The sequence below is a fragment of the Chiloscyllium punctatum genome, chromosome 25 (genome assembly GCF_047496795.1).
Source record: "Chiloscyllium punctatum isolate Juve2018m chromosome 25, sChiPun1.3, whole genome shotgun sequence".
NCBI lineage: Eukaryota > Metazoa > Chordata > Chondrichthyes > Orectolobiformes > Hemiscylliidae > Chiloscyllium > Chiloscyllium punctatum.
The window spans coordinates 33,508,049-33,652,227 of record NC_092763.1 but is presented as its reverse complement, the minus strand read 5'-3'; the positions used below and the strand labels follow the sequence as shown (position 1 = coordinate 33,652,227).

At 41.6% G+C, this 144,179-nt stretch overlaps 2 protein-coding genes across 4 annotated transcripts; one reads left to right on the top strand and one right to left on the bottom strand.

Annotated features, from left to right (window-relative positions):
• The first annotated feature begins 67,958 nt into the window (after nt 1–67,958).
• Nucleotides 67,959–103,700, top strand: LOC140495833 (calnexin-like). 3 transcript variants are annotated; one of them, XM_072594983.1, is made up of 16 exons: nt 67,959–68,080; nt 68,364–68,407; nt 70,093–70,208; nt 71,157–71,230; nt 80,761–80,813; nt 82,541–82,682; nt 85,599–85,680; nt 89,479–89,671; nt 90,574–90,763; nt 93,013–93,126; nt 93,590–93,743; nt 95,329–95,544; nt 96,179–96,298; nt 97,026–97,125; nt 98,635–98,732; nt 101,500–103,700. In XM_072594983.1, exons 3-16 carry the CDS (start codon nt 70,098–70,100, stop codon nt 101,578–101,580), a joined length of 1,728 nt encoding a protein of 575 aa, XP_072451084.1. In that variant the 5' UTR covers nt 67,959–68,080; nt 68,364–68,407; nt 70,093–70,097; the 3' UTR covers nt 101,581–103,700. The 3 variants fall into 3 exon arrangements, with proteins under 3 accessions (XP_072451084.1, XP_072451085.1, XP_072451083.1); XM_072594984.1 differs by having other exon boundaries at nt 67,959–68,086; nt 90,676–90,763; XM_072594982.1 differs by having other exon boundaries at nt 67,959–68,086.
• Nucleotides 103,472–129,399, bottom strand: LOC140495834 (short coiled-coil protein B-like). The gene is made up of 5 exons (XM_072594985.1): nt 129,270–129,399; nt 128,878–128,967; nt 109,469–109,552; nt 104,181–104,366; nt 103,472–103,668 (listed from the first exon to the last, which is right to left on the bottom strand). The coding sequence occupies exons 1-4, from the start codon at nt 129,385–129,387 to the stop codon at nt 104,224–104,226; spliced, it is 435 nt and encodes a 144-aa protein (XP_072451086.1). The 5' UTR covers nt 129,388–129,399; the 3' UTR covers nt 103,472–103,668; nt 104,181–104,223.
• Nucleotides 129,400–144,179: the final 14,780 nt, after the last annotated feature.

The following is a 144,179-nucleotide window of genomic DNA, read 5'->3' as shown; positions in this document are numbered from 1 at the left end:
CTTTGACCCTATTCCTACTTAACTATCCAATGTCCTCACCATATCAGCTGATATTTTTAATGCTCTTCTCTATTCAGGTACTGTTTCCTCTTTTTTAAGTATATGTCTTCACCCCTACCCTCCAAACATCATTGACACCAGCATCCTTGCAATTTAATCTCCCATTTCTAACCTCCTTTTATAGTCCAAAATCCTTGAATGTGGTGTTGGCTCTCAAATCAGTGTCCAACCATGTTTGAATCCCCTTTTCCTGAGATTTCTTCCCCAGCTACAGCATTGAAACAGCTCTTCTCAATGTCAGAATTGATTTCCTATGCAACTGGAGAAATCTATCCTCATCACCCCTCTCAACCTGTGTGCAGCTTTTGACATTTTAGGCCACATCATCCTCCTCCAGCATATCTCCAACATCATTCACCAGGATGGCACTGCTCTCACCTGGTCCCTTTCTTATCTATACACTTGTAGCCAGAAAATTACTTACAATATTGTCTCTTGCAACTCCTCAGGTGCAGGTTGAATTCCATTTACTGTACCCACTTGATAGATCTATGCCAGATTCCTTGCTCCTGCCAACTTTATTAATATCTAATATTTAATCAACTTGCACCAGAAACCATTGAAGCCCATTTCCTTCTCCCTATGTAAGGGTAGCATCACAGAGCCCATTGAATATTCTGCCACATTATGCATTCAAATGGACAACTGAGCAGGATAGGGCCTGCACTGGTTCTGCAGATAATGCTCTACTCAACGTTTGAACCGAACATTCCTTGATCAGGCTTGGCAAGATTAAGATGCTTACTGCAATACTGGCTTTGCACCTCAGCTGCTTGGTGTTAACAGCACTCTGCAAAGAGATTGTTAGTGCCATCTAATGTTGAATACGAAGATGGTATTGTGACATCTAGCTTTAGGTAAATGAAGAACATATATTAAATTATTCATGGTGAAGCCTGATTATCTTCATGTCCTCTCTGTATTGAAAGCAAATCTGGGTCCCAGAGATCAGAGTATGGTGTTTTGATTTAGTTACTCACTTCCTTCTGTTAACACAAACACACTGTGTTTGTGGCACACTGGTAGCTTGTCTGACTCCCAATCAGAAGATTGCGTGTTCAAATCACATCAGACTGACGAAGCTTTACCTCACATCAGGGCAACATGGTGGCTCACTGGTTAGCACTGCACACCTCATCCTGCCAGGGACTTGGATTCAATTCCATCCTTGGGTGTCTGTCTACATGGAGTATGCATATTATCCCCATGTCTGCATGGGTTCTCTCCCACAATCCAAAGATGTGCAGGTTAGGTGAGTTGGTCATGCTAAATTTCCCTGCAGTGTCCAGGGATGTGCAGATTAGATGGATTAGCTGTGGGAAATGTAAGGTTACCGTAATAAGGTGAAGGGGAGATCTGGGTAGGCTGCACTTCAGAGGGTTGGTGTGGACACAATGCACTGAATGGCCTACATCCACAGTGTAGGGATTCTATGATCATTCAGAATTTTAAATGTACACTATATTCCCAAGTTTAACTGGATGCACAAGCATCAGGCAGCATAATATTACTTTCAATTTGTTGTAACTTACCACTAAAATGAGGATTTAAATCACAGGTCATTAAATTGCTGGTGTAGATAATGAAAATCCATGTTGGCGCTCTAAAACATAGCATCTGTGTTGGATTTAACACATCTTTGGGACAGTTTATATTTTTTTCTCTCTCTTAACCTACTAAATTTAAGGGAGAGTGGGGTGAAACGTTCTTTACATCTAAATGGTATTTTGTTTGATCTTAGAGGTTAAAAATGGTTAAAAAAGAAAAGCGAAGTATCAGAGTTCAAACTGAAACCTGGATCATAATTAAGAAAATTGAACTTATTTTTCTGGGAATTATTTCAATATTCAAGCAGTAGACCCATGGCAGATATTGAGCTCAGGAGTTATTGTGCAAGTGTGCTTGTGTTCCCATGTGCATAACCCTGATGGTCCACCAATATCAAGTCCTGTTAAAAAAAATCTTTTACAGTTTCCCAATTCCATCCATCTTTTCACGTCCCTTGATAGGAAATCATGGAATATAGTGTGTGTCAGGAAATAGTGTTGAAGACAAAAGTCAGCCGTGATTGCATTGAATGGCAGAACAGACTCAAGGAGCTGCTTGGTTTACACTTGTTCCTATTTCTTATATTCTTATAAAATCCCTTTGCCAGATCACTTCAGATAGGCTTTAACCCATTTATGTTTAACATATAACAATACTAAATGCCCCTAGGAAATTATTCATTGGTTATAAAGCACTCTGGGATTTCATGACAATGTGATTAGTCATTGTGCAAGTTATTTCTTTTGTTCTAATGCTTCCTCTGATATAATGGATAGAGGACTCTCATGTGAACCTATCAAGTACTTGTCTATAAATTTTGCCAATATCCAGGCCCAAGCTGTAAAACTCTATTTGAACAAAACCTCAAGATGGACTTAGTTTTGCTTTTGTAAATGTAATGTTTAGAGTGGATATTACAAAATATCTTTAAGAAAATGTGCAGGTCACAATTAATCACTCACGTCAACAATAGTCTTACATGACACCACAGTTGATTCAGATAAATAGAGCTTTAATTTGTTCTCCATATTTGAACTAGTGCAAAAACCAATTGACCTCAAAGACCTTGGGACTCCAGACGTTACAAGGGTTTTATTTTTCTAACCAATTTTTGGATGAATCCAGTTATAGACGGATTTTACTCACTTAATTCTAGCTAGACAGAATGTCAAGCAACTAGCTGTTCTCACCATCATCCATTTGCAACAATTCCATGCCAAGCGGCAGGACAGCAAGTGTTTCTGGGTCACCCCAGAAATTCCACATTTTACTCATTTGAAAGACCTCATTGGGAATTACAATAAATGAGAGCACCTGTTTAAGTGGTAATGTAGTAAGTTAATTTGTCATGCATGGGGTAAATTAGATAGTTGTTTGCTGCTCTCAAGAGCCTAACACAAGTAGATTTACTTTAATACACACTATTCAGGTAAAAACAAGGACTGCAGATGCTGGAAACCAGATTCTAGATTAGAGTGGTGCTGGAAAAGCACAGCAGTTCGGGCAGCATCCGAGGAGCAGGAAAATCGCGTTTCGGGCAAATGCCCTTCATCAGGAATACAGGCTTTTGCCTGAAACGTCGATTTTCCTGCTCCTCGGATGCCGCCTGAACTGCTGTGCTTTTCTAGCACCACTCTAATCTAGATACACACTATTCACTCAATGGCAACACTCTTGTCAACAAGCTAGAAGGCAGTGAATTTAAGAAACACTCCAGCAGATTAAACATGTCATTGAGGCTGATGTTTCCTCTTAATACTGCAGAAGTACTGCACTGGGAGAATCATTTCCGTGTATGAAATGTTCATCTCAGGTTTGTCTTTCGACTCAGCTAAACATACAAAATCTTACATACAAACTAATTAAGATCACAGGAGTTATAGTTTATTTTGTTGCTTTGGAACCTTACTATGTGCAAAGTGTAGTGCACATTTCCCTATTAACAAAATGACTGCCCTTCAAAAATACTTCCAAAGTTTTGTTTTGATTTGAGATCCTGAACCTGTGAAAAGTGTTATGTAAATGGAAGCCTCTACCTCTTTGTTTACTTCTCTTCATTAAAAAGTTTTTCATCAATGCAAGGGGAAGTGGTGTACACACTACATTTTCCACCTGGCAACACACTTTCTCACACAATGAAGTGAAAGCCACAATAAAGGGGTCCAGATTCATAGTTCAGGTTGCAAGGCATATTGCTAGAAACACTTCACCACTATTTTGTAGAGTTAAGATGCTGCAAAAAGACAAGAAATTGAAACCTTTCATCTTGCTCTGTTCAGAACTAGGACACAAGAAACAAGAATTGAAAAACAAACACTATTTTATACAGCATAAGAGGATGGCTAGGCTATCAATAGCATGGAGATGCAGCAAGAACACTTAACTGGCAATCTTAATTCTCACAGCCTGCAGGGAGATCCCGATTGGTCAGGGCATTGCCCAAGGGAATGCAACAGAGTTTGGTTCTGTGAACCTTTTTTTTGAAAAAGGTGTCTAAATTCTTTGTGTATGCAGCTTCCAAAACTTCAAGAAGCCCTTGACATCTGCACAATGTCATTATATCTTAGCAAGATAGATGAACCATTTTTTACTCTCAATCTGAATTCGTTGAACTCATGAGCTTAGCAACTCATGATTTGATTCTGCAATTGGAAATCAATCGTGAAATAAACTGGAGTGCTCGCATGGTGACTTTGGAAAACAATTTAATATCATCAGCTGGGCCCATAGTGTGATGCTTTTTATTGCATTCATTCACAGGAATGAGGGCATTGCTGGCTTGGTCGGCATTTATTGTCCATCCCTAATTACCCACAAGGCAAATAAAAGTGAACCACATTACTATGGGTCTGGATTCACATGCAGACCAGAGCAGGAAAGGATGGCAGTTTTCTTCCCTAAAGGATGTTAGTGAACCAAATGGGTTTTTCCCAACAGTCATTTTGTGATCACCATTAAACTTCAATTCCAGATTTTCTTATTGAATTCAAATTCCACCATCTGCCATGATAGAATTTGAAGCTAGGTTTCCAGAACGTTATAGTGGTTCAGTGGTTACTACTGCTGCCTCTCAGAGCTAGAGACCTGGGTTCAACTCCAGCCTTGGGTTACTGTGTGAAGTTTACACATTCTCCCTATGTCTGCATGGGTTTTCTCCAGGTGCTCCAGTTTCCTCCCACAGTCCAAAGATGTGCAGGTTAAGTGAATTTACCATGCTAAAATTGCTCATAGTGTCCAGGGATGTGTAGGTTAGGTGGATTAGCCATGGAAAATACAGGGTTATAGGGATAGGGTAGGGGGGTGAGTTTGGGTGGGATGCTCTTCAGAGAGTTGGTGTTGACTTGTTGAGTTGTGGAAACAGGGTAGGGATTCTATGAAACATTACCTGCGTCTCAGGATTAACAGTCCAGCAATACTACCACTAGACCATCACCTTCCTGTAGCACATTTGTGTATGCTCGTATTTAGATATGTAGTATTCTATTTTATGTCGGTAAAAGGAATTTATACACACAAACAAAGTGGTTCACTAGCATATGGCTGCGATCACATGCTAACCAGTAATACGAGGGTCTAAGTAATTGTTAAAATATGATAACAACCTTATCCTCCTAAATCACTTCGACGGGTAGGTCAAACCAGGTGAGGGTAATTATTGGGTCTCCTACCCTGAGTGAAGGTGATGACAACTAACGATGAAACACTCCAAAGAGTGCTGCAAGCCCCTACGGTATGGCATACAACCATTCCCTTTCCTCCCTTAAACCCATTAGGAGTTGCAATGGGCAACAAACTCCGGGTGATGGTGTACACAATGTAGCCTCTCATCGAAGATACCTCATTCCTGTACACGGCTAGTGAGCTACCTCCCTGTGGAATTACATAATTAAATAATTATTCTTTCTAGATTTTGATTTGTGCCAGCATACAAACTCATGACGATTTGATCTCTTTAATCACAGTCGTGTCTCTGTTCATTTTTAAACAACATCAAAAATAAATAATTTTGTTTGTCACAGTGAGGCTGCAACAGTGGTTCAAAAACGCCTTTTAAAAACATGCAATGTGATGGGACATTTGCACCCAAGTATAGAATTTTAGAATAGATTGAAACTTAGCCCAGTCGATAGTCTTTACTGAAGTATTTGAATAGGAAACTGCTGATTTGAAAAGCAACTGTAAGTTTGGCACTGCAAATTATAAACGGGGGAGTTAGTTATGAGCTCCAGATGGCTTGGAGGGTAAATACCATCCCACACATAAGTCAAACCAGCCCAGGAAATGCCAAGTTTCATCCTTAGTCTGCTGACTTAGCTGAAAAGCCACAGTAGCAGTTGAGGTCCCATAATTTACTGCAGAACTCCTTAGCTAACCAGGAAAATAGCATCCAGGCTTTACATTGCAAAACACTATCCAGTGATTCGTGCTTTTCGGTACGTTGGTGTTAAGATTCAAAGAGGACATGACTTGTGTCTGTTGTGATGACCATGGGTAAATTGCCAGCTGCCATAAATTTCACTTTGCTGATTTTAAATACTAACGTGGAAATCAGTTATTAACTAAATTTCTACTATGGCCCCACTGCATTTTCCATACATGAATAGAAGGCATTAACTGAAACTCCTGTCAGAAGCAGATAACAGACTCATTGCACCATGTAGGGAAGGGTGCATTTTCCAGCCATTGTCTATGCTGGATACCAACTCCCCAGTTCACCAATTCAAGCCTGGTGAGAAACAGGTCTCAGAAGTGGACCTGGCAGTAGGAGAACCTTTAAAAGGGGCACAATTGCTGTGTGTAAGTGCTTTGGACTTCTTAAAGTTTAAATGAGCCACTTATCATTTTTCTTTTTTTCTTGGTCTTTGTAGTTTGGTGAATGAGGATGTTCTGAACTGGTCAGAGGGAAAGGAGGAATTGTGGAAGAATGTAAGTCAAGACAGGGTTTCAGAGAGGTGCTTTGTGGCTCTCTTCTCAAAGTCCACTCACTCACATCTGCAGAGAAAGGAAACGTTTTGATTAGACAGATGCTGGGATACTGCCTTTTCAAAGCAGACGTGCCAGAACCTCCCTGGTGATAATATGTGTTTAATCATTATGCAGCAAGGATTTTTGTAAGTACCTCATACATTGCAGGATCCTGCATTCGTAAGATATATCGGCATGGAAGAAGAAGGCGCTGCTTGTTTGACCATAACTACCAAATTACCCACAATCAGGGACTGAAGATATCATTGAATAATATAGACAGCTGAATCTTAAGTCTAAGTCAACAGAAACAGATATTAAACCATACTGTTTACTGCAAAGACACTCAGCATGTAACAAAGAATTTCCTTACATGGGGACAGTAATATTGGCTTTTGATAATGTAATACTCACCTACAAAATTTGTTGTGGAATATCACAAACTGTCTCAAAATGGTTATTGATTGCCAGTTCTTTATTACTTGCCTGAACATATACAAATAGAATTTTTTTTCCTTTTTTTTACTCCTATTTCTTTTCTGCCCCTGTTAATGGATCCAGAGTTGGTAATCACTACATTTGCAGTTTTATTCTCCATTGTGGTACTTCCCTTTTTAATATCCACCTACCTTTAAATCTTATATACTTGCAAGTTTTTCTCCAAACCCTTATGCCAGCCCTTTACCTACTCTTGGAATTGTGAATAATTATTCAAATGAGTTTAAACTGGAGAATTGAATGCTAATTGCACATAAAATTCAGCCAGGTGTTAAAGCTGAATCATTTAGACCTCGCTCATGGGATAAAAAATGGTACTGTTTTTGTCTTTGTGAGCACAGAAAATAGGCAAGGCATAGAAGACTGTGAAATTCCTTCCCTCGTAAAAAAAACCTAAGAGCTGAAGGGAGAAAAGTTCAGGGCAAAGAGAGGAAATTTTTATTTGAAAGATAAGCCATATAATTCCAAGTGTTTATTGTCAAAAGGAAATTATACATAGCTCCAATAATAGGAATGGGCTAAATATTATTTGTTTACATTTATCATATTATATGTTATGGACCTTTGCAATTCACTTCTGAATAATCATTTGGGATATTGTGTTTCTTAACTGCTTTGGTTTGCCACTTGACTAAACTTTAAAGAAAAAAGTGGCTGTTGTGGTTCTATCAAGTTAAATTTATTTCTCTTCACACAATCTTTATGTTACCCATTAACCAGTATTTGTGTGATTCACAGAATCACAGGGGAGGTGTTAGAAACCAGGGAGTCCAATAATACGTAGGAAACCTGGAAATGAGTTCAGTGCATCTGTCTGTGGTTTTCTTAAAAATCTCAGCCACCTCATTCATCTTCCTTCAGTTTGGTGTCTAATGAACAGCAACCAATATGAAGAGGACCCACATTACACAAATGCAATTCCAGCAATTAAGGGACAAATCTGAAGATGGAGTTTGAAGGAATTGGTGGTTGAAACAAATGGAGTGGAAGTTAGATATTTAATTCCAAATGGCAAAGGGTGCACTGAACTCCAGCATTTATGTGCTGTTTGACTCAGTGTGGAGCCAAAGCTGGGTATGTTTCTCCAAAAATGGAGAGAAAACTCTGCTTCTAACACTGAAAATGCAAAGAGGTGCCTTTTCTCTTCTGGGGCATTAAGAGGTCAGGGCACACTGATGGATTCGGTGTAGTAAGAACTTTAAGAGTAGAGTTGCACATTTTGTTTACATTTTTTTTGTTTTGCAACAGCACCACATTCTTCTTTTTCAAGCTTCCTGATTCACATAGAGTCATATAGATGCACAGCACAGAAACAGACCCTTTGATCTAACTCATCCATGCTGACCAGATATCCCAACCCAATTAGTCCCACCTACCAGCACCCAGCCCATATCCCTCCAAACCCTTGCTATTCATATACCCATCCTGATGCCTTTTTAATGTTGCAATTGTATCAGCCTCCACCACTTTCTCTGGCAGCTCATTCCATACACGCATCACCCCCTGCATGAAAAAGTTGCCCCTTAGGTCTCTTTTATATCTTACTCCCTCACCCTAAACCTGGACTCTGAGGGGCTATTTATCCTATCCATGCCCCTCATGATTTTATAAACCTCTATAAGGTCAGCCCCCAGCCTCTGACGCTCCAGGGAAAATAGCCCCAGCCTATTCAGCCTCTCCCTATAGCTCAAATCCACCAACCCTGGCAACATCCTTGTAAATCTTTTCTGAACCCTTTCAAGTTTCACAAGAACATCCAACGTTTCAAATGCTCACACATGCATCCTACCCTTCTATGCACTTCCAAGAATCTGCATTCATCTATCTATCTACCTTTCACTCCCACTCCCCATCATTCTTCAGGCCTGACTTTGATAGCTGGGTCTAAAGAAATTGTCTTTCTAAATGGCAATCAGGCATGGACAACAAATCCTGGCCTTGTCTATTGTGGCCATATCCCATGAAAGCACAAAGAAAATGTAACTGCCCTCACTCACAGTTAAGTTCTTTTCTTCACTCCAATAAAGAAAGCACAGAAAACAAGGGGAAGGAACAACATGAAGGTGGATATGCACATGTTTCCCAGCTCACAAGTGTGGGCTGACCGCCTATGGAGATCAGGGAAGTTTTGGTGTCCAGTAGAGATGGGAGTAGGAGACCTCTCAGCTAGCTAGTGTCACAATTTACTATCAGCGAACCACTTGGAATGTGGCACTTAGTCATGTTGACTCATTTTCAGTGAAACCCTATATCTTCAATCTCTGATCAGGCTTTTACTTCGACAGGAGTCAGTGATGATTGCTGATCTATTTTTCTTTCTTGGATTATCGGCATCATTGGCAAGGAACTAAGTGACCTGATAGGCCATTTCATGTCGTCCACGTTGCTGGGTCACTGCAGGCCAGACCTGGTAAAGATGGCAGATTTCCCTTCCCTAAAAAGGACTTGCATTATCTAGATCAATTTTTATGACAATTGAGATTAACTTTTTAATTTTAGATTTTAATATTTGAATCCAAATCCATCAGATACTGGTGTCCCTAGGGCAGTAGTTTAGGCCTCTGGATTACTAGTTCAGTAATATTACCAGAATGCCACCATCTCCTCCTAATAATTACTCAGAGGAGTTAAATCTTGCTGAGGATGTATTGCTATAGACATTATGCATAGTCTGTTTAGCCTTCCCTCATAAGCCATCTGCTCATTCCAGGTATTAGTCTTGTAAACCTTCTTTGAACTGTTTCATAAAGTAAACAGGAGTGGTTGGTGGAGACAGGGACAGAAACAGGGAACGTGGTTAAGAGGAGGCAGTCCTTTCCAAACTGGGAATAGATTCTGTATCTGCTGGCTGTCAAAGAAAATGTAAATCACTCAGCAGTGGCAAAAACTATGTGTGACACGCCTTTCAAACACATTGACCACAGACAAAGGGGATTGTCTGACTCGAGCATGAGCGGGTTGATGTTGCAGGACATTGCCATGATGTGGCTTTTCAGTGGCCAGTATCATTGAACATCAAATGCTTCAATCAAATGCGAATCCTGACCACAGTATGTATGCCAACATGTCTGCACATTAAATAGGATGACACATAGTCCTGGCCTTACAGTGCCACATTGATCTCCACCAAAGCATTCTCCAGTACAGCAGTTACAGTGAAGTGTGGCAGGGCCATTAAATAAATGATGGTGAATCAATGTGAGGATACCGCTCAAACTTATCCACTACTCACCTATTTCCACCTTTGTCCATTCAGTAGCCCACATTCTGCCTCATTGCACAAGGACTGAATCTGCCTCTGCACAGAAGGTGGTGGAACAGGCTTTGGTGGGGCACCTCATGAATTCTAAAATACATTATATTCAAGAGCATCTTAGCTGTCAGAGCAGGGATTTGAGCATCCTGTTGAACATCTGTTCAAGCCACAAGAATGATATCATGTAGAAATAGAGAGAGAGAAAAAGAGGAAGTTTTATAGTTGCACAACCTGTCATTTGACATTAATTCCCACACTGCTGGGATTCATTGGTTGGGTTCCATTAAGGCATCAAGTCTAAAGTGGGTTTTGCTTATGTCCCAGCAGCCACTCCTTAAAAATCTATTTGCAGGTCTAAAAACATCAGAGGCCTGCACTACTATAGGATGAACGAATTATGTTGAATCCTTAGGAATCTAAGTGTCTTAATTTGGTTGCATACCAGCTTCATATTGATGGAATGGAAGCTTGGAGCTACCAAACATTCATGGTTGATCTGGAAGTACCAGGTTGCCCTCTGTGGTTATCAATGACACAATGCAGCTCTGGAATGTAAAGTATAGATGAGAACCTCTGCACCTCTTCTTCCTGACTGCACCATCACAAGCAAGCAGCTGGTAAGTCACCCCCTCTTAGACATGGGTGAACCACCACCTCTGGCAGTCTGCAAAGATCCAGATGTTAAAATGTTGAGGATGGTGGTGACTTGGACAGATACTGGTAGCACACCAGTACCTTTGGGAGTAAGTCATTCTTTGAAGGTTGAACATCTCTGCTATCACCTGACTCAGCCAAAGAAACTAGACCTCTGACTGCACACTGTGTCGTGCATAGTGCTGCATGTGAGCTGTACTCTGCTGTTACCACATTCTCTATTGTTAGCCTTTGCGCTGATTCTTTCTCCACTGTCTAGTTACAGATCTCATAACAGTAGGCAGCCAGTGTCAGAACTGATGACAGTGCTGGTCTCCCTTCAAGGTCCAAGCAAAAACAACCCCAGCACTACTCATTTTTTTGTGTTTCAGAAAACCTTGAAAGTGCAGAAAGTAAACTTTTGGCAAAAACACTTTCCCACAACAGGTAAGAAAGCAGCTATGAGTACTGAGTATTTATTGCAGTATTTCCACGCGTTTCAATCAGCTTCCTCAATTGCCATTGAGCTCTCACCCTGCTTTCACTGGTGAGTTTCAGGAAGCCTGGGAAACTCTTTGCTGTGCCAACTAAGTGATTATCATACATTATTAGGCGACCAGCCTCTTCTGTGCGGGTTGTGCACAAGTAGCCGAACACACTCCAATTAAACCTGGGAGTCCGTTTAGCCAGCTTCCCATTGCACTGACATTTTCCATGGAGTTTAACCCCCAGCTTGCACTCAAACCCTCCTTCAGGTTAAAATATCCCTTTGGAATCCTCCAGCATAGGAGGCAACCATTCAGTCCATGTTTTACAAAAGAATTATTAAATTCGTTCCATTTCCCTGCACTTTCCCAATAAGCATGGCATGTTTTGTTCCTTTTCAGATATACAGGCTATTCTCTTTTGAAAATTATTATTGAATTTGCTTCAGCTCTCTCTGGTTCTTTTGTAAATTATGATCATTATCTTGTTGATTGAGGCATGATGATGTAATGAAATCCGCAGTCCAGTCATGAAGTGTTGATAAAATATTTCTTTTCCAGAGCAGCAGTAAGTTGACAAGGGATGGTCATCTTGCCTTTTCTAGGTGCACAGCCATCTTCTCATTTTCTATGACATTGGAAAGGATTGGAATCACGGTCACGCTAAGATAATTATTGCAGACTGATGCAGGCAGATACAGCGAAGACCTTTCCCAGGCTCTGCTCTGCTCTGCCTCAGCACATTCTGCTAGTTTATCAGCTGTCAGACTCAGCCTTTGGAACATTTGCCAGCATTTGTAAACATCCGGCCCCTTCTGCTGCAAGAGCAGTCCAAATAATAGCAACTGCTTCATTCTTTACTAGAAGTTTCCGAACACAAAAGCATTCTCTAAATGCAAGACGAATCTCCTTGCTAATACTTGGCAATAAGTAGATGCAGTTATACTTCACTTGACCTATTTCTTTCTCATTCTCTCTCTCTCTCTCTCTCTCTCTCTAAGATCTCCCTGTAGGCTTCCTGTGCTCACTGGGGTAAATGCTTCAGCCAGATCCTGAAGTTTTTGCAGCTCTTGGCTTTAAGCCTGAGGCCCTTGTTGATAAGCCATTGAACAGGATGTTCTTGCATTAAAAAAAGCTGAAGGACTTCCTCCCCAAGGGAGCAGTTCACATGCTGGCTTGAAGTATGGAGGAAATGCACAGGCAGGAGCCCAGCTTTCTCTACAATGGGTCTACCAGATGGAGCCAGCTGCACGTGGAGGGCCCAGAGCTGCCTTTAACCCTCTGAACTACAAACACAGCCGAATACAATTACCAATTACAGATGTTATTTTCTCCGCTGCATATGCTACCACCAATTTGAATTCCCTACTGTAACAGCAACATCGATTATGTTCACCAACTCATTCAAAGCTCAATTTTAAATGGCATTTTGTCTCTCATTATAGGTTTGCCTCCCCTTACTGTACTGACAGATTAGACAGCCAGTTGTCAAGCAAGGTAGCCTATTGTCAAACCTCTCATACTGACTCCAACGTGGCCACTCAATGAATTAACAAGCCTCGTGATTTCCCATCCTCCTATCTTAAGAAGTGACTTGCCTCTCCATAGCCCAGCCTTAGATAGGCTAGCAATCATCTCAACACTACATCAGGAAACAAGGAGGGAAAATGAGTATATTTGTCTTGATCGTCAGATTTGATGAGCAGATGAATTGCCTGGCAACAAGGAAGGAATGTGACAAAAATAGATTCAGAGTACTGTTTTTGTCAGTCTCAGTGACCTGCTAAAGGAGATCAGCTAAAACATCTCTGTAAGAATATTAATCACAATAAAAATAAAAATAAACCCTGAATTCTAACGGTAATTCTTCATTTCTTCATTTTTCATCAGTAAACACACACACTTGTTTATGGCAATTATGGGCAAAATCTTACTTTCTTTGGCAAAGTGCAAGACGCATTGGGTTCTTTTGGAGGGTTTCCTGCTACAAGTCCTGATCAGGGATAGTCAACATGGCTTTGTGCATGGGAAATCATATCATTAACTTGACTGAGATTATTGAAGATGTGATGAAGAGGTTTGACAGAGGCAGAGTGGAGAACTTTGTCTATATGGACTTCAGTAAGGCATTCAACAAGGTTCTGCATGGTGGACTGGTTAACAAGGTTGGTAAAAACAAGGACTGCAGACACTGGAAACCACAGTCTAGATTAGAGTGGTGCTGGAAAAGCACAGGAGGTCAGGCAGCATCCGAGGAGCAGGAAAGTTGACGTTTCGGACAAAAGCCCTTCATCATGAATACAGGCAGGGTGCCTGCAGTGGAGAGATAAATGAGAGGGGGTGGGAGTGGGGAGAAAGTAGCATAGAGTACAATAGGTGAATGGGGGTGGGGATGGAGATGATAGGTCAGAGAGGAGGGTGGGGGAGGGTAGCAAAGAGTACAATGGGTGAATGGGGGTGGGGATGAAGGTGATAGGTCAGAGAGGAGGGTGGAGTGGATAGGTGGAAAGGAAGATAGGCAGGTAGAACAGGTTGTGAGGGCGGTGCTGAGCTGGAAGGCTGGAGCTGGGGTAAGGTGGGAGAAGAGGAAATGAGGAAACTGGTGAAATGCACATTGATGCCATGGGGTTGAAGTGTTCCAAGGCGGAAGATGAGGCGTTCTTCCTCCAGGCATTAGGTGGTAAGGGAACGGCTAACAAGGTTGGATCACATAGAATACAGGGAGAGAAGGGTTCAGAAAAGATTTACAAGGATGTTGCCAAGCTTGGAGGATTTGAGCTATGGAGAGAGGCTGAATAGGCTGGGTCTGTTTTCCCTGGAGCGTCGGAGGTGAAGGGGTGATCTTATAGAGTTTTATAAAATCATGAGGGTCATGGATAGGATAAACAGACAAGGTACTTTCCCTGGTGTGGGGGAGTCCAGAACTAGAGGGCATATGTTTAGAATGAGAGGGGAAAGATGTAAAAGGGACCTAAGGGGCAACTTTTTCACACAGAGGGTGGTGTGTGTTTGGAATGAGCTGCCAGAGGAAGTGGTGGATGATGGTACAATTACAATATTTAAAAGGCATCTGGATGGGTATATGAATAGGAAGGGTTTAGAGGGATATGGGCTGGGTGCTGGCAAATGGGACAAGATTGGGTTAGGATATCTGGTCAGCTTGGATGAGTTGGACTAAAAGGTCTGTTTCCATGCTGTACATCTCTATGACTCCATAACTAGCCATTTACATACAAATTTGGCTAGAAGGTAGGAGACAGAGGGTGGTGGTGGAGGGGTGCTTTTCAGATTGGAGGCCTGTGACCCGCGGTGTGCTGCAGGATTCGGTGCTGGGTCCACTACTTTTTGTCATTTATATAAATGATTTGAATATAAATATAGAAGGTCTGGTTAGTAAATTTGCAGATGATACCAAAATTTAATGTGAAGTGGACAGCAGAGAAGGTCACCTCAGAATACAATGGGACCTTGATCAGATGGGCCAATGGGCTGAGGAGTGGCAGATGGAGCTTAATCTAGATAAATGTGAGAAACTACATTTTGATAGGACAAATCAGGACAGGACTTATACGCTTAATGATAAGGTTCTGGGTAGTTTTGCTGAACAAAGTATCCCTGAAGTACAGGTTCATAGCTCCTTGAAAGGCGAGTCACAGGTAGAAGGGGTAGTGAAGGTTGTGTTTGTTATGCTCACCTTTATTGGTCAGTGCATTGAGTATAGGAATTGGGAGGTCATGTTGTGGCTGTACAGGGCATTGGTTAGGTCACTTTTGGAATACTGTATGCAGTTCTGCTCTCCTTGTTAAAGGAAGAATGTTGTTCAACTTGAAAGGGTTCAGAAGAGATTGACAAGGATGCTGCCAGGGCTAGTGGGTTTGAGCTATAGGGAGAGGCTGAGCAGGCTAGGACTATTTTCTCTGGAGCATTGCAGGTTGAAGCATGACCTTATAGAAGTTTATAAAATCATGAGGGACTTGGATAGGGTGAATAGTCAAGATCTTTTCCACAGTGTAAAGGAGTCCAAAACTAGAGATCACAGGTTTTATTTTCCTTCATATTTACCCCTGACTAATGCACCTAACATTATGGGCAATTTAGCATGACCAATTCACCTGACCCAGGCGAAAGTGAGGACTGCACATGCTGAAGATCAGAGTCAAGATTAGAGTGGTGCCAGAAAACCACAGCAGGTCAGGCAGCATCCGAGGAACAGGAAAATCGACATTTCGGGCAAGAGCCCTTCATCAGGAATGAGGCTGGGAGCCTCCGGGGTGCAGAGATAAATGGGAGGGGTCTGGGCCTGGAGAGAAGGTAGCTAAGACTGCAATAGGTGGATGGAGGTAGGGATAAAGGTGATAAGTCAGAGATAAGAGTGGAGCGAATAGGTGGGAAGGAGGTTTGGCAGGTAGGACATGTCATGAGGATGGTGTTGAGATTGGAGGTTGGAACTGGGGTAAGATGGAGGGAGGGGAAATGAGGAAACTGGTGCAATCCACATTGATGGCATGGGGTTGAAGTGTAGGGGGAGTGGACCTGTTGGGGCTGTATTCCCAATTCCTCTGCCTTGACCGTATCTGCTCCCAGGAGGACCAGTTACACCACAGAACACACCAGATGGCCTCCTTCTTTAAAGACCATAATTTCTCCTCCCACATGGTTGAAGATGCCCTCCAATGCATCTCATCCTCTTCATGCACCTCCCCTCTCAAACCCCACCCCTCCAACCGCAACAAGGACAGAACCCCCCTGGTCCTCACCTTCCACCCTACCAACCTTCGTATAAACCGCATCATCCGCCGACATTTCTACCACCTACAAGCAGACCCCACCACCAAGGCTATATGCCCCTCCCCACCCTTATCTGCTTTCCGCAAAGACCATTCCTTCCATGACTACCTGGTCAGGTCCACGTGCCTCAACAACCCACCCTCCCCTTCTGGCATCTTCCCCTGCCAGTGCAGGAATTGCAAAATCTGTGCCCACATCTCCCCCCTCACCTCCATCCAAGGCCCTAAAGATGCCTTCTACATCCATCAAAATTTCACCTGCACTTCCACAAATGTCATTTATTGTATCCGTTGCTCCCAATGCAGTCTCTGGGGAGACTGGACGCCTTCTCGCAGAGCACTTTAGGGAACAGCTCAGGGACACCCGCACCAATCAACTCCACCACCCTGTGGCCAAACATTTCAACTCCCCCTCCCACTCTGCCAAGAACACGAAGGCCCTGGTCCTCCTCCACCGCTGCTCCCTCACCACCCGATGCCTGGAGGAAGAACACTTCATCTTCCACCTCGGAACACCTTAACCCCAGGGTATCAATGTGGATTTCAACAGTTTCCTCATTTCCCTTCCCCTCACCTACCCAGGTCCAAACTGCCAGCTCAGCACCACCCTCGTGACCTGTCCTACTTGCCAATCTTCCTTCCCACCTATCTGCTCCACCCTCCTGTCCAACCTATCACCTTTATCTCCATCCACCTAATGCACTCTTAGCTACCTTCTCCCCAGCCTAGTCCAATCCATGAGCCTGGTGCTTATCCATCCATAAAACATCCTTGCAAAGGGCTCCAAAACCTTGAAGACCGGTATAAGGCCGTCCAGTACTGAAGGAGCTGCAGCCTTCTGATGCCAGTAAAGGAGAGAGAAACAATACTTCTGGATAGAGACACCATCTCAATATTTTCTTCAATCTTGAAAGAAAGGTCATATCAGCCAGACCACAGTTGTGAAGAGAGCTTCTTCAAGGAAAGACCCGCTGCACCCAATGTGGCCTCCTCTATATTGGGGAAACAGGCCGCCTACTTGTGGAACGTTTCAGAGAACACCTCTGGGACACCCGCACCAACCAACCCAACCACCACGTGGCTCAACACTTCAACTCACCCTCCCACTCCACCAAGGACATGCAGGTGCTTGGACTCCTCCATTGCCAGACCATAGCAACACAACGGCTGGAGGAAGAGCACCTCATCTTCCATCTAGGAACCGTCCAACCACAAGGGATGAACTCAGATTTCTCCAGTTTCCTCATTTCCCCTCTCCCCACCTTGTCTCAGTCCCAACCCTCGAACTCAGCACCACCTTCCTAACCTGCAATCTTCTTCCTGACATCTCTGTCCCCACCCTCACTCCAGCCTATCAGCCTCACCTTATCACCCTCACCTTAACCTCCTTCCACCTATCACATTTCCAACGCCCCTCCCCCAAGTCCCTCCTCCCTACCTTTTATCTTAGCCTGCTTGGCACACTTTCCTCATTCCTGAAGAAGGGCTCATGCCCAAAATGTCGATTCTCCTGCTCCTTGGATGCTGCCTGACCTGCTGCGCTTTTCCAGCAACACATTTTTAGCACTATTGTGAAGAGGGAACTTCAACACAGGGGAGCCTGGAGCTAAAGATGTGGCATGTAGACATGGAGCTGCTGGGAGAGATGTTGCAAACTGACATTTGCTTTCTCCATCACAGGTTAGGAAGTCTGTGTAATGTACCAGATGCCATGGGCTGCTCAAAGACCAATGGGAAGATCCCAGTCGGCCTCTAATCATTTCTCGTTAATGTATTAACAAGCTATCTGCCACATGCAGGCAGCTAGGCTTCAGGCTACCTGACTTAACTATATAGAGGTAGGAAGATTTTGGCAAACTGGAATGCTGGCCAGAACCAGCCTACCTGCCTTCATTCCCACTCCTGGCAGACTTCTGAAACCCAACCTGCAATTCCTATGACATCAAATCAGAAGAAAGCAGAGAGCTTCCAATTTTCCAGACTTATTCAATGTATTTATTTAGATTCCATTCAGACTGAGTTAGGGTCATTTGTGCAAGATGACAAGCTGAATGTATTGATAATGCATTGAACGTGTGAGATGTCTGTGCCCCAATGGTCAGACTGATCCTAATCTAAAAAACGGATTTACAGAATCTTACATGGATTCATGCAGTTTTTGAGCTCTTTAAGGACCACGTCTATGGTTTAGAAGTCTAATAATTGACACCTTCGCAACATTTCCAACACTCAGTTGATCATGAAAATAAGGATTTGCTCCAGACCATGATGTAACATGTTTAAAATCACATAACACCAGGTTATAGTCCAACAGGTTTATTTAGAAGCACTAGCTTTCAGAGCTGCTGTTCCTTCACCAGGTGGTTGTGGAGTATAAGATCAAAAGACACAGAATTTATAGCAAAAGTTTACAGTGTGATGTAACTGAAATTATATATTGAAAAAGACCTGCATTGTTTGTTAAGTCTCTCATCTTTTAGAATGAACATGTTGGTTTCAGTTCTTTCATATGTAAATCGCAGAACTTTTTAACAGTCACATTCTCAAGTGAAATTTAACAATTGGTGTCATGTCGGCCCAGATAATGCATTGAGATGTCTGTGCCCCAATGGTCAGACTGATCCTAATCTAAAAAACGGATTTACAGAATCTTACATGGATTCATGCAGTTTTTGAGCAAATTAAAATGTAATTTTACAAGTTCAAATTCACCCCACAAACTTATATATATGTGTGTGTGTATGTGCGTGTGTTGGTCGGGGAGTTGTTACGAGTGTCTGTGAGAGAGTGTATGCATGTGTGTGAAGGTGAGTGTAAAGGGTATAAATCTGTAAGAGGGTGCACGTGAGCGTGTAAGTGTAAGCATATGAGAGAGAGCTTGTATATGAGAGAGGGTCTGCATGTGTATATGGGTCTGTATGTGTGTGTGTGTGTGTATGTGTGTGTGTAGGAGTGTCTGTCTGTGTGCATGTGCATCTGTATGTGTGTGTATCTGTGTCGGTGTGTGTGTGTAGTGCAGTGTGGTCACCTGTAGTGCGACATGAACCCAAGGTCCCGGTTGAGGCCATCCCCATGGGTACCGAACTCTGCTCGGCCACTTTGTATTGTTGCCTGTCCCGAAGTCCGCCTTGGAGGATGGTCACTCAAAGGTCCAAGGTCGAATGTCTCGGACTGCTAAAGTGTTCTCTGAATGGGAGGGAACACTCCTGTCTGGTGATTGTTGTGCAGTACCCATTCATCTGTTGCCGTAGCCTCTGCTTGGTCTTGCCAATGTACCATGCCTCAGGGCATCCTTGCCTGCAGCGTATGAGATAGACAGGCATCTCCAAATCACGATATAACATAAACAATCAGATGCCTTAATTTGTCCCTCAGCAAAACATCTCCGAATGTAAATTCAAACAATCCTTACAGTTTAGATAGAGGCCATTTGGCCCATTGAGTCTCCTACCTTATCCCCATAACCCCATATTTACTATAGTTAACCCTTCTTGCCAGCACATCTCTGAACACTACAGGGCAATCTCCAATGTTCAATCCACCGAAATTGCACATCCTTGGACGATGGAAGGAAACAGGAGCACACAGCAGAAACCCACAGGGGGATCATGCAAACTCCACACAGACAGTCACCCAGTACTGGAATCAAACCTGGGTCCCTGGTACTGTGAGGCAGCAGTGTTAACCACTTAGCCATTGTGCAACCCCTAATGTCTGCAGAAGTTTGATGCTCTGAAGTTATCCTGAAGGTGTATGTTTGAAATTACTGAAGGAGAAGATGTCAGTACTCACAATGAAAGATTTTGAACTCCAGCACTTTTCACTTTTGCGCTGCTTTGTTGCCAAGCCCTTATCTGCTCATCATGTTTAATGATAGATTTGAAGGATTGCCATTCATTCTATTCAATTCCTGGCAGTAAGCTTCCAAAAAATAGCCTGGCAGAAAACCAGCGCCAATGTCATTCAAGATTAATCCAACTCAAAGTCACATTTACAAATGACCAATTCCAACTGAAAATAACTTCCTAGCTTTGCTGCTGGAAGCAATTGGTTTACTACATGAAGTTGACAAAACAACTGTTACAGCTTTGACAGTCAGTAGTGATAATATGAACATCAGAACTCAAAGCAATCTATTCCACAGGAGCACCGAACAAATCTTCCATCAACAACAGTTGCTACTTAAGCCAACCGATTTCACTTCGGACAGAATAACTTCCATATATAGGTTTGCTCGCTGAGCTGCAATGGTCATTTTCAGACGTTTCATCACCATATTAAGTAACATCTTCAGTGGCCCTCCAGACAAAGCTTTGTCCAGAGGCTCACTGAAGCTGTTACCTATTAGGGTGATGAAACGTCTGAAAATGAACTTTCCAGCTCAGCGAGCAAACCTACATCCAGAACCTCAACCTGATCTACAAATCTTCTCAAAACTGACTAGAATAACTTCTAATTTTCCAATTCTACAATTTTAAGTTGGCCTTTGACTGGAGTTGCTGCTTTAGTTTGATCTGGTTTGCTGGAGAAAGCCACATATGAAAGGATTGTACACAATTCCATGACGTTGTCTGTGTTATTCTGTTTCACACTAGACCCACGGCAGTTACACTCACTCCCACAACAAACTGGCCCAATCTGGGCCAAGTGTAACATCAAAGTAGCAGAGCTGAAGGGGTAAACTTGTTTCTTATTCCTGCTACTTCTTTCTTGTAATATGGAATATTAACTGAACTGCAGTGTCAAGTGGATTCAGCATAAAGTACTGATGATACCACGCAACATTAATGCTGTTAATATTTAGAAGGTATAATCTTGAAATCATGTCATATTGAGGAAGTATAACTTCAAGCAGAATCTCATATATAATGGCAGGAATACAGATATGGATATCAGATTAAATTTTTATTAAAACTGAATACCTCTCGTTGGAAAAAGTTGACTTGTTAGAGTGCCTGTGATTTGGAACTGTCAAGCTTCCTTTAAATGGATATTCCTCTTGGGAACGTTTGCTTATTTTAGTTAGATTCTGTTCAACTCAATATTACTTTCCCATCCTGTTGGAAATATTAAACTCATCTGTGCTCCACCCTTCTTATGGCTAGAGACAATGGAAGTAACAGGCAGACAAAATAATCTGGCATGCCTTGAAAGAGAGTTGCCTTGAAAGGAAAGGTTTGACTACATGGACTAATCCTATTTATAACTGAACATTATCAGTACAGGAAGGAGCACATCTTACAGCTCATTGTACTCCCTGAGCAGAGCTAACAAGCAAAATAAACAGAACTGCACAGGCCATGCATTAACCCCAGTCTTTTGATGATTTCTTGTGTTGCATCCTAAATGCTGCAGAAATGTTTCTTCAAGAGTAGATAGTCAATGGGTGAATTTTAAATTCCAAAGACATGGGTTAAGAGGGATCTATCTGAAACCCAAATTTAACCTTCTATTTTGAACAGAGATTGGATGTGACCAATCTGTTCCTAAGGAGATGGGATTTACTTGAATATTTTAATGACAGTCAGTGTCTCACGTTTTTCCCATTTTAGATTTAATTCTGGTTGGTTGGGTCTCCAGGAGCTGGATGGGCTGGCACCTATAGGAAGGTGAGGACAACAAGTAGGTGGCTTTTGGACTGTCACCAACAATCCTCCCCTCCCCAACCGGAGAAAAACTTTCATTAAACCAACAGTGATTTTGTGCATCCTCAATTTTCATTACCCCATCATTAACAATCGTACCTTCAACTATCAAGACTCGAAATTCTGGAGTTTCTTGCCTAAAACTTTCTATTTCTGCAGCTCTCTCCAGTCCTTTCAAGACACACTTTACAACAAACAATCTGCTTATCCTAATCTTTTCCAATGCATAGTAGGCAGGATGATCTTGACCAAAACCCTGACAGAGTCATGATCAAGTCAGAAACCCAAACAATTAAATTGCATATCTAGCCATTGCTCTTTCCCGGAGCAAAATAATTATTGTCCTGCTTTCAGGTTTCCCAGGACTTAGAGTGACCATTACAAGGCAGTCATTCTAGACAAAAGTGAGGACTGCTGGTGCTGGAGCTCAGAGGCTATATTAGAGTGGTGCTGGAAAAGCAGGAAGCATCTGAGGAGCAGGAAAATTCCTGATGAAGGGCTTTTGACCAAAACGTTGATTTTCCTGCTCCTCAGATACTGCCTGACCTGCTGTGCTTTCGCAGCACCACTCTAATCAAGGCAGTCATTCTGTCAAAAGGTGTCTTTCTACTTACAGGGACCACCTGTGTGGTCTTCACGGAATCATCACCATTGGATTTCTGAGGCTACAGCAACAACAGAAATAGCCACCCCTGACCAGGCCCCATTTCTCACTCCTGCTGAAGGACTGCAACTCCACAAGAACAGGAGTGAGAGGCTTACCCCTGCAACCAAGAAGATATGGTTTAAGAAGACAGCAATGGGAAGGTGGTCCCCTTAAGTCTGTAGGCAGTACAGAAAGAAGATCTACAACTTAAGCATAGTGTTACAGCTGATTTGCATAATATTTTCACATGACAGGCCTTACACTCTGACCTACCCAGCATTTTTCTGCCCAGGACTCGAGTTAACAGAATTTGCAACTTAATTCATTTACCTTTCTGCAAGCATCTCATATTCCCATTTAAAAAGCTTACATTCACGTTCATCTTTAGCCTACTGCCATTTTCTACCCATTGCTCAGTTACCCTACACAGTTGGCAGCTTTTCCTTCTCTTCACACTTCTTGCAACCTTGCAGTAATCTTCAGAACATCACACAGTCACAGGTGATGCCACAATTGTACCAATAGATGCGAAAAACAAAGATTAAGGCATATTGCCATGGGTATCCCCATGATAGGCATAAAATATTAGATCTTCCTCTGTTAGCCATGAAAGAATCACTGAGTCATAGAGTTGTACAGCATGTAAACTTCAGTCCAACTCATCCAAGTCAGCCAGATACCCTAAATAAATCTAGTCCCAATTGCCAGTATTTGGCCCATATCTCTCTAAACCCTTCTTATTCATATATGCATTCAGATTCCTTTTAAATGTTGTAATTGACTCATCCAATGAGATGACCAATTTTACTTGATCTGAATTAATTTATGGACACCAAGTGCAAGGCCCTCTGAAACAACTCAAGGAGATGTTTTTAGACCAGAAGGAGGAGGATTCCATGTTAGACTATGTATCAGAGTTCCACGAGAGACTCTCATAAGCCTGTGAAGTGGACCAAGAACAACGGAATATCTCCCAAACAGCAATAAATTTTAAAAACACAGACATACTTGATAAGGCTGGAAATGTCCAGCAAGTACATGCCATGTTAGTGCTCGAACCAACACAAGGTGAACCCATAAATCCCTTCACAGAGTAACCAAGAAAAAAGAAAGAAAGCAGACAGGAGCTTCAGCAAGAGAATTACCTGACTGAAACAGAGTTTCAGATATAGAGAGATTGGGCAGACTGATGTGGTTTTCGTAGAGCAGAGGAGGAGATTGCGAGGGGAAAATATTTAGATATATAAAATTATAGTGGCATTGGTAGGTTATACATGAAGAAACATTTAGCCTAAATGGAGGAATCAATGATTGGGGCTATAGATTGAACACTAGGGATGGAAAGTTAAGAGAAAATTTAAGGAAAATCTTTTTCACCCAAAGTTGTTAGAACTCGGAACTCATTTCCTATAAGGGTGGTCGAGAGAGAAACCATAGGTAATAGGGCTATAAGATATAGGAGGATTCGTTAAAATTGAGGTCGGGGTGGAAGGTGTTGGTAAAGTGGATAAACTGTTCAACCTCCTCGTGGGAGCACGAGGCAGCGCCGATACAGTCATCGATGTAGCGGAGGAAAAGGTGGGGGGTGGTGCCAGTGTAGCTGCGGAAGATGGACTGTTCCACATATCCTGGGGATGGGCTTGTGCCCGGGGCGTCGATTCTCCTGTTCCTTGGATGCTGCCTGGCCTGCTACGCTTTTCCAGCAACACATTTTCAGCTATAAGATATAGGAACAGGATTAGGCTATTCAGCCCATCAAGTCTGTTCCACCATTTGATCATGGCTGACACCTTTCTCAACCCCATTCTCCTGCCTTTCCCTGAAACCTTTGATCTCCTTACTAATTAAGGACCCATCTATCTCTATCTCAAATACACTGAAATGATTTGACATCTACTACCTTCTGCAGCAATAAATTCCACAGATTCACCACACTCTGGCTGAAGAAATTAAAACAAAAAGGTATTCAAAATGGCAGTGAGATAGCAGGGCTATATGCAGGCTCTTCAGCCTGGGGCTCATTTGCTCCCTTTCTTTTTTTCTCTTTTCACTTCTGCTTTACTTCTATTTTCTTTTGGTGTTTTTTCTTTTTTTTTTCTTTTCTTTAAAGCCTTTTGTGGTGGATTAATTGGCAGCAGCAAGAATGGATTTTGCGCGGAATGGTGGCACATCCAGCGTTTAGAGGTAGCAGCAAGGACATCCTCCTGGCATTTGGGGCTGGTGGCAACAACAAAGCTCCTTCAGTAATTGAAGGCAACAGTAGCAGAGGACTTTTCAAGATGGCAGCACTGGCAAGGCAACATCTCAGAGGAGGGTGGCTGCAGCAGGACTCTTGGCAAGGTTGCAGCTGTAGCCTGACTTGGTAGTGGAGCCAGGGACCTCTGGCTGCAGTAGGCCCAGCGCCGGGGCTTCTGGTGTCATCAAGGCATCAGCAGAGCCAGGGATTTCTGGTTGTGGTCTGAATGCGATTTCAGCATGGGACCTGACATTGGTGGTGGTGTCAGTGACGTGGGCCCAGTGGCGAAGAGATGGACCTAAAAAGTAGCAACTCCTACGTCTGGCATTGACAGCAATGAGGTGGTGGAGGAGGGGCAGCAGCAGCACTGATGTCATTAGTGAGCCAGCGCAGGACACATGGTGGAGGCAGTGGAATGGAGATAGACTCTCTTTCAGTTATAACTTCTTTTTATTCTTAAGCTATTCAAAATAGTGCTAGATTGTGGTGACAGTTGAAGCTGTTCACTGTATCTTCCTGCAAAATGCAAGTGACAATAAATCATTCAATCAAAAGTAATTCCTTCTCAAGTCCTCTATCCATGCCAGTACCTTGCCCCCAAAACCATGGGCCCTTATCTTATTTAGCAGCCTCCTGTGAGGCACTTGTCAATGGCCTTCTTGAAATCCAAATAGATCGCTTCGACTGGCTTTCCTTTGCTTAACTTGTTTGTTACTCCTCAAAATAGTTCTAACAGATTTGTCAGGCATGCATTCCCTTGAGGAAGCCCAAGCAGACAGAACCTTATTTTACCATGCACTTCCAAGTATTCCATAATCTCATCCTTAATAATCAACTCTAAGCTCTTACAAAAGACTGAGGTCACGTTAACCAGCCTATAGTTTCCTGTCTTCTGCCTCCCCCCCCTTCTTAAACAGGGGTGTTACATTAGCCATTTTCCAGTCCTCTTGAACCCTTCCTGACTCCAGTAATTCATGAAAGATCACCACTAATGCCTCAACAATTGCCTCAGCTATCTCCTTTAGTACTCTGTGGTGTAGACTCTCTGGTCCAGGTGATTTATCCACCTTCATATCCTTCAGCTTCCCAACACTTTCAGCTCAGTGATATCCACTATGCTCACCTCTGCCCTAACTTTCTTGAAGTTCTGGTATGCTACTAGGGTCTTCCACTGTGAAAACTGATGCAAAGTACTTATTCAGTTCCTCCACCATTTCTTTTCCCCATTACTACTTCTCCAAACTCATTTTCCATTGTCCAGTGTCCACTCTTGCAGTGGCTGGAGCTCCCTAGTTGTGCTCATACCCAAATCAGACAAATCCACAAGGCTCTGTATTGATGACCAAAAGGTTAATGCATTGCCCAGAGCAGACTGCTACCAGATACCCTGACTGGAAGTTTGCAGAGGTAGGATAGATCGAGCTACTTATATTACCAAGATAGATGTACGCAAGGAGTGCTGGCAGGTTCCCTTGACTGTGTACACAAATGAAATCTCCACCTTATAATTTCAGCAGGTTATACCAGTGTCAAGTCCTGCCATTCAAACTCGAAGGTTAATGAACCAGTGACCTGACAGTGACCAAATTATCTAATTGTTCAGTAAACATCTTAATAGAGTGAAAGCTGGGAAATATACTTGCAGCAATGAGAAGCCCTATACTGGAAAATGCAGCTAGCTGACCTAGTGGTCAATCCTTCAAAAGAGTAAATTTGTTAAGGCCCAAGTGCAAGGACTTGTTTCCAAGTATATTTGTATATAAGGACTTTGATCCTGGATACAAGTATCCAGGACTGGCAGTTGGTCAAGAAAAGGCTACAAAAGGTAGGAACTGCAGCACATTTCCCCATTTACACAAAAGTTGGAAATTTATGAGGTTCTTGGGAATGTGCACATTTTACCAGAAGCTCATCCAAACCTTCAGTTCAGTATTTGCATCGCTGACAAACCTACTACTGGAGAAAGCCAAAATGTATTTGAAAAGATGATGGTTATTTTAACAAATGGGCCTGTGTTTGTAGCTCCAAATTTTAATGATTCTCAGATACTTTGAGATTTGTCTGATATGGATACAAGGAGACCACAGTTAATATTGACCATAAACAATGACTTTTGCAGAAACATTAAGACCCCAGAATGCCAGATTATTCCATTGGAGCTTCTTTGTTCCACCATCCAGCTGAAAATCACCCTCACTATTGGAACTCAAATATGATTGCAGACACCATGTCCAGAACTTAAAAGTGGAAGTGCCAGTGTTAGACTGGAGTGAACAAAGTTAAAAAATCACACAACACCAGGTATTAGACGGTTGGACTATAACCTGGTGTTGTATGATTTTTTAAACTTTGTCCAGAACTTAAAGTGACCTGGCTAAAATTGAATGGATGATGTTGACTGAGGCTAAAAGAATGAAAATGTGTTGTTATTTTATGTATTTAATTCTTCTTTAACTTTTCTGATGAGAAAGGCCAATGAAATATCATACCTACGGATGTGAAGGGAACAGCAAACAACAGCTCTTCAAAGAGGGGGAAGAAGCAAGTCAAAACACACTGGACTGTGATCTCTCATGACTACAAAGACATTGAGTGCCCTGGTAAACAACATGCCACTCACTACAGATTATGCCCCATACTGCAGATATATTTTGTGCGTTTCCCTTTGAAGACTGCACAATGATATGGTTAAAAAGCCAGTTTTACCTCTACTGGAGGGGGCTAGTGAGACTGAACATTTCATGTGTTCCAGTCTGGGTTTGATCATCAGCATGCTGTGAAGGTCCTAGTCAAAAAATTATCCCTAACTCACCCCTGTATTGAAGGTAAAGGAAGACCCTGTGTAACATTCAGAGAGCGGATCAGACAAAAGAAAACAGGACAAAGGACTCTATGTCACTCTGAATGCTGGAGTTCAATCATGGTCAAAAGGAAACAGAACTACAGAATCGCAACCAATCTGCAAAACTAAGGATTGTGAAAAGCAAAATGTTCAGCTACCAACATCAGTGATGCTAGAAACATCCACTGCAACAGCAGCAAGATTTAACTATCTCCTCTTCACAAACAATTGACAGATTGGTCTATATAACCTTTTGTAAAAAAAAACTTTTACCTTTTTTGGACTCACCTCTTATTTCTAATCTGTGTTTGCATGTGTTGTGATGGTGCTTGATCTCATGCAGCAATTAATAAACTCAATCCTTTTGTTAATTCAAGAAAGCCTGCTTAAATTGGCTCCTTTTGGGTCTGGGAATAACCAAGGGAGTGGGTGAATAAAGGGGAGCCAGGTCACACCTCCTCACCCAAGAGATCATCATTGTAGGGTTTCTGGTCTGCAACCAGAATGAATTGGGGAACCTTATCCAATGATGCTGCCTTTGGCTATGAAGCTGCTTGCTCTTACCACTTGGAGATTGAAGGTGGAGCTGCAGAAGCTGCATCCCTCCCCTCCATATCATAGCAAAGGCTGGCAGGAGGTTAGTGCCCCTTAAAGTGAATGAGGTGCTGACAGGTGAAGAGCCTTCTGAGAAGGTAGCAATCACCTGTCAAAGCAGTGAAAACATTCTCTGAGGGCAGAAGTGTTTTCAACAGCACTTTCTCAATGGCCATGACTGGAGCTCTTCAGTCTAACTGATCAAAGTCTTTCCAGGTCTTCAATATTTCTGATATTGCAATAGTGTGTGGCAAGTTGGCCTTGAACCCATGACATCTGGCCCAGAGATATGGACATTACCACTGTGATGTAACAGCCTTCTTCCTAGTTTTTCTTTTTTTTAAAAACTCTTCAGTTTTTCACTTTCATTGAAGAAGCTCTCCCAGCTGTGCACTCACCTCATTGAGCCCAGGGAGGTGCAGACAGAGCCATGTGCTAATGGGAAAGAAGAAATTCAGAGATAATTGTCTTTTATCACCTTTTAAATCAGTTCAGTTATTTTCCCACCAGCTTAGGTTCCATAGTGGACTCACAACCTATCCTGAAGAAAGCTGTAATTGACCTAATGGCAATTTCCAGGACTTTCACACCTTGTGCACTCACAGAAACATCCCCACCTGCCCCTGGTATCAATTTCTGTTTGTTAATACTATTTTGAATTGCTTTGGGATATTATACTATGTTAAATATGCCAAGTAAGTGCAAGTTCTTATAAACTGGAGCAAAATAAACTCCATTCCCTACATCCTTAACTCCATATCTATTCTTAAAAGAAAAATAGTTCTTTCCTAATTGTATTAAAGTTGGCTGCAGTCCAACATATTCTGCTGTTAAAATACCAAATCAGCAATAACTTTCTGGAAGGGTGTAGAAAACACAACAGGGTTTTGAAGTTACTAACATCTGCTCCTCTCAGCATAAGTGTCCACAGAGTCTTCAATGAAATCCCCTGGAGGAGTCCAGGCAAAGTTCAAAATGACCAGAAATGTTTCTCAGGGATTACAGATGGAAATTAATGGGGAAGGAAGTATCATTTATTCTTATACTGTACCTGCTTTATGTTGAAAAACGTTTATAAAAATATTGGTGCGTCAGATTGTTTAAATTAAAAATGTCATGAGGAACATGACTAAACAGACTGTAAGGGAGCTGATCCAGAGTTGCTGAATGTTTGCTTTTGCTGGATACTCAATGGCTAACTCACATGGGAAAACTTCAATTCTATACTAGGTTTTCAGCCTCCAGGAAAATAACACACTGGGATTTTCACTTTCCTCCAAATTACTCTATTGGCATAGGTTAGCCTACATCTGCCTCACACAATTTTCCTGATTTTAATGCAAGCTAGCTTGTGAATTTGTGCTATCTTGTGGATAATTTCTATCAGTCGATATAAAGGTCTTAGTTTTCTTTTGCAATACTGCCCCAGATATGTGGTCAGAACTACTGCTGCTTCCTTGCTTCTGACATAAAATTATTTTTGCTTTAAGGTTAAAAGGTAAGAACCTGAAAACAGAGAGAGGAGCAGAAACATTTTAAAAAGAGAGAGTTGTGAGACTGTGTTACTGGAGTTACTGATGAAAGCAGAGACTAAGAATACACTTAAGAATAGGATTTCAGAATGGGAGAGATTTCTGACTGAAGGAAAGAGGGATGAAGGCATATGAGAACTGTGTAGCCACGTGGGATTAAGACAGCTGCTTGTGTGTCAGATTAGCATCAGTATGGACTAGTTGGGTTTGAAAAGCCTGTTTCCCATTGTAATTTCCATGTCGTTCTATGAATATATCTCCTTTCTACTGATCTATGATTCTCCATTGATAGAGGGAGCTGATATCACCAAGTTCCATCGATTGTTTTGCCCTTTGAGCTTCATTGAGTCCTGTCATTTAGAAGAATACGCAGCCTTCTGATATTTGTACTTTTCATAGACAAGCAAGGTTATGAACTCAGCTAAGCAAGGGAACAAAACATTAGTGGCATGCCCTGCGGTTGAGCAACCAGCTAAGAGTTGCAGCACAAACCTCCTAATGCTGTCTGAAAGAAGCCAGAGGCAAAAACAATTAAGCGCAGTCATCACTGTGATGGCCGTGGCAATGTAATGAGCATAGCAGATATGTTGCAGAGGTTATTTTTGAGCAAACTGTGAAAGGATACTATACAGTGTTGTGTTATATTTTATGTGCTGACAAAACTCAATGATATCTTAGCAAAGTGTAGTAATTCTTCTCTTTCTCACATCAACAATGGTCTATGACGTTGAAGCCCTTAGCACCTGTAATATATATTCTCAGCATATGGAAGAAGCTTCATTGAGAGTATGTGCTGAAATAATTCCATGTAATGTCTGATTGTCCAGTTAAAACAGTGGTAGTAATAATGCATACATTTTAGGAAGGATACCAAAGCTTTGGAGGAGTTGAACAGGATGTTTACTACAATGGTACCAGAGATGGGTGATGAGACTGGAGAAATTTGGATTGTTGTCACTCGAACAATTGAAGTGGGCATTTAATGGAGAAGTTCACCATTATAAAGAATGTTAACAGAATCGATGAAGAAAAGATATTTCTACTGACAAAGGAGTGAGGCAGTGAAGACAAAAAAATTACGGTAATTGCCAAGAAAAAAAAAGGGTCAAAAGTAAGATGCAGAGAAATGTTTTTCTACAAGAAGATTATTATTATTTGGAATGCATGGATTTAAAAGAGAATTGAAGGCAAGAAAATCACAGGACTATGGTGATAGGATAGTCAGACTAAATGGATCCCTATTTCTAAAGCACAAACTGGATGGCCTTTTTATATAAAAGAACTTTCTATGATTCTACAATACAAAATCTACCACATTTGTCTTTAAGGAGTAATATAATATTGCTCCCTAAAGTGTCTTAATTCTTGAATATTGGAATGCTAACATCCTGTTTGAACAGCATCTGAAAGCATGTTTGTCCTGAATGTACAAACATATTGAGTCTATTAATGTAGTTCTGGACTCAATCAGCAAAGAGGAAAGGACCACAAAGAGCTGTCAATGGCCAGAAACACATGCTGGCAGTTTAGTATGCTAGGCTGAGAAGTAGAACTGTTGACGAGATATTATCAGCAGCAGCCAATTAAGCAGCTGCCAACAAAACCACAGTAATTGTCAAAAGGGTCAGAGGTAAGAATGCTTGAATCTAGTTAAGGATTGCAGCCTGTCTGTCTGAGCTGCTGACCCAATCAGATGGCTCGCAGCTCAAGAAGCTTCAGAGTGTTCCCAATTGTGATAGCCAATTCTACGGCTGCAATGGGAAAGAGACTTTGTCTCCATGTTGATTTGTACCTTGAAGGACTGGAAATAAATCTTTTTAATGAGTTGGGCTTCCAATTCCAGTGAACAGAAAGATGAGCCATCCTGTGGACCTCTATGGATAATCAACATCCAGAAAGGAAATGACAATAATCCTCAACCTGCTGTCCTTGCTGCTTTGAGGCCTTCTATCAGGGGAAATATCTAACACTGACAAAATGCCAGCGGCTGTAAAATGGCTGTGGCTAGTTACCCACCAAAATCTGTTGCTGCCTTCCCTACCAGTCCATATATCATGAAGTAGCAGGAAGAAGGTGGGCTTCCATCCCAAACCTTTGACCATCAAGTTACCTATCATCTCACCTCACAGCCCATTCCCTGGGGTATTTTTCCAGATGACCACTCCTGTAATTCAGTTCACTGAGACTGCATGAACTCTCTGAAAAGCATCCCATGCAATCCCCATAGCTTTTACCAAAGCTAACCTACCTAAACTGCTCTTCCCTGGACACTATTGTGTAGTTTTTAACATAGCCAATCCTCTTAACCTACACAGCTTTGGATTGTGGTGGAAACCCACGCAGACACGGGAAGAACATGCAAACTCCACACACCCAGTCGCATAAAGCTAGAACTGAACCAAGATCCCTGGTGCTTTGAGGCAGTAGTGGTAACTACTGAGCCACTGTGTCACCCTTGTTTGTTTTGTCTTGGGCCTCTGTAGGGAAGATCATGGTACCACTTACATACAAATCAGTCATTGAACCCATCTAGATACAGAAAACTCCACATGCCAATAGTTTAAAATTCAAAAGTCCAAACTCAAAGATAAATAACGTTAAAAATGTATACATGTTTATATAAATCACACACCTTCCATCTAAGTCAATGATAATGTCACAATCACATGGTGATGGAGAACTCTGCAGAGTGGAACAGCTTAAACACCATTCTTAGCTAAAATTTGAGATAATCTAAACAAATAATTATTTTAAAATGTTCTAAGACTCTAGTCATATCTCTTCCTTAAAATAGTGGATCCCAACAATCCTCTGAAGTTCCACATGAGAAGAACAGAATTTTGAGAATAACTAAGATTAATAATGTTATTATAAATGTACCAACATTGGAGCAGAGTAATTTATTGTGATGAGTTCAGTTTGTGTTCATCTTGAAAACAGATCAACCTCACACCATTTAACATATTTCAAAATTTTGGTGGACAGTGAGATGGCATTTTCTTGAAGCTGAAAGCCAAGAATCTGCATAGACAGCATTTATTTTTAACACTTGAGCTTATTTGTTCAATGTTCCATGCTTAAAAGTTGGATAGCATGTGCATATGCATAACTTCACCATTTTTTAATTGGAATATATCGACCAATATCTTCTAATTTCTAAATTCTCCACATAGAAAGTAAACCTTAAAATAAGAACTATTGTGACAATCGGTCCCTGAACGAAGTTGCACAACATGTGGTTCCAGGCAAGATACCCCATACTTTTACACTCTTGAATGAGGAGGGATATATTCTTTATTCACTCAATCCCTTTATTTTAAATTTAATTTTAAAAGGATTGCTGCCCTGTGGATACACCTTACTCCCAGATGCAACTGAACTTACTTTTTACAAGATGCCAATTTAACTAGGCTCCCTTGAATTAATAAAAAGAGAAAATTTATTAATCACAACTCTCATACACAGAGTAGAAATAACATGCAAGTCCAAAAGGACAAACAACTAAAAGAAAGGAATAATCCTCTGAATTATTCATGAAGAATGGATAGTTGAACATTGCAGCTATTGCAGTGGATGTTTCCAGCAGCATTGATGTTGGCAGTTAGCAGTCAGTGTTGAGATTGTTGACTTTGTAGGTTGATTAAGATTCTTTTCTCCTGATTCTTATTAGAAGTGACTGACTGGCAGCACTGAAAGAGAGAGGTCTTATGTTGTCCTATTTCTTTTGTCTGGCTCATTGGTCTTCAGCATTCAGTCAGAGAGCATTTTTCCTTTTCCTTTACCTACATTGCAGGAGTATAGAATAGTGGTTCTCAAAGCTGTGACCTTCACAACACAGAAGTCCATCCACTAGAATGCCAGGCCACTCAGACAGGGTGAAAGTGAGGACTGCAGATGTTGGAGATCAGAGTCAAGATTTGAGTGGTGCTGGAAAAGCACAGCAGGTCAGGCAGCATCTGAGGAGCAGGAAAATCGATGTTACAGGCAAAAGCCCTTCATCAGGAAACTTCCTGGTGAAGGACTTTGCCCGAAACGTCGATTTTCCTGCTCCTCAGATGCTGCCTGACCTGCTGTGCTTTTCCAGCACCATTCTAACCCAGGCCACTCAGACACACAGACCAATATTACAGTTAATTTTTAGTTCCTTTTCTGTATATTCCTGGAAGGCCAAAACACCAAAATTTTGTAAGAGGTGGCTCTTGGTTGAGAGGGGTAAATAGACAACCTTCTTTTGTTGTCCCTTCCTGGTTTGTTTTTTTCTCTGTTTCAAATATTCCTGACACTCTACATGTGTGACATTCCAAAGGTCCATTCAGACCTTTGCAGACAGAAACTTGACATCAATTATTTTATTTTTAGCCGTGGCAAACTTCTTCGAAAAAATATATATTAAAAGTTAAAAAATAATAATTTCTGTGGTACTTGGGGGCTCTAGTCATTTAATGGACCTATGCCTAACTTGACCTTAATCGTCTAAATGTGCATCATTAATTCCTATTTTTGCCAACATAATTTAGATTAGATTAGATTACTTACAGTGTGGAAACAGGCCCTTCGGCCCAACAAGTCCACACTGACCCATCGAAGCACAACCCATCCATACCCCTACACCTAACACTACGGGCAATTTAGCATGGCCAATTCACCTGACCTGCACATCTTTGGACTGTGGGAGGAAACCGGAGCACCAGGAGGAAACCCATGCAGACACGAGAGAATGTGCAAACTCCATATAGTCAGTCGCCTGAGGCGGAAATTGAACCCGGGTCTCTGGCGCTGTGAGGCAGCAGTGCTAACCACTGTGCCACCGTGCCACTCGGTTAGCAAACCCGGTTAGTAAATTCAGATAAATTGTTCCAAAATTTAGGTCAATAATAAGTCTACCACTGTAAAGCACTGCCAATGTTTTCTTAAAAGCTACAATTCATGCCAAGAAAATCAGTGGCAACCAGAGAACATGGAGAATTTGGAGTTTGTTGATATCACCTCATGTCATATTTGCTAACTCAATTTCAGGGACTTGTTGACAAGTTCTCAATCCTGATGGCTGTCCAGAAAACCTCACTTTTTTGTGAAACTCAGAAAATTAGTCATTAAAACAAATGCTAATCAATAAAGGAACCCACAGCTAATTTGTCAATATGACAGCTGTGTTTCAGTAAAGGTCATAGTGCGAGCAGAAAAAGGCACAGACACAATGAGTAAAGCAATAGATTGATGCCTGCAACATTGCAATTTCTATTAGCTCTGTGCATAGGTTGTTCACCCATTCCTCAGTGGAAACTTATAACTAAATGTGCTCACAGCAGAGAGAAGGTTAATAGATATCTCTTAGACTTTCACTTTGGCAGAACAAACCATTGAAAGTGCTCCCACATTTCCCACTGCTCAGTCATTTTTCAATACCCTACTATACCTGGATTCGGAGATGCCGGTGTTGGACTGGGGTGTACAAAGTTATAAATCACACAACACCAGGTTATAGTCCAACAGGTTTAATTGGAAGCACACTAGCTTTCAGAGCGACGCTCCTTCATCAGGTGAATCACCTGATGAAGGAGCATCGCTCCGAAAGATAGTGTGCTTCCAATTAAACCTGTTAGACTATAACCTGGTGTTTTGTGATTTTTAACTACTATACCTTGTGAGCTTTATGCCATGTATCATATTTGGTAAAATTTTAATGGCAACCAGAAGCTTCTCATCCTGGGATGATAGCAGACAGACCTGGTCCCGAGAGGCTGCAAAAGAAGCACGCATAGGAAAACAGACAGAGGAGAGCGGAATAGAATCCTGCTTATTCAGAAAAGACAACTCAGTCTGAGGTCAACATGGGACATGAGCAAAGGGATGATGCATGCCCTTTCCAGTGAAGTGGAAGGCCAGCATTCCAGACTTTCTCATGGATTCTGACATATTTCTGTTATTATGTCATGTAATGACTACTATCTTTACAGACACTACAATGCGAGTGTTACAAATCAAACTTCAGAAGACTGAAAGTTAATTAAATTTCTAAATATTTTTACTGCATTAAGTCAAAGGTGATATGAACATTTGGCATCGTAGATGGCATTTAAGAAATAAAATTCATACTTTGAGAAGTTTCGATTCTATATCAGACCCTTCGTCAGGCATTAATATAAAGTTCTCTTCACTCAGCTGCTCCAGCTACAGTCAATGCTTTTTCCAGTTTGATCCTCACCTGCAGTGATTGATTCATCTCAAATAATTCATATGGGCATTTCACAGCCCAGAGTACTGTGATGGTCATTATGTGCATAGTGTGATAATGGTTATTAGCAAAGCATTTAATCATTCCAGGCTTTACAACAGAGACTAATCTGCTCAATACTATGTCCAAATTTATGCATTTTTCAGCAAACTCACCTCTTAACAATCAGAAGTGACGACAAGTTTTTTTTAAAAACAAGTTTCTTCCCTATTCTAGAACCATTACAGCCAGTTATTGCTTACCTGTCATTGCCTAATTTGTAATTATAGAAATGTCCCAGACCAGGAATCAAAACTAACAATGTCCTGGTTAATATAACTTAGTATGCCACAAGCTGAGATGCACTTAGTTTTAACTCAGTGGGGAGTTCCATTTCTGCACAATCTTTTTTTTTAACACAGGAAATAACGTCAACTGGACAGGATAGTACTTCTGTTGTCTCCAGGTTTTAGGACACTTGAGCAACCTTCTGATGCTGTCATGAAGCTGTTCTCCACTGTGCATAATTTGCACACTGTGAGCTGAGTTAGTTAGGTTGGCTTGAGGTAAGAAGGAAACAAAGAGGAAGTATGTGAAATTCACCAAATTAAACTGAGTTAGGAATAGCCTTTGATGCCTTAGAGATTGTGACCTCAATATTTCAGCTTGCAGCACCACTTGGTTCGAGCTTGGCATACCTCACATTACCATGTACTGTAAAATAATGCTTAGTCTTAATATGAAATAAACATTTTTCTCAGAAAGCCTAAGCCTGTAAACAATTCTTAACCTTGCCTTCTCCTTGATCAGTCTGTTACAAACATAAACTTCTTGGTATTGGGATAAAACAACATGACAAAAGATTTTTTAAAATCTGAACAGAGCTGACCATGAGTCTTGATCATCTTCATCAAGACTTTTTCCCATGTGATCAGAGTTCCATGACTCCTAAATAAGGGGTAAGCCTCTTCACTATCTCCATGAGAAAACAGAGACATTCTCAAACATTCCATAATCCTCTGGATCCATCATGCTTTATAGGTCATCCAGCCTTATCTGCTGATGTAAACTACCTATGTCTTTTCAGGTTGACATACCTGAGCTGGGGAGCAAAAGTTAGAAAACAAGGAACATAGACAATGATATTGAAGAGTTAGACAAAGGGATGGGATCTTGATCCAAAGGCTCTTGCTACCATCACAATCATAATCTATCAGAAAAAAAACTCCATCTCCTTTCATCTTCCTCACCTTCTACTGCTACTTCCTTACTGCAAAGTCAGTTGTAGGTTTATGTAACATTGTGTGTATGCCCAATGGGCCATCAATTGCAGCTTGACTACTCCAGATTTGCACATATCTGGACTGTCTGAAGCCAAGCTGAAGTAGCAGGAACATACTCTGAGGCGGGAGCGAAACTTTTAAAAAATTATTTCGTTGAGTAGTCATGAGGCTATTATTGGTTGCCCATCCCAAGAGAAGGTGACATCAAGCCAAACGCTGTCAAGGGAGGGGAAGGTATGTGCTGTGATAAGCAACATTATTTTTGGGGTTCATTCCTGCTTCTCATGCCTCCACAAAAATAATTCTGGACTTATCTGTCTAAAATCTGTTCTTTTTATCAACTGACTTTTATTGAGTGAAGCATTCAAGTGTGTTTTGCAAATATTGTACATTGCCTCATTTAATGAGGCAACCACCTGTTTCAATCATGCATTTGACCTATTTGCAATGAACTTCTGAATCTAGGCTGTTAAATGAACAATAGGAAGAACAGCAGTCAGAATACTAATCTTTGATACATGCTATTCTTCTTACATCCTCACCCGCTCTGATATCACTCCTCACACATCAGGTGCTTTCCAACAAAACTGTGTCAAGCTCATCCAGACTGACTATTTAAAGATTAAGTACTAATTTTTCAAAACATTGTCAAAAGTGTTTCAGAAGGCTAGTCACTCCTGCTGAAAAAGCTACAATTAGGATTTACCACAATTCATTTAAATTGTCAATCTTCAAAAACTTCAAGGAAATCGAGCAAGTGAAATCATCATCTCTTTATAGATTCATGTTAGCTGCTGTTTTCAAGAGGCTAAATCATACGGGTAATCCCGAATGGTATTCCTAACAATCTGTCCAATTATTTTACAAAACCAAAAGAACTGTGGATGCTGAAAATCTGAAACAAGGAACAGAAATTGCTGGAGAAATTCAGCAGGTCTGACAGTATCTGTGGAGAGAAATCAGAGTTAATATTTTTGCTCCAGCAACCCTTCTTCAGAACAGGTCCTGAACAAGGGTGACTGGATATGAAACGTTAACTCTGATTTCTTCCCATAGATGTTGCCAGACCTGCTGAGATTTCCCAGCAATTTCTGTTTTTGTGTCCAATCATTTTACCTAGCATTAACATCAACTCATGGGCTTGTAATTGGCTATGCTTATTTTGTCAATTTCCTATAATGAAAATTCTTATTTTATTTCTCGTGTTCTGAAGCCTCCAATGTAGCTTTGCCTCCCTCACAATGACAGTCACAAACCTCAGCCTTTATCACTATTAGTTCCTGAGGATAAAAAAACTATGTTTATTATAGTGTATGGTACGACAGAAAGCAAGATAAAAATCAGATGATATGAGTTGCATGAAGGTTGACACGGCTAGGGGTAAAGTTAAAACATCTGCACATTTCAGTACACAGCTGTCAACAAGCTCAATCACTGTGAAACAGCAATCATCAAAACAAATAGAGCATTGAACTCTGTGGGCAAAGTAAATGTGCACAAACTGTATGGTTCTCACAGCTTAAATACGATGTTCAACTCTAGACTCTAAAGGCATAAAATCTTAAGGGAAGGGTGGATTAGGATTAATTTCTCATGGTAGAAGACTGGAATAAGAGGAATAAAAGAACTGGAGAAACTTCAATCTTGAAAAGGCAACTGAGAGCTAATTTTATTGAAGTGCAGAAAACAGGCACTAGCAGAGAAAAGATAAATATGACACCACTTCAAGTAAACTTTGGACATGCAGCCAAGGGAATACAACTTTAAACTAATGAAGCAAATTTAGGACTGGTCTCAGGAAGTATTTCTTCACACAAAGAATGGATTTATATATTGGAAAGTGAAAGCAATACCTGAAATCACTTAAGAAACAGCTGGATGTTCTGATAGGGTGACTTCTGGATAGATGAAGAGGGAATGGCCTTCTTTCATCTTTTGATTTTAGGAGTTCTAAAGTTGACAGATACACTTAAATATAGGGAAGACTGATTGTTGAGCTGGAATTTTTCCTTCTGTCAAATGCACAGCAGTTGGTTTTGGATTAGAATCCTCTGAAAACATTAAATGTTAAAGTGAAAGCCCATGGGATCAAAGAGGAAGTTGTCAACTGGACAATGAATTGACTGAATGATAGGAAACAGAGAGTAGTTATCATTGGTAAGAGTTCTAATTGAACAGCTGTCACCAGTACAGTTCCCTAGGGATCAGTCCTTAGACCCCTGCTGTTCATAATATTTATTAATAACCTTGATGGAAGTTCTGGTAAATAGAATTTCAAAGTTTGTGAATGTCACATAATTGTGTGGTACAGTATGATGTTGTAAAAAGAGAGATATATTTCAAAGAGATCTACAGATACTGGACAGATGGAGCTTAAAGGGACTGTTGACTGTAGATTTATATAAATTAGAAATATTTAAAGGAAGAGATCAGTTTCAAAACAAGACCAGTTTACTGAAATGAAGTTTGAATTCTCTTAACAAAAAGAGACACAACGGATCTTAATGAGATTAAACTGCCAAAATTGGGACTTTGTATTTTTTTTGTGTATCTTTAGTAAAAGTATATGAAATTGAAAAATTAGATGCAGTCATTGTTATCTTGAAGAGAAGCTCATTGTTTCTGTAGGCAAGAAGACTGTAGTCAGGTTGTCTGGGTCCAAGTCATGCAGCCTTTGAATTCAAGTTAAATCAAATTATCAGATTTGTAAGATAACTGGCTATTTTATGTTAACTCCAACTAATGTTAAATTAGATGAACACTTGTCATTTCAACTACCATAAGGTTTCAAAAGTAAGCAAACCTTTAGCCAGCAGGCTAGAGTTCAGATCTTATAACCGGTTTCCCTGCTCAACCTGCCCCATCAGATTCAATGGTAGCTTGGAGTGGTTAACCCAATGTGCCACTAAAGATCCTGGCGATTTCTCTCCCAAATCTCTTCAATGATGCAGTAGAGTCTGCCCAGTGCAGGCTTATTAGGCGCAGGTACCACTTGCATTATTGAACAGTAGGAGAACAGAAACTTGCTTTGTTAGCTAAAGGCCCCAACTAAATGCAAAACTCTAAGGTCAGCTGGGGTAAGTGCAATGCTTTCTTGCAAGTAAAGGTCCTGTACCATCGAGAAATCTGCACAATATGACCTTAGGTGGGAGTCTAAGCACCACTGTTAAACTTGTCAATTAATATTTTGCAACATTCCACTTAAAGCACTGATTTGAGACTCATTGAATATTCTTTTCTCTGCTGCTGGTGACTAGGCCTTCAGCCATTAAGCTTTGGAATTCACCCCCACATCTGGCCTCAAACCTTTCCATTTAGCCCTGCTCCCTTAAAAAGACTGCTTAAAATCTACCTTTTTTAATCAAGTATTTGGTTACATGTCTCAATGTCTCCTTGGCACAGCATCATGGTTTTTCTGATTACATACCTGTGAAATGTTTGAGAGGTCTTATTATGGCAAAGGTCTTATTATTTGAATGTAAGTTATTGTTGTTAAGTACTGTACTGGTGCTAACTAGGAGAAGTTGAAAGCACAGAGGTAGTGCCCCAATAGTGTACCCAAAAGGGTTGAACAGCCCCATGTGTCATTACAAGAGTTCAGCTCCAAACTGATCTGTTTGATAAATTTGTATCAGTCAAAGCATCTGAACGGAAATTACCTAAATATCGCTTTGATCAACTTTTAAGCCTAAGTTTACATAACCATTGCAAACAGTAATCATACCAAGTTGAATATTTGTGCTCAACAGCTTAACTCAATACCTTCGGATGAGTTGGGAGTTAGGCTGAAGTTGTGTAAAAATAAAACTGACCCAGGACCCAATCCTACTTTGAATCCACTCACTTCTGAATTTCTGGAAGGAGGTTGAGTTATCAATGACCAATATAATCATGGAAGAAAGTTGCATGTCTTCCTTGTTAACTCATGCCACTGGATTTCCCAGGCCTTGGAAAAGAGACAAGAAGGGCTGAATCAATGAGATAACTGGCATTGTACCACTGTTTGTGGGCAGGAAGAGAAGAACTGAATCTTCCAGGCACAAACTACCCAACAACTACTACCACCTCCAACCTCCCAATCTGTCTGCTCCAGTGACTTGACTGTCCACATTACTTTTGGACTCTCTGCCTGCCATTGGACTCCACCCCACTCAAAACAGGTTTGGTCTCTACTCATGTTCGAGATCTGCACAGTGATTCAAACTCCCACCCATTTAACAATGTCTTCCATAGGCCCCATCTCCCACCTCACCATGCCTATCCACTCTCTTCGGCATCCCCATCTGAAGTTACAGGCTGCATGATATTCAAGAGAACCTCTTCTTCAGGGTCTCTTTCTCAATCCTGAAACAGCCGCTCCCAACCCCCTACCTTGGACAATGTGCATCTGAGCTAAAGTCTAGTTACTGTATCACTTCTGAAGAAACAATTATAAATAATATTTGTTCTATTTTGCCTTTTTACTTTTTCTCTCAGCCTTTAAAATAGTTGTCAAACAAACAATTGGTGTACAATCCATTTTTGATGTCCTTAATGAATATTAATTCCTGCTGCTTCATATTAAGATTTGGCCTTCAGTAAACAAGGTTTAGCTCCATTCCTTTAACCCTCTTCCTTCCCCCTCCCCTCCTTCCAGTTCCCTATTGACCACTGACAAACCATATGGAGAGATTGAACATAGGATAGACACTAATCACTTTCAGCTGGAGAAATATTTCTTCCTGGAAGCAAAGATGAGTGGGTGAGGGTTTGTCCAAACTGAACTTGTCATGTTTCATCCATTTAGAGCTAGTGACAGCCAAGAACACATATTATTAGAGGAAATTAGCATCACAGTTTTAGCCGGTGATACTGATTTCCAGAGTTGAGAGTTAACAGGAAAAAATAGCACATCTCATTTTGATTTCAAAAGGAAGCCTATTTACGCAAAGAAATCAAAACCAGAATCCCAGTGAAATGCAGGGTTTTCTAAAGTTAAATACCAGGACCACTAACATTGTCAAAACAATTACACCAACATTAAATCCAATTGCATGCTCAACTCAATGGCAATTTCTCAATGCTATAAAATATTCTTCAAGTAATGTAAAACTTGTCTCTTTCAATTCTTTAGTGACACCAGTGTCATGACCACGGATCATAGTTCTGAATTACCTATTAACATATCGAACCTTAATTACAATGTGTGTTTTTTAAAAGTTAAAGCCAAAGTTGACTGGACATTTAGTGGCTGCCTGAAAAGAGACACTCTGGAATATCACACCTACAAGTGTCAATGAAGATGCTTCAAAAGGAGAAAACACACTACAAGTTGATTTGTAATCTCCTGGGGATAACTCAGATTGCAAACATGATGGCAAAAAGCAAAAGACAGCAGTCTGGGTGAAAGACATATTTGCCTTTTCTTCCTTTGAAAATACACAAGAACAGGGGTCACAGGGGTCAAAGACAACATGTGTGTCAGTGGCCTAACATTCTGTTGCGTGGATAGATGCAAGATGAACGTCACAGCTTTTAGTTATACAATCACGATGTGGAGGTGCTGATGTTGGACTGGGGTGGACAAAGTTAAAAATCACACAACTCCAGGTTATAGTCCAACTGGTTTATTTGGAAGCACTAGCTTTTGGAGCACTGCTCTTTCATCAGGTAGCTGTGGAGCAGGATCAGAAGACACAATTTATAGCAAATAATTAGCGTCATGCAACTGAAGTGATATATTGAACAAACCTAGATTGCTGTTAAGTCTTTCATCTTTTAGAATGGGTTGCAGGTTTTGGTTCATTAATATGTAAATCCCAGAACTTCTTTTAAATCACATTCTCAAGACAACTTAGGGTCTTATAAAAAAAGTGACATCTCAGCTCAAATAATGCATTAAAAGGTGTGAGGTTAGAGTCTGTCTGTATCCTAATCTTGAGTCAGACTGGTTCAATTTCCAAAGTAGGAACTTATAAAATATTACATGGATTGACTGTCTGCATTGACTGCATGCAGGTTGTGTATTTTTTGAGCAAAATAGCATGTACCCTGCAAATATAATTCCGCAAATGCAAATGCAAATTCACCCCATAGCCTTATGTGTGTGTACGTGTCCATGAGCGAGAGCGAGAGTGTGACTGTGAGTGTGAGCGTATGAGTGTGAGTGCACATGAGAAAGTGTGTGTTTGCGTGTGTGTATGCTTGGTAAAATGTGTGTGTGTGATGCAGTGTATGCCTGTGAGAGGGTGTGTGCATGTATGTGTGTGTAAGAGAGAGGCTCTGCATGAGTGTGTGCGTATGTGCACTTGCGTGTGTGAGAGAGTGTATAGTGTAGGGGGGTCACTTATAGTGTGACATGAATCCAAGGTCCTGGTTGAGGCCATCCTTATGGGTTCCAAACTCTGCTGTCAGCCTCTGCTTGGCCACTTTGCGTTTTTGCCTGTCCTGAAGTCCACCTTGGAGAACGGTCACCCGAAGATCCAAGGCCGAATGTCCCTCACCGCTGAAGTGTTCCGCGACTGGGAGAGAACACTGACTGGTGATTGTTGCATGCTGTCCATTCATCCGTTGTCATAGTGTCTGCTTGGTCTCGCCAACATACCATGCCTCAGGCATCCTTGCCTGCAGCGTATGAGACAGACAACGTTGGCCAAGTCACATGAGTACCTGCCTTGTGCATGGTGGGTGATGTCCCCACAATGACAGTATCACTGCAACAGCCTCAGTATTCAATACCAACAACTACCAATCTCCAAGCACCATCCTATAACTCATCCGCTTCATTCTCAACCACACCATTCTCACCTTTGACAACCAGTTCTTCATCTAGACACATGGAACAGACATGGGGATCAAATTTGCACCCCAATATGCCAACATTTTCATGCATAAGTTTGAACAAGATTTCTTGGCTACACAGGGCCTCCAAACAGCGCTATACACCAGATACATTGGCAACATTTTTATCCTCTGGACCCAAGGCGAGGAGTCACTGAAACAACTACAGAGTGATCAACAAGTTTCATCCCACCATCAGATTTACCATAGACTACTCTTTAGTATCTGTCTCATTCTTGGACATAAGCATCTCCATCAAGGGTGGGCACCTCAGTACCTCACTCTACTGCAAACCCATGGTTAACATCTCGATGTTACACTTCTCTAGCTTCCACCCTAAACATTATAAAACAGCCATCCCCTACAGACAAGCCTTACGCATACACAGGACCTGTTCAGATGAGGAATGCAACAGACACCTGAAGGTGCCCAAGGACGCCCTTATCAGAACAGGGTACAATGCTCAACTCATAACTTGCCAGTTCCAACGTGCCACAGCGAGAAACCATAATGACAAGGGATGTGACCGATAGGGTACCCTTCGTTGTCCAGTACTTCCCAGGAATGGAGAAACAACATCATGTTCTTCGCAGACAGAGACACGTTATCGATTACGATGAGCACATCATCAAGACCTTCCCTAAGCTTCCACTTCTCACGTTTAAACAACCACCAAACCTTAAACAGACCATTGTTCGCAGCAAACTAACCAGCCTTCAGGACAACATCAACCACAACACCGTACAACCCTATCATGGCAACCACTACATGTTAGTGTGTCAACATGGATACCATCATTATACATGGGGACACCATCCACCATGTACGTGTTAGGTTTTCATGTGACTCGGCCAACATTGTTTATCTCATACACTGCAGGCAAGGATGCCCTGAGGTATGGGTACATTGGCGAGAGTGGCCAAGCAGAGGCTGACAGCCATGAGGCTGGCCTCAAGTGGAACCTTGGGTACAACACACACACACCCGTCTTACAGGCTTATACTCCATCATTCTCAACACTTTATCAAGGATACACATGCAAACACACTCTCTCTCTTGCTCATAGATGCACACACACATTTAAGTCTTTGGGGTGAATTTGCATTTGCAGAATTATATTTGTAGATACATTCTATTTTTGCTCAAAAAGATACAACCTGCAGGCAGTCAATCCATGTAATATTTTATAAATTCCTACTTTGGAAATAGAACCAGTCTGACTCAAGATTGGGATACAAACTCTAACCTCACACCTTTAATGCATTGTCTGAGCTGAGATGTCACTTTTCTTTTTTTAAAAAAACCTTGTTATCTCAAGAATGTGCCTTAAAAGAAGTTCTGGAACATACATATTAATGAATCAAAACCTGCAACCCATTCTAAAAGATGAAAGACTTAACAGCAATCTAGGTATGTTCAATATATCATTTCAGCTGCATGACACCGTAATCTTTTGCTATAAATTCTGTGTCTTAGGATCCTCTTCCAAAACTATCTGATGAAAGAGCAGCGCTCCAAAAGCTAGTACATCCAAATGAACCTTTTGGACTATAACCTGGTGTTGTGTGATTTTTAACTTTATACAATCACAACAGCGCTCCAGGTCAAGGAAAATTTATCTTTTCACTTCGATTGCCAGTCAGTAACTGATGAAAGAAGACAGAATAAAAGCATTTCAATTAACTTACAGTCAAAAACATTGAAATTGCCTGTTTAACTAATAACGCAATGCCACTGATACCACCCAGTGCTACAATTGTAATGTTCAACTATCTGCTAGTCATGAACAAGTGAGAGACTAATCCAAATGTTATTTTTATTAAATTTTTCTTTTTTGACTCACATCTGATTTCAAAGCCATGTACATGTATGTTGAATTATATTACTTCATGCATTCAGTAATTAATAAATTTACTCTTTTTGTTAACTCAAGAACACATCGTTATTTGGTCTCCTTTTAAGAGATCCACAAAAAATGTGATGCTTTGTAAATCAACCAATGGGGCAAGTGAATGATTAAGGGGAGCCAGTTAACCCCTCCTCACCTCGGAACTTAATGGTTTGAGGTATCCCATCCAGAACAGTAAGGATTGTCTGAGAACTGATCATAAAACAGGGTATGATATTGGGATCGATGAGAATATTGGTGTGGTGAAAATTGGCTGATGATTCGCCATGACCCATTTTAGACGGATGTAAAGTCACCATCGTCTCAGAGGATTGCACTTCCATTGGCTCGTTCTCTCCTCTCAGGTTTAACCTAAGGGTGACCACGCCTCAAGTGAATGGGAAGGTTGAGAAGGTGGGATCTTGAAAATGACCTCAACTGATACAGGAATTGAACTCACACACTTTTGGCATCACTCTGCATCACAAACCGGCTGTCCAGCCAACTGAGCTCACTGAGCCCCAGATAAGACCAATGTCACCACATCTGGGTTGAGATTCCAGGAACAGATAAACTGATCCCATATAAAGGAGGCTCATTTCTGGGTTTAACTTCGAATTACAAAGAGCATGCAGGGCAAAGACAAGCTATTCAGCTGTACTGATCTTTATTCTTCCCATGATCTTCCGACCAAGACTATTCATCTCACCCCATCAGCATAACTTTCTCTCGCTCATCTCTGAATATATTTATCAACCTTTCTAATATACCTGTACTTTTCATCTCAACTGGTTTTTAAATCAAGAGATTTTCACATTCTTACTACAAAAAAGGTAGAGAAGTTGTCCCAGAATTCCCAAAAGGCCTTTTTTGTTATGTTATGTGATTTGATCAAAGTGCCTTACATTGCTGCTTAAGGAAGCATTTACTTGTGACCATTTATCCTGCTGCTTATAACTGCTTGGAGAATACCAGCAGGGGACTATTCTGAAGGATCCTGCTTTAGATGTGATTTATGTTAGATGGGTGGGAAGATGTACAAGATGCATTCCTGGATCACAGGAGGTGAGCCAATATGAAAGCAGTGCAGCAGCCTTCAGGGTCAAGGTCATGCATCTCTTGAAGAAGCAATACTTAAACAAGCTGAGGATTTTCAGGAATTAGTACAGCATCTGTAACCTGTGGAAGTGGACTTGAGTTCCTAATGGCCATGTACTATACCAAGGAGACTTGGGTGACATAGTATTGAAGAATTTAATTAACTTTTAGTACAGCATGTGGTATTTATATATATGTACATTACAATCAAAGGCGCTTGCATGCCTGAGCTCAATGAGAAATTCAGATATGCTTTCGCATGCTTCCTGCAGCATGTCATGCTGCTAGAGGATTTAGTAAGATGGAGACTGAGACATTTATACAATGAGGTCACATGCCAAGACATAGTGACAGCTTCATGTGCATGTTCCCTTAAAGGTATATTGTATTATCTGGAGTGAGATATAACGCAAAACAAGTTTAAAAAACAGCCTTAGAGCTCAATAGATTTACTGCAGAAGGATTTCAGTGACCAGCAGTGATCTCATTTAAATAAGATTAGTATGGAAGCATTCTCCAGGTCACTAATACTTTGTGTGACAAGGAAGATGACAGCAACTATTTTTTCTCAGAGATGCCAGTGAGCAGCAAGCAGTTATTTGGCTTTTGGGTTTTATATCTATCTTGGTGGTTTGCCCAGAAAGCGGGGTATTGTTGACAGCACCCATGTGGTTGTGAGCTCCTGGAGATAAAAGTATCCCTTTTGTGAAATCATAAGGGGTACAATTAAATTGATGCTTGAATGCCAGATTCCACAGTGGATCACAATGCTTTTAGCTTTTACTAATCCAGTATTCTATCACAAGTTGAAGGCGGCCAAAGTTAGACCGTGAGATATAGGTGCAGAAGTAGGCCATTCAGCCCATCTAGTCTAGTCCACCATTCAATGAGGTCATGGCTGATCTGATAACCCTCAGCTTTACTTCCTTGTCTCCATAATCCTTGATTCCCTTTTCCCTATATAGCCCTGAATATACTTCATGACCCAGCTTTAAAAGCCCTCAGTAGTAAAGAATTCCATAGATTCACAACCCTTTGACAGAAGAAACAATCTTTCAGCGTCCTTCGAATCTCATATGTTTCAATAAAGGTCTATACACATTCTTCTAAATTTCATGAGTACTATTCCAAGCTACTCACCCTCTCCACAGTAGAAAATTCCTCCATATCTAGGATGAGCCAAGTGAATCTTCTCTGAACTGCTTCCAACATCAACATATCTTTCCTTGGATAAAGGGACCAAAACTGTTCACAATAATCCAGGCTTGGACTACTAGTGCCTTGCATAGTTTTAACCAGAATATCCCCACCAGCCGCCACCATTGTTATACTCCATTCTCTTTGAAATAAAAGCCAACCATCCATTTGCCTTCCCTATCACTCATTGAACTTGGATGCTAGTTTTTATTGATTTATGCATGAGGATACCCCCAAATCGATCTGTGCTGCGGCTTTCTGCATTCCTTCCCCATGTAAATTGCTTACAGCTCTTCTATTTTTCCTGTCAAAGTATATAAACTCATTTCTCAGATTATATTCCATCTGCCAAGTATTTGCCCACTCACTTAACCTGTCTATATCTCTCTATCTCACCCTCATCACTTACCTTCCCACCTATTTTTCTGCCATCTGTAAACTAAATACCATGTTATGTAGATCAGTTTCATAATCATGAGCAGGCTGAATAGAGTAGATAGGGAGAGGTTGTTCCCGCTTTTGAAAGGAACAAGAGCAAGACTGCATCGATTAAAAATAATGTGAAAAAAAGCAAAGATGAAAAGAGAGAAAGTTTTATCGCTGAGCAAGTAGTTAGGTGACAGAATGCACTGCCTGAAAGTGTGGAGGAGACAGGTTCAATTGAGGCATCTGAGAGACCATTGGATGACTGTGGATAGAAATAGTGTGCAAGGGTATGGAGAAGAAGCAGGAGATTGAGACTAGGTAATATTGCTTGTTTGAAGAGCCAGTGGGCTGAATGGCCTCCTTCAGTGTCGTAATAGTTCTGGTTTTCAGTTATGGTCACTGTTCCCTAGGGATCTTTCACTGAGATAAATTTATGAAACCTGACTAATTTCATATTACCACATCCAAAATAGCCCAATCCTTGACCTGAATCCACAACATATTGTTCCAGGAATTCTTGTGGCTACCTTTGCCAATTTGATTTTCCCAATCGACATGAAGATTGATGTCACCCATGATTAATGTATTGTCTTTTTCACGTCTTACTTACCTCTTGATTTATTCTGTCCTAAAGTACAACTACAGTATGTGGGCTTGAAGACTATGCCTATTAGTCTCTTTCCCCCTTTTTTATATTTTACCTCCACCTCCACAGATTCTACATCATCTGATCCAACATAATTTCTTGCTATCATATTAACTCCATTATGCACTGACAATGCTCCCCATCACTCTTCCCTGTTGTTTCAAAACGTCTTGTACTCCTAAATATATCTTACCCCACTTTGATCTTGTTATAAGCATATCTCTGTAATGGCTATATGATCATGCCCATGAATTGATTTATTTTGTTCTGAATACTGCATGCATTTCATTAAAGAGTCATTAATTTTGACTTTTTTCCCCACCTGCTGGTTTTTTTTTCCCCAAATGTCCCAAACTCTAAGTGACATTATCAAAACAGTTGCCCTGCTATGGTGCCATATCCTTTTATTTGTAAGCTTATGCAACCCCTCTGCCTGAGTCCTCATCCCTCTAATTAGTCCCAAAAGCTCCACAACTCACAGTTCTTCCACATTGTTGGGAAGGCAATGGCCGAGTGGTAATATTAATCAAGAGGAAACAGGTAATGCTCTCTCTTGTTCAAATCCTACCATGGCAGATGATAGAATTTGACTTTCACAGAGATCTGGAATTAAGGGTCTAATGATGACCATGAAACCATTGTCAATTGCTGTGAAAACCCATCTGGTTAATTAATATCCTTTAAAGAAGGAAACTGCTGTCTTTGCTTTGTCTGGCCTGCATGTGACTTCAGACCCATTGCAATATGATTGACCTTTAATGTCCTCTGGCAAATTAGCAATGGTCTGTAAATGCTAGATTGGGTAAAGAAAGGTTCCCAATTATTGCAATGAAGTACAATCAAAGGGACCACAAATGCTCCTATTTCTACCAGAGTCACTAGAGAAGGCACGACTGGGTTGAATTTTCAATCAGTGGTAATTACGGGCTGGACATGGACCATCCAGGCCCATGGCTGTTTGCCTACTAGAAGTTTCAAAACTGAAACCAATTAAAAGGCCAGGGAGCACGCTCGCCATTCAGTCAGGGACAGCAAATAGACAACCAATGGGAGGTGCTGCAGCACTTGAATACTGACAGAGGGAGGTGGTAAAAGGCCAGATTAGCTTGACTCACTGCTTAAAACAAAGTCACATCAGCTAGGCCATGAGCATAGAGAAACACGTCCTCTCGAGAATGGCTACAAGTCACATCATATAATCCATCCCACTTCCCAAACCGTACTTCCTGTCCTGAGGCCAAACTCTGCAACCAACTGTATTGATAGAAAAATCCAGTTAGCACAGAAATTGGCCTTTAATAGGCCCCATAATTAATTAGTAGTTGCCCTCAATTGGCTTCCCAGTTGTTTGGAAACAGCAAGCAGCCAATAAGATCCCAAGCCATCTTGTAAATTGGTTAGGGGTGGTGATGGTAGCAGTAGCAAACTGCACATCTGCCTGCTCTCAATCGGACCACACTTTAATCTAAAACTCCTGGTCCATGTTTCTGCTGTGGCTTAGTTGGTGGCAATTCGCCTAACCAGAAAGTTGTGGATCCAAACCCATTCCCAGTCTTGAGATCAAAACTCTCTGTCAGAACTCCAATGTGGCAGTCTCAATATGTTGCATTGTCAGAGGAGCTGTCTTTCAGGTGAGATATTACATCGAGGCCTGGCCTACACACTTAACTGGCTGACAAGGTCCTGTGCTACAATTTTTGAACAGCCAGGGAGTTTCCCCTGGTTGCCTTGGCCAATATTTATACCTAAATCCATGTCAGAAGAACAGATTGTCTGGTTATTGACACAGGACTGTTTGTAGGAATTTACAACGTACATAATGGATGTCATGCTTTTCAAATTACACTCCCAAATTATTTCTTTGGCTGTAAAATGCATTAGATATCCGGTGGTTATGAGAGGTGCTATATAAATCCCAGTCCCTCTTCTCACTGAAGCAGTGGTTCCACAAGGAGTGGGTTGCAGTACATTCCTGCAAAAGGGCTTTATGATCTTTGAACGGTCTGGATAGGAACAAAGGTGTCCACCCAAAGGAGTGAAAACTGGAACTGTCAGAGATGCTTTCTTCAACTGGCAGAATGTGAACAGTAGAATTGCAGCTATTACATTGCTTTGAGGGGCTGGGAAGCAGATGGACCTGGATCTACCAGGGCCTCCAAGGATGTCTGCTTGCTTTCAATACTATGCATCAGCGCCTCACGCATACATGATGTGCACGCCTTCAGGCTTGTCTCCATGGTGCACAAACTGCACATGGTGCACATGACTCAATTACAGCACCAGTCTATCACAGCTAAAATGCTAAACCACAGAGGTCTGGATCCAATCCCTTTGCAGCTGCTGGAGATGGTTCTTACCCGCCAACAACAGGCCTCTTCTTCCACCTACTGCTCTTCCTGTTCCTGCTGCCTGGTGGCTGGTAATTCTACATCAGTATTCTCTTTATGCCCTCTATTTATATCCTCAAGAGTGATGTAATGGGCTACTGCACACCAAGTCTTGAAACTGATATTTCTTTAAGAACATAAAGAGCAAAATAACATGGCAAATTAATAGGTAGCTGACTGGAAGTTGTGGACCTGAGCATCACTCTCATATATGTGGGAAAGTCCAGAATGCTGACATTTGCAGTCAAACTGACCAGAATGGAGAATGACAACCCGTCCCGGACTTCCAACGTAGATGCAATGGTCAAGAAGGTACAATAATGCCTCTTCTTCCTCAGACAGCTCAGGACATTTGACATGTCCATACGGACCCTCACCAACTTTTACAGATGCACCACTGAAAGCATATTGTCCAGGTGCATAACAGTCTGGTATGGCAACTGCTCTGCCCAGGACTGTAAGAAACTACAGTAGGCTGTGTGCATGGCCTAGACCATCATGGAAGCTAACCTTCCATCCACTTACACAGCTCATTACCACAGAAAGGCTACCAACATCATTAAAGACCTATTGCACCCCAGTAATGCTTTCGGACAACTTCTTCCATCAGGCAGAAGGTACAGAAGCTTGAACACATGCACCAACATGTTCAAGAACAGCTTCAGGCACATGTGACAATAAATAAATCAAAGAAAGGAAAGAAAACAATGAACCTTCTGTAGAGATCTGCCAATTCATAGCATTATTTTCTGATTCCTCTATGATGTTGCATTGCCTGCATTCTATTGCCATGTCTTTAAATGATTGTGACTATTTGACTATACAGGAACTGTGCTGAAAATGTGTTGCTGGAAAAGCGCAGCAGGCCAGGCAGCATCCAAGGAGCAGGAGAATCAATGTTTCGGGCATGAGCCCTTCTACAGGAACTGTAACAACTGTAAAGCAGCTCTTGACCTGTCTTCAGTGAAATGATGTTTCGCCCATAGGGACATATGACTTACAGCAGCATTATAAAGCTTGCTCCAACATTGACAGTGCCACTTCCCTTTACATCTAGAAGCTAATCTGAAGGCAACGTTGCCTTTTTGATCTTTCATGGATTAGATACTTGCAAATACGTGTGTGAAATTAATTTGACTTGTGACTACTGAACCAATCCCTACTGTATCTGAGGTTATGCAATTGCTGCATGCTGCTATTTTAACAGCAGTGTTTCATTGATAGGACACAGTTGGCAGATGCCACATAACTGACTGCATTTTTAAATCTGTGTAAAGATTCACACTTGCTTTCTCCTTCCTCATAAAAATCATGGAAGTTCTTTCAACAGAGCCCTAATTTCATTGCATTGTACTATGCTGCTGTGATGGTCTCAATCACCGACTGCCATGATCTGTCATCCATTAAGACAAGTAGTGAGTGCTCCTTTATTTTACTCCCTGCCACATTTGTTCAGCCACCAAGGCACTAACACAGAATTCCAAGTCTCATGAGGTTATGAGTTCTGCAGTAGCACTTTAGTTGCCTCTGCCAAATGATTGATCTCAATATGAAGCCTCAGGACCTACCATGTTATGTTGGTAGGATACAAATGTATCTAAGAATGTGGACAAGTGAGATACAAGGTGGATCTGGTCTAATCTATTGCCCATTCTTGAGGCCAGAGGAAATTGGACCTTGTACAATCTCATGAGACCTGCAGGGTGTCACTTACAGTGTCATTCCATGACAGTCACACTGCATCTTCCCTGAAGTCCTGAATCACAGTGCAAATAATTGAGCCACACTTCCATGGTTTCATTGGATATAACTTGGGAAGGTGAACTAGGATAAGTGGCTACTGTGAATTTGGAAATTGAATAAATCCACACAAGCCCAAATATCCTGTACAGCAGAATTACAAAGAGTGACGTAGATGCAGTCTGTACTTTCATTGGATTTGAAATTGCCAAGAGACAATTATTATTTGTGTAACATATGACCAAAGTACAACCTCGATTGTCCGAAAATCGAATATCAGAATTTTGCATTATTCAAATGAGATCTCAAGGTCCCGTAAAAATGGTATTAGGCAACTCAGCATTCAGTTACCAGTTAGATGGCAGGCATTGCCAGATAACAGAGGCATGTTCGGATAACTGGCACTCACAAATTACCACTGCTTTATGTTCAGATCAGTTATCCAAACAATCAATTATCCAAACAAAATACTCCCCTTCCATCTCGTTCGGATAATCAAGGTTGTTCTGTACTGTTAAAGTAGGGAGGAAAAAGTCATTAATGAGTGGGCTATTGTGAAACAATTTAAAGATGTCTTGAGTCACAGAGTTATTCCAGCATAGATGGTTGTCATTTGGCCAACTGAGACCATTCTGGCTTGGTGTAGAGCAAATTTAGACAGTCCCATATCCTGCTTAACCCCTTCCTCTACATGTACCCTAAGAACTTTATCAATTGCCTCTGATGGACAATGAAGGTCTAACGCACTATAAATCACTGCACCAAAAGTTTTTCCTCACAGCATTGCTGCATCTATTACTCAGTGCTGTAGATATGTTCCCACTCCTTGTGGCATCAAATACTGGGAGCCTTTCTTTGTCTAGGAGTGTGATGGAACACTCACCAATTGCTGGATGAGTACAGCACCAATAAAGAAGCTGAACACCATCAGGTCAAAGCAATCAATATGATTGGCACTCTCTTCACAACTGACGCTCAGTACCAGCACTGTGTACCATTTACAGGATGGACTGCAAAATTTCACCAAGGCTCCTTAGATAGCACATTCCAAGTCAACAATCACTGCCACCTAAAAAAGGACTAGGGCAACAAATACATGGGAACACCACTACCTACAAATTTTTCCAAGTCACTCACCATTCTGACTTGGAAATATATCACCATTCTTTCAGTGTTGCTACATTAAAGTTCTGGACCTCCCTCTCTTAATACCCTCATGGGGGTGCCTACAACAAATGGACTGCAGTGGTTCAAGGAGTTAGTTCACCATCACATTCTAAAGGGCAACTAGGAATGGACGTACAAATGCTGGCTTAGTCAGTGATGCGCTTGTCCCATAAGTGAATAAAGAGTTCTAAACCATCTAATCTTGTTCACATCAATCAAATTTGACCTTCTTTGTTCCAAGGAGAATAACCCCAGGTTCTATCATTGTAGCAACATTCCCTAATTGCTGGAACCAATCTAATAAATGTCTTCTGCAATCTGTCAAGAATCTTTTCATCTTTTCTGATGCGTGGTGACCAGATCTGGACACACTCTCCCTCGATCTAACCAGAGCTTTATAATGAGGAGAGCATACATTTCCTGCGATAGCACTTAATACCTCACCTTATGAAGCTCAAGCCTCTATATTCTTTGTTAACTACTCAGTCTAATTTGCCACCTTCAAATGATTATAAACTTAAATCCCCAAGTCTTTCTTCACTTACCTGATGAGACTTTACTATTCATAATTATGCAAATTTTGTTAACACCTCTATCTTTATGCTGAAAACAAACAAAAAGTTAAAATTTGTACATGTATTTTCCAGAGACCTTGCCCCTTTAAAATGAGGGGAAGAATCGGATGCAGGCAGTTCCCTGTGGCATTACTGTGTATTCTGTGGTTCTCTGATAAGCCTGGCTGAAAAACTTCCAGCTGTGATTGCCAAACTGCTCTAATCTCATCCTATCAGTCCAGCATGGAGACGTCATGTACAGACAGTGGCTGCAAGATATCAAACTGTGGCTTTGGATCTCATGCTTGAACTTGCACTCCTGAGTTAACATAGAGAACTCACACAATTGAAGGAGAGTAAACAGCTCCCTCCCGTGGTCATCATGTGCTATCACACCAAGGTGCAACGTAATTTGGTAGAGTTTAAACAAAACAGCAATAAAACCTGGTTTCTCTTGTAATTGGAACCAGACCAAAAATTATCATGTCTACTACCTAATAATTATTAACAATAAGAATTAATATACTTTATATTACAATAGAATACCTTTCTAATCTTTGATGTCAGGAACCTGATTAATATGGTGACTATCCTCTCTCTCCCTGTTTGAACTTTTGGTTTTGATGTAAAAAGGATATGCATTCTGAAGGAAATCTGTCATATTTACAAGATCTAGTCTATACGTAATTCCAAATTGACAGCAATGCAGGCAGCTCTTACAAAGCCACTCAGATCAAGGGCAATTAGGGGCAGGCAATAAATTTTAGCCTTGCCAGCGACATCTACATCCATTTATAGAAAAATCCTAAGGAAGGTTCATAGTATGGCAGCAAATAATTTAGAAGTAAGAACAGAGAAGTGCTGGAAACATTCAGATCAGGCGCCATCTGTGAACAAATGAATATCCACAAATGGTTTAGGTTATGATTCATTGTCAGAAAATGAAAAAGAAGGCTATGGATAATTGCTGTTCAGGGGGACTTGGATGTCCTTGCAGAAGAAAACACAATGTTTTTAAAACAAGCTTTTAGAAAATCAAATGGGACGTTGGTTTTTATTGCAAGGGGATTGGTGTATGAGAGCAAAGAAGTATTTCTGCAACTGTGCAGGCACATGGTGCAACCTGGGACATGCAGCAAGCCCTCCTTTAAGTTGTTTACAGAATACACAAAAGGACAAGGATTTAAAAGTAAATTACTGCAGATGCTGGAATCTGAAACCAAAAGAGAAAATGCTGGAAAATCTCAGCAGGTCTGGCAGCATCTGTCAGGAGAGAAAAGAGCTGACATTTAGAGTCTAACTGACCCTTTGTCAAAGCTAGGACTCTGTGTGCTAGTTCGTCAAGTGGGCGGCACGGTGGCACAGTGGTTAGCACTGCTACCTCACAGCGCCAGAGACCCGGATTCAATTCCCGCCTCAGGCGACTCTCTGTGTGGAGTTTGCACATTCTCCCCGTGTCTGCGTGGGTTTCCTCCGGGTGCTCCGGTTTCCTCCCACACTCCAAAGATGTGCAGGTCAGGTGAATTGGCCATGCTAAATTGCCCGTTGTGTTAGGTAAGGGGTAGATGTAGGGGTATGGGCGGGTTGCGCTTCGGCGGGGCAGTGTGGACTTGTTGGGCCGAAGGGCCTGTTTCCACACTGTAAGTAATCTAATGTGTAATGGCCTTGAAGTAATATTAAATAAGACTGCAAGTGCTTTTTGAGATATGTAAAAAAGGTAAACTAAAGGCATGAGTGGACATGGGACTACTTGAAAATGAGTTTGGAGACATAATAAATGGAAAACAACAAAATGGCAGAGAAACTGAATGTGTTGTTTACATCAGTTTCACAGTAGTATACCAGAACTTCAAAAGTTTTGGGGGCAGAGATGAATATAGTGGCCATCATTAAGGAGAAAATGCTCGGAAAGTTGAAACATCCGAAGGTAGATAATCACCCGTACCAGATGGACTGCACCCAGAGTTCTGACGGAGATACCTGAGGCATTAGTGGTGCTCTTTCGGGAATTATGGAGCCAGAGAAGGTCCCAGAGAACTGGAAAATGGCTAATGTAACACCCTGTTTAAGAAGGAAGGGAGGCAGAAGACAGGGAACTACAGGCTGGTTAGCCTGACCTCGTTCATTGCTAAGATTTTAGAGTTCATTATCAAAGATGAAATTGTACTTGGAAATGCATGGTAAAATAAGACTCAGTCAGCAGGGCTTTGTCAAGGGGAGGTCATGCTTGACAAATCTGTTCGAACTCTTTAAGGGGGTAATGAGCAACTTTGACAAAGGAGAGCCAGTGGACATAGAATCCCTACAATGTGGAAGCAGGCCTTTTGACCCATTGGGTCCACACCAACCCTTTGAAGAGCATCCCATCCCTCTCCCCTATAACCTTGCATTTTCCATGGCTAACCCACCTATTCTGCACCTCGATGAACATTATGGCAACTTTGCATGGCCAATCCATCTGACTTGCACATCTTTGGACTGTGGCAGAAAATGGGAGCAAACTCACAGACATTGGGTGAATGTGCAAACTCCACAAAGATAGTCACCCAAGGGTGGAATTGAACCTGGGTCCCTGGTGCTGTGAGGCAGCAGTGCTAATCATTGGGCCACATTTAGTCCTCAATAGTTACTGCTCTTTAATGCATTTGACTTCCTTAAAACAGTTATCCTGCTTACATTAATTTTGTTTAGTTCCTAATTCAATAACGACTTCTTTAGGGTGCCTGGCATGCTGACCTCTCTACCTCTGCTATAAATACTGATGCAAAATAGTTATTCAGCATGGCCACTTTAATTTTCAATCACATCATTGACATCAGTTTAAGGGGGTCAATTTGGACCACCATTTCTCTAAAGCAATTGCAAAATAAGGATTGATTTTAATACCCCTCGCAAGTTTATTTTCATATTTCCTTTTTGTAACTCTTGCCAACTGCTTAACACTATTTATGAGCTGTACTCTTCTAAAATAAAAATGCAAAAGATTTTACTTTGTTTTGTTCTGTACCTTACCTTTGATCACATATCTTTTTTTGGCAAGTAGAACTCTATGCCCTCTTGGTGTATACAATGGTTCTGTGTATCCTATTCAATAAAGAGCTTAACTCATACACAACTTCTGTGGGTCTGTGCATACTGATCCCTGAAAGTAATGTCATTCCTCAAGTGACAATACAATACAAGGAATGTCAAAAGTGGCAATCACAAGTCAATTTACATCTTGACCATAGCTGAGCAGACTCCAAATGTCAATGTGTCTACCACCATAAATAGGATGACAGATACGTTAACCTTTGCTTTATAATCCCATATTAACATAGAACATAGGACTGTACAGCATGGTACATTGGCCCACACCAAACTGCCTTCTCCAAAACAATGATGCAGTGAAGTATGGCTGAGCCATGAGAGGGATGATAGAAAAATAATACATGTAAAAGTAAACATCCCAAAAGCCCACTCCGCACTGGTGGCTTCCTTCCATTCTCAGTGAGTATCCCACATGATTGACCTCATTTGTACCATCTTAGGGCAGCACAGCAGCTCAGTTGTTAGCACTGCTGTCTTACAGCACCAGGGTCCTAGGTTCAATTCCAGCCTCAGGCAATTGTTTGCGTGGTGTTTGCACACTCTCAGTGTCTATGTGGGTTTCCTCCAGGCGCTCTATTGTAAAGATGTACAAGTTAAGTGGATTGACCATGCTAAATTGCCCATAGTGTCCAGGGATGTGCAGGCTAGGTGGATTAACCTTGGGAAATTCAGGTTACAGTAATAGGGTGGGATGCTCTTCAGAGGGGCGTTGTGTTGGAGTGCAGGTTCATAGCTCCTTGAAAGTGGAGTCGCAGGTAGATAGGATAGTGAAGAAGGCGTTTGGTATGCTTTCCTTTATTGGTCAGAGTATTAAGTACAGGAGTTGGGAGGTCATGTTGCGGCTGTACAGGACATTGGTTAGGCCACTGTTGGAATATTGTGTGCAATTCTGGTCTCCTTCCTATCAGAAAGATGTTGTGAAACTTGAAAGGGTTCAGAAAAGATTTACAAGGATGTTGCCAGGGTTGGAGGATTTGAGCTACAGGGAGAGGCTGAACAGGCTGGGGCTGTTTTCCCTGGAGCGTCGGAGGCTGAGGGGTGACCTTATAGAGGTTTACAAAATTATGAGTGGCATGGATAGGATAAATAGACAAAGTCTTTTCCCTGGGGTCAGGGAGTCCAGAACTAGAGGGCGTAGGTTTAGGGTGAGAGGGGAAAGATATAAAAGAGGCCTAAGGGGCAACGTTTTCATGCAGAGGGTGGTACGTGTATGGAATGAGCTGCCAGAGGATGTGGTGGAGGCTGGTACAATTGCAACATTTAAAAGGCATCTGGATGGGTATATGAATAGGGAGGGTTTGGAGGGATATGGGCCGAGTGCTGGCAGGTGGGACTAGATTGGGTTGGGATATCTGGTCGGCATTCACTCAAAAAATTAAACTAAACTCTGATTTAGTGATTGCAGTCTTACCTGTTTATGACGACACCCTGCCCATCTCAATCACAAAATTAAACCCCCTCCATTCCTCTATTTGCCCATTATATCTTACCACATAATCACAGTATGGATATAAAGGTTGCTCTGATAAGTTAGCAATGACTTTTTTGTCTGCCCTAATGTCACCAGTTGATGAATCATTATATATCTTGTCATCTCCAGCTTTCCATTCTGTTTCAAATTTAGTTTGAAGTAACTGGGCCAGATTTCTGTGGAGTCGGGGCAGATTTCAAGGTATTTTAAAATTGCAGGCTGGACCCAGATGTGATAGTCAGCCCACATTTTCAGCAGATCCCATCATGCTGGCAGAGGGAGGGGATAGGATATAAACCTGAATTCAGCAGGGCTTTTTGAAACTTAGAAGGCAGGTTATGTGGAGAAAACTTCACAGAGCCAGTGGTGCAGGCATAAACGGGTAGGACCAGTATGAATCATTAAATTGTTCCCGTAAGAACATAGGATATATGAGCAGAATTAGGCCATTTGCCCTATCAAGTCTGCTCTCCATTTGAGTGAAGTTGATATGTTTCTCAATCTCATTTTCCTGCCTCTCCCATAAACTTTGATTCAGTTGCCAATCAAGAACCTCTCTCTCTCTCTCTCTCTCTCTCTCTCACACACACAATGATTTGGTCTCCACAGCCTTCTGTGGTAATGATTTCCACAGATTTACCACCCTCTGGCTCAAGAAATTCCTCTTCATTGCAGTTCTAAAGGGTTGTTCCTTTACTCTGAGGCTGTGCCTGCAAGACCTAGTTTCTCCTATTAGTGGAAACATCTTCTCCACTTCCACTTTATCCAGGCATAATGCCACATTTTCCCACATTGTATTCCATCTGCCACTTCTTTGGCCACTCTCCTGGCCTGTCCATGTCCTTCTGTTACCTCCCCACTTCCTATACTTCCACTTACTTTTGTGTCATCTGCAAACTTAACAGTTCCTCTGTCCAGATCATTAATGTATATCATGATCAGCTATGGTCCCAAAACAGACCCGTGCAGATGTTCACTACTCTTTGACTGCCATCCCAAAAAAACTCTACATCCCTACTCTATCTTCTGTCAGTTAGCCAATTCTCTAAACATGCCAGTATCTAGCCCCTAACACAATGGGCTTTTATCTCATTTAGCAGCCTCCTGTGCAGCACCTTGTCAAAGGCGTTCTGGAAATCCAAATAGATTATGCCCACTAACTCTCCTTTGTCTAACTTGCTTGTCATCACCTCAAAGAATTCCAACAGGTTTGTTAGACATGACCTTGCCTTGATGAAGCTGTGCTGACTCAGTCCTATTTTACCACACATTTCCAAGTACTCCGCAATTTCATCCTCAATAATGGACACTAAAATCTGACCAACAACTGGGGTCAGATCAACCTATAGTTTCCTGTTTTCTGCCTCCCTCTCTTCATAAACAGGAGTGTTACATTAGACATTTTCTAGTCCTCTTGGATCATCCCTGACTTCAATGATTTCTGAAAGATCATCAATGTCTCTACAATCTCCTCAGCTATCTCCTTCAGTACTCTGTGGTATAGGTCCATCTGGTCTGGGTGGTTTATTCACTTTCAGCTTCCCCAGCACTTTCTCCTTAGTGATGGCCACTACACTCATCTCTGCCCTCAAATCTATTAAAGTTCTGGTATGCTGCTGGTGTCTTCCACTTTGACAACTGATGTAAAGTACCTACTCAGTTTCTCTGCCCTTTCATTGTTCCCCATTACTACTTCTCCAGCCTCATTTTCCAGCAATCCAATGCCCACTCTTGCCACTCTCTCAATACCTAAAAAAGCACTTACAATCTCCTTTCATATTACTAGCTAACTTAACTTTCATATCTCATCGTCTCCCCCACCACCTGCAATGCATTATAACTTTTTTAAAGTTATCCTCTGCTAGTTTTTTAAAGGCTTCCCAATCCTCTGATTTAGCACTAATCTACACCACGTTGTATGCTTTATCTTGTGCTTTTATGCTGGCCCGGACTTCTCTTGTCAGCCATGGTTGCCTAATCCTACCCTTACTTTGTTTCTTGTTCCTTGAGATGAGTTTCTGCTGTTTCTCCTGAATTCCCCATTGCTGCTCAACTGTCTTCCTTGCTAGTTTCCCCTTCCAATCAGCTTTGGCCAGTTCCTCCCTCATGTCTTTGTAGTTACCTTTACTCAATTATAATGCCATTACTTCAAATTCCAGCTTCTCTTTCTCAAACTGCAAGGTGAATTCTATCATATTATGGCCACTGCCCCCTAGGCATTCCTTCACCTAATCAAGCCTGTCTTATTACACATCGTCATATACAAAATTGCCTGTTCCCTAGTGGGCTTTCCATAAGCTACTCCGAAAAAAAACATCTGGCAGACATTCAGTAAGTTCCTTTTTTTGAGATCCACTACCAACCAAATTTTCTGAGATCACCTGCACACTGAAGTCCCCCATGATTATTTAATATTGCCTTTCTTATAAGCCTTTTCTATCTCCTGATTTCTTTTCTTCTCCATATCCTGACTATGCTATGAGGTCTGTACACAAATTTCACCAGGGTTTCTCAACTCCACCCACAGATTCCACGCATGCTGACTCTACATAATTTCTTGATATCAATTTAACTTTTGTTCTTTTCTTACTAACAAGGCAACTCTGTGCATCTTTTTGATAGGTCTCATATCCTTGGATATTTAGTTTCCAGCCCTGATTCCCTTGCAGCCAGGTCTCTGTGATACCCACAACGTCATAGCTACTAATGTCAATCTAGGCTACAAAGCTCATTTACCTTGTTTCGCATACTGCATTTAAGTATAATACCCTCAGTTCTGCATTGATTGCCACCCTTCTCCTAGTTGTCCCTCATTTCTTGTGCCTGAAGTTATTCTCTGTTCTATTTACAGAACAACCTTGATTAACCAAAAGAGACGGGCGTGGAGTATTTTGTTCGGATAACTGATTGTTCCGATAACGTTTTCACGGGACTTTGACATCTTGTTCAAATAACCTGAAATTTGGATAATTGAAACCAATTTGAGAATATTTATAGCTCAGGTTGATAATCAGTATGTAAGTTAGCTTGCTGAGCTGGAAGGTTTGTTTTCAGATGTTTTGTCACCATACTAGGTAACATCATCAGTGAGAGTCTCTGGTGAAGTGCTGGTGGTATGTCCCACCTCTCTGTTTATAGGTTTTGGTGTTATAACATGGTGTTGTAAACTCTCCTGCTTAACGTAAAACCAGCAATACAAGATTTATCCCATGCAGTAATCTGTAAAGATTTGAGTGGCCAAGAACTATGTAAAGTAAAAACTAACAACTTTATTTCTTAAAATATAACAGAATAATTCATTAGCCACTATTTACAATTTTTTCCTCTAACCTATGTTTTATCTTCCCTTCTATAATACTAGTCTGATAAAACTCCCAATTAAGATTTACAAAACAACACTTCATATCTCAAAACCAGGCAGCTGTAGGTTCTTGTCTTTGGATCTTCCTGTGTCTTCTTTTCTCCTTGCTAGGAATTTCTGTCTTAAAGGTTACTGATCAAAAAGGTACTTTTAAGAGAGATACATTTTCCAGGCAGTCTGTTACATGCTAGGACTTGGCAGTTCTCCTTTGAACTGTGCAATTTCCCGCGGTCTTATACCCCAGAGCATCGGATTGTGTCACTGGCTTTTAAGATTGTCAATATATTCAATTCAAACTTGATTGGAAATTGGTAATTTTTTCGTGGTATAATTTAAACTGATTGGCCAAATTCAAATTTGTTTTTGTCTCCAGGAAATGAACTAATCAAGTTATTCAATTCAATGTTACATTGTTGCCTTATTGAGAACACTGGTGCTCTGTTCTGCTGCTTTTACTCTCTTAAAGGTACACTCACATCTTCATAGCACTTGGTTTCTTAAAGTGGGTGATGTCATTTCCGTTTTTTTTCCCCAAGGGAAGGTAGATGGGATTTAAATCAATGGAATTCTGGTTAGAATGCCATGCCTCTAAGAATTCTTGTGCATGTCTTTGTTTCACCTGTCCTAGGATGTGTGTGTTGTCCCAGTCAAAAAGTGGTGTCCTTTTTTGTCTGTACATATGGAAACTAGTGATAGTGGGTCATGTCTTTTGGTGGCTAATTGGTGTTCATGTATCCTGGTAACAAGGTTCCTGCTTGTTTGTCTGATGTAGTGTTTCTTTACAGTTCTTGCATGGTATTTTGTAAATGGCATTAGTTTTGCTGGTAGTGTTTAATGGATCCTTTAGATTGATTAGTCACTGTTTAAGTGTGTTGGTAGGTTTGTGGGCTACCATGATGCCAAGGGGTCTAAGTCGTCTGGAAGTCATTTCTGATATGTCTTTGATGTAAGGTAATGTGGCTATACACCATCAACAATATCCTGACAGGCATAAAATTCACAAAAGAGGAGGAGAACGACAACAGACTCCCATTCCTGGATGTGACAGTTGAATGTATAGTCAGCGGAGCGCTTCAAACCAGCGTCTACAGAAAAAAAAACAAACACAAACTAAATACTTAACCTCAGAAGCAATCATCCCAACACCCACAAACAGAGCTGCACCAAGACATTATTTCAATGAGCTACATCACACTGCAGCATCCAAGAGCTAAAAATAGCAGAAGAAAAATATCTATACAATGTTTTCAAGAAAAATGGGTACCCAATAAACAATCTGCTGATTCCTCAGAAACAAACCTAAAAGCAGACACAATGCAACCAAAAACTATAGCTACATTACCTTACATCAAAGACATATCAGAGATGACTTCCAGACTACTCAGACCCCTTAGCATCATGGTAGCCCACAAACCTTCCAACACACTTAAACAGTGACTATTCAACTTAAAGGATCCATCAAACACTACCAGAAAAACTAATGCCATTTACAAAATACCATGCAAAAACTGTAAAAAAAAATTGGACAAACAAGCAGGAAACTTGCCACCAGGATACATGAACACCAAATAGCCACCAAAAGACACGATCCACTATCACTTGTTTCCACACATACAGACAAAGAAAGACACCACTTTGACAGGACAACATGCACATTCTAGGACAGGCAAAACAGAGACACACACAAGAATTCTTAGAGACATGGCATTCTAGCTAGAACTCCATCAATAAACACATCGACTTAGATCCCATCTCCCTTCCCTTGAAAAAAGGAACCGGAAATGAATCACCCACCTTAAGAAACCAAGACCTATAAACAGAGAGGAGGGACATACCTCAACACTTCACTGGAGACTCTCACTGATGATGTCACCTCGTCATGATGATGAAACATTTGAAAATAAACATTTCAGCTCAGCAAGCTAACTTAAACACATATCAGATAATTGATATACAGATAACTGAGGTTGTTCTATACTTATTCTGGAAAGTTTTCTGCTGAGCCCTAGCCCCTTTAACTTTTTCCATAATTTTTGTTGCAAACAAACCCAACAGCTCACTATTTAGTTTCAACCCCTAACCACAGCCCGTATAATGTTATTCGTCAGAACTCTGGTTCCTGCATGATTCAGGTGAGGCCCATCCAATTGGAACAGCTCCCCTGTTCCCTGGTACTGGTGCCAGTGACCCATAATGTCAAACGCATTTCTCCTACACCAATCTTTGAGACACTCATTTAACTCTTTAATTTTGTTGACCCTGTGCCAATTTGCTCATGTCTCAGGTACTAATTTGGAGAAAATTCTCTTTTTGGTTCTGCTTTTTAATTTAGCCTCTAGCTGTTCATATTCCCTCAGCAGAACCTCTTTCTACCCATATTTCATCTTTCATTGGTACCTATGTGGACCACAACAACTGGATCTCCCCCCACCTCTCATTCCCAGGACCAAGACCAAGGCACCAGCAAAAACAATAATGGAGTCACATGTAACTCAGACTAGCATATTCATGTTTGATATATTTCTTTTGCAATACTCTTTCCCATAACACTCTTTCTTCATCTCCTCAGATGGATCCCATTGTTACCAACACTATTAATGTACCTATACCTACCAAAGACAAAGACAAAGACAATCTAGTATTATATTGACAGATCTGTACCCATGAGTACAGAGGGTTACACAAACAAATATGTACCCACTAATGCTTTATCGCAGGGTCCCCCAACATTATACAGAAGACATGCATAGACTTGAACTGAATTACAGGATTATACAAATATACCTGTACCCAACAGTAGTCTAATCCAATATTATTCAAATGGACAATAGTACTGTAACCCTATGTTACACAGCATCTCACTCTAGTATTGCACCTCAGTGACAGACCTGCAACTAACAGAAATTAGCAATCGGGCTGTGTCTCTGAGGTTTCCTAGAGGTAAGCATAAGTTGCATGAGCAACTGGTTAGAATCATAGAATCTCTACTGCTGAAAGAGGCCATTTGGACCACAGACCCTACACCGACCTTCCATCCAGACCCAGCCCCCACCCCTCCACATGCCATTCCCCATCCACCTAGCCTGCACATCCCTGGTCACTACAGAGCAATTTATCTTGGCCAATCCACCTAAACTGCACTTCTCCAACTCCCTGACCTTTAACCCCTGACTAACAGGAAACCTTTCACCTGCAGAACACCATGGCAACAGCGCAGGGTTTACTTGCAGAACACCATGGCAACCAGGCCAGAACAGCACAAGCACCACTGCCATTTCATTTACAGGCGCTTCTTGTTTTAAAACTTCTGCACCAAAATTTCAACATTAGTTTACATGTATTTTTCATTGAATTTGGGAGGAAACCCAGCTTAAACTCATGCGGACACAGGGAAAACAATCATATTCCACACAGATAGCCACCAAAAGCTGGAATTGAACCCAGGTCACACACACTGAAAAGCAGCAGTGCTAACCACTGAGCCACCTTCCACCCTAAAACTAATTTATTTGTTTGCTGTTTGGATAGCTGCAGAAAACATTGGTACAGGAAGTTCCAAGCTTTAAGCTATGTGGACAAAATCCATTTATGAAGTGAATTCTTGGGGAGCTCAAAGACTAAAATCTCAGAGTTACAGATATGAACAGATTTGTAATTAGGATTTATGCTTCAATGTAAAGAGGACATCTATAGTTAATCAATTTTCCCTGTATACACAGTATAGTTTCACTCGTGACATAAAGAACAGGGTATCACTTTTTTAATCCTTCCAAAATAATCTAGACAAAGAGATAGAGCGGAAGTAACGCTTTCCTATTTTGTTTCAGATTGAGCTTGGTGGAAGGGAGTTCTGATCGGAAGCATTAGCTAGAATTGGATTTTCAAGATATCTGTAACACAGGGAGCAATTGGCAATTTAGGATATGGTCCTAGAGCAATATTCTGACTGGAATCCCACTTTGCTATTACTGATTTTGATGTCTTTGATGTGGCTTTTATGTCACTGCTCAATGTAAGAGTGCTCTGCCTTGTATACCAACGCTGGAGTTGATTGTGTGTATTGATGAAAATGCTTATAATACTCTGATTGTCGTTAAGTAAACTCGGGCTGTCATTCGATGCATGGTACAGTTGAAATTATACCTCTTCAGAGTATCCACAGAGACAACCATATTTCAGAAGGCATATTATCAAAAAGAAAGCTGAACGCCACTGAAGGACAAATAGCTTTGAAAAGATATGAAGATTAGAAGAATTATTTTTTTGAATTTGACGTACGAGTATCCCACTCCGGGAAAGGAACAAAAACATCTGTGAGTGAGTCAAGGTTTATGTACCACCCCGAAGCAGAGAAGCCTCATGAGGGATGTCTGAAGGTCCACACTAGGATGTTATTCCCTGTAGAGAGTGTGTCCAGCTGCTGTTCTCTCCTGATGTCTGGGGAGGACGGAGTTGGAAGGCGATAAACAATGAAATATATTCGGTCACAAAATAAAAATAAAATTCAATGACAAATCCATTTAAACTAACAATGAAATTTTGATGAAGTTTAAAAAGTAAGAAGCACCAGTCAATGAAGTGACAGTGATATATCTTCTCTTCCGGCCTCGTTGCCCTGGTGTCCCGCAGGTTAAACCCCGCCCCGTTGCAATGGTGTCCCGCAGGTTAAACCCCGCCTCGTTGCCCTGGTGTCCCGCAGGTTAAACCCCGCCCCGTTGCCATGGTGTCCCGCAGGTTAAACCCCGCCCCGTTGCCATGGTGTCCCGCAGGTTAAACCCCGCCTCGTTGCCCTGGTGTCCCGCAGGTTAAACCCCGCCCCGTTGCCATGGTGTCCCGCAGGTTAAACCCCGCCCCGTTGCCATGGTGTCCCGCAGGTTAAACCCCGCCCCGTTGGTGAAAGGTCTCCTGGTTGTCGGGGGTAAAGGTCGGAGAGTTGGCGATATCGTCTCCGGGTACCTACCGGCCGAGACCCTTGGGTGGTGGAAGACAACTTGCTGAGGATCAAAACAACAGTAGGTGTAAGTGATTGCTCCTTAGTCGAACTGAACTCCTTGTGGGGAAGCGGGAAGAATAATGTTACTGTTGAAATGGGATAATGTTTAGTAATCCAGAGCTGTCATTGTAATCATGTTAGAAACAATGAACGTGTCTTTCTCATCTCTTTTTTTAAAACCGTCTCTGATCCTGGCTCTGCAGTCACCTTAACCTTATGCATATTTTCTAGAGTAATCAATAAGGATTTTTTTTGAAGGCATGGCCACAACTTAACTGTAAAAACACTTTTTTGAACTTTAGATTCCGGGTATCGACTGTACTCTCCGACTCCTATAGCGGTCAAGGTAGGTCATCGCATCCCTTTATTCAAGGCTACTGGCCATATAAAACTGGAAATACAGCCACATCCACGTTCAGGCCAATTTAAATTGAACTTCATCCTAATCAGAAACATGTGAATGAGTGCTAAAGCCGCGAAGGAAATGGGAGTAAAAGTTAATATCTGATGGAAGCACGCCATGACTAAAGCAAAATCCAAATGTTACTGCCTGAATTAAAGCAGCTGCCCAGCTTTAGTGCACACTCAACTGTGGACAAATCTCCGCGTTTAATAAGTGTTATTCACTTCTTCCCGTGCACTGAAAAGTAACAATTACAAACACAGGAGCCTCATTTCTACAGATTGATTTGATTGATTGTAAAAAGTTTAAAATTAAATGCATTTCCTTTCTGTACCTGATTTGACATTGAATTCACCTATAGAGTTTGCACTTTTACCTCTCAGACCTTGTGTTATTCATTTCGCAACGCTTCAGTCTGGTTAAGGAAGTACACCATTGTTCACCTACTTTCCCTCATTGCTAGAAGTTTGGCAGGATCAGGTTAAATTGATATGGAGATGCCAGTTTTGGACTGGGGTGGACAAGATCACCTGTTGAAGCAGTGCTCTGAAATCTTGTGATGTCCAATTAACCTGTAGAAAGTGAGGACTGCAGATGCTGCAGATCAGAGTCGAGAATGTGGTGCTGGAAAAACACAGCAAGTCACGCAGCATCTGGGAAGCTTGAGAATCAACGTTTCGGGCATAAGCCTTTCATCAGGACTATAACCTGATGTTATGTGACTTCTAACCAGGTTAGATTGAGCTATTAAAGAGGATATGGAGTAATTAGCTGGATAGAAATAATGCAAGAATATGGAGAAAAGTAGCAACTTGGTAGTAGGTAATGTCTGTTTAAAGAGCCAATGCAGACAGAATAGTCAAATGGCTTCTTCCTCTGTAACAGTTTTGTGATTGCACTGTTACCAGTTTGTAATTCAAGATGCCACACAATAAGTTTTAAGTATCAAACAATGCTAGGGCAAAGTCTAACTAGTTAGATCTATTAGATGTCCTTTAAATTGTCCCAATGTTTGAGCAGGTTTAAAGAAAAATCACTTTACTTTCAAGTTATCAATTTGCATCCCAATGACTGATATCTAATAACATTGAACAGTAGCTATTTGGTCATAATTATCTGTGTATTTGCAAGGTTAATCCTGTCTGAAATGGACATCATCATACAAACAGGAAAATAACTGTCACAATACTCTTTCAGTAATAATCTAATGCACAGAGTACAAATTCCCATTCTCTCTGCTTCATGAACTTGGTGTTTTTTTAGCTTGTCATTATCCAGGTATAACACTAGAAAAAAAAACTGTCAAAGTAGTGTTATCTTGCATCCAAAACACACGCAATACCACTTAAACTTGCAACTTAATTTACAGATATTATTTGGTAACTTTCAGTTCTGCTGCACTGTAACCTGTCAAAGCAGATTGCCCATTTGTTGGAAAATCCATTCTAATTTAGTTCCTTTTCAAGTAGATTGGTTGTTGCACGGTAGTCAGTATGGAGCAGTAAACCTAATTTACAGTGGTCCCAATTTCCAACCTCCAGTTGCGTGACAGTTTATGCCAAGAATGGAATCTTCAAAACAACCTGTGAATGTAATAAATTCTAACAATTTTGCTTTGCTTTTACAAGAAACTATGAATCTTCAGTCAATTTCATATCTCATGGTCTGTGGACTGATTCTTGTGTTTGCTGAAGACATTGAGGATTCAGAATTTCATGATGAAGAATCTCCCCATTCAAACCAGGTGAGAGTTTTTCTTGTACATATTCATACATTAAATGTTCCAATTTCCCATGAGTAACCCCTCCTTGGGTAATTGCTGTTGAATTTGGTAGAGCACTCCCTGCAAGTAAGCAGCTAGCATGAAATTCATCACACCTTTCCCTAGCTACAATCCATTCTGAAGAAGGGTCACTGGACCTGAAATGCTGACTCTTTCTCTTCACAGACCCTGTCAGACCATCTGAATTTCTCCAGCTATCTTTGCTTTTTAGGTTTTAGATTACTTGCAGTGTGGAAACAGGCCTTTCGGCCCAACAAGTCCACACCGACTTGCCGAAGCGCAACCCACCCAGACCCATTCCCCTACGTTTACCCCTTTGCCTAACACTACGGGCAATTTAGCATGGCCAATTCACCTAACCTGCACATTTGTTTTTGGACTGTGGGAGGAAACCAGATCACCCGGAGGAAACCCACGCAGACACAGGGAGAATGTCTGTGTGGAGTTTGCACAGTCGCCTGAGGCTGGAATCGAACCTGGGACCCTGGTGCTGTGAGGCAGCAATGCTAACCACTGAGCCACCATGCCACCCCCTTTTTTTTTGTTTTTTAGAGTGAAAGATACGCATCACTTGTCACCAACCCAAACCTTCTGCACAGATTTCAGAATGACGGCGTCTCTAGTTTTCTGTTTAATTACAGGTTACATTTATTTAATAGACAACTCCTTCAAGTTTTAGTATGATATTAAACTGGGGAATTTATGAAGCTGGTTGAGGAGATTGTATCTCTGGTCTTCTCCCTTTACTGTAAGAAAATTCCTAGTCATAGACTGAGGGGATATCAGATGGTGGCTCTACAGTATAACAGTGACCCTAGCCCAGACAATTGATTCACCTGTGGGTAAGAACTTTTCTAAAACACAAAGCCACACGTTAGTGTGAACCCATATACTCTGTGCTTTTTTCAGATTGCTTATAGACCACCAAAGCCTACTGGTGATGTCTACTTTATGGCCTCCTTTGACACTGATGGTCTTGAAGGGTAAGTGATCTCACTGCTTGTGTAAGAAGTGTTTGCAGGTTAGTGTGACTATGCGATTAATTCACCTGTGTAACATCTCTCATGATTAAATGAGGAAATTGATTTCACAGAAATGTAAAACTGTATTCCATAAATATTAAATTTACCTGAAGTTTGATGGCTACGATAAATGGACTGTATGCAATTAAGAGATGCTTTGTCTGATTTCAAGTCTGATTTTCAGTGTAAATATCAGTTGGTAACTTGATTTTCTGTTGTTGGTGGAAGAAGCAAGATGATGCTGCTAGATTTCCAAATCCCTTTTTTCAAATTACTATTGCTGCAGTGTTCTTGGTGGGCTGGTCATTGCTGCTAGATTGAGATGTTATTGTTATGACTTTATAAATAAGACTGGTTTGAAACTGGTCTCTTATCTATCATGATACATGTATTGACTGTAAGTGCAGCCCTGCACTACCTGTAAAAGATTTTTTTGAACGAAATTCACGAATCGTTGGGCAAGAGGGATTGTCCAGCATAATGGAACCTTTGTGATTTTCTGTCCATTATGTTGAATTGACTGAATATTTTGCAGGCTGCAATATGGGAAAGTGATTCACCTTGAACTCCCTCTTCCTGCATCAAGATCATTTTTACCGTGAGCATAGAGGAAGAGTCACCCTTATATTAAGTGATAATTAACAGCATTAAGAACTAAAGGTCCACTATTTCTTAGAGATCTTAAGAATCTCTTTGATTGAATGAAAAGACTAGAGTGAGCTGTTTAGTTGTTTCTCTGTTTCTTTAGCAGTTGCAAAGTTTGCAGAGTTTGTGTTCACAATCATTTTTTTTCCAAGTTGCTTTTTTATTGATGCTGGTTTCTGTGACTGGAGGTGGAGAAGAACTTCCAGTATCCTTGCTGAACGGCTGCTGTTGATGTACAGTTCCTTTCCAGATTCTAGTGTGTGTCATTGTTTCATTTCAAGCTGAATAGTTGTAAAAATGATTGATTAATCTCTAACATGTGCAATTATTATCAAATATGTGTAAAATAAGAGATGTAAATCTTAACATCTTAATGCGTTTCAGTGCATCTTGATTAAAATAGCAGTTCTGAGGCAGACTCTTATGTTTCATGTGAGTTGCTGAGGCTTGTCAGGTAAATATAGCAGCTATTTTAGATCAGCAGTATTCTTTTTGAAATCATATTTGACCCTGAATGTCTCAAGGTATTAAAGCCAAGTGATAAGTTAAATATTAATAGTCCATTTTCAATAAGATTGTAACAGCACAGGATACCAATTAACACCTTTCTGAAAAGCCTTTAAATATTTTAACAAGTTGACTGCATACAATTAATGGTCCTGTATTCTTTGCAAAGATATTCTCAGATATTGAAAATTGGGTTATTCACAAATGGTGCAATAGACATTGTGATTAAAAAGGCTTTTTTTTTCCTAAGGTAAGTACATTTTCAACTGGATTGGATTTACTGACTTTAAGTGCATCAAGGGATATTTTGTATTTCAAAATTTTAAAATGATTGCATTCTAAAACGCTGTCCAATTATGTTAATTCATAGCAAATTTTACATATGTTCAAAATGAAAACTCTCTTGGCCTTAAAAGCAATGACATTAGCTACCAGAATGTGAATTGTTTTCCAAGTGTTTGGAGGTTAACCAGAATACCCATGTTTTACTGACACCCACACTGGTGCCTGAAACGATCCTTTCCTTCAAGTTAGAATGGCCACTAATTTGGAAGGAGACATTATTATGTACTGATTAACCTGATGCTAAATATTTCTAGGGAGAGGCAATAAATATGGCCAGCCAATGATGCCTACATTCCGTTAAAGAATAAAACAAACTTCGCTGACTTTTTTTTTCCTTCCATTGTCTTCTGAAAGCACGGCCTCTTTTCAGTTCCATGTTTATACTACACAACCTTACCTACGTAGCTACTTGGCCTCTGTCAGTTTATACAAAGTATCTCTAGTGGATTCAACTGCAGAATGAATTTAAACCAGATTTAAAATTGGTATTGTGTCTTGTGAGACCACACACAGGCACTTGATTTTTATTGCTCATTCATGAAATGTGAGTATCACTGGTAAGGCCAGCATCTATTGCCTATCCCTGATTCCCTTTGACATTGTAGCGAGCTGCTGCCTTAAACTGCTGTAGTCCATCTAGTATAGGTACACCCACAGTGCAAGAATAAGGCTGAAGGGAAATGTAGAGTAAAGTCGCTTGGCAGGACCCAAACAGAATATTGTGAGCAAGTTATTTCTGAGTAAATATCACTGGTGATAGACTTCTACGGCTTAATTAAGGGTATGGCTAGTTTTGAAGCTCAGTTCTTCTGTACAGCTGGATTTTGTTGTCCTCACAGTCTTTGCAATATCCAGTGCCTTCAATTAATAACACAACAAAGATCAGCAAGGCGGCCTTTGTGTGGAGCCAAAGAAAGGGGGGGAGATACTAAATGAATATTTTGCATCAGTATTTACTGTGGAAAAGGATATGGAAGATATAGACTGTAGGGAAATACATGGTGACATCTTGCAAAATGTCCAGATTACAGAGGAGGAAGTGCTGGATGCCTTGAAATGGTTAAAGGTGCATAAATCCCCAGGACCTGATCAGGTGTACCCGAGAACTCTGGGAAGCTAGAGAAGTGATTGCTGGGCCTCTTGCTGAGAAATTTGTAGCATTGATAGTCACAGGTGAGGTGCCGGAAGACTAGAGCTTGGCAAATGTGGTGCCACTGTTTAAGAAGGGCGGTAAGGACAAGCCAGGGAACTATAGACCGGTGAGCCTGACGTCGGTGGTGGGCAAGTTGTTGGAGGGAATCCTGAGGGACAGGATGTACATTTATTTGGAAAGGCAAGGACTGATTAGGGATAGTCACCATGGCTTTGTGCGTGGGAAATCATGTCTCACAAACTTGATTGAGTTTTTTTGAAGAAGTAACAAAAAGATTGAGGGCAGAGCAGTAGATGTGATCTATCTGGACTTCAGTAAGGCGTTCGACAAGGTTCCCCATGGGAGACTGATTTAGCAAGGATAGATCTCATGGAATACAGGGAGAACTAGCCATTTGGATATAGAACTGGCTCAAAGATAGAAGACAGAGGGTGGTGGTGGAGGGTTGTTTTTCAGACTGGAGGCTTGTGACCAGTAGAGTGCCACAAGGATCGGTGCTGGGCCCTCTACTTTTTGTCATTTACATAAATGATTTGGATGCGAGCATAAGCGCTACGTTAGTAAGTTTGCAGATGACACCAAATTTGGAGGTGTAGTGGACAGCGAAGAGGATTACCTCAGATTACAACAGGATCTGGACCAGATGGGCCAATGGGCTGACAAGTGGCAGATGGAGTTTAATTCAGATAAATGCGAGGTGCTGCATTTTGGGAAAGCAAATCTTAGCAGGACTTTTACACTTAATGGTAAGGTCCTAGGGAGTGTTGCTGAACAAAGAGACCTTGGAGTGCAGGTTCATAGCTCCTTGAATGTGGAGTCACAGATAGATAGGATGGTGAAGAAGGCATTTGGTATGCTTTCCATTATTGGTCAGACTATTGAGTACAGGAGTTGGGAGGTCATGTTGCGGCTGTACAGGACATTGGTTAGGCCACTGTTGGAATACTACGTGTAATTCTGGTCTCCTTCCTCTCGGAAAGATGTTGTGAAACTTGTAAGGGTTCAGAAAAGATTTTCTAGGAGAAACTGAGGACTACAGATGCTGGAGATCAGAGCTGAAAATGTGTTGCTGGAAAAGCGCAGCAGGTCAGGCAGCATCCAAGGAGCAGGAGAATCGATGTTTCGGGTATGAGCCTTTCTTCAGGAATCCATAATGCGGATTCCTGAGGAAGGGCTCATGCCCAAAACGTTGATTCTCCTGCGCCTTGGATGCTGCCTGACCTGCTGTGCTTTTCCAGCAACACATTTTCAGTTCAGAAAAGATTTACAAGGATGTTGCCAGTGTTGGAGGATTTGAGCTACAGGGAGAGGCTGAACAGGCTGGGGCTGTTTTCCCTGGAGCGTTGGAGGCTGAGGGGTGACCTTATAGAGGTTTACAAAATTATGCGGGGCATGGATAGGATAAATAGGCAAAGTCTTTTCCCTGGGGTCAGGGAGTCCAGAACTAGAGGGCATAGGTTTAGGGTGAGAGGGGAAAGATATAAAAGAGACCTTAGGGGCAACTTTTTCACGCAGAGGGTGGTACATGTATAGAATGAGCTGCCAGAGCATGTGGTGGAGGCTGGTACAATTGCAAGATTTAAGAGGCATTTGGATGGGTATATGAATAGGAAGGGTTTGGAGGGATATGGGCCGGGTGCTGGCAGGTGGGACTAGATTGGGTTGGGATATCTGGTTGGCATGGACGGGTTGGACCGAAGGGTCTGTTTCCATGCTGTACATCTCTATGACTCTAAAACAGTACAATACAGGTACAGGCTGTTCAGCCTACCATGAAACAGGACACCTATCTAAACTAAAAACTTTGTGCCTCTACATGGTCTTCATACCTCTATTCCCTGCCTGTTTATGATTCTGTTAAACGTTGCTATTGTATCTGTTTCTCCACATCCTCTGGCAGTGCATTCCAGGCAATTACCAACCTCTGTGTTTTAAAAAAAATCTCCTTTTAAAGTTTTCTCCCTTTTGTTTGGTTAAACCTATGTCCCTAGGAAAAAGATTCTGACTATCCATTCGATCAATGCTTCTCATAATTTGTAAACTTCTATCAGGTCACTCCTCAGGCTCTGATATTCAAGTGCAAATAAACCAAGTTTGTTCAATCTCTCCTGGTTAGTAACCCCCAAACCAGGCAACTTCCTAGCAAACCTTTTCTGTACCCTCTCCAAAGCCTCTCCTGTCTTCCGACAACCAGAACTGTATGCAACATTCCAAATGTGGCCTAACTGAAGTACTATACAGCTACAACAGGACTTGCCAATTTTTATACTCTATGCCTCAGCCAATGTAGACAAGCATGCTATATGATTTCTTGACCACCTTATCCAGTTGCGTTGCCATGTTCATGGAACTGTGGACCTGTACGCTGAGATCCCTGTTTCTAAGAGTTCTGCCATTTACTATATACTTCCATCCTGCATTACCCTTCTGAAATGCATCACCCTCATGTTTGTCTGAATTAACTGCCATCTGCCATTTCTCTGGCCAAGTCTCCAGCCTATTTATATTCTGCTATATCCTCCAGCAATCCTTCTCACTATTACAAATGACACAAAGATTGGGGGAATTTTGAATTTTCAAATCAGACCACCTAAAATATATATAGTCCCAGCACTGATTTCTGTAGAACATCACTTGTCACAAATCTCCAGTCAGAAAAACGTTCTTCACCACTGCTCTGTCTTCTATGACCAAGCCAGTTCTGTGTCCATCTTATCAGCTCATCACAGATCCCATGTAACTTCACCTTCTGTATCAGGCTGACATGAGGGACTGTCAAAGGCCTTGCTAAGATCTAAATAGACAACATCCACTGCCCTGCCTTTGTCAATCATCTTTGTCATTTCCTCAAAAAACACAATCAAGTTTGCGAGACATGACCTTTCCTCCATAGAGCCATGCTGCATATCACTAAAAAGTTTGTACATACATATGTGAGTAATCCTGTCCCTAATAATCTTCTCCAGTTATTTCCCTGCCACTGACCAGATTTATTATCCTGTAATTTCCCAGATTATCCCTGTTGCCCTTATTAAACAAAACGTTAGCTATTCTCCAGTCCTCTCGGACCCTAGTGATTAAAGAGGATGAAATATTTCATACAAGGCTAGCAATTTTCTCACTCTCCTCCATCAGTTTTCTGGCATAGATCCCATTAGGTTCTGTCTACCATAATGCTTTACAAAAAATCCACCACTTTTTTTTAAATCGACATGCCCTAGAATATTAATATACCCTTCTCCATTCACTATGTCCTTTTCCTTTGTCAATATGACCTCGTTCATTTCCTCCAGCTCCATGCATAAATTCCTTCGTTTAACTTTGAATGGACTTTACCCTTTTCCTAGCTACCCTCTCGTTCCTTATAAACGCCTTGATTTTCCTTTATCCTGTTTTTCAAGGAAATTTCATGTCCCCTTTGAGCTCTCCTAATCCTTGTATAAAGTGCTCTCCTGCTTCCTTTATATCCTTTTGTGTCTGTCTTCAGTTTCCTAAGCCTTATGTATAACTCCTTTTCCTTTTTGACAATGCTCACATTTTCTCTTGTCGTCTCAGACACCCGAACCTTGTCATCCTAATCCTTCAATTCATAGGAGGATGCTGGTCCTGAACTCTAATCTACTAGCCTTTGAAAGATTCCCACATGACAGAAGTTATTTATCCTCAGACAGCTGTCCCCAATCTATATTCCTCAGTTCCTGCCTAATATTGTTATAATTAGCCTTCCCCAATTTAGTACTTCCACCCAAGGACTACTCTTATTTTATCCATAAGTAAAACTTATGGAATTATGGTCACTATTTCTGAAATGTTTCCACACTGAACCTTGATCACCTGACCAAGCTCATTCCCCGGAACCAGGACGACTATTGCCCTTCCCTAATTGCAGTATTTACATTTGCTTCAAGGAACCCTCCAGGGTACACCTCTCAAATTCAGTACCCCCTATCCAAGCCCCTGGCACTAAGGGAGACAGAGTCAATATAGGGGAAGTTAAAATCACCCACTGCAACAACCTTGTTTTTTACATTTTCCCATAATTTGCCCACATATCTGTTTCTTTATGTTCTGCTGACCGTTGGGATGCCTGTAGTATAATCCATCAGTGATTGCACCTCTTACTATTTCTGAGCTCTACCCGTATGGTCTTGCTGGATGAGCTCTCCAAGATATCATCCCTCAATACAGCTATGATATTCCCCCTAATAAATAAGGCAACTCCCTTACCTCTTTTACATCCCCCTCTATCTTATCTGAAACATCCAAATCCTGGAACATTAAACTGCCATTCTTGCCAGTTGTTTCCCGATGTGACCTGCTTCATATGTTTTTGGCTGAAGACTGTATTCTCTGCTGCTAGCTGAGATAGATCATCCAGTTGACAATTCTAATTTTTGCTTTCTCTTCAATGATGTTGTGAATTCCATCATTGTTGAGGAGAGGGATATTTGTGGAGTGTTCTCAGATTTATTTAATTGTCCTCCTCCATTCTGATTAATTGTGGCAGTGTATGTTGTTCATAGAATATATAGCATACTGTTTCTGCTATCTAGCACATGTAATCTTGTGTTGTAGCTCCACTGGATTGATCACCTAGCTGGGTGGTAATGATAAGGTGAGGAATATGTTGGGATATGGGGTTACCAGAGAAAACTGAGTTATGATCAGTAACGGGGACTGTTTCCCCCCCCAGTCCAACCTAGAGTTGTTGTGATGCTCCTGCTGATCTGGTCGAGAACTGCTAATTCCGTGCAATCAAGCATCAAATCTTGGACTTTTGGTCTGTGGTACCTCAATAAAATAAATAACAGCTATCAAAAGAATCATACAATTTTCTGGATGTTGTAACAGTCTAGATCTAGGAAAAATTAGTATTTTCTTAAACGTTTTCTTTTACAATTTCTACCACAATCAAACAGCTCTGATTTTTGTTCGTCTTTTACAAATTTATTGGATTGTTTGCCTCTGCTGCAGACTCATCCTTTTAACTGGTAAATAATGTGAGAGGTGGAATGGCTTGTGAATGACTCATTACAAGATTGAATCATGGCGGGCTGCTTAACTGCATAAAATGGTGGAACTATACTGCCAATGGAAATTAGAGCAGGAATGGGCCTTTAGACTCCCCAAACTGCCTCTTCCATTCAACAGGATCATGGCTGATCTGACGCTCTTCAAATCCACTTTTCCCCCATAACCCTTGATTCTCCTACTGATGAAGAGTCAACCAAAAATCTCAGCCTTAAATATACAAAAGGATTCTGCCCCACAGCGCTTTGTGGCAAAGACTCAACCACCTGAGAAAAGGAATTCCTGCACATCTCAGTCTTAGTTTGGTGCCCATTAATCCTGAGACTATGCCTCTGGTCCTATCACTTCCAAGGGGAAATATTCTCACCATTTATCCTGTGAAGCCCCTTAAGAATCCTACATGTTTCAATTAGACCACCTCTCATTCTTCTAAATTCCAGTGAATAGAGTCCTAATCTGTTTAACCCTTGCACAGAAGACAATCCCTCCATATCAGGGATCACCCTAGTGAACCTTCCCTGAACTGGCACCAATGACATAATATCTTTGCTTAACTAACGGGACCATAACTGTTCACAGTCCTCGAGATGTGATCTCACTAACACCTTGCACAGTTGTAATAAGACTTCCCTACTCTAACTCTGTCTTGAAAAAAGGGCTAACATTCCATTAGCCTCCTGATCACCTGCTGCATCTGTGTGATGGGTTTTGTTTGGTGCACAAGTACCCCCACATCACTGTGTGTCACAGCTTTCTGCAGTTTTTCCCCGTTTTAAATAATACTGGTCATCTGTTCTCCATTCCAAAATGATCAACTTCACATTTTCCCACTTTATAGTCCATTTGCCCTTGAGAAGGTGGCGATGTTCTGTCTTCTTGAATTGTTCTAGTCCATGTTCTGCCAGTAGAGACTGTATGGATAGTATAGGTTGCCATATAACAGCTGAAATATTCTGTATTCTTTTCTTCAGATGTGAGGTACTTAAGTGAATGAGTAAAAAGCTCTCAATATCTCTGTAAAGTGTTTGTATCTCTTTTGCAACCTGCCTTTCCACCTATTTTTGTGTGGCATGCAAAGGACAGTATATTTGCTTCCTATTCCCAGTCATTAATATATATTATAAACAGTTGCAGTTGCAGTCCCTGTGGAACACCACTGGTTATAAGTTTCACCGAGCTGAAAATAACCTCTTATCCTCACTTGCTGTTTTCTGCCCATTTGCCAATTCTCTGTTCATGTCCACCTGCTACCTTCAACACCATGGGGTCTTATGAGTTAACCTTTTGTGAGGTACTTTGTCGAATGCCTTCTGGAATTCCAAATGCAACGCATCTGGTTCCCCCTTATTCCACCCTGGGTGTGACTTTGGGGAAAAAAAGATACTGTTTTCCTTTTGTGAAGCCATGTTGAGTCTGCTTAATTAGATTATGTACTGCTGTTGCTTGTTTAATAGGAGGAAAAAAGGTTTACACAATGTAAATTTATAAATGGCAAGATTCCAATTTGGACTTTGAAATAGGGAGTAGATTCTGACAGAAGACTATACCTGATTTTAAAAACTGGGTAGGTTAGCAGATCAGCAACTAGTGCTACACACTTCAGAGATTAAACAGCGAAAGCTAGGGGCTATTTTAGTATTCTGCTTATCACTGTCTGGGTCAGTATTTATTGCTGTCCATCGTTGCCCTTGAGAAGGTGGCGATGTTCTGTCTTCTTGAATTGTTCTAGTCCATGTTCTGCCAGTAGAGACTGTATGGATAGTATAGGTTGCCATATAACAGCTGAAATATTCTGCATTCTTTTCTTCAGATGGGTGAGGTCCGAAGCAAAAAAGGTCGACACTAATGAAAGCAAATATAATGGTAAGATATATCTTTCCCTGTAAAACATAAATAGTATATAGAAAATAGGACCAGAGTAGGCTATTTGGCCCTGCTTTGCCATTCAGCATGATCTTGATTGATCATCTAATTTAGTGCCCTGATCCCACTTTCTCCCCATACCCTTTGACCCCTTTAACCTGAAGAATTATATCTAACTGCTTTTTGGAAACATTTTAATGTTTTGGCCTCCACCTCTTTCTGTGGTAGAGAATTCCACAAGCTCTCCAGCTGAGTGAAGAAATTTCTCCCCATCTTTGTTCCAAATGGCCTACCCCATATCCCTAAACTAGCAGCCTGGTAAGTATTTGTTATACACCCTCCATAGCCAGGACCTTCCTAATTGCTTTTGAACTGAGTGACTCTCGAGACCATTTCAGAGGGTGGTTAAGAATCTGGAGTCACACGTAGGCCAGACCAGGATAGGGTGAAAGATTTTCTCCCTTAAAAGGTATAATGATTCAGGTGGGTTTTAATGACAATCAACAGTGGTTACTCAGTTGCCCTTAGACTGGCTTTTAATTCCAATCGCAATGAATTCAAACTTCATTCTGCTGTAGTGAGATTTGAATCAATCTCCCTAGACATTCCCAATGTGCTGTCACCTCCCCACTAATGTGTATTCGGTCATCATTTAAGCTATTCCTTTGGCTTAGTGATTCATCTTTCTATGTTGAAATATTCTGACCAGGTCAGCAATTGAAGCTGAATTAAATTTAGTTACCTGTTTGTTGTCCTTCCTCAGTATGTCATAATTTGAACCTGAACTTCACTTTCTGTTGACAACCAAACAAGAGGTCACACTCTAAACTTTCTTGAGAATTTCTTAGTTTTTCTTCTTGTCTACTGCAAGTTTTAATTTTCTTTTGAGTACAGTACCAGAGTTCCCAGAAACCTTTTTCAGCTAATTTCCATGTCTGAGCCTAAACTGTTCATTTATACATACTGTTCGCATATGCAAGTCTTTGACTATTAATGTGTCATCCTGAACTGCTGTCTTGGCAGTTTTTGACAGTGATAGTTTATTGCCTTCTGCTCTGAGGCAAGTCAAACAGGCTTCCTACTCTACCTTTTAACTAGGTAAAGAATCAAAACCATGCTGCTGTTATTATGAACACATTATGACCATTTAGCCGACTAGTTCAACAAATGATGATTTTAGGCATTTGTTTGATCATGGCTGGTATTAATGATTATCCAGAACCTGTCTTCACTTACTTGGACCAGACAGAGTTATTGTATGGCACAGCGTATGCATGACGCAAAAGTGAGGATTGCAGATGCTGGAGATTAGAATCAGGAGTGTGGTGCTAGAAAAGCAGAACCGGTCAGGCAGCATCTGAGGAGCAGGAAAATTGATGTTTCGGGCAAAAGCTTTTCATCAGAGTGTGCATGACACCACTAAATGGTGTACTTTGTAAATACTATACATTGTGAGATACTGTTTAAAATGGACCCCTGCATAACTCTGGGATATTGTGCTTATGCTGAAAATGTGTTGCTGGAAAAGCGCAGCAGGTCAGACAGCATCCAAGGAGCAGGAGAGTCAACATTTCGGGCATGAGCTCTTCTTCAGGAATCCTATTGTGCTTATGGTACAGTATGCAGTACTGTTTCCGTACTGGGTGTTATAATTTTATATTGAATGGCTCAGTGTTTATAATAATGAGTTCTCAAAGTAGTGGCTGTTTGTGGCTTGTGAATTCTAGGAATATGGGCTGTAGAAGAATCTTATGATCAGAAAGTGCCAGGAAACAAAGGATTGGTGTTGAAATCCCAGGCCAAACATCATGCCATTGCTGCCTACTTCCAGACACCCTTCCATTTCAAAGACTTGCCCCTAATTGTGCAGTGAGTATTGAGTTTTCATTCCAAGCCTGGCTTATAAATTGTCATTTAAGTGCATCAGATGAACGAACAGGACCACTACTCGGGTATTTAACTGTGAAGTACAACTGCATGGTCACTAACTGTCTTCCAGTTCCTTGCCCAAGTGTTCAATCTTATGTTCAAGTTTTAAATAATAAATGATAAAATTTCCATCAAACAAAACTATTTTTTTCTCCAAAGGTTAGTTTGCCTTCAGAAAGCAATATACTGCGGATTCTCAAAATCTGAAAGGAAAATACTCCGGAAACTCAGCATGTCTGGTAGCATCTGTAAAGAGACAAACCGGGTTAACATTGAGTATGCTGTATGTAGATTCTATGAGAGCTGCTGAGTTTCTCCAGTACGTAATGTTTTTATTACTCTTTGGAAAGATTAGCACTTGAATGTTCAGCATTTGGACCTGCATAAACATGAGTTTCCTATTGCAGTGAAAAAGTGACCAAAGAAGAAAGTTTAAATGTTTGTATTAGGGTTTTGTTCCTGAAGAACACACTGCAAACGGACAACTGAAATAAAGCACTGTTTTGGCATTATATAACTAGGACTTTAAATCCATATAAACCTGGGAAATTAATCAGCCTTGCGCCTAATTGATATATCAGTTTTTAGCATTTTGTGTCAGATACAGGGTAGTCATGAGGTTAAATGTGGTAAACATATGGCTTCCACATCTGAAGCACCACTTAGTCTATAAGCACTGTCCATTTGTGAAACTTTGCATGCTATTGCAAGTTTGCAATAGAGGTGTGTAGTTATTTTCAGATTGTTCTTCTGGTTTCATAAGTCGTGGTTGCATTCCCCACCTAAAATGTAGGTCAATCTTTATTTGTGAGTCAAAACATTATTTGAACAGCCTGCTGACACATTGCTTGAGACCTCACACTGTGCCCAATCCTGTCCTGGGCAACATCCATGCATGAGCACTTTCTAGCAGGGATGATGTTAACAATCAAGAGATTGAGGTATGTCAAATGTCCCTCTTTAAATCTATAGATACTGAGGGTAGTTGTTGTCATTCCCTCCCCTCCACCCACCCCAGGATCAGGTAACTTGCTGTTCCTTTTGTTTGTTGAGATGTTGTTTGATGTGATGATGCATTGATTAATGCACTCCTTTATTACAGAACATAATTACAAAGTGTGCTGCAGACCCCAACACAAGCATAGAAAACCAGTTACAAAGATGGTAATAGTAAGGAAGATATTAACAAATGTGGTAGATTCAGTTTAAGGTATAGAAGAAGGGAAAGAAGCAATATCAAGTAAATAGCACAATTTTAAAAGGGGTGTAGATAAACCAGGGAATCCCTGTATAAATGTCTTGAACATTTGCAAAATAGTTTAAGATGACTATTAAGATGACCTATAGAATCCTTTGCTTTATAATGTTATAAACCAGGCAGGAGGAGTACATCCATCACATCATCACTCGGTCTCACTATCCATGGATCGCAACATAAAGTAAAAATACTTTTTCCATTATATGTCTCAACTATGACAGATTTAAAGAATAAGACCTATCGACCAGATTTCTTAACACAATCATGATTTACTATCAAAAGTCATTCAATGAAGATGCAACAATTGCTTAACATACAGTCAGTAACTTGGAAACATAAATGTTTAACCTTTTAAATGTTCCCAAAAACACGCATTCAAGGGCACACCATGTCTTTAGGAAAATGGGGGGGGATAAAATAGATTTCTCCACAGAAATTAGATTTCTGAAAAGAGAAAATAATTAATGGTCTCTTTTTGCGAGCTAAAGGATAAATCATAGAATATTCCAGAGCCTGTTGCTGTTATGTTCTTGTACACATGATCAATTCACAGAACTTGCACCAGTGTCTGTAAAGTCTTGCAAACATTCTTAATCAGAAAAGTGTAATTCTGAGAAGTTTCTTCAATCATTCTTTCAAAGAAAGTAGGTTTCATCCCAAACTCAAGTGTTTTCTTTCGGAAATGAGATCAACTTGTTCTTAGCAGGCTTTCCTCTAACTGAATGAATGAGAAAAAACAGTCATCTCTTCATGCCAGTCACTGTATAAGAAAAACCCCACGGCAAAGTAAGTGGTTATCAGCATTCATGTAATTTACAGGAAGCCATGCTTAACAAAGACAGTCAAGGAAAATGTCCAATCCAAAACTAAGTTATACAAAGGAACATGTACTAAAGTGATTTTGTTGAATGATAGGCAGCATTGAGGGACCAAATGGCCAATTTATGCTCCTATTTCTCATAATCTTGTGAAGATTTGGTGAGCAGAAGACAAGATTTAAGGTAATTGGCGAAGAACCAAAGGCAAGATATCAGAACATTTAGTTATGCTCTAGAATGCACTGCATGACAGAGTGATCAAAGCAGATTCAGTAGTAACTTTCCAAAGAGAATTCGATACATGCTTGAGCGGTTAAAACAAATTGCTGGATTATGGGAAGCGAGAAGGTGGGACTTGTTGGGTACTTCTGAAGTGAGGGGCCAAATAACCTCCTGTTTACTGGATCATCCTATGGATACTTTCTCACCACAGTTATTGGTAATATTCAGTTTTGTGGACATGTATCCTCGCACTGAGTTTCCAAAGTTAGTTACAGTATCAGGGATTTACTGACTGGAGGTTGATCACTTGATGTCTCCCTGTGGGGAAAAAGAATTATAGGGAGTTTCATTACTGGCTTCTTTTTCATATAGCTCCTAACAAGGTCTTAAGAGAAATCTATCAGAAAACTCCTTAGGCCTACCCTCTTAGCCAGTGAATGGAATTTTAATGAGTAGAAACTGGAGAACAAGCAGAGGAATATTATTAATTATTTTTTAAAGGTAGAGGCATCGCTGCAGTTAGATGTACCACTCTTCAATTCTTATTCTTTCCTGCAGGTATGAGGTACATTTCCAGAATGAAATAGAGTGTGGGGGTGCATACTTGAAGCTTCTCTCTGAAGATGATCAACTTGATCTGGTAAGTTATCCTGTTTAGAAGCTCAACATCCTTTTTGCGCATGCTGTAGTGTGAAACATGTCTTTACTGAATGCAACTGGGTTGATTGGAAAACAGCATCTGCATTAAATATTTCATTACTTGTCGGATGTATCTCTAGCTGTAATGTTTCGATGGATCGTTTTCTCTACATAAGAGTATCACGTAGTGCAAGTTATTGTGCTGGCAGTGGTTGTAGCACAAATGGAAGTAGCTTAGTATCCCAGAGTCCTTTGGTGTAAATAGCACTAGTGTTGTAGCTATATTGGAACAGCTTGGTTAAGGCTCAGTTAGTTCTGGTATAGAAACCTTTAGCATTATAGTTATGCTGTTAGAGCCCATAACCTTTGCTGTTTTAGTGGGCTCAGCAATTTCTCTGTCATGTGGAGTGAATCAAAGTGGTTGAAGACTGGCATCTAGATGTTGGAGACCTCAATGGGGGAGACCAAATGGAACATCTCGTCAACAACAAGGTTGTGAATAATGTACTAAAGCAATCTTGCAGTGCAATAACAATTCATCTGATAAAACCAAAGTTTATCAAACTTAATGGTTACTGTTTTGCAGACTGTTAGCCAATAAGTCCAGGAAATTTGGGGTTATAGCATTTGGTTATTTGTCATTCTTGGATTGTTACTTGATAATTACTTTGATTTCAGATTGCATTGGTATGTCTCTACCCATCAACCCCAAACTCAATCTAAACTGTTATGTCGAATTACAACTGTGCTACATGGGATACATTCAGAACATTTCTAAGAATTCAAAACTGGGATTTATGAATTGAAGAATTGTACATCTCCACAATCTAACTTCATTACCCAGTATATCCCTTTTTGCCATTACCTTCAAACTAAGGTATCAACCTTGGTTCAATGGTGGGGATGGCATGCATGATAAACAGTGGAGCAATGTCTATAGATAGAGCTAAATGACCTCCCAACCAACCGTTCAGATCAAAACTCTGCAGTCCTGTTACATTCAGTGATAACTGATGGTGAACAAATAAACAACTAATGAGAGCTCCAGAAGATTCCTTATATTCAATGACAGGAGACTCGGCACGTAATGACCAAAAACAAGACTGAAATATCAGCCAGATATCTTCAGCCAGAATTATCAAGTAAATATTCTATCTTAATCTCCTCCTGAGGTCTTCAAGTTTTTTTCTTAATTCATTCTTCAATGAGGGCATTGCTGGTTGGGCTAGCATTTACTGCTGCTCCCAAGTTGCCCAAACAGCTATTAAAATTTAACCACATTGCTATGAATTTGGAGTCATATGTAGACCAGGTAAGGATGGCAGTCTTCTTCCATAAAGAGCAGGTGGGATTTTCTAATAACGAACTATAGATTAATGGTCATCATTAGACTCGTAAATTCCACATTTTTACTTAATTCAAATTCCAGTATCTGCCATGGCAGGGTTTGAACCGTGATTCTCTGGATTAATAGTTCAGTGATAATGCCACTAGGCCATAATTTCTCCAACTTCACAGATGGCAATCTTCAACCAGTTTGATTCACATCACATGATATCAGCATGTTACTGGGTACACTGGATAAGGCTATAGGCTCCGATAATATTAAAGCTGTAATGCTTATAGACTTGTGCTGCAGAACTAGCTATACCCTGGGCCAAGTTAATCCTGCACCGTTACAAGCTGACATTTGCTCAACAAAGTGGGGGTTGGGGGGGGAAAGCTGTCTGCTAATGGAAGAGCTGTGAATGAGACAGGAGGGTGCACTGCCTCTACAGTCCCACTATTCCAAAGGCTGCAGCATAAAATAAACATACTTTCTGGTCAGCAAGGTGACCAATTAAATATCTATATCAGGTTTTAAACAAAAAGCTCTACCAACCAAGTTTCTTAACTGCTAGAATTATGAGTTTATTGTCAAAACAAAATTATTCAAAGAAGATACAATAATTAGTTAATGTACATAGTCAGTAAAACAAAGTATAAATGCTTATCCCTCTAAATATCTCTCTTTCAAACACACATTCTTTAGGAAAAGAGGGCAAATAAGCAGATTTCTTGCAGAGATTGGTTTCCTGAGAAAAAAGACACTTTGGCAGATAGGTATTTCTGAAGGCAGAAGGATAACTGATAGAATGTTCTAGAAACTAGTGTTACGCCAAGTGTCACTAATTACACAAGGTTGTCTGTGAATTCTTGCAGACACAGCTTACTTAGGAAATGCAATCTTGAGGTGTTTTTACAATCACTCTTTCAAAAGAACAAATAGATTTCACCTTGAACTGACTAAAGGGTTTCATTTTTGGAAATGAGGGGTCAGCTAGTCATGTCAGAGCAAATTTTCCTCCAACTCAGCTGCTATCTTTTTACATGGTTTTCCTCCAAGTTAACTAGATAAAATAAGAAAATAAGAATGTCCCTAAGCCAGAAAAAAAGGGTCTCCAGCAAAGCGAGCAGTCATCACCAGTCATCTAGGAAGTCTTGTTGATGTAAATCTCCATTCTCTACAGTATACTTTCAATTACCCCTTTTTAAAGAAACCATTCCAACAATGTCTACAAAAATTAAAATAAATTCCTTTCTTCCCAATCCTTCAAAACTGAAGTTCCTTCAAGGATATTAAATCTAAGGTTCTTTTGTAATAGAAGTGATATCTAACACAAAGAAGATGGTTGACGGTACTGGAGATAATCATCTCAGTGCCAGGACATTGCTGCAAGAGTTCCTCAGCATGATGTTCTAGTTCCAGCCATGGTCCGGTGCTTGATCAATACCCTTCCCTCCATTGTTTGATCTGAAGTGGGATGTTTGCATTGTTCTATTCACAACTCTCCAAATACTGAAACAGCCATGCTTGCATGCAGCGAAGCCAGGACAACATTCTGGATTCAGTTGACAAACAATATTATTGCCACATGATCTAACCATCTTCTTCAATGTGCAATTGCATTATTATTTCTGCAAGTCACACAGCATACATCTTGGAATTGTCATTCTGCAGAAACCTAACTGTTCCACCATTATAAAGATAGAATACTAGAACATATTAGAGGCTGAGCATTCTACAGTGAATAACTCATCATCTGACCCCTCAAAGTCTTTTCACCATGCATAACGCACATTCAGGATCGTGATGAAATTATACCCCATTTATTTGAATGAATGTGGCTTCAATAACAATCCAAGCTCAACACCATACAGGACAAATATTGATGGGCACCCCAACTGCCACTTTCAGCATTCACTCCCTTCACTGCCAGGATGCAGAGGCTAAGACGATGCACTGTAAAAGCTGCCAAAGCTCTTGCACATGTTTGCTTAGTTCTCCTCTGTTACGTTCCAGCACGATATAGAAATGCATCACCTAACAATGCTGTTAGGTACTTGCAACACAGGAGGCAGCAGTTCAAAGAGGCTGCTCACTTCCATTCTCGAAGGCAATTACATATTGCCAAAACAGCTCACATTTATTATCTATGCTCACATTCCATGAACAAATGAAAAATAGATGGTTAGTGTCAGTTCCACAGTGTCAATAGTTATCATTATTCTCAGATTACATCAATGGATGATTGTTAATACAGACCGCTAGCAATATTTAGTGTTTCCAGTTATTCTAGACTGTGAATCATTGCCATTGATTTTCATACATCTATAGGGAGCAGATGGATACCAGCTTGATATTGAGTCAGGAGCACAGTTAAAATAGTTTGAATAGGTTCTGCACATGGCGACACAATCTGGATGATTTGAATGATACTTTTCTCTTTTTATATAAGTTCTAATGTTGTTTTTACAGAGAAAGTTCTTTGACAAAACCCCTTATACTATCATGTTTGGACCAGACAAGTGCGGACAAGACTATAAATTGCACTTCATCTTCAGACATAGGGATCCAGTGACGGGTGCATATGAAGAGAAACATTCCAGGAAACCAGAAGTGGACCTCCAGAGTTACTTCACTGATAAAAGACCTCACCTGTATACATTGAGTAACAAAACTCTCTTAATCTTTCTAGAGTATTCAGAAATAGGTCCCACAAGATGGCTGACAGTCTTTAAGTGGGTATCCTAAATGGGTTAGGATTAGAGTGAAACTTACAGGCTTCATTTGTGAGATAGTAATAGTTCATTAAAGAACAACCGAACAAGCAAATCCACCAATCCAAACACGTTAGATTATTCAATTGCTATATTCAAACAACTGTCTATTAGATAACATGGTGAAAATAATAAACTGTTCAGTAATATTAAAATGTGTGTTGGGCAATCTGCAGAGCCAACCTTCTTGCAGCAAATTTAGATTACATTATAGCTGCCAACGTCTTGCTACATTGATTTATTTTTAACTGGGTTAATTATTATACTTTAGTAACTTCAAATATCATTAGCATAATATTTAAAGTTACTAAAGTATAATAATTAACCCAGTTAAAGGGGGAAGCAATGGCCTAGTGATATTATCTCTGAACTGTTAATCTGGAGAGCCTGAATGTTGTGGGGACCCGGGTTCAAATCCCATCATGGCAGATGGTTGGATTAAGAGTCGTCATCTAATGATGACCATGAATCCATTGTCAATTGTTGGAAAAACCCATTTGGTTCACTAATGTCCTTTACGGAAGGAAACTGCCATCCTTACCTGGTGGCTTACATGTGACTCCAGACCCAAGCAATATGGTTGACTCCTAACTACACTCAATTAGGTGGGCAATAAATGACAGCGTAGCCAGCAATGCCCTCGTCTTCTGAATGAATTTTTAAAAATTATACTGTATAATTGTTGTACTTGAAATTATTTTCTCTCTTTGACTTATTCTCTCTTATCTCATCTCTTGCTCTCTCTCTCTCTCTCTCTCTCCATCCAATAACAATTTTAAAATTATTGGTTTAGTTGTGAGACCTGATAACAGTTTTGAGATACTAATAGATGAGAACAGTGTGAGCAGAGGAAGCCTCCTGCATGATGTAACTCCCCCTGTCAATCCTCCCAAAGAGATCGATGATCCAAATCATCAAAAGCCTGAAGACTGGGATGACAGGCGTCAGATACCTGACCCAGATTCCGTGAAGCCCCATGACTGGTGAGAATTAAGCAAGATCAGGTTTGGTGAAAATGTTTGTTTGCACTTACTGTAGTCTGTTTGCACCAAAACCAGTTGTGGCGCCTTTTATTAGACTTTACTGTGAATTCAAAGTCAACAAGCTAACCCTAGTAGCAGAGACCACAAATTGATTTCAGTCCTCTTATGATAATAACAATTGAATTATGACCTACCTCTCTCAAACTATAGTGATTGTCAGGAAGTAGGACTCCCTTCCATCAACAGTCGAGGGTACTAGTGAATTGACATCACAATCCTTTATACTTGAGACCACTATGAGTAGAGAGAAAACACGAGCCCAAGACCATCAGGAAATTCAGAGATCCTCCACTCTAAAACATAGGGACATTCTTGTCTCAATGCCATACACCAGTATGGAATACAGAAACAGGGGGCATCAGTCAAATACAGTGACATACCTCTTTCTAACAATAGAGTCCTGCAGCACACTCAAAGGGCTACCCTCCACCAATATTAAGACTAAGTGAATAGACATGACCAATGGAGAAAATAGATCATCTGCCAAAAACAAGAGATCACAAGTAAATAGAGAAACTACGTCTTCTGACACTAAAGACCATAATTGAATGCAGAAACATCCCTCCATAGTACAATTTTCAAATTACTGTTTGCAGTCTTTGCTATCACTAGTGGAGTCCCAGCCAAACAGCTCGATAATCTTGCTGGTCTTAACTGGAAATTTCTCCGCCTCCGCCGTATCTGCTCCCAGGAGGACCAGTTCCACCATAGAGCACACCAGATGGCCTCCTTCTTTAGAGACAGCAGTTTCCCTTCCCATTGGTTAAAGGTGCCCTCCAACGCATCTCGTCCACATCCCGCACCTCCGCCCTCAGACCCCACCCCTCCAACCGTAACAAGGACAGAACACCCCTGGTGCTCACCTTCCACCCTACAAACCTTCGCATAAACCAAATCATCCGCCGACATTTCTGCCACCTCCAAAAAGACCACACCACCAGGGATATATTTCCCTCCCCACCCCTTTCCGCCTTCCGCTAAGAGCGTTCCCTCCGTGACTACCTGGTCAGGTCCACACCCCCCTACGACCCACCCTCCCATTCTGGCACTTTCCCCTGCCACCGCAGGAACTGTAAAACCTGTGCCCACACCTCCTCCCTCACCTCTATCCAAGGCCCTAAAGGAGCCTTCCACATCCATCAGAGTTTTACCTGCACATCCACTAATATCATTTATTGTATCCGTTGCTCCCGAAGTGGTCTCCTCTACATTGGGGAAACTGGGCGCCTCCTAGCAGAGCGCTTTAGGGAACATCTCCGAGACACCCGCACCAATCAACCAAACCGCCCCGTGGCCCAACATTTCAACTCCCCCTCCCACTCTGCCGAGGTCATGGAGGTCCTGGGCCTCCTTCACCGCCGCTCCCTCACCACCAGACGCCTGGAGGAAGAACGCCTCATCTTCCGCCTCGGAACACTTCAACCCCAGGGCATCAATGTGGACTTCAACAGCTTCCTCATTTCCCCTTCCCCCACCTCATCCTAGTTTCAAACTTCCAGCTCAGCACTGTCCCCATGACTTGTCCTACCTGCCTATCTCCTTTTCCACCTATCCACTCCACCCTCTCCTCCTTGACCTTTCACCTTCATCTCCTCCCCCACTCACCCATTGTACTCTATGCTACTCTCTCCCCACCCCCACCCTCCTCTAGCATATCTCTCCATGCTTCAGGCTCACTGCCTTTATTCCTGATGAAGGGCTTTTGCCCAAAACGTCAATTTCGCTGCTCATTGGATGCTGCCTGAACTGCTGTGCTCTTCCAGCACCACTAAATCAGTATTTGGTTTCCAGCATCTGCAGTTGTTGTTTTTACCTCCTTAACTAGAATGTAGTCAATTCAGAGACAGATTCCTGATGAGAATCCAGAAGCTCTTGCTTCAAGTCCTTTCATATTGGGAACAAATCAAAAGGAACTCAGCTGCGAACCTCCTTTAGTTACACACCTTACCAGTATTGAAGTTGGATGTCAACTTTGGAAAGAAAGTTAATGAGGAAGAAAAGTATGCACTGTTGACTATCTTCCTGTTCAACTAAATTCAAACTCCCCATCTGGGTCCTTGGGTCTGTGTAAATCCTGGAGTAATTATTGTTGGTTGTATTTCATTTATAGCCTCCTGTGTTTGAATGAAGGTATATCAGATATTCATATGTACAGATGCTAAAGGATGTTGTCGTATTCTCCATGCCAGGGATGAGGATGCTCCTCCCTATATTCCAGATTCTACAGTCATGAAACCAGATAACTGGTTAGATGAGGAGCCAGAGTATATTCCAGATCCTAAATCAATAAAACCTCCAGACTGGTAAGTTATGACTTACTTCAGACAGCCTCAGAGACTAGTTAGTGATTTTATAGTTGCACGAAAGGTCAGTGTACACCTGTCCTTCAAGTGTATGATATTTGGTACCATCTTTCTGATATTCTTTCATAAACCACACCTTCACTGTTACATTCTCTGATGCACCCAATTACTCACTGGAACATTCTTTCATATATTCCTTGTGTCTCATTGTAATACTGTTTAATCTACCTCACAAAACTCATTGATGTAACCTTCACTCCTCACTGAGAGGGTGCATGTTAAGTTATATTAACCCATGCATGATTGATCTGAGTCCTTGATGATGAAACCACTTTCTTCACCTTGAACAAAAATTATTTGCAACACATAAAAGTTTAAAATTAAAAATAATTCAAAATAACATGTACCCAAAGTTCAGTCTGGAATTGTTTTAATATCAGTATTACATTATTGTATTTCACAGGGATCTTAATATGGATGGTGAATGGGAAGAACCCAAAATCCCAAACCCAAAGTGTAAGACTGCTGGCTGTGGAACCTGGAAACCTCCCATGATCCCTAACCCTGCCTACAAAGGCAAATGGAAAGTACCAATGATTGACAATCCCAAATACAAGGTAAATTTAATTGTTGTAATCTTTCTTACATATGTGATATTTATATATCCCTTGTAATTCTCAGGATGGCTTCTTGGCAAATATATCATGTGATGTGTGAAATTTCAGAACATCTTTAGTGAAATTCTGAGTCCCTGGAGAGTTAGCTGATCTTAACTTAACTTATCATAGAAACAGAAAGAACTGCGGATGCTGTAAATCAGAAACAAAATCAGAAATTGCTGGAAAAGCTCAGCAGGTCTGGCAGCATCTAAGGAAGGGTCACCGAACCTGAAACGTTAAATCTGATTTCTCTACACAGATGCTGCCAGACCTGCTGAGTTTTTTCACCAATTTCTGTTTTTGTTTCAGCTCAGCGTAAGGTTTGATGTATAGTCTTTGTGCTCATGGATTAGATAAATTAAAATTATTGCAATTATTGTTCCGATCCACCGAGTTGTGCATGTATAGGGCTTCGGGTTTGATCAAGATATCGTGCACTGTTCAATCACTGGGAGACATTTCACTGGTGCACACACGAGGAGCAAACTTTTGGATTTGATACTGAAGAACATTCAGTCCCTCAGAATCAAACTGCAGCAAGCGTCAGAAGTGTTTTCACACGAGGAAGTGGAAATTTGACAAGACATAAATTGCAGCAAACCTTGTTTTAACCAGCACCTTATGAACCCACCCCTCAATAAACCAACAAACATTATAAAACTGAAATACTGGAAGTTTATTGTATTTCAATCTCCACAATATCTGAGTCGTTAGTTGAGGGTGCGAGTGAGAGGGCACTCTACCAGAAAGTATTATTTAAGTGATATATGCTGTAAATAAAGTATAATAGTAATGCATCACATTTCTATTACTTATTGTGTTTTTACACTGATTATGTCAACGTCTTGATTAACTGGTACACACCTGGTCCCATAAGTCCTATTTTGTACAGTTAATAAAAAGTTTGCTGTACTTTGCAGGGAGATGGAGTTAGCTGTGTACTAAGCTGTATACATAGGATGGCTTCAGTTTTTAATCTTAAAATAATTTGAAATTGTGTAAAACACAGCTTTGTTTAATTCTTAAATATTTTGCTGTTAAACATGGATTGTAATAAGCAGGTCACTTTAAATTACTCAATACCAGACATTTCTATATTTCTTGCACTCTCCCTGATTCTATTTAAATTATTTGATTGGCCTGTCCAACAAGCACTAAAAGTAATTGCCGAATAACTGCATGCTTGTAACTTGGTGATTGTAGTTACATGTGATAGAAAAAGTTAACCATCTTGATTTTTAAAATATATTTCTGTAACAAATTCCTCTCTGAAACATCCTTTCCTCTATAATAACCTGTATAACATTCTGCTTTTCACACCCTCCATTCTGAACCTCAACTATTTATTACATAGAGCAGTGGAATTAATTCACTTTTTGTTTCTCATTAACTTAGTTTTCTAAATGACATTCAATTTTATTTGTTGTAGCTTGTAGCCTCTTCATAGTACATGCATCTCTCTGTCTCCCTCCGACTGTGTAACATAATTCAGAAATCTAATTATCAAACTTGAGTAACAGTTTTTCCAATTTCATTCTAAAAGGGAGTCTGGAAACCTCGCAAGATTCTGAATCCAAATTATTTTGAGAATACAAAGCCATTCCGTATGACTTCAATTGCTGCAGTTGGGCTTGAGCTATGGTCTCTGACCCCAAACATAATGTTTGACAATTTTATTATATCGTCTGATGAGAGAGTTGTCAAGCAGTGGGCGAAAGACACATGGGCACGAACAAAGGCAATCTACGATGCAGACGGAGTAAGTTGATTTGATGGCTATGTGCATGTAACCATGTGGGAGAAATCTTGTTCCATGTTGCTGCAAGATTACATCAAAGAATGACAAGTCCTGCATATAATGAAGCCTATCCTATCAGTGTCTGAGGTACTACAGCTCTTCTGTAACTAGCAGCAGGAATTTGCTCTGGCTCAGTCTCTACTGCTTTACTGAGGTTGCCATATAGAAGGTTATGATTGACATCCGAACGTAGAGGTGAAAACTCTAAATGCTGCAGTTCTGAGAATGGACCTCCCCACTGGAAAATTTATGTTCCTTTCAGTGAGAGCTGCAATTCTGACCTTTTGGGCCACTACTTGTCCGGTGAGGCCATTCCCAGCCTTACATTTCATCACTTGCATAGGTGGCAATCCTACCAAAATCCCACTGTCCATCCGAGATGAAGCCCAGATCTCAGGGAAATGCAGTAAGATGGATTCATTAGGCTGAGTAAGAGTTGTGCTACACTCAAAATCTAGCTTGAGAGATTCCCCCTGCCCCCCAACTTGCATGCCTGTATGTAACTAGTGTTTGTGATAAGTCTATGACTGAGACAGAGCGTGTGCTTCTTTTATCAGTAACTGAATTAATTGCTACTGTATTCTGTTGTCCACAGCCTGGTTTGATCATGCAGCTGTTTTTGGCAGCAGACAAGCGCCCTTGGCTCTGGGGAGTCTACGTGTTCACTGTTGCTCTGCCAGTTATTTTATTCATAAGCTTCTATTGGCCAAACAAGGTATGTCTGTTTAAGAATTATGTGCATTTCCTACTAGAGGATTGGTGTGTTGGATACTCTGCTTTCCTTAGACTAATCCCAGTCGTCAATTGGTAAAAATCTGAATTTTTATTAAGCAGTGACAGTTACATCCAGGTTGCTGAGAATAAACATCTAACTGCGTTAATTCGAAGTTCAGCTTATGTTTTTAACATTAAGATGCTGATAGCTTTATCTTAATTACGTTTTGTTTTCAAGCCTTTTCATCACTAAACCAATTACAACATGACATTCTATCAGTAAGTCACTTGACTTGAACCCTTGCAACACCGGTTGGTGGTAGCTTGTGTACATGTTTAGATACGCTGTTCAATATTGTCTGTCATGTAACCCTATTAGCAGCAGAAACAAATGTAACTGTTATGAGATAAATTCACTCCTCTTAAGCTGTTGTCTTATTTTTAATTGTTATATGACATTGGCTGAATCACACTGTTTTCTTACATCCTCATAAGTGTAAGAGTTAACTAAAGTGAAAATAAGCCCTCTGTTTAAATTGCTGCTTTGTTTCTATTTGGCAACTTTTCTGTATGCTGTTGTCCTGTGATGCTGCTTCTATCCCATACTTTCATGTGCTATAACTCTCTCGCTCTATTGTCATATATCTCCTGCTCCATCTTGTAGTATCCTGTTGTAACATTTTATTTTGTCATGTTGTACTGTCATATGCTATCATTTGCTCTCCCAGCGATTTGGGCCCCCTGATGATTATTATTACAAGAAGACAGATGATGTGCAGATCAATGATGAAGAAAAAATAACAACAGAAGCACAGCCTCAAGAGTCAGGTAAGCCAAACAGCAGCAATAATAATAATAGTGAGAGAGTACTTACAAGTTTCCCTGCTTCTCAGGTGAATTTTGGCTGATTTTCCCACACATTAACGACCTCATAATAGGGTTGGTTGTCTCAGCATCACTTTACCATTGATGCAGTGGTTCTGTTTTTAAAAGGGCCTATGGCTCGTTGTATAAATTGTCTCCTTTTCACAAATTGTCAGTTAATAGAGCTATTTTAATAAAATATAGGCTGTTTTGGTTTGGAATTAGCCATCAGGTTTCATTGGTGATGGAAATCAGCAGGCCTGCTGAAAGTAAATGTCTAATCCATTTCTGTGGGTCCTACAGTCAGGTCTGTTTGTAGGTGGCGGAAATGGCAGAAGATCCCACCACCAGAGAGATATTTCCCTCCCCACCCCACCTGTGTTTCAGAAAGACCATTCCCTCCGCGACTCCCATTGTCAGATCCATGGCCCCCACGAACCCACCCTCCCCTCCCGACACCTTCCTCTGCCGTCGCAGGAAGTGCAAAACCTTCACCCTCACCTCCGCCCAAGGCCCCAAAGGATCCTTCCACATCCGACAGAAATTTACCTATACTTCCACACAAATCATCTACTGCATCCTTTGCACCTGATGTGGTCTGGGGAGTGCACTGGGGAGACAGGATACCAACTTACGGATCATTTCAGAGAACATCTCTGGAACACCCGCACCAACCAACCCCACCGCCCTGTAGCCAACTTTAACTCCCACTCTGCCAAGGACATTGCAGGACGTGGGCCTCCTTCATCGCCATAGCTAAAGCCTAACCACCCAACACCACCTGGAGGAAGAATTCATCTTCTGTCTTGGGACACTTCACTCACACAGGATCAATGTGGACTTCACCAGTTTCCCCATTCACATCCCCCCTCCCCCAACCCCCACCCCCACCCCCACCTTATCCTAAACCCAACCTCTCAACTCGGCACCGCTCTCTTGAATGGTCCTACCTGTCAATCTTCCTTCCCATCTGTCTGCTCCACCCTCCTCTCCAACCTATCACTTTCATCCCCACCTTCATCTACCTTTCACATTTCCCCCCAGTCCCACAGCCATCCCATTTATCTCTCAGCTCCCTTGGCCCAGGAGCCTCCTTTCTGATGAAGGGCTTATGCCTAAAACATCAACTGCCCTTCTCCTTGGATGCTGCCTGACTGGCTGCGCTTTTCCAGCACCGCAATTAATTTGAGGGAACAATTCAGTTTGGGGCTTTTCTGCTTCATAGTCCCACTGGATATCAAGTATGTATCTGCCAGGGAAGCTCAGCTTTTAAAAAAAAATCCTTATTGTTGATGGGGAATATTTATTGAAAATGTTAGGAATTAATGGCTCCATGCTAAATTGACTGAAAAATGGATTCCTGTTTAAAATAAAAAAATCAACTGCTAGTCCACTTTATGGACAGCCCATTCAACAGGTGGGCAGCTCTAGCTTGAAAATTACTCGTTAATAAATAATTATCCATAATTACAGATCTCCATGATCAACAAGGAAATGCAGCTAAAAGCAATGACAGGATGAAAGGAAGTATCCTGTTAAAAACAAAAGACGACTTGGAGACTTCTTTACAGGTTGGAGATTTTAGCATTTTTCACTATCTTAAATGGGATAGATGTTTTTACTTTGTTCAAAAAATGTTTGTTTGAAAATTAAAGCAAGAACTTGTGTTACCCATAATAATTTCCAATTCGGGATTAGTTTTAAAATAAAATTTTCCAGTTTTGGATTAATGCTGGTATAATGTGACCAGTAGCCAGAGAAAGAATTTTCTCTAGATAATTTTAAAACATCGGGAAAGAGGAAGAGTAATCAATCATTCCACAATCAATTGCACTGCATTCAGGAAATGTATTATTGGAATGTCTAGCAAATCTAGACAAACAGTATTCCTAAGGCTCAGAATACACACACACAAGCAAACAAGTTCACTTCTGATAGCCAGAAAAGACACCTGACAAAATTCAAACACTGGCAATGGAGAAAGGTTGTCCCCATAAATAGAAAGGACAAAAGAAATCTGAGAGGTAACTCCTTTATTATTAGCAGCAAACACTGGAGAGCAACCGCCTTTAATCAGGGGAACATATGGGAAAGTTGCTGTGTGTGTTGGGTTGAAGTTGATAAGATCTGACATTGGTCAGAGTGCATTGTTACAGTAAAGTTATAAACAGCTCGGCACTAGATAATCATTTTGACTGATAATGGCCAATGAATAAATGGTGGTAAAGTCAAACCAGGGAACTATCCACTGGTGAGCCTGACCTCCATGGTGGGCAAGTTGTTGGAGGGAATCCTCAGGGACAGGATGTACATGTATTTGGAAAGGCAAGGACTGATTAGGGACAGCCAACATAGCTTTGTACGTGGGAAATCATGGGTCTCAAACTTGATTGTATTACTTCTTCAAAAAACTAAGAGAATTGATGAGGGCAGAGCAGTAGATGTGATCTATATGGACTTCAGTAAGGCGTTCGACAAGGTTCCCCATGGGAGTCAGATTAGCAAGGATAGATCTCATGGAATACAGGGAGAACTAGCCATTTGGATACAGAACTGGCTCAAAGGTAGAAGACAGACGGTGATGGTGGAGGGTTGTTTTTCAGACTCGAGGCCTGTGACCAGTGGAGTGCAACAAGGATCGGTGGTGGGTCCTCTACTTTTTGTCATTTACATAAATGATTTGGATGCGAGCATAAGCGCTACAGTTAGTAAGTTTGCAGATGACACTAAAATTGGAGGTGTAGTGGACAGCTAAGAGGATTACCTCAGATTACAACAGGATCTGGACCAGATGGGCCAATGGGCTGACAAGTGGCAGATGGAGTTTAATTCAGATAAATGCGAGGTGCTGCATTTTGGGAAAGCAAATCTTAGCAGGACTTATACACTTAATGGTAAGGTCCTAGGGAGTGTTGCTGAACAAAGAGACCTTGGAGTGCAGGTTCATAGCTCCTTGAAAGTGGAGTCACAGGTAGATAGGATAGTGAAGAAGGCGTTTGGTATGCTTTCCTTTATTGGTCAGACTATTGAGTACAGGAGTTGGGAGGTCATGTTGCAGCTGTACAGGATATTGGTTAGGCCATTGTTGGAATATTCCTTGCAATTCTGGTCTCCTTCCTATCAGTAAGATGATGTGAAACTTGAAAGGGTTCGGAAGGATGTTGCCAGGGTTGGAGGATCTGAGCTACAGGGAGAGGCTGAAAAGGCTGGGGCTGTTTTCCCTGGAGCGTCAGAGGCTGAGGGGTGACCTTATAGAGGTTTACAAAATTATGAGGGGCATGGATAGGGTAAATAGTCAAAGTTTTTTCCCTGGGGTCGGGGAGTCCAGAACTAGAGGGCATAGGTTTAGGGTGAGAGGGGAAAGAAATAAAAGAGACCTAAGGGGCAATTTTTTCACGCAGAGGGTGGTACGTATATGAAATGAGCTGCCAGAGGATGTGGTGGAGGCTGGTACAATTGCAACATTTAAGAGCCATTTGGATGGGCCTATGAATAGAAAGGGTTTGGAGGGATATGGGCCGGGTGCTGGCAGGTGGGACTAGATTGGGTTAGGATATATGGTCGGCATGGACAGGTTGGACCGAAGGGTCTGTTTCCATGCTGTACATCTCTGACCAGAACACACTGATAAATCCTTTGAATTATGACATGGGATCTTTTACTTTTATGCAAGTGGAAGACAGGGTCTTGGTTTAACATCTCATTTGAAAATGAGACCTTCAAACAATTAGCATTTCCTTCATTTTGATAGTCCCTCTGAGCTCAGCAGCTATCCTGAAATCTGGAGGTTCCCATGCAGGCTTAGCAAAAATCTGCTCTTTAAGTAACAAGTTGCACAAAAAATTTAAAGGGCCCATGTACTTGTACAAAAAAAGTTGTTGCTCACTTGTGGTAAAATGTCAACTGCTCAAATTTTACGCTGTAGTCTCAAATGGGGCTTGAACCTATAAACCTCTATTGCAGAGGTGATTCTACTACCAATGCGCAGAGTTGCTTTAGAAGCACTTCTAATTAGTGCACAGGCTCATGAACAAGCATTTAATTTACAATCATTCCTTCTCCTAAAAGCAAATGCCCCAAGTACTGTGGTATCTTGAATGTGCTGGCCATAAATAAGGATAACATTTGTTTGTTTTACTGAAAATCAGCTGCATGGTTTATAATTTTTCACAACTGCTTCTTACTCCTGACAAGTGAGTAGATGATGCAATGTGTTTCAGCATTTAGTTGTATTTCAAAGGGAGGAAGAGTCCAGTAACTAAGGCATATGTGGATTTACAATTAGGTTTACATAAGAAATATAGCACAAGATGCTTATGGAATTAATTCTGGTTACAGGCACAAGGTGGCAGTGGTGAACCAGATCCAGGTCAGGTTTCAGAAGAGGCTGTGCGGTATCGCAAGACAATGCCAAAATAATGACCACTAGGATTCATGCTGTTTGGGAAGACGAACTTCCACATAAGACATTGATTTGTTTAACAAAAGTCTTTGGGACACAACTGTTTGTTAGTGATGCATGCTGTGTAGCAGATATTAGGGGAAGGTGCTCTTTTTAACTTTGTAATATTAAAATACATGTTTTAATATTTGCATTTGTAAGTTTGCTATATATAATGGACAGAGATGGAATTTTTCCACATTGAGTTGTGATAAAATAAAACACATTTTGTATTCTTTGGAATGAGATGCACTTTTTTCAATTTTGATGTAATAAGAATTAGTAACAATAATTCTCAAATGAGGTTATTGCATTATTATGTCATGCTGAACAATGCTCTTAAATATTCTGCATCCTAGGCAATATTGTTCCTTCTCATGCAATAAACTAGATTTCATCTGCCAGAGATTCCATCCGAATTCAGTTGAGAAAGCACCATCTTGACCAAGCTTGCTGTTAATTTACATTTTCAAATATCTTCCTCATTTTGATGTAATTGTCTCTAATTATGTCATCAGAATGTGATCAAGACAGCATTTTATGACCTCACTTTAGCTGTCTATAATGGCATTACAAATTTCCAGTACAACTTTAATACCATAACCATCTCACATTTGCCCCTCCCACAAGTAATGCAATATTTCTTGAACTGGAATGTTTTATTTTTTAAAAAACTTTTCAGCTTATGATGCCACAAACATCGTAATGATCTTTTATTGTTGAAAAGAGCTGTTGCTGAAGTCCCTTGTCTTGCACTAATCCAGGTGAACAGAAGAATGTTAAATTTCATATGATCACAATAGGACAAAAGCTTGTTGATTTGTTTCCAAGATGATCTATGGCAATACCTTGGCCAATAAAAAAAGCAACAAGGAATTAACTGGACTAGCAATGTAAGTACTAAGCTGCAAAAGCAGTTGAGATGCTGGGGATCCTATAACAAGTATCTCCTGACTCCCAAAGCCTGTCTAACATCTACAAAGCACAAGGAGTGTGATGTAAACTCCTTACCTGCCTCTGAGTGCAGTACTATCAACACCATGCAGCAAAACAACAGCACTCTATCCATGACCAAAATCATGGGCAGCTATGTAGAGCGTACACAAAATTTACTGCAATGAATTACCTAGCCTCCTTCAACAGCACCTTCCAAAACTGCACCTTCCTCTACCTTTGAAGGACAAGGGCAACAGATGCTTTGGAATATCACAATCATACAGTTGCCTTGAAAGCTACATGGTACCCTAACTCGGAACAATAGTATTGTTCCTTCACTGTCACTGAATCAAACACCTGCAGCTCTCTTTCCAACACCATTGTAGGTGTACCTACACCAGATGAATTGAATCATTGAAGAAGGCAGTACACTACAAACAGAGCGAATAGTGATGTGCTAAATGCTGAACTTGCCAGCAATGTTTACACCCGATGAACAGTAACCAGACTAAAATACCAGAGTTCAAAAGGACTGTCATCAGAATCTTCTCCATGTAAAGAAGTTTGAATGTATGGAACAGACTTCCAGTGCAGCAAATGAAAGCTGTGAATGCATGGTGGTGATGGTGCAGCTTCAGACAGCAGTGTTGGTAATTCTGCATCAATGATTCAACAGCTGGGCCAAAGCAAAGCCTTTCTCATTCAGTTTTTTTTTAAACAATCTTGTAATCAAGTGATTTGAAATAAAAAATCAGGCCAAGTTGCTAATCAACAATTATTTAGGGGCAAAGAGGAGTTTCGATGTCTTGTGGTCTACAATCTGGGTACAAAGTACTGTCTCGGTACATTGGGCTAATTTTGAGATCTTCTGTCTCTCAAATTAATAATCTAAAATCAATCCTTTTGGTGCAAAATGAGATGTGAACATAAACATAATATCAGCATTAGGGTTTATTATTCCATAATTAAATAGACTAAATACAAAAAAGGTTTGCAAGTTGACTTGAGACAATAAACTACGGGTTCTAACAGGGTTACAATCCTAATAGTGGACAGTCTTGACTCTCAGTACCCTTTACCATTATTATTGTTATTATTATTTGTCTGTCTTCTTGGAGCTTTTGGTTGGTCTGGAAAATAAAAAGGACACTTTTTATTGAAACTAATTTGTCATTTGTGGTGAATGGATTGAATGAATGTAATAATCTGGATATTTAACCCTTTCACTTTTTTTGACATGAAACCAGGAACAATTTCAGACGATCGGGAACTGGTATGTGCTGTGTGTGTGGGCCATAAAACATACCATGCCATACACTGATGGGCCACTAGACATTGTTAACTGTGCAAATGCTTTTAGTTTAAGACTTCAATTGAAAGCAAATAATTTTAAATTCAGAACATTTGAAAAAATGTTATGGGTTTTGAGTTTATAAATTTTACTTACAATTGCTAATGTTTTGAAAGGGTTTTGTAAGTCATTCTGATCAACTCACAATTATTAGGCCGTAACCTCTCGTTCAGACCTTTTGATTCTGTTTGTAAATTAGGAACTAAATTCTAAAAGCCCTGGATCTTGAAGTGAAAGGGTCAAATTGAGTTTTCACACGATAAACACAACATGCAGGTTAACCCACTACACCTGTCGAGATATAAAGCTGACTGGTATCAGTGGCATGAGCTCCTTACTTTCTCTTGTTCTTCGAGTCTGTGGTTTGAAAGACGCTGGAGGCTGACATGAGGTTTTCAATGTATTGGCCAAGTACTTGATTCTCTGATTTGAGTTTCAGGTTCTCCTCTTTCACAGCATCCACTCTGGCTGACAGATCTGAAAAGCAGATGAAGTGATCAGCACAGAAGTGGGATACCCTTATTGTTGAGCAGGCCAACTATGAAAAAGGCTCAAATTAAACTAGATATGGAACACATTAAGGCCATTGCTTTTGAGTAGTTGATGGATTTATAGTTTGCACAATCCAGACACTATTGTATTCCTTTAACATAACCCCAACCCCTCTATTGTTGTTCTGCTGCCCATCCATCTTCAAGTTAATTATAGAAAATGCAAAAGTAAGGAATAATAAGTACATTAAATGTTTACAGAGGTAAATGATAAAAGTTGTGATGAAGTCCTTTTGTAAACTTTCTTTATACTAAAAGTCAGTGTTCTGTGAAAATGGTAACATTGCAGTATTCACAGTTCCAGAATGACTATGCAGCAACATTAAACCTTGCTCCATTGCAGGACAGAATTCAATGTAAGTGTTTTGATAGGTCACTCAGGACAGTTTAGGGGTCACTGAAAAGCAAGTCAGAAAGAGGCAGACTCCATTTCAGGAGTTTTGATGGGAATGCAGCTCAAATGAGGAGTCATTAACATTTGAATAACCATGTACTGTAAGAACAAACTTGGGAAGAAGTTTTAGGAATTTGTAAGCAGATTAACAATTTGATCGTGGACTCTAGTCATGCGGGGGAGCTGAGAAAGTGGTAAGGGCACTATTTCTGTGTTGAAGAAAACCATGAGGATCTCAGAAGAAGTCTGTGAGCATTATACTTCAGTGCAGTTGCAAGAGTGTGGGGGTTGAAGTTTTTTGGTGCTAGTAGTTTGGGTAAGGAGGGAAGTCTCGATGAAAAGTTAGATTTAACCAAAAATCATCCTTTTGTTCCTAAATTTATGGAAGAAGGGGTAGAGATATCTTTTCTCATTTCCTAAAAATCTGAAGTTACCAAAAGACTACAAGTATTCAAAGTGATGGATGTTTATTCCAGTCTTTTAGGAACACAATCCTCAGATTATGATGCAGTTAAAACTGTGGCACTTAATGTTAAAGCTTACCAATTAAAACTTAGGATATGTGCTGAATTCACTAGAGAAAAATAAATCGTATGGGATTGTTGGTTTTTTTAACTGACGTCAGAGCAAACATTTGAAAATGTAAGGAACATCATTATTATGGAAGGATACAGGAATACTATTAATAATTAAATTATATTTGGATAAGTGTCAATGAGTAAAGTAAAATAAGCAGGAGTTCTCTTAGATGTTTTTGATATTTCTCGCAGCTAATGTTCTGCTATAACACGTTTTGTTAATGTGAATTTGCTATAATACGATTGATGAATTCGGGACGTTGTTTCTAAAATGCAAAGTATTAAAGCGTGTATTGGTTATAATACGATTCAGGCCTCATTAGTTTAAATGGTGCTGCTATTACGTGATTTTCTTTATAACACAAGATTAATGTGATCTTATGAATTGCACAGCAGACTCAAGGGGCTGAATGGCCTACTCCTGTCCTAATTTGTATGTTCATTTATTAATCCAAAATTTTATTCAATAATGAGTGAAGAGTTCCAGTTTCAGAAGGGATTACAGTTAGCTCCATTTTTTTTCTGAGCTGAACTAGCGGACATAGGTTTAGGGTTAGAGGGTACATCTCTAGGACTTCAATCCTCCACATGCAAGTAGAAGGGCCTTTGTTAAGACAAATATAGAGAAAATTTGACAAGGCTTATGGCATTATGTAATGACATCAGAAAATCAGTTTTCATACAGGGGTATAGTACATTACCAAAGAGAAGGGCAGGAAAAGTGGAAAGGTCCAGATGGTGTTACAGGTGGAAAAACAATAATTTTGCTCCATCGCAATCAAACTATTACAGTGCATTCTTTGAGGTCCATTGGCATGGACTGCACACTTACAGAATCGAAGCAAGTCACAGAAAGTGATGAAGCACTGTACATTTGTTTGATAATTACAAGGAGAAGACTCTGGCAGATAAAGGGCTGGCTGAATATGGACACCGTAATACTGAAAAACAGAAGGTATTTGCCCCAGAGGACAAATACTAAATGTTGGTGCTAGAGTCAGAGATACGTCAGAGAGGAGGGAAAGCTACCAGCAAATACAAACATTGTCTAAATGTGTAAACTAAGGGACAGGACATAAGATCCATCAATCCGCATAATGATGTAAAGAACAAGAAGGCCAGAAAATGCAGGACTAGTTCTGACAGTGAACCTGGAAGTCAGCCCAGCCCGAGGAAATGGAACTTCGATTCTCGAAGGAGGAGATGTTGCAGTAGTCTACAATGAGACAAGGGTGAGTGGAGGTCACAGTTTGACAAGAAGAAGAATCATGGAACAGACCAAGGATATCACAAAAAGTAGAAATCCTGATGATTGAAATATTTTAGTGGCTACTGAAAGAATTATAAGATAAATTGATTTTAAAAAAAAGGCAAACAAAACAGGCTGGAAGGCTGTAAAGAATTTGGTATATACACTGAGGTACAAGATGGAGAATAGCTAGTCCCATCACAAAGAGAAAGTGCTTTTAGTACACATAATGCTAAAGCCAGGTTAATGGATTGGAATTACAAAGAGAGACCAGATGATCAAAATATTAGAGTCGATTCCCCTACAGCAGGAAAAGCGAGCCTGAAAATTTTCTTAGTTTTAATTACATTGGAGGTACTGTAGTTCAGAAAAAGTTTACTAGAGTAATATCTCATAGAACAGGACAGGGAAAATGTTGTCTTATGAGGAAAGGTTGGACAGGCTCGGCTTGTATCCACGAGTGTATAGAAGAATAAGAGGTGACTTGATGGAAGCATAAGATCCTAAGGGGACTGACAGTGTTTATGTGGGGAGGGTATCTCCTTTTATGGGAGAATCTAGAACTATGGGATCACTGTTTAAAAATCAGGGGTGGCCTGTTTAAAACAGATAGTGAAATTTTATCTCTGAGGATCATAAATCATAATAGTGGAACTCACCTGAAAAGGTGATGAAGTCCTTGAATATTTTTAAGGCAGAGTTAACAGATTCTTGTTGAGCAAGGAATTGAAATGAATGATAGAGCAGGCTCAAGGGGCTACTAATTTGTATGATTTTACATAGATTCAAAAATTCATTCAGCAATGAGTGATCACCCCCACCTTCAAAAGGGACTGCAATTATCCCCACTTCTTCTGAGCACTTGATTGCTCTAATTGCAAGGATGGGTGTATTTGTCAATGCTGAGGTTTCTAGAGAAGTAAATCAATTAAAATAAAAACTGCATTTTTGCGTGGTGAAAATTTTCAAAGGGAAGTCTTTTTGCAGTGACCTAAAGAAGATTGTAATATAGAAGGGAGTAATGGAAATTAAACAAGTGCATTTATGGGCTAAAAGATACATCAAAAGTCTAAGGTCTAGCCTGTTAAAAGTGGATTATATTCAGTTAAACGTTGACCAAACAATGTTCTATTGATATCACAATGTGCAACAGGCAGGCATCTTTAGGATGCAGGTTGACAACCTTCTGTGAGGAAGTTCTGCAGAATTTGAGTATTATGTGATAGATAAAAAATTTTAAAAAAAGAATGTAAGGCTTATAATTTCAGGGGCCTTTAAATATACAAAAATTGATATAAAACAGGATAGGTTTAAAGTGACCTTAGATCAACAATCTTACTTAAAACATGTGAACTGAACCCCAATAAACAGGACTAGGTCCTCACAGAAAGAAGATCCTGCATCCAAGGTAGAATTGGTCAGTTCAATGGTTGTCCACTCAAACTTGATCTGATGCTAATTATGCCCAATTGAAACTGAGTACCATGTTGAAACATGCTTCAGTTGAGGAAGTTCAAAGGGCAAATTGAAGGAATTAAATCCATAGCAAAATACCCCAAGTTTCCAGCCTTGCACAATCCAAAAAATAAGAAGTTAGTCATTGTTAGTGGTACTAAATTAGACAGATATTCTAGAATGGCAGGGTTTATCACATTCTTGGAATAATAAATGATGCCAAGTGGGAAGCAATAATTTAGTGGTATTGTTACTGGATTAGTAGGCCAGATACCCAGACTCCTGTTTGTGTGAGACATGGGTTCAAATCCCATGATAGCAGTTAGTGAAATGTGAATCAATAAAAATCTAGAATTAAACAAATAAACCATGTAGCCATTGATAATTTCTGTTAAAGCCTCATGTTCATTGGAAGGCAATCTGTCATCCTTACCTGGTCTGCTCTATGTGTGATTCCACAACAATGTGGGTGACTGGTCATAGCAAGTCATTCAATTCAACAGGCAATTAGGGATAAGCAATAAGTGAGCAACACCCACAACCAATGAATTACAAAATTAGGATGCGTCTAAAACATTGAGTGTGGGATGAGGGGGCAAGGGCCAGCATAAAAAAGGGTGTTGAACATGAGAGGTGAATGCCAGCATGGGTGGACAGAAAAGCACAAGAGAGGAAAATAGAGGAAAGAAAGAATAACAAATAAAGATCAAAAGAGAGAAAGGTTACAGGAAGACAAATATTGCAAAACGAGACTGGGAAGCAGGGAGAGAGATTTTATTGAAACATATAAAATTCTACTGGGGGATTATTACAGGATAGACTATTGAGAGGATGCTTTCTCTCAAGGGAGAGTCCAGAACAAGGGATGCACTTTCAATATAAATGGTTTCTGATTTAAGACAAAGATGAAAAGAAACCTTCTCAGGAGGTCGTTAGTCTATGGAACTGTTTACACCCTAGAGCAGTGCAACTTTGTTTATTAAATATATTCAAGGTGAGTTAAATTTTTGAACTATGCAAGAATCAAGGATTATTGGTGGAATGGTGGGGTTGGAAGGGAGCATTCTGCAAATTCGAGTTGAGGACACAATCAGTTCAGTCATAATATTAAGGGCCTAGGGCCTCAGGCCTCAGGCACAGGAACCAGTACATAAACAAGAGCAGCCAACATGAAAAATAAAGAAGCAGTGAGAGTAAAACGCCAGGAAACAGAGAGGAAGAGATCAGTATAGCAGGAGAAAGAGACAACATTGAAAGCAAGGGACTCAACACAAAAAGAGATATCAAGAGAGAATGACAAAAGCAAAGGGAGAAAATTTATTGTTAAACCATCAAAGCAGTCGAGTAATCACCTTCGAGTGTGTGCTGCAGCTCCAGAACCTGGTTTATTAGCCGTGTCTTCTCCTCCAGCTCCTCTTGATTTTCATAGTCTGTGCCTTTGAAGGTAAAAAAAAATCCTTTAAATCTGACATAAAATATTACAAGTGCCAAGAGTTCCTTACAGGCAAACATTCTCTTTAATTACGCTCTCTGGCATATCATGGTTAAACATGGCTTCCCCAGCATTTACTTCCAGTGGTAATGACAGCAGACATAGAAGCAGTAATAGGCAATTCAGCCCTTGAAGACAAAGTAAAAATGGTGTTGCCCCCTTTACAGTTTGTCATGAAACATAGCCAGAGTTATAGCTGTGTTTATTAAAATTTGTGATGTGTTGTAATCACAAAAGATATGTGAATGTTAAATAATGATGCTGCCAGACACCAAATGAACCGGCAAACGTTCAATTGAAAGACAGCATTGTAAAAGTGGAAATAGTTTGAATGCATCGGAATAGATTATCGACTGGATAAATTGCTGTTCTGAATTCTACGATATTGAAATGCTGTCCCCATGTGTAATACAGAAGTAATCATTTACACATTTCCCACTGATTTCATTCATTTATTCTATTTTGCTTACATCAGCTACAGTTGCTTCCTATGCCTCTCTATCTTTAACATATTAAAAACTACAATCAAATCACCCCTTTGCCTTCCACACCCTAGTTTGTGTGATCTCTTCTCATAATTTGGCGCTTGGAGACCATGTTAAATGTATATCGCACTTCCTCCAAGTCTGGTATATTCTTTCTAATGCATGTCAACCAGAAGTGCTCATATCACTCCAAGTGTGATCTTACCAAGGTTTCATGTGTGCAGATTAACTTCTGCCCCGTTATGCTCCATTAACCTTTGATTATATTCTGTACCTACCTACAACACTTTAACTAGATAAATGGACTCCTAATTCTCTTACAACATCCACTATTTCTAGCTTTACATTATCTATAAAATACTCTGTTCTATCCTGATTCCCCACTGTTTTGTGTGTTTGATTAATTTATTAACATCTCAGTGCAGCTTCATGTTATTATCTGCACTATTGTACAATGCTGGCTATCTCCACATCATCAGCAAGCTTCCTATCCCATCATCTAAATTATTAATAAACATTGTGAATAGTTGGAGCCCCAGCACAAACTCACAAGTCACATCCTGCTAATTAGAACAGTTAACCATTTTTCTTATTCTCTGCCTACTGCTACTCAGCCAATTTCCTAACCAAGTTGATAATTTGCCTTTGATCCATTTACCTTCAATTTGTCCCTTGTATTGCATGAGGTCTTACTTTTCTTTTTGAATCCAGACCTGCCACATCAACAGTATTTCCCTCATTTACTCCTTCTGTTACCTCAAAAAAAACTTCATCAAGTTATTTAAGTATAACTTTCCCTTAACAGTCTGTGCTGATTTTCCTTAATTAACCCACTTTGCCCAAGTGACTATTAAATTTCTCCACTATTATGACTTCAAGAAGCTTCTCCCTCAGCCAGGTTAAACGGACTGGCGTATAGTTGCTAGGCTTGTAACGTTTACAATTTTTCTTCCCTCTGGCACTATCCCTGGGTCTATCCCTGATTCTAAGGAAAACTGGAAAATTATGGTTAACGCCTCTATAATATCCACTCATTGCTTCTTTCATTCTCTTTGGATGTATCTCCTCTAATCCTGGTCTTTTATCAACTTTAAACACAGATTGTCTTTGCAATCTTTATGAAATTTAAACCACCTCATCTTTTGCCATGACTTCAACAGTATTTACCTTCATAATAATGATAATCATGACCACTGCCTCCCAGTGTAAATCCCCTTTTTGGTCCCTACTTGACTCCATTCACTCTTTGGTACCCTACTACTATTTATGTGCCGATGGATGAGTTTTGAACTCCCTTTTATGTTACCTGCAGTTTCTTCTCATTTTCTCTCTTTGCTTCTTTTACTTGCTTTTATAAATTCCCTCTGGACTTTCTTTGTTTGTTGATGACATGGAAATTGACAGCACTGTACACAGTGCAGATGATAAACGTGAAGTTACATTGAGATGTTAATGAATTAATCAAATAGACAAAATGGTGGAGAATGAATAAGGATAAAACAGAATATTTTACAGATAATGAAAAGCTAGGAATAGTGGGTGATGAAAGACAGTTGGGAGTCCATTTATCTAGTTAAAGTGTTTGATCTGTTTCTTAATTGTATTGTCCACCTGACATTTGTCAAGCACCCATATTTTCTGCTTCATCTTAATCTTTTTTTTCTTCATAATTCGGGGAGCTCTGCATTGGTTAACCCTATGTTTCCCTTCATAAGAAAATGCCTTGATTCTACTTGAACTGTCTCTTCCTGAAATGCAGTCCACTGTTCCAGTTATAGTTTAAGTTACAGAACCTTTACTGCTGAAACACAGTGCAAGATGGTGGCAGAGTAACAGGGCTGCATGCAGGCTCTTGTCTGGGGCCCATCCTCTCCCATCTGTTTTCCTTCCTTGTTTTTTAGTTTTGCTTCTGCTCTTTCACTTCATCTTTCTTCTCTTTTGGTCTTTTTCCTTCTTTTCTGTGGCAAATAGCAAATTTAAAAACTGACCAGATTACTTATATCGTTTTCACAAATATTGTTTCACGAGCATAGATGGTTGCTTTTCTGGAAATGTTGATCAGGGTCACCTTTTCAGCTTCACTCACAAAGGCAGTAACACTTCCAACTTGGCTTTCTACTGTCTGGGCTTCTGGAAGCTGGTGTAGGAGATTAGGCAGGGAGCTTTCAAATATTCATGCTGCATCACCAGCAGCCAAACTCATCTTCCCAGAAAACACAGTTTAAAAACAAACTTCAACTATGTTCTACTCTAATACACTGACCATCTTAGAGTCATAGAGATGTACAACACGGAAACAGACTCTTCAGACGAACAGGTGCAGGCCGACCAGATATCCCAACCCAATCTAGTCCCAGCTGCCAGCACTCAGCCCTTATGTCTCCAAACCCTTTCTATTCATATATCCATCCGAATACCTCTTAAAATGTTGCAATCATACCAACCTCCATCACTTCCTCTGGCAGCTCATTCCATACCCGTACCACCCTCTGTGTGAAAAAGTTGGCCGTAGGTCTCTTTTATATCTTTCCCCTCTCACCCTAAACCTATGCCCTCTAGTTCTGGACTCCCCCATACCAGGGAAAAGACTTTGTCTATTTACCCTATCCATGCCCCTCATAATTTTGTAAACCTCTATAAGGTCACCCCTCAGCCTCCGACGATCCAGGAAAAACAGCCCCAGCCTGTTCAGCCTCTCCCTGTAGCTCAAATCCTCCAACCCTGGCAATATCCTTGTAAATCTTTTCTGAATGCTTTCAAGTTTCACAACATCTTTCCAATAGGAAGGAGACCAGAATTGCACGCAATATTCCAACAGTGGCCTAACCAATGTCCTGTACAGCTGCAACATGACCTCCCAACTCCTGTACTCAATACTCTGACCAATAAAGGAATGCATACCAAACGCCTTCTTCACTATCCTATCCACCTGTGACTCCACTTTCAAGGAGCTATGAACCTGCACTCCAAGGTCTCTTTGTTCAGCAACACTCCCTAGGACCTTACCATTAAGTGTATAAGTCCTGCTAAGATTTGCTTTCCCAAAATGCAGCACCTTGCATTTATCTGAATTAAACTCCATCTGCCACTTCTCAGCCCATTGGCCCATCTGGTCCAGATCCTGTTGTAATCTGAGGTAATTCACTTCGCCGTCCACTACGCCTCCAATTTGGTGTCATCTGCAAACTTACTAACTGTACCTCTTATGCTCGCATCCAAATCATTAATGTAAATGATGAAAAGGAGAGGATCCAGCACCGATCCTTGTGGCACTCCACTGGTCACAGGCCTCCAGTCTGTAAAACAATCCTCCACCAGCACCCTCTGTCTTCTACCTTTGAGCCAGTTCTGTATCCAAATGGCTAGTTCTCCCTGTATTCCGTGAGATCTAACCTTGCCAATCAGTCTCCCATGGGGAAGCTTGTCGAACGCCTTACTGAAGTCCAGATAGATCACATATACCGCTCTAATCTCATCAATCCTCTTTGTTATTTCCTCAAAAAACTCAACCAAGTTTGTGAGACATGATTTCCCATGCACAAAGCCATGTTGACCATCCCTAATCAGTCCTTGCCTTTCCAAATACATGTACATCCTGTCTCTTAGCATTCCCTCCAACAACTTGCCCACCACTGACATCGGGCTCACTGGTCTATAGTTCCCTACCTTGTCCTTAACCACCCTTAAACAGTGGCACCACGTTAATCAATCTCCAGTCTTCCGGCACCTCACCTGTGACTATCGATGATACAAATATCTCAACAAGAGGCCCAGCAATCACTTCTCTAGCTTCCCACAGTGTTCTAGGATACACCTGATCAGGTCCTGGGGATATATCCACCTTTACCTGTTTCAAGACATCCAGTACTTCCTCCTCTGTAATCTGGACATTTTGCAAGATGTCACCATCTATTTCCCTACAGTCTATATCTTCCATATCCTTTTCCACAGTAAATACTGATGCAAAATACTCAATTAGTATCTCCCCCATTTTCTGCAGCTCCACACAAAGGCCACCTTGCTAATCTTCGAGGGGCCCCATTCTCTCCCTCGTTATTCTTTTGTCCTTAATGTATTTGTAAAAACCCTGTGGATTCTCCTTAATTCTATATGCCAAAGCTATCTCTTCCTGAGGCCTAAATTACCACTTGCCGGAATATAAGATCCCTTCCAGACTTGCTGGAACCAGTTTTCATGTACTGACCTCATTAATAACCAAGTTCTACTATCTGTTTAAACATAATGTTCCTCAGAGGGTCACTGTGTCTATTAGAATCATTTTAATCAATTATCAGCCTGCTGCTAATCTCCAGGCCTGGCCTCACAAACAAATAAAAGCTTGTTTGGTCCATAGTCTTCATTTTACACACAAACTGTTTCACAACGACCATAAGTCATCTTCAGATTATAATTTACAGTTCACAGCTCCAAACTAAAATTGATTTAAAAAATTAAAAATGAAAATTCAGCAGATGTTTGAACAATATCAAAGACAGTTCCCATTTCATGTCTTCTCACCGATTCTTATGTGTTTAAGAAATCATAAACTCATTCCTGAACTTCATTCAAACACATTTTCCCCACTTCTGTTAACAGCAAAACAACCTTGTGCAATGCCTCTGAAAATCATTAAGCATCAAGACATGGAGAAGCATAAATGCTGGGTACCTCATCCTCATCACCTGTATATCTCACAACAGTGCTCCCGGCTATGGAGTCCCAGGTTCTACATGAATGTAAACAACATTAAAAATGGTTTAGCACTGTTTCTACTCATGCTGAGCCAAACTATTTTCCTGTTTAATTTTACAATTTTGGTTCAGCATCCCACTTCAGCTCCTGTCTCAGTAAGTTAATATGCCCAAGCCAGAGTGACCGATCTTCCTGTATTTTGCAGGTTCATTCCAAAATTTGTTTTTTCCTCCCCCCATTAGTTGGCTGGGACATCATCTTTCACTGCACAACAGCTGGGAGACTGTAGAGAATCTCCTCTCACCATTGTGCAAGTATCTTTGCATGTGTTGCTCACCCGAGCACAAGGAATGCAGGAGCAGGAGGCCTGGCCAGCAAATGCTCAGCCTCTGCCTTTGCCTCTGCTCTGACAAAGTCTCAAAGGAAGATGTTAGGCACATGGATCATTCAGGGATGTTGAGGAGGGAAGGGGGTATGTGAGATGATGGAGGACCAGTGGCTTTGGCAGGCCTGGTCACATGCAGGGATCCACTGACATCATGTTTTTTTGGAGGGGTTGGGTCTGGCGGAGTCCAGTAAGCCTGTGCTTTGGGTCAGGGATTTGGCATCATTCCTGGATGGAAGAATAGGTCCTGCTGAGTGAGTGGGAGATATGAGAGAGGAGGTGTTGAACACATCTGGCATGGGAGTTGGTTTGGGTGAGGGTGTGCATGTGTTTGAATATTGGGGGAGCAACATGGAATGTTGCAAGCGCATAGTTTCATACTTGACAATTCTTCTGGGCCTTTTCAGTACCATCAATGATCTGCCCACTGTCCCCTCAAGTCTGTCACATGACTATACTGTCAAACCAATTTCTGGCCTTCAAGATCTTTACTCTTATTCACAAATTTTACTGATATGAATGAAATCTCTCTTTTTTTTAATTTAAAGGATAAGCAAGCAACACACTGACCAATTAGTAACCCAATTGCTTGTGATGTGGCTGGGAGTCTCCAAGCTTTCTGTCCTGCCTTGAGCAGCTTTTCAACTTCTGTTCTGGAAGGAGGTCCTCCCTCACCAAAATCCCTTTACTTACATTCGGTAACAAGCCGTACTCTGTGATCTGATTCTCGTCAAATATATCTGAGGAAAACCTGCTATAGCTTTATTAAGATTAAATTATGTTGAGCGGTTAGAGACAAAATAAGGTAGGAAAGACCGAGTGATACATTCTTTCCTCATCCTAATTAGAAGCATAGTCTTTAATTAACCTTTTTTTTTGGAGTTCGAAAATATAAACAGTGACAGAGACAGAGGAGCGGTTAAGGGTCAGAAAAATACCCAAAGCCATGTGTCTGCTAAATGTCATGAGTTCTCTGAAGTAAGCAAGATTATATAAAGGTAATGCAGTTAACATAAAATCAAGACTTTGATAAGGAACAACACAGTAGATTCTAGACATGGAGAGACCAGGAAGTGGGGGCAAGTAGCACAATGAAAAGCGAGCTGATGACAAAGCAGAAATTTGAGAGTAGGAGTTAAAAGTAATTCTTGGCAAAATGTGAGGCAGTTTTCAGAGGAATCAATGTAAAAATATATTAGAAGAATAATACCAAATCTTAAAGGTTACATCCATCACAAAAGATTGAACAAGCTGGGGCTTTTAACAACAAGGTATGACCTGTGGGTGGCATAGTGGCTTAGTGGTTAGCACTGCTGCCTCACAGTGCCAGGGATCCAGGTTCAATTCTACCCTTGGGCAACTGTCTGTGTGGAGTTTGCACGTTCTCCCAGTGTCTTCACACATTTCCTCCAGGTGCTCCAGACTCCTCCTACAGTACAAAGATGTGCAGATTAGGTGGATTGGCCATGCTGAATTGCCCATAGTGTCCAAGGATGTGCAGACTCGATGGATTAGCCATGGGAAATGAAGGCTAGGGACTTGCATCTGGGTGGGATGCTCTTCAGAGGGTTGGTGTGGACTCGATAGGCCAAACAGCCTGCTTCCACATTAAGGATTCTATGTTAAATATCACAAAAGGGATTAATGCGGCAGACATAGAGAAGATACTTTTATTTGTGGGCTAGACCTGCACAGAGGGCCACAAGCCTTTAAAAAAAGAATTGAGGGAAAAAATGCCTTTCTGCAGAAGTATTGAGAATGTGGAACTCACTATCACATAAAAAAATCACTAACAAATTAATGGGTAATTCAGGAGCACTTTTCCTTATTCAGAGAGCAGTTAAGGGTAGCTACATTTTGGCAAGAAAAATGTCAAGCATTACTTAGATTACACATGGATCAAAATGGGGTAAAGGAGCAGAGAGTGACAGTGCAAATATATAAATCACAAAGTCATGATGCGGTCAATAGACAATAACAAAATACCAAAAATTCTGGTTCATTTCTAAAAGGACAGGATCAAAAAGTAGAGACGTTATGCCATAGTCAGGCATAGAGTTCTCATTATTATACTATTAATAAAGGGTTATATAGACACTGGAGAGGATGCAGACAAGATTTACGTGGACACTAGCAGATTTGCAAGGTCGGACTTTGGAAAGGATGTACAAAGGAAATCCACAGACAATGGACTATATCTAAACTCTGTAAGCCTGCTGCATCTAGTCGTGGGTGATGATGGACAATGAAACAACTCACTGGAGAAGTAGATTCCACAAATAGCCCCAATGATGGAGGAGCCCATTATACCAGAGCAAAAGGTAAGGCTGAAGTATTTACAACAATCTACTACAAAAAGTGTGGAATGGATGATCCATCTCAGCCTCCTTGAGAGATCTCCAGAAACCCAGATGCCTGTCTTCAGTCTTTGTGATATCAAGAAATGACTGGAAGAGCTTGATAGTACAAGGGTGTGGGCCCTAACAACACTTTGGGAATACTGCTGAAAACTGGCGATCAATTATATCCTTTAGACAAAAACCAAAACAAATCCAATCCAGCAATTACTACCCCATCATTCTACTGTCAAGCATCAGTACAGTGGTGGAGGGAGTACTTATCAGTGCTATCAAGCAGCACGTACTTAGCAATAATTTAAACAGAAATTGCTGGAGACATTCAGTAGAGCTGGAAACATCTGAGGAACAGCATTAAGGTAATGAGTCCAATGACCCTTCTTCAGGCAAGTTGTGTGGGAAATGCAGTCTGTTGCAACCACTGTAAAGCTATTCTATGTTTCTAGATTCATTTAAGTTATGTTGTACAAAAGGACACTGGATTCACCAATGCAAGAAATCAGGTTCCAAACTTATGATCAGTGCTACAATCAGTTCACAAATGGGAAAAAAGTACGTGCAGCATGCTGGTAGAAACAACAGGGAGGACACCAAAGATCTGCATTAGTGCAAACATGTATATCAAGTTTTCAGCAATTCTGACCAGAGTGAAGATTGAGAGAGGAAGAACTAGCTTTCGTTACTATTAACATCATATGCCAGAGAAAACTAGGCAAAACAGGAACTAGTGCAAAGTTCCATTAGAATTCAGAAAGATGTGTTGGACGTCATTGATACAACCTGCAGCAGCAGATTTACTACACATAATAGGTAACCTATTCTTCACATTGGTACATTACAAATAGAGTAATTCTGTATGGAATCTCAAGTATTTTGGTAGACATGAATCGTTCAGTAACAGCAAGATTATCGGCATGAACGGATCTCAATATTGTGACCATTCACTACATCACCAGATACTAGTTGCAGCAGAAATGACCATGTACACTTACACTGAATCAATCCAGGATGACAATAATTGTCCCCATACGGATTCAATGTAATTGCCGTTTCAAAGGTGATACCGCATTACACTTCAGGGAAAATGCAATTCCATAAGTCAACGCTTGCAGAAAGTGCAGCATTGACATACAAGAGAAGTTTAGGAACGTGTTGGTTAAGTGGAATGTAATGACGTTATCCGTCATTTACATCGGCACACAGACTGGTGCCATTCATTTACATACATGGTAATGAAGGATTGGATAATCAGGACATGTTTGAACAGAGATGTCTAAAGCTTTCTTTGAAGAGATGCTCACACAAAATTCCAACAATGAAGGAATTGAATTCCAAGTTCACAAGAGCTAAATTCTTCTTCAAGCTGGATGACAAACACAGATATTGTCAGTTCACAAGGTGGTGGCGGCGGCTGGATAGGAAGTGTTCAGGCTCCTGAGTCTGTATGCTCCCACTTGCCTGGCCAGCTGCATTTTTTAATTTCTCCATTTCTCTATTGTATCAGAATTCACCTTTTCTTCTTTTCTGCGGCTATGATGGAAGAAGACAGTTGCGAGATCCTGCTGTATTGGCGGCATCATGGTAGTTCCAGATGTCCGTTCCTCAAGGGCCATGGTTTGAATGAAGGCTACATCATTGATGACTTGGTGGGTTCAGCAGGTTCCTTCTGGTGACAGTGTGCTAGTTTCTGCGGTAGTGGCATGGTGGTCCCTGTTTGTTCCTCGTGGCTACGGCAGGTTCAGCATCAGTGACATGGTAAGTGCAGTCTGTTCCTCCCGGCTATGGCGACAATGAATTTGGCGGGAACAGTGTGGTGAGTCCAGTCTGGAAATCCTTGCTTCGGTGGCCTCAGGGATGAAGCCACTCCATCAACCCAGATTGTCAAGGAGGGAACAAAGGGTGAACCTTTTCCCAACTTCATCTCAATTATTTCTTTTTACCATTTCTGTAATTAAAATTGTGGTATATTATGGCGACTTATACACATCTCACTGTATTTTCATAAATATTAGCGATAATAAATTACTATTCTCTTCTGCTTTGTAAAAGAATTGCAGGAAATCATAGATTTCAAATTGTCGTCTGGAAGCTTCCAGAGATTACTTTTCTGTTTGTCAGTGAAGATCTTTTCCAGCAACAGATGGACAGAAATACAGGAAATATTTCTGCATGTGTATGGACTATCAATGATATTCTAGTGAAGGGCAAAATCAAAGAAGAGTATGTCTGAATTCCATACTGACTGACGGTGGCAAATGGATTTAGAGGACAAACCGAACTCAAAAACATACACCACTGCCTACTGCCCAAGATAAAGAATACCTGCAGAGATGTCTCAGATTTTTAAACTCCCAAGCACAATTCATACCACACTTTTCTGACAAAGATCATTGTTCGGAGAACTCTGGATGCAAACCATCAGGGGCAAGGGGCCTACCTGCCTTTAGCCCCATTAGTTTGTCTAATATTACTTCTTTAGTGGTGGTGATAGTACTTAATTCCTCCTCTGTACTCTTTAGTATTAATGGGATGTTTGAAGTATCTCCCACCATAGAATCTGATGCAAAATATCTGTTTAAGTTCTCAGCTTCTTCCTTGTTCCAAAACCATCTCCCCAGATTCGTTGACTCTATGCAACTTCTGATGGTGTGGTCATGGCTGGAATAATGTTAATTGTATGAAAAGTAGATACATGTTGAGAACATTCTATTGAAAAAGGGGAAGACAAATTTCGCTTTTCTCTTGTGTGTGTATATCTTTACACTCTGCCAGAGGAAGTGGTGGAGACAAGTACAATTGCAACATTTAAAAGGCATCTGAATGGGTAGATGAATAGGAAAGGTGTGGAGGGATATGGGCCAGGTGCTGGCAGGTGAGACTAGATTGGGTTGGGACATCTGGTCGGCATGGACGAGTTGGACCGAACAGTCTGTTTCCATGCTATACATCTCTATGACTCTATGAAAGGAAGATACATCATGTGTGTGGCAGGAGGACCAACTTATATCTTAATCACTCAAACAAGTCTTGTCAGCATAGTGTGCGTGCTACATTACTATGATCTAAGGAAGAAGGAAATACTGGAAGTTAATGCACCTCAGAAAGAGTTAGGAGCATGCATTATGCTTGTAGGCAAACCAATTGTACTTGAAGCATATATAAGGTATAGACAGGATAGATCGAGTGAATCCTTAGAAGAGTATTAAGGAAGTAGGAGTATACTTAAAAGGGAAATCAGGAGGGCAAAAAGGGGACATGAGATAGCTTTGGCAAATAGAATTAAGGAGAATCCAAATAGTTTTTACAAATACATAGAGGACAAAAGGGTAACCAGGGAGAGAACAGGGCCCCTCAAAGATCAGCAAGGCGGCCTTTGTGTGGAGCCGCGGAAAATGGGGGAGATACTAAATGAGTATTTTGCATCAGTATTTACTGTGGAAAAGGATATGGAAGATATAAACTGTAGGGAAATAGATGGTGACATCTTGCAAAATGTCCAGATTACAGAGGAGGAAGTGCTGGATGTCTTGAAACGGGTAAAGGTAGATAAATCCCCAGGACCTGATCAGGTGTACCCTAGAACTCTGTGGGAAGCTAGAGAAGTGATTGCTGGGCCTCTTGCTGAGATATTTGTATCATCGATAGTCACAGGTGAGGTGCCGGAAGACGGGAGGTTGGCAAACGTGGTGCCACTGTTTAAGAAGGGTGGTAAGGACAAGCCAGGGAACTATAGACCGGTGAGCCTGACGTCGGTGGTGGGCAAGTTGTTGGAGGGAATCCTGAGGGACAGGATGTACATGTATTTGGAAAGGCAAGGACTGATTAGGGATAGTCACCATGGCTTTGTGCGTGGGAAATCATGTCTCACAAACTTGATTGAGTTTTTTGAAGAAGTAACAAAGAGGATTGATGAGGGCAGAGCAGTAGATGTGATCTATATGGACGCCAGTAAGGCGTTCGACAAGGTTCCCAATAGGAAGGTTAGATCTCACGGAATACAGGGAGAACTAGCCACTTGGATACAGAACTGGCTCAAAGGTAGAAGACAGAGAGGGTTGAGGGTTGATTTTCAGACTGGAAGCCTGTGACCAGTGGAGTGCCACAAGGATCGGTGCTAGGTCTTCTACTTTTTGTCATTTACATAAACGATTTGGATGCGAGCATAAGAGGTACAGTTAGTAAGTGTGCAGATGACACCAAAATTGGAGGTGTAGTGGACAGCGAAGAGGGTTACCTCTGATTACAACAGGATCTTGACCAGATGAGCCAATGGGCTGAGAAGTGGCAGATGGAGTTTAATTCAAATAAATGCGAGGTGCTGCATTTTGGGAAAGCGAATCTTAGCAGGATTTATACATTTAATGTAAGATCCTAGGGAGTGTTGCTGAACAAAGAGACCTTGGAGTGCAGGTTCATAGCTCCTTGAAAGTGGAGTCGCAGGTAAATAGGATAGTGAACATAGAACATAGCACATAGAAAATTACAGCGCAGTACTGGCCCTTTGGCCCTCAATGTTGCACCGACCTGTCATACCAATCTGACACCCATCTAACTTACACTATTCCATGTCTATTCTATGCTTGTCCAATGACGACTTACATGTACTTAAAGTTGGCGAATCTACTACTGTTGCAGGCAAAGCATTCCATACCCTGACGACTCTGAGTAAAGAAACTATCTCTGACATCTGTCCTATATCTATCACCCCTCAACTTAAAGCTATGCCCCCTCGTGCTTACCGTCACCATACTTGGAAAAAGACTCTCCCTGTCCACCCTATCCAACCCTCTGATTATCTTATATGTCTCTATTAAGTCACCTCTCAACCTTCTTCTAACAAAAACAGCCTCAAGTCCCTCAGCCTTTCCTCGTAAGGCCTTCCCTCCATACCAGGTAACATCCTAGTAAACCTTCTCTGCACCCTTTCCAAAGCTTCCACATCCTTCTTATGATGCGGTGACCAGTACTGTCCACAATACTCCAAGTGCGGCCGCACCAGAGTTTTATATAGCTGCAGCATAACCTCATGGTTCTGGAACTCGAGCCCTCTATTAATAAAGGCCAAAACACTGCATGCCTTCTTAACAACCCTGTCAACATGGGTGACAACTTTCAAGGATCTGTGTACCTGGACACCGAGATCTCTCTACTCATCTACAATACCAAGAATCTTACCATTAGCCCAATACTTTGCATTCCGGTTACTCCGACCAAAGTGAATCACCTCACACTTGTCCGCATTAAACTCCATTTGCCACCTCTCAGCTCAGCTCTGCAGCTTATCTATGTCTCTCTGTAACCTACAACATCCTTCGTCACTATCCACAACTCCACCGACCTTAGTGTCGTCTGCAAATTTACTAACCCACCCTTCTACAGCCTCATCCAGGTCGTTTATAAAAATGACGAATAGCAGTGGACCCAACACCAACCCTTTGCGGTACACCGCTAGTAACTGGACTCCAGGATGAACATTTTCCATCAACCACCACCCTCTGTCTTCTTTCAGCTAGCCAATTACTGATCCAAACTGCTATATCTCCCACAATCCCATTCCTCTGCATTTTGTACAATATGAGGGGAACCTTATCGAATGCCTTTCTGAAATCCATATACACCACATCAACCGGTTTACTCTCATCTACCTGTTTGGTCACCTTCTCAAAGAACTCAATAAGGTTTGTGAGGCATGACCTACCCTTCACAAAACTGTACTGACTATCCCTAATCAAATTATTTTTTTCTAAATGATTAATAAGGCTCACTTCACAAGTGAAGAAGGCGTTTGGTATGCTTTCCTTTATTGGTCAGAGTATTGAGTACAGGGGTTGGGAGGTCATGTTGCGGCTGTACAGGACATTGGTTAGGCCACTATTGGAATATTGCTTGCAATTCTGGTCTCCTTCCTATCGGAAAGATGTTGTGAAACTTGAAAGGGTTTAGAAAAGATTTACAAGGGTGTTGTCAGGGTTAGAGGATTTGAGCTATAGGGAGATTCTGAACAGGCTGGGGTTGTTTTCCCTGGAGCGTCAGAGGCTGAGGGGTGACCTAAAAGAGGTTTACAAAATTATGAGGGGCATGGACAGGGTAAACAGGCAAAGTCTTTTCCCTGTGGTCGGGGAGTCCAGAATTAGAGGGCATAGGTTTAGGGTGAGAGGGGAAAGATATAAAAGAGACCTACGTGGCAACTTTTTCACACAGAGGGTGATACGTGTATGAAATGAGCTGCCAGAGGAAGTGGTGGAGGCTGGTACAATTGCAACATTTAAGAGGCATTTGAATGGGGATATGAATAGGAAGGGTTTGGAGGGATATGGACCGGGTGCTGGCTGGCAGGTGGGACTAGATTGGGTCGGGATATCTGGTCGGCATGGACGGGTTGGACCGAAGGGTCTGTTTCCATGCTGTACATCTCTATGACTCTTTGACTCTATGGATTGAAAGGTCTATCACAAGCACAATCCAGTTATTCACACACGGAGCACGAAATACTCCCTTCAGTGTTTGACATCACAAGATTCTATAAATAATTGCTCAGTAAGCAATTCACTGTGGAAACTAACCACAAATCCTTGAAAATAATTTGGCACAAACCACTGACAAATGTACCACGAGATGGCAATGATTTTGATGACTGCTAAGAGGCTTGGTACCAAAATGGTACCATCACCACCAGAGTTCATGTTTGAAAGGTAACTTAGGATAAACCTGCCAAGCCATCACTCGTCCAAACCACAAAAATACAAGAGAGAATGATGATGGTAAATGACCAACACACATAAATGCCTACGCTGCCTACAGGACAAAAGGTCAGAAGTATATGTCCTACAAAGGGAACTTGCTTACCCACAGAGTGTGCAGTCAGCCTAGAAACACGAAATGGAGTAACAAAAAGAAGGAACAAAGGCCAGTTTAGGGAATTGGACAATACTTCAATTGTGCACAAAACAGACAAAAATAGACCCCCTACACCAACAACATGGAAGATTCCAAAACACTTAGAGTTCACGAATACCCAAGTAAAAAGTTTAAATATCTGGAAGGTTACACTATCAAAAGATCTATAAAGATTTCCAAGCACCTATACATTATACAGACTCTCAAATCTTTAATATTTCCAATTTTTTAAAAATTGTAGAATCCATACAGTGCAGATAGCCCATTTTGTAATAACCCTGAGGAGCATCCCATTCTATCCCCATAACCCTGCGATTACCATGGCTAATCTACCTAGCCAGCACACCCCTGGACACTACAGACAATTTAGCATGGCCAATCCACCTAAGTTGCACATCTTTGGGAATGAGGGAGAAAACTGGAGCACCCAGCAGAAACCCACACAGGCACAGGGAGAACATGCAAATTCTACACAGTCACACAAAGCTGATATCGAACCAAGGTCCCGGTGCTGCGAGGCAGCAGTGTTTGCCAGTGTACCACCGACTCTGTGCAATTAGTTTTGTAATAACCCTGATGAGTATATATAAATCCTCATTCTTAATGTGTAATTTTGTCTTGGGAAACAAAAGGATGGTGCATTATGCTGCATTGCTTTAAGAACTAATAAAGTGGCTCAGTGGTTAGCACTGCCACCATGCAGTGCCAGGGACCCGGGTTTGATTCCAGCCTCAAGCAACTGTCTACGTGAAGTTTACACACTCTCGCTGTGTTTGTGTGGGTTTGCTCCGGTTTTTTCCCACAGTCCAAAGATGTGCAGGTCGGGTGAATTGGCCATGCTAAATTGCCCAGAGTGATAGGTGAATGGGTCTGGGTGAGTTACTCTTCAGAGGGTCGGTGTAGACTTGTTGGGCTGAAGGGCCTGTTTCCACACTGTAGGGAATCAAATCTAACCTAAATCAAGGACCAGGGTGAAGTCACATGACTAACTACTATTTGCAGTCCAATAGAAGTATGCTGAAGCAGGTTACATATGTAGTTTTCTGTAACTGCAAGTTGTAGTCTGAGCTATTAAATAAATCTGTATGAGTTTAAATCTGTGTTGCTACTCACAACTCAAGACACATGACAGTTAGAGGAGTATAAAAATGTGTATAATCCTGGCAATATTTTCGCGTTTGGTTTCCTGAATATTACCGGTTTCTCACCCCACTCAACAGCTACATACAGGTCAAGAGTGGACATTTCCAGTGTAAAAGATAGCTTCAACTACAGAACAACCTCGATTATCCAAAGGAGATGGGCAGTGAGTATTTTGTTCGGATAACTGATTGTCCGGATAACAGATAACGTTTTTACGGGAACTTGAGATCTTGTTTGGATAATCCGAAATTTGGATGACTGACGTTTGGATAACTGAGTTTGTTCTGTACTATCATATAAGTTTGGAATGAGCTTTCTCAGTCATTCTATAGCAGCCATTTGTTGGATTTTGCACTGTAAAAGATTTGAATTATGCATCCACTGCATCAGGAACAGTACTCTTCCCTGCTTTTTTTGGATCTCTGTCCTATACAATTTATCACCTCCAGAAAGACAAGGTTTTGGCGTGCATTTTTATGCTTGCAGTTCACCATCCTCATCATTATTTTGGGTGTAGAGGTCCACAGATCACTGAAGGCGACAGCACAGGTAGTTTAGGCAGTTAAAAAAAGGCCTATGGCATGCTTGCCTTCATTGAAAGGGGCACTGAGTATAAGGATAGGCAAGTTATGCTGCAGCTTCACAGAACTTTAGTTAGGCCACATTGGAATATTGTGTACAGTTCTGGTCAGCAGACTATATGTGGATGCTTTGGAGTGGGTACAGAAAAGATTTACCAAGATTTTGCCTGGTATGGGGGATTTTAGCTATGAAGAAAGGTTAAATAGACTGTGTTTGTTTTCACTGGAATGCAGGAAGTTGAGGGACAACCTGATACAAGTTTATAAGATTATGAATAGCTTTTCCCAGGGTGAAGGGGGCAACTGCCAGGCAACGCAGGTTCAAGGAGGGAGCCCTTTAAACAAGATGTGCAAAGCACATTTTTCACACAAAGAGTGGTGAGTGCCTGAGGAGGAGGTGCAAGCAGACACAATAGCAGCATTCAAGAAGCACCTGGACAAAAACATGAATAGAAGGAGAATAGAGGGATACAGATCCTGCAAGTGGAGACAGTTTTAGTATGGAAGGGCAAAATATGTCAGCACAGGCTTGGAGGGCCAAACGGCCTGTTCCTGTGCTGTATTGTTCTTTGTTCTTCAAGGTGAAAATCAACTGGATCCCACATGGATTTGATCAGTACCACACACATCCCACTCTCCCTACCCAATTAACACACATGAAAATTACTTGTTGTATTTTCCCCTCATGCACTTTTTGTTCTCAATGTAAGTGAAGAAATATGAGTATACCTTTGTAAACCCAATATTATTTTTGTTCCCATCACTGGATTCAAATTTGAGCTGTTCTTGACTTGTAAGCTTATTTCAGAATAATGTCTATTAGCACTTGTAATCAATAATGCATTATCTTTCGAGATATTTATCCAACATGATTTGGAATAAATCTATTTGCCCTTACCTCCTCCAACTATTAACTATTCCAACAAATGAATCAATCTTTGGAGTAATGTTTTCTTTTTCACACCTTTGTCATTTACTTAACAGTTTAACTTTCTCTTATTCCCATTCCATTGTTCAGTTACTCAATACCAATCAAATATTCTAACTGATTGACTGCTTCCATGAATTTTCACCATCTTCCTCATATTTACCCTCAGTCGTTCCATCTCTGATGAGTTCTGTTTAGTCCTAGATTTCTACACGGTAATCTCCAATCATTCAAATCAACCTTTCCTTTAACTCAACCAGCTCAACTGCATCCTTTTTTGTGATATAGTCATAGATGGCACAAAATTGACCAGTTGTCCTGACCAATTGTTTATATGAGGGCAGGATACTTTCCTGGGATCGACACCCAACTCTTCCTTCCAAACAACCAGCTCACACCATTTTATTTTTTGATAATACCCAGATATTGCCCCGGGGGGAATTATCTATCATGATTTCTGGATTCACTGATCTTTAACAGTATTGTCCCATTAATTGTTTAATACCCCTGCATACAAAGCACCTTTACACACATGATCTCCCACACGCTGACATTAAAAATTGCCAATGTTTTACCCAACACCCTAAATAGACTAAAACCCCATGTAGGCTATCCTAGCTCAGAGAGTGATAACAACCTCTGCTACCTTGGAGTCCTCTGCATACCCCTAATGAATGTACAGCTTGCTATTTGAGATTGTTTATGAAACCTTATACATCACTCTCAACCCAAAATGTTTGCCATTTAGTGCATTCCCTATTTCCGATCATCGAATTTCTCTGGATATCCTGCCACAAATGCCATTACTGTTGAGTTTTTGCAGATGTCCATGTGATTCCAAGCAACAAGAAACTAACAGGAGATGACTATTCAGCCCTCTGCCAGTCAACAGATTGTATGGGATACACGTGACACAATTGACAACCTTTAATTGTTGACACCAGCAACAATTTCAACTCTGCCCATAATCAGCCATATCATCCATTATCCGCTGACCAAATAATGCATGCAATTCTAGTCTCCCTGCTATAGGAAGGATGTTGTGAAACTTGAAAGGGTTCAGAAAAGATTTCCAAGGATGTTGCCAGGGTTGGACGGTTTGAGCTATAGGAAGAGGTTGAATAGGCTGGGGCTGTTTTCCCTGGAGCATTGGAGGCTGAGGGGTGACCTTATAGAGATTTATAAATCCATAAGAAACATGGATAGAGTGAATAGCCAAGGTTGTTTCCTGGGGGTGGGGGTAACTCCAAAAAACTAGAGGGCATTGATTTCAGGTGAGAGGAGAAAGATTTAAAAGGAATCTAAGAGGCAACTTTTTCACGCAGAGGGTGGTATGTGAATGGAATGAGCTGCCAGAGCAAGTGGTGAAATTACAACCTTTAGAAGGCATGTGGATGGGTGTATGAACAGGAAGGGTTTAGAGGGATATGGACCAAATGCTGACAAATGGGACCAGATTGGGTTGGGATATCTGATGGGCATGGACGAGTTGGACTGAAGGGTATGTTTCCCTGCTGTGCATCTCTAGGACTCTAAGTCATTACTAAAACAGTCTTGTGTTGTCAAAGCGCTGCTTAGGACGGTAGCTGTACACTGACAGTAAAGGGAGGATGAGCCACTGTTGCCCCTGAATGCGGGTTTGTCTTGGCCCCGTTGCCGGACATTTATTATACAGGTAACTGTCAAATCTCTCCGCACCCCCCACCATCCAGACCAAGATTCTTGGCCGTTTACCGGTTTCACAGGGGAAAAAACCACAAAGATACACCTCATTCTGAGAGGGGCTCACGTTGTCGGCTACCTTCTGTGTCCGCCGCATTCATTTTGTAATCAGCCTCTTGTGGAATTTTCATTCGATGGCGTCGCCCAGGAACTCCTTTGAACCGAGAAGCTGGAATAAACAAACAAAACGAGTCAATAACCAGCGGCCGGCAGACAGAGCTTTCTATTGTGTGGCATGTTATCTCGTCCTGACTGACACAGAAACAAACGGTTCTGTACAACCAGGACCCAAGTATGAACCCCCCCCCCCCCCACCTCCTCAGCTGATAACCACAGAAAGGGTGGAGGGTCCATTCCCCTCAAATACAAGAGCAGCTCCACCATAAACAAGCTAAAAGGACCACATTAACCAAAGCTGCATCCAAAAAAAGTCAGATTGCAGCATTTTGTTTTCAGTCTCAGCTCATTTACAGTCAGATCCTGATTTAATACAGCAACATTCAATCTTTTTTCCGCCAGTTTTATCTGCAGACAAGGAAGGATGTTCCTGAGCCGATACAGGGACCGCTTGCCAATTGTCGCCCTGCATTAGCACCGGTTTGTCCCCGGTTCCTGAGCGTTACTCTTACCCCCCAACCAGAGAACTGAAAATGAGCGGCTTTGCCCAGAGCAAGCAGGATCGCTGTTCCCCTCACCGAGCACAGCACCAGCCACTTGCCTGCACCGAGACACACTGAGCAGATGCGTCAACCCGCAGTGCGCAGAGTCAGTGCGGGGCAGAGAGCCGGCCCACTGCACCGTCTCACTGCTACGGTACCCTCTGTCCCTGCACCCTGTCTCACTGCTACTGTACCCTCTGTCCCTGCATGTCACTGTTACGGTGCCCGCTGTTCCTGCACTGTCACTCTGTTACTGCATCCTCTATTCCTGCACCTTGTCTGTTGTTGTAGTCCCTGTCCCTGCACCCTGTTTCCCTGTTACTGTACCCTCTGACCATGTCACTGCTTACTGTGCCCACTGTCCCTCCACCTTTCTGTTACTGAACCATCTATCCCTGCACCCTGTCTCACTGTTACTGGAAACTCTGTCTGTATAATCTGTCTCAGTGTTACTGCAACCTCTCTCACTGTTAATGCACCCCCTGTCCCTACACCCTATCTCACTGTTACTGCACCCTCTGACTACACCCTGTCTCACTGTTATTGCACACAATGTCCCTGCCCCATCTGTCCCTGCACCCTGTCTCACTATTACTGCACCCTCTGTCCCTGCACCCTGTCTGACTGTTACTGCACACTGTCCCTGCACTCTGTCTCACTGTTGCTGCACCCTCTGTCCCTACAACCTGTCTCACTGTTACTGTACCTGCTATCCCTGCAACCTGTCTTTTACTGTACACTCTGTCCCTGGACTGTCTCTTTTTTACTGTACCTTCTGTACCAGCCCCTTGTCTCACTGCGACTGTACACTCTGACCGTGCACCCTGTCTCACTGTCACTGTATCCTCAGCCCCTGCACACTGTCTCGCTGTTACTGTACCCTCTGGTTCTCTACCTTATCTGTTACGGTACTCTCTGTCCCTGCACCTTGTGTCACTGCTACTGGACCCTCTGTCTGTATGATCCGTCTCAGTGTTTCTGCACCCTCTGTCCCTGCACCCTGTCTCACTGTTTCTGCACCCTCTCTCACTGTTTCACTGGTACTGTACCCGCTGTCCCTGCACTGTCTCTCTGTAACTCTACTGTCCCTGCCCCCTGTCTGTTAATGCACCCTCTATCCCTGCAACCTGTCTCATGTTTCTGTACTTCTGTTCCTCCACCTTGTGTGTTAATGTAGTCTTTCTCCCCACACTCTGTGTCAATGTTACTGGACCCTCTGTCTATGTAATCTTTCTCACTGTTACTGCACGCTCTGTCCCTGCACCCTGTCTCACTGTTACGGCACCATCAGTCCCTACACTGTTTCACTATTACTGTACCCTCTGTCCTTGCACTGTCTCTGGAACTCTACCTTCAGTCCCCGCACCCTCTCTCACTGTTACTGACCCACTGTCCCTGCACGCTGTCTGACTGTTACTGCACCCTGCTTGTTACTGTACCCTCCATCCTTGCACCCTGTCTTACTGTTTCTGTACTCTCTGTTCCTGTCCTCAGTCTCTCTGTTAATGCACCAGCTGTTTGACTGTTACTGCACCCTGCTTGTTACTGTACCCTCCATCCTTGCACCCTGTCTCACTGTTACTGTACCCTCTGTTCCTGTCCTCAGTCTCTCTGTTAATGCACCAGCTGTTTCCCTATTACTGTACCCTCTGTCCTTGCTCTGTCTCTCTGTTACTCTTCCTTCTGTCCCTGCAACCTGTCTCTTTGTTACTGCACCTTCTGTCCCTGCACCCTGTCTCACTGTTACTGTACTCTCTGTTCCTCAGCCTGTCTCCCTGTTTCTGTATTCTCTCTCTCTGACTCTGTCTCCCTGTTACTGCACCCTCTGTCCCTGACCCTGTTTCACTGTTACTGCACCCTCTGTCCCTGCAACTTATGTCACTGTTACTGTACACTCTGTCTGTGTACCCTGCTTCACTGTTATTTTACCCTCTGCCCCATCTCTGTTACTGCGCAATCTGTCCCTACAACCTGAATCACTGTTACTATGCCCTCTGTTCCACCAACCTGTCTGTTACTGTACTCTCTGTCCCCACATCCTGTCTCACTGTTACCACACCCTCTGTCCGTACATCCAGTCTCACTGTTACTGTACCCCCTGTCCCTGCACCCTGTCTCTCTATTAATGCACCCACTGTCCCTACACCCTCTCTGTTACTGCACCTTCTGTCCCTGCACCCTGTCTCACTGTTACTGTACCCTCTGTCCCTGCACTGTCTCTCTGTAACTCTACCTTCTGTCGCTGCACCCTGTCTGCTAATACACCATCTCACCCTGCAACCTGTCTCTGTACTATCTGTCCCTCCACCTTGTGTGTTAAAGTAGTCTCTGTCCCCACACTATGTTACTGCACCCTCTGTGTAATCTGTCTCACTATTACTGTACTCACTGTCCCTGCAACCTTTCTCACTGTTACTGCACCCTATGTCCCTGCACCCTGTCTCAGTGTTAGTGCACCCTCTGTCCCTGCACCCTGTCTCAGTGTTAGTGCACCCTCTGTCCCTGCACTGTTTCACTATTACTGTATCCTCTGTCCCTGCACTGTCTCTCTGTAACTCTACCGTCTGTCCCTGCAACCTGTCTGTTAATGCACCCTCTGTCCCTGTACCCTATCTGTTATTCACCATCTGATCCTGCAACCTGTCTCATGTTTCTGTACTTTCTGTCCCTCCACCTTGTGTGTTAATGTACTCTCTCTCCCCACACTCTGTGTCAATGTTACTGGACCCTCTGTTGATGTAATCTCTCTCACTGTTACTGCATGCTCTGTCTCTGCACCCTGTCTCACTGTTACTGCACCATCAGTCCCTGCACTATTTCCGTATTACTGTACCCTCTGTCCTTGCACTGTCTCTCTGTTACTCTTCCATCTGTCCCTGCACCCTGTCTTACTGTTACTGCATCCTGCTTGTTACTGTACCCTCCTTCCTTGCACCCTGTCTCACTGATACTGCACCCTCTGTCCCTGCAACCTGTCTCACTGTTACTGTACCCACTGTCCCTCAGCCTGACTCCCTGTTTCTGTATTCTCTCTCCCTGCACTGTCTCACTGTTTCTGTACCCTCTGTCCCTGCAGCCTGTCTGTTACTATACCCTCTGTCGCTGCAACCTGTCTCACTGTTACTATACCCACTGTCCCTCAGCCTGACTCCCTGTTTCTGTATTCTCTCTCCCTGCACTGTCTCACTGTTTCTGTACCCTCTGTCCCTGCAGCCTGTCTGTTACTATACCCTCTGTCGCTGCAACCTGTCTCACTGTTACTGTACCCACTGTCCCTCAGCCTGACTCCCTGTTTCTGTATTCTCTCTCCCTGCACTGTCTCACTGTTTCTGTACCCTCTGTCCCTGCAGCCTGTCTGTTACTATACCCTCTGTCGCTGCAACCTGTCTCACTGTTACTGTACCCTCTGTTCCTCAGTCTGTCTCACTGTTACTGTACCCTCTGTCGCTGCAACCTGTCTCACTGTTACTGTACCCTCTGTTCCTCAGTCTGTCTCACTGTTACTGTACCCTCTGTCGCTGCAACCTGTCTCACTGTTACTGTACCCTCTGTTCCTCAGTCTGTCTCACTGTTACTGTACCCTCTGTCGCTGCAACCTGTCTCACTGTTACTGTACCCTCTGTTCCTCAGTCTGTCTCACTGTTACTGCACCCGCTGTCCCTGCACTGTCTCTCTGTAACTCTACTGCCTGTCCCTGTACCCTGTCTGTTAATGCATCCTCTAGCCCTGCAACCTGTCTCATGTTTCTGTACTTTCTGTCCCTCCACCTTTTGTGTTAATGTAGTCTCTCTCCCCACACTCTGTATCAATGTTACTGGACCCTCTGTCTATGTAATCACTGTTACGGCACGTTCTGTCCCGGCACCCCCTGTCTCACTGTTACGGCACGTTCTGTCCCGGCACCCCCTGTCTCCCTGTCCCGGCAACCTCTCGCCGTGGCATGCACCCGCCGTGCCCTGCGCCCTCTCTCGCCGTGGCATGCACCCGCCGTGCCCTGCGCCCTCTCTCGCCGTGGCATGCACCCGCCGTGCCCTGCGCCCTCTCTCGCCGTGGCATGCACCCGCCGTGCCCTGCGCCCTCTCTCGCCGTGGCATGCACCCGCCGTGCCCTGCGCCCTCTCTCGCCGTGGCATGCACCCGCCGTGCCCTGCGCCCTCTCTCGCCGTGGCATGCACCCGCCGTGCCCTGCGCCCTCTCTCGCCGTGGCATGCACCCGCCGTGCCCTGCGCCCTCTCTCGCCGTGGCATGCACCCGCCGTTCCTGCGCCCTCTCTCGCCGTCCCTGCACCCTCCGTTCCTGCGCCCTCTCTCGCCGTCCCTGCACCCTCCGTTCCTGCGCCCTCTCTCGCCGTCCCTGCACCCTCCGTTCCTGCGCCCTCTCTCGCCGTCCCTGCACCCTCCGTTCCTGCGCCCTCTCTCGTCGTCCCTGCACCCTCCGTTCCTGCGCCCTCTCTCGCCGTCCCTGCACCCTCCGTTCCTGCGCCCTTTCTCTCCGTTCCTGCACCCTTTCTCACCGTTCCTGCACCCTCCGTTCCTGCACCCTTTCTCACCGCTCCTGCACCCTTTCTCACCGTTCCTGCACCCTCCGTTCCTGCACCCTTTCTCACCGTTCCTGCACCCTTTCTCACCGTTCCTGCACCCTCCGTTCCTGCACCCTTTCTCACCGTTCCGGCACCCTCCGTTCCTGCACCCTTTCTCACCGTTCCTGCACCCTTTCTCTCCGTTCCTGCACCCTCCGTTCCTGCACCCTCCGTTCCTGCACCCTTTCTCTCCGTTCCTGCACCCTCCGTTCCTGCACCCTTTCTCACCGCTCCTGCACCCTTTCTCACCGTTCCTGCACCCTCCGTTCCTGCACCCTTTCTCACCGTTCCTGCACCCTCCGTTCCTGCACCCTTTCTCACCGTTCCGGCACCCTCCGTTCCTGCACCCTTTCTCACCGTTCCTGCACCCTTCGTTCCTGCACCCTCCGTTCCTGCACCCTCCGTTCCTGCACCCTTTCTCTCCGTTCCTGCACCCTTTCTCACCGTTCCTGCACCCTCCGTTCCTGCACCCTTTCTCACCGTTCCTGCACCCTCCGTTCCTGCACCCTTTCTCACCGCTCCTGCACCCTTTCTCACCGTTCCTGCACCCTCCGTTCCTGCACCCTTTCTCACCATTCCTGCACCCTCCGTTCCTGCACCCTTTCTCACCGTTCCGGCACCCTCCGTTCCTGCACCCTTTCTCACCGTTCCTGCACCCTTTCTCACCGTTCCGGCACCCTCCGTTCCTGCACCCTTTCTCACCGTTCCGGCACCCTCCGTTCCTGCACCCTTTCTCACCGTTCCGGCACCCTCCGTTCCTGCACCCTTTCTCACCGTTCCTGCACCCTTTCTCTCCGTTCCTGCACCCTCCGTTCCTGCACCCTCCGTTCCTGCACCCTTTCTCACCGTTCCTGCACCCTCCGTTCCTGCACCCTTTCTCACCGCTCCTGCACCCTTTCTCACCGTTCCTGCACCCTCCGTTCCTGCACCCTTTCTCACCGTTCCTGCACCCTCCGTTCCTGCACCCTTTCTCACCGTTCCGGCACCCTCCGTTCCTGCACCCTTTCTCACCGTTCCTGCACCCTTCGTTCCTGCACCCTCCGTTCCTGCACCCTCCGTTCCTGCACCCTTTCTCTCCGTTCCTGCACCCTTTCTCACCGTTCCGGCACCCTCCGTTCCTGCACCCTTTCTCACCGTTCCTGCACCCTTTCTCTCCGTTCCTGCACCCTCCGTTCCTGCACCCTCTCTCGCCGTCCCTGCACCCTCTGTTCCTGCACCCTTTCTCTCCGTCCCTGCACCCTTTCTCACCGTTCCTGCACCCTCCGTTCCTGCACCCTTTCTCACCGCTCCTGCACCCTTTCTCACCGTTCCTGCACCCTTTCTCACCGCTCCTGCACCCTTTCTCACCGCTCCTGCACCCTCCGTTCCTGCACCCTTTCTCACCGTTCCGGCACCCTCCGTTCCTGCACCCTTTCTCACCGTTCCTGCACCCTCCGTTCCTGCACCCTTTCTCTCCGTTCCTGCACCCTCCGTTCCTGCACCCTTTCTCTCCGTTCCTGCACCCTTTCTCACCGCTCCTGCACCCTTTCTCACCGTTCCGGCACCCTCCGTTTCTGCACCCTCTCTCACCATTCCCGCACCCTTTCTCACCGTCCCTGCACCCTCCGTTCCTGCACCCTTTCTCACCGTCCCTGCACCCTCCGTTCCTGCACCCTTTCTCACCGTCCCTGCACCCTCCGTTCCTGCACCCTTTCTCACCGTCCCTGCACCCTCCGTTCCTGCACCCTCCGTTCCTGCACCCTTTCTCACCGTTCCTGCACCCTTTCTCTCTGTTCCTGCACCCTTTCTCTCTGTTCCTGCACCCTTTCTCTCTGTTCCTGCACCCTTTCTCTCTGTTCCTGCACCCTTTCTCACTGTTACTGCACCATCTATCCCTGCACCCTGTCTCACTGTTACTGTAGGAGAAAGTGAGGACCGCAGATGCTGGAGATCAGAGCTGAAAAATGTATTGCTGGAAAAGCGCACTTTCCTGAAGAAAGGCTTATGCCCGAAACGTTGATTCTCACTGTTACTGTACCTTCTGTTCCTCAGTCTGTCTCCCTGTATCTGTATTCTCTCTCCCTGCACTCTGCCTCCGTGTTACTGCACCCTCTGTCACTGACGCTATCTCACCGTTACTGCACCCTGTGTCCCTGCGCCCTCTCTTACTGTTACTGTACCCTCTGTCCCTGCACCCTGTCTCACTGTCACTGCACCCTGTCTCACTGTTAATGCACCCGCTGTCCCGGTATCCTGCCTCACTGTTACTGCCCCCCCTGTCCCACTGTCACTGCACCCTCTGTCCCTGCACCCTGTCTGACTGTTTCTGTGTCCCTGCAACCGGTCTCACTGTTACTGCACCCTCTGTCCCTGCACCCTATTTCTCTGTTTCTGATCACTCTGTCCCTGCACACACTCTAATTGTTACTGCACCCTCTGTCCCTGTACTCTCTCTAACTGTTTCTGTGTCCCTGCAACCTGTCTCACTGTTAATGCACTGTCTGTCCCTGTACCCTCTGGAACTGTTACTGCACCCTCTGGAACTGTTACTGCACCCTGCCTCACTATTACTGCACCCTCTGTCCCTGCACCCGATCTCTCGGTTTCTGCACCCTCTGTCCCTGCACCCTCTCCAATTGTTACTGTACCCTCTGTCCCTGCACCCTCTCCAATTGTTACTGCACTCTCTGTCCCTGCACTCTCTCTAACTGGTTCTGCACCCTCTGTCCCCGCATCCTATCTCTCTGTTTCTGCACCCTCTGTCCCTGCACGCTTTATAACTGTTTCTGCACCCTCTGTCCCTGCGCCCTCTCTAACTGTTTCTGCACACTGTCCCTGCACCCTCTCTTACTGTTACTGCACCCTGTTTCACTGTTACTGTACCCTGTGTCCTTGCACCCTGTCTCACTGTTAATGCACGGTCTGTCCCTGCACCCTCTCTGTTACTGCACCCTCTGTCCCTGCAACCTGTATAACAGTTACTGCACCCACTGTCCCTGCACCCTGCCTTACTGTTATTGCACCCTCTGTCCCTGCACCCTGCCTTACTGTTATTGCACCCTCTGTCCCTGCACCCTGTCTCACTGTTGCTGCACCCTCTGTACCTGCACCCTGTCTCATTATTATGTACCCTCTGTCCCTGCAACGTCTCACTGTTACTGCATGCTCTGTCCCTACAACCTGTCTGTTACTGCACCCTCTGTCCCTGCACCATGTCTCCCTATTACTGTACCATCTGTCTCTGCACACTGTCTCACTGTTACTGCACACTCTGTCCATGTAATCTGTCTCACTGTTACTGCACCATCTGTCCCTGCACCCCCTAACCCTACACCCTGTCTCATTATTACTATACCCTCTGTCCTTGCCTGTTACTGTGCCCTCTCCCTACACCCTCTATTACTGTGCCCTCTGTCCTTGCACCCTCTGACGCTGCACTGTCTCTGTATTGCTGTACCTTCTGTCCCCACACCCTAGTTCACTGTTACTGTGTCCTCTGTCCCTACACCGTCTCATCGTTACTGTACCTTCTCTCCCTGTACCCTCTGTCATTGTACCCTTACCCAGTGTCAGTTCTCCCTCTGTCAATATCCCTTCACCCACAAATTGTCCCAGGAACCTTCCCACTGTCCTGAACCCACAGTCCCTACACCCTATCTCATTGACACTGCACTTTCTTTTACTCAAACTCGAATGCTGCATCCTCACAATCTTCCCGTACAGTGTCACCATGCCCTCTCTTATTGTCCGTGCACCCTCTCTCATGATGTCCTCATACTTTGCCCCTGCACCCTAACTCACTGTCACTGTAAACACTTACTATCCCCACACCCATATTCCCTGACACTGCACCCTCATATTATCCCTCCATCTCCCGTCACCTTCATGCAGTTTCTGCACTGTCTCACTGTCACTGCTTCTTCTGGTCTCTGCACACTGTCACCACAATCTGCAGCCAGAAGAGGAAGCATCATTTCCACAATTACCTTTGTCAAGACCGTTCAGATTCACTTCAATCTAAACTCCAGTGAAAAAGAAGCAGTCTGTTCAACTTTTCCTCAGGTAACCGTTCATTTCAGGTATCAATCTAGAAAACCTCATCCAAACTGTCTCCAATGTAACTACATTTTTCCTTAAATAAAAAGGCCAAAACTGCACACAGCATTTAAAATGTGGTCCTACCAAAGTTCTGCTTAATTGAAATATAACATACCTACATTAATGTTCACTTCCTCTCAGAAGAAAGCCTTCTTGCTTATTTGTTGTATCTGCACACTAACGTTTTGTGTCTCATGCATCAGGAAAAAATGATCAATCTGCACTTCAAAATGCTGCAATTGTTTTCTGTTTGAGTAATATTAGCTTTTTCATTCCGAATGCCAAAGTTAAAAATTTGAAAGTTTCCAACACTGTACTCTATCTGCCACTTTTCTTCACTTCCTCAACCAATCTATATACATCTACAACTTCCTATGTATTCTTTACAACATACTTTCCGCCCTTTCTTTGGGTTATTTGCAAATTTAGTTCACATGCCCTTCAGTCCCCTCACGTAAATATGGTTTATTGTAAATTGTAACAAACGGAGGTCACAGCACAGATTCCACAGAGGTTTGTGATGTTAAATGTAAGATATATGTAAAGAGAGTGTTTGGAATTTGAGTTTGTGGAATGTGGGTTTTGGTATGCATGTACGAAGGTGCTTAATGTTTAACTTGCCAGGGGTTTGATGGTTCTGGAGCCATGATTTTCTTTTAAACCAATACGAGAGAGGGAGCCCCTTGGTTGATAATGGGAATCCTGTTTGTGATGTGAAAGCTTTACAAACAGAGTAAACATTGAGGAACATTAACTTGCTTTTGATTTATAAGTAACAAGAATGTATTTTGAGCTTCAGGAAAAAAATTCAGCTTGGAAACTTTTCTGTTTCAGTTCACATAGGTCCTTGAAATTAGATGTATGACACAGTTTCTCTCGAAGGAAGGAGTTTAGAATGGTTAGTTATTATGTATAACTAGCTTGGATTATTTTACTGCACTTGGAGTTTAGAAGGATGGGTGGGGGTGGGGGGGAAGAAAGAGGGGTAATCTAATTGAAGCATACAAAATACTGAATGGCCTGGTCAGAGAAGATGTTAGGAAGAGGTTTCCATTGGTAGGAATGACTAGTACCAGAGGGTATAGCCTTAACAGGAAGACTTTTTACAGCAGAGAGGAGAAACTTATTCAGCCAGAGAAGACTGTGGAGGGGAGGTCATGGAGCATATTTAAGATTGCGATAGATAGGTTCTTGACTATCAAGGGTTATGGGGAGAATGGGGTTGAGAAACTTATCCACCATGATTGAATAGCAGAGCAGACTCGATGGGCTGAATGGCCTAATTTCTGCTCCTGTGTCTCATTATATCATGAAATAGGTTACCTCAAAGTTTAGTTTGAAAATAGTTTGCAAGTTCCAGACCAGATGTGTTTGACCAGAACATTGAATGGGTTATTTGAAACTGAGAAAATCAGATTTGAGAAAACTTTGTGTAACTAATCAAGAGAAAGGATGTCAAAAAATTAACATTTCAGATTGAATGACCCTCAGAAGCTCCTCAGAGGAAAGGTTGGTACAATTACATCTAAAAGGGATCTGGATGGGTATATGAATAGTAAGGGTTTACGAGGGATACGGACCGAATTGGAAATGGGACTAGGTCGAATGGGGATGTCTGGTTACCCTGGGTGAAGTGGACTGAAGGGTCTCAAGACTGGGAGTTTAGAAAGAAAACAGTTGTTAAACCAATGTGATACAGAACCGAATTCTCTCTGCTGTTTGAGCACTGTAAAATGATACTGATGGGATAGATAGGATTGCATTTTACCATGAATTTAAAATCTTTCACATAGTCATGTTATGTAAGTAGCTTGGATTATTCTATTTTGTCTTTATGTAATAAAAAGTTTTATTTCTAAAACCAAATTTGCAGTATTGCATGCTTGTGTTTCCGTGAAAGACCAACTTGTCAAAAAAAAAAGTCAAGCCAGATTTTATTCAGGGACCTTACTTGCCCAGTAACATTCCTGATGAAGGGCTTATGCCTGAAACTTGACCTCGTCCCATTTACCAGCATTTGGCCCATATCCCTCTCAACCCTTCCTATTCATATACCCGACCAGATGCCTCTTAAAAATTGTAATTGTGTCAGCCTCCACAACTTCCTCTGATAATCGCTCAACCCAAAACGTTAACAGATTTCTCCCCACAGATGCTGCCAGATGTGCTGAGCTTTTCCAGCAATTTCTGCTTTTGTGTCTGATTTTCATCATCTGCATTTCCTTCAGTTGGATTTTTCCTAAGTAACTGGTTATAACCTTTTTATAATCAGCTCCAACGCTGTCCTCATGACACAAGTCAGCTTAATTGGCTTGTAGTTTCCTTCTTGAATAGGGGGGTTATATTTTCTATTTTCCAATCTGATGGAAACTTTCCTGCATCTAGAGAATTTTGGAAAATAATCAATGAATCTTCTACTTGCTTGGCAATCTCTTAAGGCCCTAGTATAAAGTGCATCTGGACTCAGAGCCTTGTCAACCTGCAGCTCCAAAATTTGCTTCATAGTTTGCTTATCATTATTGTAATTTTGCTGCACTCCTCTCACTTCTACTACTTAATGTACAGCTATCACTGGAATGCTTTCATATCCTCTGCAGAGATAAGGGAAATAGTTACTCATTTCATAATCTACAATTAACTCTTAATTCTCATTTTAGAGGGCTAACACCTTATTTACTCTTTTCCATTTTATAGGCAGAAACTAGTTATTCATTTTTACCTTTCTAGCTAGATTCCTCTCAGTTTAATTTTTATTAACTTTTCATCATTCACAGTCATTCTCAGTATTCGTTAAATCATCTAACCTGCCACTCATCTTGTTGCTGTTGTATACATTTTTCTCAACTCTCATCCTTTCTTTAAAAAGGGAGAACCCGGAGGCTGAGGGGTGACCTTGTCAAGGTTTATAAAATCATAAGGGGCATGGATAGGATAAACAGACAAAGTCTTTTCCCTGGGGTCGGGGAGTCCAGAACTAGAGGGCATAGGTTTAGGGTGAGGGGGGAAAAGATTGAGAGAGACCTAAGGGGCAACCTTTTCACGCACAGGGTGGTATGTATACGGAATGAGCTGCCACAGGAAATGGTGGAAGCTGGTACAATTGCAACATTTAAAAGGCATTTGGAAGGTTATATGAATAGGAAGGATTTGGAGGGATATGGGCCAGGTGCTGACAGGTGGGACTAGATTGGGTTGGGATATCTGGTCGGCCTGGACCAAAGGGTCTGTTTTCATGCTGTACATCTCTATGACTCTATAACTTCATTAGTTAATGATCAAAGATCTGCCCTTGGTATTTTCCTACTGTTAAAACTATGACAGAGCAATGTGCCAGTCATGAAGCCCCAATACTCCACGAGTCAGTGATGAAAATGGCCTTTTGTACTACTATCCAGATTAAATGATACTTTCATCAGACTCCCTTAGAACTCAAAATATAATCACTATATTATAAAATAAAACTCATTCTTAAAACAAGGTTCGAACACCAGAAGTATAACTTAGAACACACACAACACAAAAGACAGGCCCTGCAGAGACAGTTCCTTATCAAAAAGGAAAGATAAACATTCCTATTGACCAAAAATTTGCAAATAAAGGTTAGAATTATGACTTCTCCCAGGTTTCTTGTCAACAAAGTACAATTACTGATAGAATAAGCTAATGGAAGATTGTTTTGGATTGAAACCAATCTGGATCCAAATTTTTGAAAATCTGATTTATAAGAAAGAAATATCAAAACTATATATGGTTCTTGGAAAGTTTGACAGAGAAACTTGCAGCCTCTGGGGTTTACTTGTCTGACCTCCTCTGTCTGTAACAGAACTCAAACCCAGAAAGAAGTTGCTGGACAATCAGCACAGAGGACCCTATAAGCTTTCTTAAAGCTGGGCTTTCCAGTAATTATTTGTCGTGGACCAGACCAAACAACCTCAAGATATTCTAAGAAGATAGTCTAGACCTAAGCTTTTCTTGTTTTAAAAGGTAAGTGTAAGATGTTGTGTTCCAGTTGCACTCATTATACTGCTGACTTCATTTTCCAAGAAATCCTGCTTTAAAAATCCTATTCAATCAGAAAGTGTCCAAGCAGATCCATGTCTTCCCTTTTTCCACATAGTCTATAGATATGAATGTATTCCCAACTTTTCATGGCAGGAAACTACTAATATCCTGAATATTCTGAAGTATCTCCTTAATTGTCTGCCACTGTTTCTCCATTGCATCATCTCTTAACCTTGCATGCCAATTCACTTCAGTTAGCTTAGTTTCCATTCCCATAGTTAACCTCAGTTCCACTCTTCTCCCTTTCAAACTGGATTTCAAATTCATTCAAATTGGAGTCATCAGTGCTTACAAGTGCATTTACTCAGATCACTCATTAATCCTGTCTCTTTACATAATACCAACCATAATATAAAAGGTGCTCACTGGTTGATTTTCGAATGAGCTGCTCGAAGAAACTGCACTCAATCATTGCAGCCTCACATACTGACACTGCATCTCCATACTGTCACTATTCTTTTACACCCTTAACTAATGTTACATTCACACATTTCCTCTAAACCTTCCTCAACTGCAGCACCCTATGATATCACTTCATCTTTATAGGAGGGCTGCTTTATTTTTGTACAGCAACACTATTGCTATTGTCACTGTTTTAATACCGTATGCTGCTATCATTGCCACAATACACCATTATTACACCCTCATATACTGTTGTAGCCTAAAATGCTAATACTTCAGCTATCCTATTCTCACTTTTTCTTCATTATTAATGCTCATTATTGCTGTCACTGCACCATTACATTTCAGACTCTTAACTTGTTGCTATAACTACATTGTGCTTTCGTTTTATAACTTCATCACTACATTAGCATTACAATATTATAGCCTATATCATACCACCATTGTACTGTATCAATATTACGAGTAAAGCATTGTAAAACAATCTTATCAATGAACTGCAGATAATCGCAATCATTTTTATTATAGCTGCTAATTTACTCTGTCCAGGAAATATTTGAAGCTAGTAAACGCCAAACACTCACTTACAATTAGGCAATAAAAACTACAAGTCAGTAATAATGTACAAGAGTGTAGATCCGAAGTAGATTAGACATTGTATAATGAGAAAGAGTTGTGAAAGAGATGCCTAGGAAAAATTTATCATAATGTCATTGAATTTTACATTGTTCGAGGGTGATTGATTTAAATTTGGAATTAATTTTGTAAATCTGAACAAAGCAAACTACATTGATAAGAGGAGAGAGTTGGGGCTACGCAGCACTGAGAAACCAAGTTAAAATGCATGAGAATAAACAAATGACAAATATTTAAAGAATTTATTAAGTTGTTACAAATAAAATTCCAATAAAAAATGATTCAAATATACCTGTTACTAATTTGGCCAATCTGTGACCAAATTAAAATCACTCAATTACAGATGTTCCTTTATTCATGCATCTCTAATTTCCTAGTTAATGCCATTCATTCCTCCACTGCCGCCCCCCCCCCAAAAAGTGGGCTGCATCACAGTGGTGTCTGTGTTCTATCTATTGTGGGCCTCCAGTCAGGTGACAGCTTGGTGAAGATGTTGTTGCATAGCAGAATGCTATTTTGGGGAAGTAAAAGATGCATTGGAGCAGAGGGTCATGTGCTGCATTGATCTGGTGAAATGTCAGGCCATCAATTAAGCAAATCTCTCGTTTCCACAATTCAGTCACACTTCTCCAAAGGAAATTATAAGTGTGCTTAGCATGCTCAATAATAGCTCAGTACCACCTGACTCGTAAGGAGCTGCACCCTAAATACCCCTCTCACGAATTGCTTCCACTATCTCTCAACCAGTTTTTGTGTCATTCAAACATTTCTATATGCTAACTTCAACACTTTCAAAATAATAGAATCACAGGAGGGACAGCTACTCATTACATCTGTACATATATCTGTTGATATTATGCATAATTACCTGACACAATACTGTTCTTGCTTTCGGAACAGAACAGGTAAATCTGTATATTTTGTAGGTCTATGTTTGCAATTGACTGTAAAGGATAATTTATATAAT

Coding starts and splice junctions, on each gene's coding strand:
- LOC140495833 (XM_072594983.1), top strand. CDS start 70,098: ATGAATCTTCAGTCAATTTCATATCTCATGGTCTGTGGACTGATTCTT. Junction 80,814..82,540: donor TAATGAAAGCAAATATAATG/GTAAGATATATC, acceptor TGTGAATTCTAG/GAATATGGGCTGTAGAAGAA. Junction 93,744..95,328: donor TTGACAATCCCAAATACAAG/GTAAATTTAATT, acceptor TCATTCTAAAAG/GGAGTCTGGAAACCTCGCAA.
- LOC140495834 (XM_072594985.1), bottom strand. CDS start 129,387: ATGCAGGGCGACAATTGGCAAGCGGTCCCTGTATCGGCTCAGGAACAT. Junction 128,968..129,269: donor TATTAAATCAGGATCTGACT/GTAAATGAGCTG, acceptor TGTTTATTCCAG/CTTCTCGGTTCAAAGGAGTT. Junction 109,553..128,877: donor GAATGCGGCGGACACAGAAG/GTAGCCGACAAC, acceptor TTACCTTCAAAG/GCACAGACTATGAAAATCAA.